Below are 111,417 nucleotides of genomic sequence, written 5' to 3' on the forward strand. Positions count from 1 at the left end.
TCAGATGCACACATACACACACTCAGATGCACACATACACACAGGTAGACCTTTTTGCAGAACAGAAAACATCTGGAAAAACAGCAAAGTAGAAACTCAGTTCCCTGTCAGCCCTGCCATCACTCGCACTAATCCAGGCAGGAGAAAAGATTCCCCGGCTTTCGTTTAGGCTTTTTTTTTTTGTTGTACGACTGGCTGGAAAAAACAAAGCAGAAGCTAGAGCTGTGCTTCTGTGGCAGTGGCCCAGAGGGGGGAGAGAGGCATTGTGGGGCGGTCATGTCCTCTGCCAGCTCCTCTGTCACACTCTCTCCATCACCTCAGCTCTAATCGGCGAGGCTCATTAGGCCTGTCCTATACTTAGAGCGGCATGCCCGAGATGCTCCCTACTCCACCTTATACTCAGGAAGGGAAATTACCACCAGCCACAAGTCACATGCTGTTAAACCTTTGGCTTTGGTTGGCAAGTTTGTCTACTCTTTCAGCCACTTAAACAGGTAACCAGCCAGCGTTTGGAGGCTCTTATCTGCTCTAAAATTACACGTGGATTGGTATAATAGTGAATGGAGAACTTTGGACTAAACCAGCAACTGGGCCAATGGACAAAGACATAATCTGTTTCCTGCCCAGCTTATAGTTCCACATCTTTTAGGGAATGGGAAGGTAATTGGTAGAAAACAAAAACACTGGGGAACGAAGGAAAAGAGGATTTTGTTTTATATTCTAGGCATTTAAGCTGACGATCTTATCCAGAGCGACTTACAATGAGTGCAACGGTAAAAGTCAGCTTCAGTTCCTACATCACCAACATTACAGCCAACCAATAGTAAGAAGAGCAAGGGTGAGAGCCACAGGACCCAGACAAAAGCTGTAACAAAATATTCCTGTTACCCTAGAACGATCCTGTAAGTGAGAAGTACTAGGAAGGGAAGTAAGAAAATAAGAGCTGAGGAAGGAAGTAACAGGATTTTTTTTTTTTTTTTTTTTTTACACTTCGAGGCAAGATTATACTCAAGCAAGTACAGGAGAAGGATATAGGAGAGGGGCATGTGAATCGGGGGGTAAAGGGGGACAAATGAAATGTATCGGAGTCGTGTGTGCAAAAAAGGAAACTGGACGAAAAGCAGAGAAAAAAATAGCTGCTGAGGTAGATTTACTTTGGTGCTGAAAAGAGAAAAGGCACATGAAGATCACGGCTCTACAGTGACACTTTTTTCCAAGTGCACTTATTCGCCCAAAAAGGAAATATTCAGGAGCGAAAGGAATTTATGAACATGATCTGAGTGTTAAAAAATGCCCAGCCCCTGCTTTGAATGTGAAGTTGGATGTGTGCCTGTTTTTCCTATTTTCTACATAGCAGGAATTTATTTTGTGAGAACAGGCTACTATATTCATGACAGTGTATAACTGTGATGAACATGATCCCCTCCACCTCTCAATTTAGCTCTTATTTATATATTTTCTTTAAATCAGCACTTCTCTCTAACATTGCATGATCATAATGTGATAGAAACAGGTAAGGTTTCTATTTGCCAGGCTTTATGGCTCTGACCCCCTTACTATTGATGGATTGTGATTGGTGATCAATGAATTGAAGATTGTCCTCACTGTATGTTGATCTGGATAAGAGCAACAGCTTAATACCCACAAGGTAAAAAATATACGCTACTTAAACAGCAGAACTGCAAAGCCCTGGTGAGCATTATGTGCACAAATATGCTACTATAATGGCAGCACTGTAAAGATCACATGCACAAATATAAATCCACTTTCAAAAAGGCTAATGTCTATATTCAGAGATACAGTTATGGCAGCTGCAGGGCCTGTTGAAATATAGATCCATGACATTCCATACATAATGTATAGAGAGTCATAAATTCCTATGCAACACGGTTGGATCATCAAATGCCATCTCCCTGCCACATGATGCGAGTGGCTGGCTTGCGAGAGAACATCAAGCGTTACAAGATCCGACATGATTGCCTCTCAAAGATTAATTTGTAGTACGGCCGCAATCCGTGTTCACGGTGAAATAAAACATAAACAACAACAACACGCTGCCAGGGAAATGGAGCTAATATTCTCAACCTGCCTGCGTACATTTTCCGGCATGCGTCGTCGTTTTTTTTTGTTTTTCTTCTGTTGGACCCAAATGATACACTGTGGGGTCTGAGGATGAGAAAAGCTCACTGTTCAGCGCAGATCAATACGGCAATCCTTATGGAAACAGATGTCTTCATGAGCTTCGTTGAGAGCGACTGGTAGAAAGATTCCTCAGAGTGTGGCAAATGGAAATTAGGGTTTGTTTTTTTTTTGGAGGGGCGGGGTGGGGCAGAGATTAAGAGTTAGAAAGAGAGATATGGAAGTAGAGAGCAACAGAGAAAGAATTGGAAAGAGCAAAGGGGGGGAGGGGTGAGAAACTTAGAAGGAGATAGGGAGGTAAAAAACAAGAGAAAGAGAGACAGAGAGTTGAGTGATAGGGAAGAAAAAAGCAAGTGAGAGGGAGGGAGAGTTAGATATAAAGATAGGGAGAAAGCGATAGAGGGGGAGAGAGAGACAGGGAGACAGAGAGAGAGAGAGAAAGAGAGAGAAAGCAAGGGAGTGATGAAAGCTGAGCTGTGCCCTACCCTCAAGGCGATCGCACTAGACACACACACACACACACACACACACACACAGAAACCTGGTGCGTAATCAACATACAAGGCCATCTGCCGAACACTGCCAAGCCTTCGAAGAGAGTGAGTGGGAGAGAGAGGGTTCAAAAGCATGAGAGAGAGAGAGTTAAGTAAAAGATATGGGTGGAGGGAGGGGGGTGGGGCTTATTGCCATCTCTGCAGATATTCCACATCTCCATCGGAAAGCTCCGCTGGCTCTTTATTGGCCAATACATCCGTATAGCAGCACCATTTAGGTCGCACTTAAAAAAGCCTGCTTTAGCCATCGATTTGTCTGGACTTTACAGCCACAGTCTATAGCTCTGTGGGGAAATACACACACACACAAACTGCAAATCTGTAATAGTTTGCTTTTCACTCAACAGTCACAGCTAAGTGATTGGTGAGTCGAGTCGAGAGGAAAATCGACAAGGATTTCGGTCCAGACACTCTCCTGCCTTCAGATATCAATGTCAACTTAAAACAGAACATTTAAGAGGTAATCTGCGAGATTCTCTGTCTTTTTTTTTTTTTTTTTAAATCACTACTATGTTGGTACTAAGCGCTAATAGCTGTGGTGTTTCTGCACTGCACTTCCCTGAGATCGCCTGTGGTTTTAGATTCCACAATTATTAATCATACACTCTGGCCATATTGAAGCATTTCATTTCATTTCACTTACAATACCTGCTGTAGCTGAAAACCATCCAGAAGTCAATGTAAGACGCAGCGTAATGAAATAGTTTTCTTCCCCAAATCGTCACGATTAATCATTGTGATCACAATATCTCGCAAAATAATCCAGATAATCATTTTAGCCATAATCAGCCACAGGACGTTCGTCATAGCCGCCCCCCCCCCCCCCCCCCCCCCCCACTGTTAATGCAGTTAGCTTCCTGGCCAGCAGGTCTTTATATATTACTGTCTGCTCGATTACATTAGGTCTTGTGTGACATGCAAGCAATCCATAACTGGGTGTGACAGTGAGTTTTACAGTCCTTGGTGTAAACAGAAATGCTCGAGCAGAACTGGGAATCTTTCCCTTACACCTAAAAATCCCCAAAAAGAGCCATAAAATTCTGGCAGCATCTTAACAAAGCTGACCATAATTCTGAATATAAAGCTTTATTAAGCAACACCACATCTCATAATAGAAAACTATGACTCAACTTGCTCACAAAACACTGCTGACCTCAGGCACCAAAACAATAACTCAAACAAAATTAAAATGACATTACACAAAATTATTCTAAATTTGGGAATCTGAAATCAAATTACAAAATAAACTGCAATGTTACTACCTTCTTCATCGAAAAAATTGAATTAGCGCATTATCTGAGCATTCTAAAAGTAAAACAAAAATCCTCACAAATAAATCATAGTTTTGATCAAAACATAGTTATTACATGTTAGTGCATGCTTGATGACTGAGATCCTTATTCACGTCTCGCCATCAGTAGTAGTAGTTTCCAATCATATAGCCTAAAAATTCATAACACAATACCAGAAATGAGAATATGTGAGCTGTCAATGTTTATAAACAGTTGAAAGTAGCATATGAATACTATAATCATTACAAAAGGCTCTCTTTAGAAAGGAGCAAAATAAACCAAGTGTCTCACTGCGCTCCTGGCAATTCTGAAATTAAAAACTGAAAGGCCACATAAAGAATGAATGGGTCTGTTGTCTATTTAAAAAAAAAACAGAAAGCCTGTATTCAATGACTGTCAAAAGGCACAGCATAAATAACAAATGCAGGCCTACAATTTGATCAGGCGGTAGAAACGGTGATCAGCCGATCGCAATTTATAACTCTATCGGCCTTCTATCAGTGTGTCTACCCTACTCCTTTATTTTGGGGAAATCTGAGAAAAGTTAATTTATTATTGCAGATGGACGTTGTGCTTCATGTAGTGTTTCATGCAGAAGTTTCTCGGTCACACAAGAGGATACTGAAGCACCATCAAAGTGTTTTAAACATCAATCCAACAATTTAACAAGCAACGCAAACAACTAGTTCAATTTTTAAAAAAGAATGCTTCATAGAAAACTGATGAAGAGCCAATAAGGCCAAAAGGTTATCTTTTACTATTAAATCAAAGGTGCTTTTGATCGTAGTATCATGGACTCTACCAATTCTCTTCATTAACTAGTATTTTCACGTTATTGATGGACAAACTTTAGTGAAAGTGTACTCCGCCTTCGTACCACGGCCCATTAACTGCAGCAGCCGGCTTATTTCAACAGCTCTGGGCCAACAATACCTCATGATGTGACAGGTGAATAGTATTGGAACAGTTAATAGTCAAATACATCCCATTTCTTTTCTTTTATTGCCCAAAAGCACTTTCCATCTCCTGACAAAAGGCTAATGGCCGCTAATGTCCGGGCCACGTAATTAGCAGAATAGCAAAAGAGCACAGAGCTCAGAGCTAATGGAAGTTGTGGAGGAGGAGGATTTTTTGTTCTGTACAGTCGATGAAATATGCATTCGATGGGCATAAAAACGAGGTTCATTTCTATTTCTGGAAGAACAAAGGGCCTGAGTGGCATGATGGGTCCATGCAGCAGCAAAAAGACTCAGCTGGATCTGACTGATTCCCTCCCACTCAGTGAGTTTGAAGAAACCGGGGTTGACTGTCCTGTATGGATTTTAGCACAGGGGCTGCTAAAATCCACTGATAAACATTCTATCTAATTTATAACGCTCACTGTAGATGAAAATAGTCAAGATGTTGATATAAGATACAAAAGGTCTAGTGAAATAATTTTGTTCCTCAAATTATCAAGACTAATAATCGTCATGAGGGGTTTGATGATTCACCAATTCGAATCGATGGAGCAGGTTTAATGTCTAAAATACAGCTGCATCGATTCAAACAGCTTGTATCAAGCTGTTGGGAGGGACTCGCAGCCACATCGATGCGGACTCCTCTCTATCGGAAAAGTCCTTCTAATCTTTTTAATTTTAGCACCTAATAACGTCATTTCTCCTGGTGTGTTTCTCTCCCTCCTCTTCTTCCAGTGTTGTCAGCCCAGTGAAGATCCACATCGTGTGTCCCCGCCCCTCGCTAAAAAAAACCCCAAACTTTTCCCCCTCCCTGGACTCCTCTGCCCATTATTTTGTCAAGAATGTCAACCGATGTAGAGCAAATACACGATGTACCAAACACCTAGAAATTACAAGTGTGGACCCACTTTGGGTTTCAGAATAAAGTTGGAAAACTTGATAAAAATGTGGCAATATTCAACACTTGCCGAGCAGCAGTGAAATAAACAGGCAGCAGTACTAATCTCTCGTGACCCATTAAATTTTAAGAGACGGCACGGACTCGCTGTGGGACAGAGTCCTGCTCGCCCCTCGTCACCTGCAGCTAGCGGTAGCGCTAGCGATGAAAAAAAGGTATCAAAAGGTTCTTCCATGTTCCACTTCCAGCAGCTCTGCACGGTCAGAATCGATTACTGAAGCATTTGCATGTATAAAAAAAGCAGCAAGGCATCGTTAAAAAACAATGGCCTGTTTGAAAGGAGTTGAGTCGAGGAGTAAACTTTTTACTATCAACAAATGAGATTCAAAATAGGATGTTATTACGGTCACCATAATGTGAGGACACCATTTTAATGTACATCTTTCTCTCTGACACATAACTGGACTGATTCCTTCAAGCAACTAGTGGCCAAACTATAGTAGTTTGCATGATATAGAATCGCATCATATTGCTCCACATCATATTGTATTAAGACATGCCAGAATCGATTTGTACTGAACTGTTGGCTGCTTAAAATGTATCTTAAATGAATTGAACAGTTGATTGAGATGTGTACCGAATCAGTCTCAAGCGCATTTTATTCTTTCATGAAAATAGCGTCGCTGCACGTAAACTGAAGCTATTTGACGTGTATTTGGGGTTGAAAAGGGTCTTCGCGTAGGTGTTCGTACCTGCCCAAAAATCTCAACTTGCCGTCGAGTCTATGTAGAGTCGTGCACTCTGATTGGTTGATCATAGGGGCGATCATGACGGCATCCAATTCTTCAAGCTCCACCTGCTCCAACACATCCCATTCCTCCAGCTGCACTGCTATAGTGCCGTCCATGTTTGTTTTTACCAGTGATTGTCACGTCTGCTTCCTGTTACTCTCTTCTATGTTTCATTTGGGTGCGATATGATTTTTTTTTTTTTAAAACACTGCCACCCTGTGTTCGGGATTTCAACAACATGCTACCCGCACATCAGCGCAGAAGTATAAAAACTTAAATGTAAGCGCCATCACATTGTTTACATTCGCGCTTTACATTACGTTTATCTCTACTACATTTTATAGTCGAACGTAATGTAGAGATACACTCGCCTAACAATCGCGCAGCCCGACTTAGCAGTAAAGGTTACGATAAAAGGGCAACCTTTTGTCGCAACAGAGAAGGGCAATATTGCCTTCAGTAGGAACGGGCACTGGCAACAGAGATCAAAGCCATGTGGATGACATAAGGAACGAATGAGGAGTTTCATTCAAAACGCTGTACAGTGGTGGCAAAAGTCCACCTTCATGCATTTATCCTGCATGAGCACTGCAGTGTTGCATTCATTTAGTTGTGGGGGGCCACAAAATCCCCACAGCTAGAAAAATGGAAACACAATCAAAATTGTAAAATAAATAAATAAATAAAAGTGTAAATTCTTTCTCATCTAAGACAAAATTAGGAAACAGGTTACTGAGCAGAAAAACATTTAACTCCATTAGAAATAAAAACAGAGTTGTCAAAAAAAGAAAAAGAAATCCCCCAAATCCTGAAAAGAAAAACTGAAAAACCCCATGACTTGTGGGAACTGTAGCTGAAGCAGCGGGCGGTGGTGGTGTGATCAGGAGCCCTGCCTCTGCAGACAGGTGTGCCCCTGGTGTCCTGGCCTGGTATCAAGCTCCACAAGGACCTGCTCTTCCTAAGCCTCATTCTCTCTCCAGGCTCAGTGCAGAAGAAAGTGTGTTGTTGGATCATAGAGAATTGCACTTCTCTCTATTTGTTAAGCTACAGATCCAAGAGGCCTGTATGAAGAATTTGTTGCCAAAATGTTATACATCCATTTGGGAAAATCATTAGCTGGTGTTTGTCATTTAACATCTCTACAACACAGAGGATCAGTCTGTAAAAATGATATCATTTTGTCAACCAAGGACTTCAGTTGCCTACTAACCTTTAAAAAGCACTTCAATTTGTTTTCGGTGCAATCAATCATTGTGTAAAAAAGCAAGCGTTGTCAGTGTTTCATTTAGCAGCAGTGGCCCCCCGCAGCTACAAAACTGCCCTCACAGCTAGAAAAATGGAAATATAATAAAAATTCATCATCTATCCTTATTGCTCGACCTGCCCCCTAAAGAATAACAACTACAATCGCAATGGAGAGCAGTCGTATCATATATCAGGATCTTGGAAAGGACGCAGGAGGGAACCTGGGTCTCAGAACCAAAATAACTCTAAATATTCTACAGGAAAAACTGCGTCACTCTCACAAAAATGCTTCATGCGATGCTATAGGTTAGACAGATGGTGTAATCCCATGGCAACCAATGTGGAGACAGATTGTCTCAACAACTACCGCTGCCTGCAACACTGCTTACTGTCTGGCTGGAACACAGAAACAATGAAGAAGAAGGCGGATGCTGGTATGCCTCGCTGGACTTGACTTTACAACATTACAATGCAAGCCAACCGGCTGCCTCTAGCCGTGATATAATAAAAAAAATTAAAATAAAAAAAAAGAGGCGTCTTATGACTGCAATTGTATAGCCGTGTACGATTATGATTTCTCCTTGGAATCACATGGCAATCAGGAAAAGGGAGTGTGCTGTGCCGTAGCCCATACAGCTGCTAGTTTTTTTGCTCATTTGGGAGTGTATGGCATTCTCTCTGAATGGTAATTATGAAGGGAACAAAAGGGGCATTTAGAGACAAAGGCGGGTTTAGAGTGAATGGGCCGGCTCCCATGCACAGCGAGTGTTCTGACTCCAAGTGCTGTTTAAAGAGAGACGATATGAGGTAATTATGCAGGAGAACTGGGAAGGAGAGGAGGACAGAGAGGGAGATAGGTTCGGGGGTTGGCTCAGTGTCTATGGAGAGTAGGACCAGATAGCACCATCTGCATTCAGCACAGGCCCTGTCCGTCTGGCTCCCACTTGCTTTCACTAAAAGCTGGCGCCCAGACAGATAGAATGCAACAGAAATGTATTCAGACATGTAATCGGGCACCCTGGTCTTCACGCACACACTAGAAAGGAAATTTCAGTAAGTACCAATCCCGTGGCTAGTACTTTTGATCCTACTTTAGTGCTAGATAGTCCTCACGGGACTGAGGAAGCTGATGGAAATGGTATGGAGATGTCAGCCAAACTTGAATACACACACTAAATGTATAAAATATTTAGACACTTTGCTCTTTTCATGAAGTACACTGATGAGGTGAATCCAGGTAAAAGCACTTGATTTCCCTTATTAAATCTAATCACAAAAGGAGGAAATGTAGATAAAGAGAAGCAGACGAGTTAGAGGATTTTTAACCTTTGAGACAATCGAGATGTGGATTGTGCAAAAGCTCCAACTCTATCAGGAAGATGTCCCTAATATTTTGTACACATGTAATAAACATGCGAGTCAATCCCTGCTCAGCTGACATGGTCCAAGATGGCAGCATGCCAGTAAAACCCAGTGAATGATGGTCTGGATTGTGAAATATGAAACATAAAACCCCAAATGGGATCAAATCTATATATTATAGAAATTACCCGTTTAAAAAAAAATTTCAGCCATGGTTATTAACTCACTGACTCGTGCCTTTACTGGCATTAGATTTGCATTAGTGTGCAATGAGGTCTTTCCCCTGCTCCAACTGCTTCCTCTGCTCCATTGAGATTTTTATTTACACTTGGCTTCAAAGATTTGGCCCTTTCCTGGACCCTCAAATCATACCACACACACACACACACCTCCCGTCATCCTACCTCTCGGATCTTGTCGCGTTTTTCTTTGACATCGGGCTCGGGCGGCTCGCCGTCGTTGACGCCCACCACTTTGGGCATGGGGACGGGCGGCAGGGGTTTGGGCCCGGCTTCCTTCTTCTTCAGGCCGTCCACCACCTTGTTCTTCTCCGTCTGGATCTCGGCCTGCAGCTCCTCGCGTGACTTCCGCAGCTTCTCCTTGGCCTCCTGCAGCGCCCGCTCGTGGTCTGCCCGGATCTTGTCCCGCAGGCTCTCCTCGTCCTCCCTGCAGGGGGGCAAGAAGACGACAGGAGGTCAGAGTTGTTTGAGATGAGGATGACAGAAAAAGGCAGACGTTTTGGGGGAGGGAAAGTGTGGGGTGGGGTCTCTATTTGGAATGAATGGAAGTTTCATGGCGAAAAAAAACCCTGAAATTCTGGGGGAAGGACAAGCCATCATGTTGGAGGTAACAACAAAAGGAAAGACTGCAACGTATTCAGCTCTTCCTCCCTAACAAAATAAAGAAAATGCCTAATTGCTGTGCAGAGGCATGGTGTTCAAACGACTATAAAACTCCCCTCACATTCCATGACAAGTACCTATTCTTTTTTTAAACATCAAGTTAACTGTAATCAAAGCAGATACAATATAACACAAACTGGAGTACAACAGCGACTTCAGCTCATACTGCAAATCAGCGTGTCCTTGCTGACCCTCTTTACAAGAGCTTGAAGCTCTTTGGTTACACGGCGACACATAAAGTGAGAATACGCTTCACCCACCCCTAATTCAACCATTATGGAAATGACAAAACCTGCCATCGGTCTCTAAGGGGAAACTTGCCCCCCTTGCTCTGCGGTTACATCAGCTCCAGGAAATAGGACAGGTGTAGAGGAACACAATGAGGAAAGCAAGCAGCGCCAGGATGAGAAAGAAACATCATCCGCGGCTTCACACGGTGGTAAGACCCTGAGGGTGTTGACATAACTCCACCCCACGAGGATGTGGGTCAGTCATGAAAAACAAACACAGCGGGATATTGAAAAAGAGAGCTGGGGCCGACGCCGACACTGAACTGTTCTGCGGTCACTGAAAGAATTAAAAACCATCTTTGAATCCTGCTTGACTGTTATTATATATCTTATGTAAATACAATTACAGCCAAATAGCGCACAGTCTCAGCTGTGGTTCAGTTTGTTAATTGGCAGCCTACTGTCAGGGCAGAAAGCAGCTTTCTGGGACAGAACATTGCATGTCTGTTGATGCAATGACACACTGTTCAGTGTCACGTCCTGCGTTCTGCGTGTGTGTGTGTGTGTGTGTGTGTGTGTGTGTGTGTGTGTGTGTGTGTGTGTGTGTGTGTGTGCGCGCGCGTTAGGGCTGAACGATATTGACAAAAAGCTTTATCTTTAGCTACACATTTAGGCATTCTTGGGAATACCTTTGCAATGCTAACAGGCATAAAGAGAGGCTTGCTAGCATTGCTAGCGAGTTAGCTCTACCCCACACCAGGGCCGAAAGATATTGACAAAAAATCAAATTGTGATTATTTGACAGAATATTGCAATCGCGATTTAAACTGCGATTCATATCATCGCAAGTTTTTCTTGTTATACATTTTTTTGAATTTTAAAATTATTTAAAGAACAGTGACTTTCTCAGTGTGCAGGATTTACTGAGTTTGAATCAGATGAAAGGTTTTCACCAATATTGTATTTGATTCATGGACCAAAGATTGCCCACAGCACTAAAATGTTTAGAAATCCATTTTGGACACCCCTCTCTTACGCAAATAATTGCAGCCTCTGCGATTTGGAAATTGCGAAATTCATAAAAAAGAAATGAAGAAATTCATATTGCGATTTCAGTTTTTGTGTGGTAGGGTTGGGTAATAGTGTACATCCAAAGAATCATCATCACATGTACAGCCGATCCCAGATGTATTCAAGGGATGTGCGCAGCGTGGGGGTGATGACTTGAATTCAAAAGTAGCTACTAAATGTGCAAGAAAGAGGCTTTTTTTTAACATTTTAAATTGCAGTTTAAGTCCTCACAGACAAGCTATAAAAAATGATGATTAAGTATGAGGTGGCGGTGCATTCCTAGTTCAAATGTTTTTTATTTTGAATTTTGCAAAATACATAAACAAAAACAGAAAAGAGCACGCAGGCCTGAACATGGTAAACAAAACAACACAAATTAAGGAGCACACCTACTGAAGAGGATACCCCTAAACCCCCCACCCCCCCACCACCACCCCCACCCCCACCCCACATACCCAGGGACTTCAGACTTCAGAGATTGGGTCACTGTAATAAGGAAGCGTTACAAGTCAGGTCAAATTGCGGTGTCAAGATAACGGAGAAGGGGATGCCAAGTCTTATCAAACTGACCAAGTCTCTCTGCCAGAGCAAATCTTAGTCTCTCTCAAGGTGAGAAAGTCTTGTAATTTCTTCCAGCCACATTTTAGCGGACGGGACCTCCTCTCTTTTCCAAAACTTTAAAACCAATTTCATTGCTATAATAAGGGCATAAGACGCGGCGGTGCATTCCTAATAAGAAGCAGTTGTGCAAGACACTCAAATGGGATGAAAGCAGCGCATCCTGAGGAACGTTATGGAAATGTCAGCAGTGTTTAGGCTTTAACTCAAATTTTAAATCAAAATGAGCATAATTTCTGTCCCAGCGTAATTTTTTAGCAGAATTTTTGCCCCTTTTGTCCCCATTTGAATATCTTGCACTAGGCTGCATTTTAAAAGACAGAAGATCAAGGTAATATGAATTGGAAAAAAGAACAAAAAAAAAAAAAAAAACAGTCGGCAGCAGAATTTCCCACGACGATGGATTCAGTCCATCAGCGATCCCTGATGTATTCATCCCATCACCCAACCCTGCTGTAGGTATTACAATAGTTGTCAGTTCCAAAATTACCTGTACTGTGAAACTTCCAACTTCAAAGTGTGTTTGTGTGTGTAGATTAGATAAAACTTTAGTTGTCAGTTGTTCTGTCACACTTCGAACTGTGTGTATGTGTGTGTTTTCTCGCATGCTTATGAGCGGCCGTAGTTGTGAGTTTCAAAGCGTTCACCGATATGAGAATACCGATGTGTGTATTAAATGTGTGCAAACACGTGTGTGCTTGTGTATGCGTGACCCTTCATGTGATGTTACCCAGGCAGTGTGGGAGGGAGCTGAAGGCCTGCGGCGATACATGTGGACTCAGCTGTCGGCCTCCACAGAGCTACACTTCTCTAAGAATACAATGCCGAGGACATGGTGCGTGTGTGTGTGTGTGTTTGTGATAGGGCTGCGAGATTCGAAAACTGTAATTACTCATGATTTCTAGTCTTAAACGTTTTGCTTTGAGGAACAAAATTATTTTACTGCACTTCATTTTATATCATCTCGGCTACGGTGAACTACAGTGGGCATTCTAAATGAAATGAAATTACACTCTAGGCATTTATGTGATACTCTTATCCAGAGTAATAAAAACATATAAAAAAAAAAGAGTTAAAAAAAAAATATATGTTTCAATATTAACAAATTCTGCAATTATTAATCGTGGAAAATGAAATTCTGATGTACAACTACATGATTAATTGTGCAGCCCTAGGGCGGGTTCACACCAAGCATGTTTGGTGCGGTTTATTCAAACTCTGCACAGTTTCCTCCTTCAGTACAGTTCTCAGGTGGCACCGAATAACGACACTGAGACGCCTGAAAATGAGAGTCTCAGTCTTCTAACAAGAGAACTGTGGTGTGGTTTGTTAGGTGTGAGAACGTAATCTGAACTACAGGAAACGACGACAAAACACAAGGTTTTACAGGGTTAGGGAGATGCCTATTTTCCGCTATTTCTTCATGTATTCTTAATTGCATAAACACCAAAGAAGGTGAATTACAACAAAGAGTGCAGACAAATCCATTATGATTAGCTTAAGTTACAGATGGACTGAAATCTCTAAGGTTACCAAAACAAGATACTTGTGAGTCCATGCCACTTTTGTTTACAAGCCCTGGTTCGCTTGTAGCTGGGCAGCGTGACCCTAAACGAACCAAATACAGAAATGCAACAGAGTAAACTTTTCCCAGTATGGTTCGGACCAAAGAAAACAAACTGTAGGTGTGATCGCACCCCTAGTGTGCGGTGTGTTCACCAAGTGTGCGATGACTGTGTATGTGAATACTAGTGTGTTACACACGTGTGGGTGTGTTTTGTGTAGAGCAAGCATAGATTACGCACACTGCAAGTTGTTCCCAAGTTGTATGAATTTATTAACACCTAGTATACGTGTGAGGTTTCTATCTGCTCTTGCCCTCTACGCTTTACATTTCTGTCCGGAGCCTTTTGAAGATTCAGATGTGTGTTTTTTCCTCTGCTCAGTTGTGTTTTGTGTGCATGTGTACATCCATATACCCTGTCCATCAAACGTTTGGGGACACCTTGCCTTTTCTAAATTTTCAAAGTAATATTTGATTTTCTCTGGGGTTTTTTTTTTTTTTCAATTAATTAAACACTCAACACTCAGCTTCATGTTCATCCAAGTGTCTTATTTGGTCTGAAGAGAAGGTTTTTCATGGCAGAGCTGGAAAACTGTTCACATGAAGCAAGTGTGTGCAGCAGTTCCAGCTGCTAAGGAGGTTTTTTTGATGAATGTATGTTTAATTGTTTTAGTGTTATCGTCACAAATATTTGCATGTATAATTTTTTTTCCCCTCAAACTAAACCTGGTTAGTCTTTAATGGGGTTAAGTTATTGCAAACCGACAAAGAAAACATGCTTATTTATTAAACATTTTCAAAAGCTAGGTGTCCCCAATCTTTTGATGGGCAGTGTGTGTGACTAAATGTTTGCTGCTGGGAGGGAGGAGTAGGATGAGGCGTGAGAGGTCTTTCTATGTACTGTAGGTCTGGCTGACAAGACTGTATGATACAACCTGAGCCAACGGCAGAGAGATATGAGTGTTTTGTAAAAGAGTATGAGAGAGGGAGTATATGAGTATATGAGCCTGCAAGGGGACTGAGTGTGTCCATGCTTGTGTGTGTGTCCTCAAGTGAATGCACGATTGTGTGTGTGAGAGAGAGAGAAAGCCTGTAAGTGAATGTGAGACTGAGTGCATGTGTGAGTGCGCCTGAGAGAAAAGTGTGTGTGCATTTTGTAGAAATGAGAAAATAATAGTGTGCGAGGAGCAGAAGTAAAGCTAAAAGGGAAAGCAGAAGAGGGGAAAAAAAGAGGCATGTGAGAAATAAAGGGAGAACATAAAAGCCAAATACAGATTAAGAATGAGAAAAAAAGAGAAAGATGTAAAGAGACATGAGAAAAGATACCGTGCGAGAAAGAAGAGGCTATGAGATAGCAAGAAAAGAGGCTGTGAGAGAAAGAGTAAGAAAAAATGTGAAAAGAGAGTAAGAACAAGGAAAGAGAACGTGACAGAAAGAGAAAGCGATGAGATAACGAAATGGGAATGTGACAGAAAGCGGATAAGAAAGAGACACAAATAAGCGAGATAAACAGGAAAGAGATAGACGTTTTATACTAATTATGCTTCATTCAACACATTGTGCATCTATTTTATAATTCTATCATGATGCTGAATGTGGGGCCAACAGAGACCAAAATAAACAGCTTCCGAGTTACGCAACATCGCCCTGGAAACAACTCATAAATATTCATATCGCGACTCAGTGTGCGTCTGTCCACAGACTTTAATTGATAGGAAACGTATTTTCCAACACTAAGATGTGGTTTACAGCGCGCGCGTGTGCGTGTGTGCATGTGTGTAGGCGTCTGTCTGTGTATGCATGCATCAGTAAGCGTGTGTGGATTGCATGTTTATGTGTATGGGTTAGTGTGTGTATTGTATTTCCCAGGCTGTGATGAGGTTTCTGTGTATCTGCATACATGTAAGAGTGTGTGTGTGGAATACATTTCAGACTCTGTGATGCTTGTGTGTGCACATGCACGAATGTGTGTGCATTGTATTTCCCACTCTGTGATGAGGTTTCTGTGTACGCTTGTGAATGCATGCCTCTGTATGCGACTGTACATGAATGTCTTTTTGTGTGTGTTTGTGTTTGTGCGTGCACGCCCACGGGGAGTCATGCCTCGTCTGTATGCCATAGTCTATGTGTCTGTGAGTGAGCCTTCCTCTCAGCAGCATGTATTTAAATGTGATATTTATGTGTTATTTAGAGGGTGCCGATGTTGGATGACTGGCTAATGCCTTCATGAGTGTTTGTGTGTGTGTGTGTGTGTGTGAGGCAAGGCAGCGTGAAATGAGAAGGAATGAGGTTCAGCTGACACCATCAGCTCTAATGGGTGCTGATGCTGCCTCGTGTGTGTGTATGTATTTGTAGAAGGTCAGGACGTTGTCACGGAAACACAAACAGCGTCATACAAATTACACAAATGCGTCGAGCGCATAACGCTACACACCAGCAATTCTGCTGAAAACAGATTCCCACATAAATCTGCATTAGCCATCCGTGCCCTTTCTCTCTCCCTCTACTCCCCCCCCCCTCCCTTTCCCGCCATCTTTTTCTCACGTCACTCTTCTTCTCTTCCTCCGAGCCATTATCAGAGTCACTCTAGCATCGCCGGCAATTCCCTTCGAGTCTCATATAATGTCAAACATGCAATTAAGAGCACGTCAACAGCTGCCTGACTCAATTACCTTGACAAAGACGTGCACGGGCCGGAGCAATCAAGCACCCGGGCGACCACGCCATGCCTCAACTCTCCTATCCTTTCTTCTTCTGTCCGTTCCTCCTCCCCTACCCCCCTCCTCCCCCCAATCACACTGAAGCAAGCAATCGGAAGGAGAGCCCCACCTCCCTGATCAGCCGTTCCAGTCATGTCTGGCCTCCAGTAATCACTTCCTCATTCTATTAGCCCTCCTGCCTGCTACTGGAATCTCATCTTCGGAGGCGTCGTGAAATCTGCCGCTCGGTGAGGGCCGGTGCCTTCCATGGCAACCAGAGGGAAGCGGCGGTTGCCCGGCTGCCTGGTGGGGTATCTACGTGAGGCTTTTTGACGCCGTGGAAACTCAAGAGTCCGCGGAGAACAGCAGTGCAGGCTGGGTGCCACGTAGCCATGGTAACAAATAGAGACACACGCACATACAGGAGAGAGCAAGTCAACTCTTAATTACTTAATTATCCAATTATGCCAGGGAAGAAAAGACTGCTGGACTATTAGTGATTGGACAGTTTCTGAATGCAGCGGCGCTTCGACTGCAGGGGGAAATAAAAACATGAAGGCTGTGAAGGATTTTTTTTTTTTTTGAGTCATAAAGCCCTCATGCCTTCCAGACATGGCCTGAGTCATCAGGCACACTGCTGGATTCAGATATTTTAAGCGCATCCGTTTTTACCTGGCTAACAGACAGGTTATGTATAGACAATATGAATAAATCATGCTATTGTGTGGGTGCATTTGTGTGTGTATAAGGAAAGGGGGAAGGAAGGAGGGAGAAAGCAAGACAGTGAACAGAAATATCACCCACACAACACACAATCATGCACACGATGGGAGCAAACAATCTCATCCAAATGACGGAGCCGTCGCTGGCCGGTCTAGGCTGGACCTGCTGCAGGGCGACGATCGAACCCTCCCAGCCTCACCGCCACCTCGAGCCACAGTGACTCACTTCACACACCGAGCAGACAGAGCTTCACTCTCAGACTGTTATTCACCACAGCCGTTATTAACCTTTGATCGGGGTTTCTCATTCTCTGGGGCTTGTGTGTGGACAATGAAGTGACAAGAATAGTGATGGAGGAATGGGATTTTTTTTTGGTTCTGAAGGAGCATGGGCAGCGACTCCGCTACCCGCAAGCATTTCGTTTTCATTTTTTCAGTGACAGGGCAGGGCACAAATGTCTACAGTAGCTGGTTTAAATCTGCAATCTGCAAATTCACTGTTTTACCAGCTAACTGCATTAAGCTTTCACATTTGAGGCATTTAGATGGCGTGCTTTTCCAGAAGAATTTACAAGTTACGAGTGCAAGAGTAGAATAAGCTCCAATTCCTAGACCACAAACATTACAAGCAACCAATATTAAAGAGTTCAAGGGTTGGAGCCACAGCAAAGTGATAGGAGCAGAAATAAAGATAAGAGCTGTGGAGTAGTGGAAGGGATTTGTTTTCAGATCTGTTTTTAGAATAGAGAAGCACTTCCAAATGATGGCTGGTTACCTGCCAAAGTGGCTGGTAGAGGAGACCGATTCAGCGGCAATTTCTCTACCATGGTGTAGTGATGAGTCTGGGAAGCGAGCGATGAATGCAGCCATAGTAAACAGTAAGATGAAGTGGAATATGAATGCAAACAATTGCAAATTGTGTGCCCACACACGCAAAGACACACAAGATTCTACTAAATGACTCCTGTGCTTCCTTTCTCCATCATCCCACAGTTTGGTGCTTGTCTGTGTGAGAGTGAGCCCTGATGGCAGCATCAGGTCCAGCAGTCTGTCATCTCATCACCAATCCTGGCACACAAACAGGTTTTCCTTTAAGTAGCTCCTGCCAATCACTGGCAGGTATCCAACTGTCATTTGGAAGTATCTCTCTACTCTTTAAAAAAAAAAAAAAAAAAAAAACCTTGACATTTAATTAAAAAACTGCTTTATCTGTATTCTACATCAGTGTCATAGATATGTTCTTTATCTGCTGATTATAACCAGAGCAGAAATTAACTTCCTTCAGCAGCCACAGCGACATTTCTCCACTTTCACAATTCTCCCAGTCAGAAAGGAAACTATCAGGAGCTGGTAAATCCCAAAACAATCACCAGTCACCTTTGCTATTTTACCAGCAAACTACATTTTTAGAGTAGCAAAGGCCCTCCAAATGTCTGGTTACCTGCCAAAGAACACAAAGTAGACAAATATACCAGAATTTGGCTGGTGGCAACTCACCACAATGGTTACCTGCCAGTGTAGCTGGTAGAATAGATAAAAGCACCAGCCATGGGTAAAATTTAGCAGCATTGGGATGGTGAATGGTGGTAATGTCTCCCTTTGGCTCCATTTGAATTAGAACATGTCCTGAGAGGCATATTCAAACCTGAGATGACTAATTAGCTAAGCCTACATGTTGTGTTAAATCAACATTATAAATTGTGATGTCTTAAAAAGGAGATTCAACCAAACCTGCAATCACATTTCAAAATTCCACATACAATCCTATGACATTCCAGAATTGCCTCTCCAGGTCGGATTTTACATTAAAAACTGTAGATGTTTTATATAGGTGCAGTCAAATAACCTACAATTTCCATAAAAAAAAACATCTCAGGCAATGCAATTTGGTGACATCATAGCATTGATATTTCTTTCACATTGATATCATACCTCAAAATTACTACTTTCTCAGAATAACAAGCCATAAGTTGATTTCAGGGGAATTCGCATTCAAGGAGGAACTGAAGGGAAATCAGTAAGAAGTCGAGTTGAGGGCGTCCTGATGGCTCACTGGTCTATGGTGTGTACCATGTAAACGCTACGTTCCGGCACTGGACCTTTGCCGCATGTCATCCCTCTCTCTCTCCCTCTCGTCTTTTCTGTCTCTATAAACTTTGAACTGTCTAATAAAGGCAACAATGCCCAAAAAATAATCTTAAGAAGTCAGAGTTGAAGCTGTCAAACCAGAATTAAGGTGCTTAGGCTGGGTTAACCATCTTTTCTCCCAAGTTCAAAACTTTTTGGTCCCTCATGGGCAAGCCATACACTATACATAATCACAATGAAGAAAACATACAGAGTGTGGGGGAGGGGGGGTGAGAGAGAATGACAACAGGTGAGTTTACAAAAGCGTCGCCCTCGGTTTAGGCTCGCAATGAATAATTTAGGTCGGCAAAACCCCTGCCCCATCACATAGGTTCAAGTCTCCTCGACGACCCCATAGAAAGCCGCTTCAGCCATTGATCTCCCGCTACACTTAAAATCTCCCGCTCAACAGATTTAAATACGTCTGACTAGCTAAGAAGTTTGATGACTGAATTCATAGCATCTCTCTAGCTCTCTCTCTCGTTCACCTGTCACGTACCCTCTCCCCCCCCCCACCCCCCTCATTACATCAGGGCCTTCACGACTGCAGCTCGCCGCTTGATCCTGTTTACTCTTCCGAATCAGTTGTTTTCTGGGTGGGGGGGGGGGGGAAATCAGGGCGCCGGCTCCACACATTTACAGCAATTTCTGCTCTTAAAAGGAGAACATATGAATACAAACTAGTCGCGGGGAGGGATGTTTTTGAAATGCTGAGAGGTGCTCTGCAGGCTAATCGGTGTCCACTTCTCAGCAGACAGCGATGGAAATTAGGGCGGGGAGAAAAGACGCAAATACACCACATGATGAGCGGCGAAGGTTGAAAATGTGTGGTTTTAAAAATCTGTGGCCTGCGTCCGTTTGGAGATGAGTGGGTTATGACTGCATGAAGCAGTAATGGGCTCCTTTCACACCGAGCCCACACAACCAGTGCAGGTTGACTGCTCTGATCTCCAGTCTGCAGCCATTGTACATGTCCCACTTTTAAGTGCTTGATGACTGAACTACTCCTACACTGTGGCTCCATTCCTGAGAGGAAGCACTTGGAGAAAACAAATAAATAAATAAAAAGATTTGCTGTCTTTTTCATTGCTAAAAGTTACAATGAATGGTCTAGCAACTAGTTGGCCGAGAGAGAGAGTTTTGTATTACAATATACCGATTTGATTTCAATGTCAAGCACTGTTGGTGCCAAAAGACACATCACAACACAATTTGTGTAGGTGAAATATAATCCTACACAACAATCCTACACAAACAAAGTAGCCTACATTACCGTTTTGCCCAGGCTTTACTGCAAAAGACTGCCACATAGAATCCATCTCTCATGAAAAATATGATGTCTTTCATAATCAAAAAACAAACAAACACAAAAATAGAAATAGAAGTCACGTTGCTATAAAAGCATACTTCTCAACTCAACACATGAAAGGCAAAAGAACATAAAATGAGGTGAAACTAATTTGGCTCTACTATATAAAATTCAGTACTAATGCAGGATAGATGCAGGATAAATGCATGAGGCTGGACTACTACAAAGGCTACCACTGTATACACTACTAATGCAGGATAAATGCATGAAGCTGGACTTCTACAAAGGCTATTGTGGGCTATTCAAGTCCAGAATCTCTCCCTCTCTCTCTCCTCCTTTCCTCTGAACCGTTTCCCTGTGAAGCTCCACAGTCCGGCTCCGACATGCTAGCCCAGAGAGTGTCTGTTTGCTTTCTTGTCAAACAACTCTCAGCCAGAGAGCTCTCATGGGAACAATCCCCTCCTGGTATCAAGTGATGTAGACAAGTCTGCCTGCCGCTAGCCCATAAACACCGTAAATGGAGAGAGGAGGCCCATCTTGGGGGGTCTTCAAGGCGGCAGAACGTTTGTTTTCCCTCGACCTGTACAATCAAGACAGCATCCCGTCCCGCTTTTCCCATGACCCACTTGGCTTAAATGGAGGCCATATTGGTGTATCTGTAACGGCACTCCCAAGCTTTACTACGGTGTGTAATAACATCCTCTCTCTTATTCTCTCAGCTCTCTCTCTACCCTCACAACCCCCCCTCCCTCCAGCTATAACCTCTCAGTGACACACACACTCCCTCTCTCTCACACACACACACACACACACACACTCACAATACTCTTTCTCTCTTGGCTCTCTTTTCCTCTCTCCCCCCTATTCTTCCTCTTGATTCTCTCTCCACCGACTCCCCCGTCTTTACATATCCTCCCAGTGACTCTCTCCCTTTCTCTTCCCTTTTCTCTGTTTATCCAATTCTTGTCTCTGTCTCCCACCCGATTGTTTCTCCCCTTATTCAGTTATTTTCCGGGCATGGCTGTTTATCAGGAACAATACTGCCAGAGCCATTTACAAAATGTACATTTTCAAAACCCATAAACAGTTTACAGATTGAAACCGTGTTGAGCAGAATTATTTGCCTTGAAAACGTGTGCTATAGAATAGTCACCAATGTCGATAACTTAACTCTTTGGTTTGAAAATAGGATACCAATATCTATAATAGAAAACGACTCCAAAATAAGACAATGAGTCATGTGTGGGCTTATCAGACACTGTAGACGTCTTTTGTCTCTCTCCCTCTCGCCATTTCCGTCTCTCTCTCTCTCACGTATGTACGCACATGCATACATAACCCATCCATCTTTCTCCCTCTCCCTATCTGTTGACCCTTTGTTCCAGGTGGCCACCTGAGCCCTGACCGCCCTCAGGCTGTATGCCTGTTCACATCCAGCTTTCTGACCTATATCCCGGCTGGCTGACTAATACCCTCACACCGCGGACCGGCGTCCATCTCCGGCAGCAAGCGCGGGCCGGCCGTAAAACAAATAAACACAGGCCTGCCTGGCCGCTGCCCAGCTAGATAAGGTTTTTCAGAGTGTGGAAAACAGTGATGACTGAGCGGCTCAATCATCAAACCTTTAGAGAGGAACACCCTAGACAATACTCCCATTTCCCCATCCTTGTCCTGTCAAAATCCCTACCGCTCTGTTTGAGTTGGTGAAAGATTTGGCAATGTACAGAAGCAATTTCCTCAACCATAAAGGCCAATTTCCTTTAGTATGCCACACTTTTGCTCTTTATAGCCCACTAAAAATCTAGCTCTGTCTGGTGGACCAGTCTGGAGGGGGTAACAGAGGGGAGGATGAGGACTAAACTGAACTCCATCCTAGACGACACTTTATGGCGGGCTGATACAGCTACTGAGCATCAGCAGCTTCTGCCTCAGCACCCCAAGGTGCAACACAGAGCGTCTTAGGTGCACTTTTGTATTTGTTTTCCTAAGCACAGGACTAATCTATAAGAAATTTGCTTGCACTGGTTTCTGACCTGTACATATTTCAGTGCTTTCTGTGTTTGCACGCATGACACATTGTTACATACGTATGCTACCTCCATAGTGATACTGAGAACAGACAATAATGCACATGCGCTTTGCACATTGTCATTTGTCTGTACATGTGGTACCTCCATTCAGAGTTAGAAAGTGGACAGCTAGTGAAAGTGTATAGTTTACAACACATATCTACACTCCTACACACTTTCTTTACATATGTATGGTTTCTGTGGACTTAACATGAATAAAGTGCACATTTTGGACATCTTGGATATTTGTTTACATACATGTTTCCACCTCTTTTATAATTGATATATTTAATAGTTTTGTATATTTTTACATTATAAATATTCTGCATTGATTCTTTTCTTTGTCTCAGTAACTTTTTTTTGCATACTTTCTATTCTATCCTCCATTTGCTAAGTTCTTGATTACATTCCATTTTTTTGTTTTTATTTTATTTTGCTGTATACCATAACGTTTTTTGCTGCTGAAACAACACAATTTCCCCACGGGGATCATTAAAGTTTCATCTCATCTTGTTACGGCAGTGCAGATAATCGTGTAATCATATTGCGATTCCACAGTTTCCACAATTATCGTAAGCTTTAGCAATACAGGAACATATAATTTGACTGTCATTTAGAATGCTCACTGCAGGTGAAAACAGTCAAGACATTGATATAAGTTGCAAGCAGTGCAACAAAGCAGCTTTGTTCCCAAAATCATCAAGAATCATCAAGAAAATAACGACTGAGTAATAATCATCATCATCACAATATCAAGCCAAAATCATGCAGCCCTACCCACCACGTTATTCCCATTGATTCTGTCCTAGTTTTGACCAATTCCTATCACACAGGCATTCTCATGCATTTCCATTGCCTCAAAATGTTTCCCATGAGTCATCACGTTGAGAGAAAATCACCGTAGCAATAGAGATCCCATTTCCCATCCCCAGGCCAATCATAAATCCACCAACCGGCGTGTTACAGCGAGGGTACAGGGCGCATTTATTACCAGCCCCGGGTTGGCTCTGATACAGTATGTGTGTGTGGCGGCGCTGGTGACGGAGGGGGGTCAATTCGCCTCTCAATTCAGAGGGGCTTATTTGAAATTCAAGCCATGGAAACCGGAGGGCCAATTCTTGATTCGGTGTTGGGGTATCTCACTTTGATCCCATTTCCTGAACTGACAGGGAGCCATTATGGAGCAGGGCTTCAGCGCCAGTGTTTGGCAGGGATGGGATTTGGTTTTAAGCGGTGTAGTTAAAGTACCATGGCCACATCGTCTCTGATGACTGAGAACGTGTCTCTCTCTCTCTGTCACTCTGGTTTTCTTGCTCTCTCGGTTTCCCTCTTGTGCTTTGTGTTTCTCTCTTTCCATCTTGCACTGTTTCGCTCAGTTTCTCTCTTTCTCTCTCGTCCTCGATATTTCCCTCTGTCTCTCTCTCTTGCACAGCGTTACTCTCCTTGTCCTCTCTCTCGTCTCTCTGTCACTGAAAAACTATTGTGCTCCACTCAGGCAAACCGAGGCAAACGAGTGCCTCTCTCCCTTTTGTCTCTGGCTCTCGAGAGGTCTCGTCGCCACTGCAGCACTCCTGAGGGATGACAAACGGGAGAACACACTCCCAACGGGTGAGACACACTCCCAACGGGCGCTGCCGACTTGTGTCACACACATTCTCTCTCTCTCTCACACACACACACACACACACACACACACACACCGGGGGCTAGCACCCAAGATGACACTCGCTCGTCCTCCCCAAGTAATGAGCGGCTACCGGAGACAGACATCCATTTCTCTCCCCCTCCTTCCCATCCCTGAGGGGTTGTAGGCTAATCAGTGGCCAGTAATGGGGCCCTGATTCCTTCGCCAGAGCTGCAGTGTTCACCATTTACGACTGTAAGAGGCCAGCAGCCCACAGCTGTGTGCCGAGTCTGATTGCTCAATGCGTACTAGCATTACTGGGGAGGCTCTGATGACGGTTTTATGAAAGTGAGTTGGGGAAAGAAAGAAGAAAAAAAAAGACACTGAGTTCCCAAACTTGGGCATCAAATTCAAGGACTTTTCACTGACTTTCAACGTCTTGTTTGGTGAAATTCAAGGCTTCAAAATTGGTATGTTTTGGGATAAGACATGACATTGGTCAAAATCATGGAGGCCTCATTTTTTACTCATGATCTTATCAAGCCAAGAAATCCTGGTGAAATCCTTCATTTTAAAATTTCCATCACAGGGTTTTCCTCAGGATGTGAAGTGTTGATCCAAGGACAGGGAGAGGTTAAGAGACCTGAGGCATAATGATGAATTTGGGTGCAATATTTACATTTTTAAAAATTCAAGTACTTTCAAGGCCACCCATTCATTTTCAAAAACTTTTAAAAGGCCTCAATGCATCCCTCACTGCATCCCCTTAATTTCTCAAATCCAGAAACTTTCAAAGATTTTCAAGGCCAATGGGAAGTAGTAATAATTATGCTTAAAAATTATTTATTTTACGTTTGTCAGCGCAGCAGTATATTTGTAATGAAAAAAAAAAAAATAATACATTTTTGAAAGCAACAGGAGCCTTCTGGAAGGTCAGGCAGAGGTTGAGTAGAAAAGACAATAGTAGCTTCAAATACATCTGTGGGTTTAGACTTTTAATGGGCAATAATGGCAAAACAGGAAAATAAAATTAAATATACTGGTGTTATCCTTTAAGTTATCTACCACCCTTTAAAAAGTACCATCACTTGTTTTAGTTTTGTGCCATCAAGCACTTTCTATGACTAGGTTTCACTTTTTTCACCTAGTGGTTATGTAATCACGGACACTGAGCCATGTACTTCCCGACTACAAACAGAACTACAGAGATCCTAATTCCCATTGACTCTCTTCATTATATCTTTGACTGGGAAGCTAGAGAGTAGTTTTCCATCAAGGGCTAATAAATGGCTGCATTATATTTTTTTTGTGTTAATTCATGGGATGGATCTCTCTTTTTTTTTTCTTTTTTTTCTTCTTACTGTGACTGACATCTGATATTGTGTCTGGTGTGTGGAGAATCTGGCACGATCTTATGACTAACCACAGATAATGAATTGTGACACGCCAACACTACAGCACCATCAATGGGAAAATGAACCAGTTACAAGAGAAGTTGACCTTTTGGAAATATGCTGCTGCAGTACTGACATTTTAAGGCCGTGTTTGCTATATTCATTCTCCGCTTTATCATTTCTATTTATAAAGCAATTAATATAAATAAACCGAAATATACAGGTGGCGCTTATTAAATTGTGTCTGCGTTTTTAGCACTTATGTGCCAATAAACCAAGCCTTGCTTGTTGTATTCTTTGTTTTTCTGCATTCAAATAAAAAATGAACTAAAATATACGGGTCATGCTTGCTGTCATCATAATAAATCAACTAAAATAAAGAAAGCTGTGCTTGCTGTTTAAGTATAACGTCAAAACCAAAGATTATCATTAAAAGATAATTCAGCTCATTCTCCGACTTTTTCTCGGTGGGATTTTCACAGCATTTCCCAGAAGTTTTATATACATATATATTGTAACATCCGCAGCCGCCTTTGCCATGCGTGCCAGGTGATATTCTCTGAGGCATTGTTGTGCTGCTGCGCTGTGCGGCACCGATGGGCGCCTCGCTGCTGCCAGCGGTGTTCAGCCTCCAACTGACTGGAGCTCTGACTTCATTAGCAGAAGCTGCAGGCAGTGTGGGACCTGTGGAGGACCTGGCAGCCACACACATACACACAGACAGGTACATGCACAAAGTACGCTCACATGCACTACAGCCAGGATCTCCACAATACTGATTGGATTTTTGCCGCCCGCCAGGCAAATTTACAGTTTTAGATTCATTTCGGGGTCTGTGAGGTGCTAAGCTGGTGTTCAAACCTGGTATTTCTTGTCAAAGCAGTTTACAAAAAATTAAAATTTAATCTTGTCAAGCACTGAAAGCATGTTGGTAAACTACAACCCACAACCATAATTCATTGCACCTATGATGCAGCACATGGGCAAACAGTCAGTGCTACTTCCGGGTCGTGCCGACACACACTGAATAGGGAGGAAAAGTTTGTTACGTCGCCTCTGCAGTAGTAGATCATATTATACTCCCATTTGATTAGTGTTAGTTTTGTGAAGCAAATATAAAATACAGCTAACTACAAATGAGTTACCTCCTCAACATACAACATCGAGTCCATCTTGATTTGAGTAGACTGAGTAGATGATTAAAGAACATTTCAAGAGAAAACCACATTACATTACAAAGGAATAAACTCTGAGCATTAGCATCTTATTTTTCCCACCATCCCCCAATTTTTGCTGAAAGTGCTGAAAAAGGACGTTATAAAGAAAAAGCGAAGAGAAATCTAGGAACCGACAGTGTGTATGTGTGTGTGTGTGTGTGTGTGTGTGTGTGTGTGTGTGTGTGTGTGAATGTTCACATTAATGCAGCCTTGCGAGGACATAAATTCCCCCACGAGAACGGAAAACCTAGACAAGTTCTACTGTTTCAGATGTGTGTTTATGTGTACAAATATATACAGTATACTTGGGTGCATACGTGTGCATGCTCATATGTGTGTGTGTGTGTGTTGTGAGCGGGATGGGAAATTGCCACTGGCTCCCAATGAAATGAAATGCCCCGAAACGCCTCTTTGTGGCTCTAAATATCATTTTATGAGTTGATAATGTCATAACTCATTTTACCTGACAAATTATGTATTTTTTTGTGTTTTATGTGAAGCACATTGAATTTGCCTTGTGTATGAAATGTGTTATATAAATAAAGTTTGCCTTGCCTTTAGAAGGTAACCAGAAATCATTTGAAGGTACTACTCCAGTCTAAAAATCACAGTTGGTTAGTAAACTGGTGAAAGTGGCTGGATAATATTGGTATTTAGCCAAAGTGCCAAAGTAGCCAAAGTGCCCAGTGGACAAAAGAAAGTTTGTTTCCTTCCGTGATGACGAGTTTTAAAGCGGAGAGACATCCTGTCTCCATGGGTCAGGAGTGAAAGCCGATGCCCTGCTGATCCCATACAGAATAATACATTATTAATACAATAATGCTGAAGCCACAACATTACTGTAGCCTATATTTACCTAAAACAAAAAGGTATATAAATCTCAACAATGTCTTTACCAGAGAGAGATACCAGGAAAGACACACACACATTATTACCAGGTCAAGAAAGAGACTTTGTTGTCCTCTGGCCTCATTGACTGGTAAAGCTCAAAATTTGCGAGGTACTTTTATTATCTGAGCAGTCAGTGATAATTTTTAGAATAGAAATCCAACTGATATGGCTGGTTGCCTTCCAGCTGTGTCTGGTAGAGCAAATTCATTTGAACCCTGACGAAGGCTACTGCAGCCAAAGCACATCGGTTATTAAAATCAAAGCTTTGTCAGTTGTTCTCCAAGAGTAGCTTTTCTTCATTCCTTCGGTCCTTTCTGACTCATGCACCTTGGAGGAGCTGCACGGAGTGAGACACGCTCTCCCTTCCCTCTACGACTACTGTCTCGGTGTCCTTGAGCAAGGCACTTAACCCGAATTTCCTAAAATGAAGCAGGGCAGCGCTGAAAAAGAGCATGCATGCCCAGTCAACCTTCCTGGATGTCGTTTTCTAGTAATTATGCTGTACTTGCGAGGGCCTCTGGAACTCAAGCATACGTAAAAAGCCTGGTTCACACACACACAATCTCTCTCTCTCTCTCTCTCTCTCTCACACACACACACACACACACAGAGCTCTCCAGCCAGTCTGAGAGGCTGCAGCTGTGTTCTACAGGGGAAACAACATTATGATCAGATGAGGAAGATGGAAACAAAACGAGAGAGAGCACAACGGGAAATGAGACACAGAGAGCGGATCTGATAAAAAAAGCAGCAGAGTGTTAATGAAGAGATTATGTACGATGGAGTCCACTCAGCGTTCTGCATGCTGTTCACACTAATACCAACTGTACTAGATGAAACCTCCTGACAACAGACAACACATGAATTAGGATGAGTGTTAGAGAGATTACTATGACAAGGGATCTGAAAGATAAGTTTGCAGATTGTGGGGATTTTTTTCCCCAATGAGACGAATCTTGCCAAGGTGTCCCTTTCAATATCTACCTACTGCGTTGATTCAATGTTCATAAGGGGCGTAACAACAGGGAATCTATAGCTGATAGGCTGCCATGCAATACCACTATGTTTTCTGGGCCTGGTGAAACCCTGCGACTACACTGGTTACGTTTAAACCAACTTCCAAACTATCCACCAAGGACTTTACTCTGTGGAACCGGTTTCACTCCAAAACGAGATGCCCGCCATTCGAAAAAAGTGGCACCTACACCTACTGACATGAAGTTAAACCCAATTAAAGTGGTAGCAGTTGTGATTCAGAATTAATGTTAATTTTACATTAAAATTAGTGGTCAATGTGTCTGATTGCATAAGTGATCTGGTCTGGATGAAACATTTTCTTATTTAAATGTTTCAACTGCAAGTAAGAGACAGTTTGCTGGGATTTGTTTACACCGTTTGAATCCATCCAAACAACTTTACAGCGCTCGAATCGACACACTGACAGCTGTCCACAAGTCAGAAAGTAACAGCTGTGAGATGAACACCTGGGTTTGTGTTTAGGACGAGGGGAACATGCGGTGGACAGTTTCGGTGGTTAGAATCCTCGACCCGAAAGCCAAAAAGCAGTTTCTGAATAAACTGCTATGATTATAGTCGCACCAAACACCACTTCTGCAAAATATAATCAAACAGGAGAACTTCACATATCCAAACTGAACCACTAACCACCACCATGAGCCAAAACCTGGTACATTTTGGCTGGAGCTGATAATTTAGTCTATCCTACCAGGCCCTTTGGCAAGCAACCAGCCATCATTTGGAGAACCAATTCTGTTCAAAAAAATCTACAGTAGTTGGCAGGTTAAACAGCAAAAAAGGCCAATAAAGTTTGGGATTTACCAGCAGGAAACACATTAGTTCCCTGTCCAATGATGTGAACTACAAACATGTATATGCACATAAGATTACCTCACTGACCTCAGTTCCTCAGCTGAAAGCACAGAACGCTACACTGACTCCTATGAAAAACAGATCAAATGGCATTTTCTAGTTCGTGAGTTGGACATAATCAGTGTACTGACCACAAAAACACAATCTACGTTGTACCAACAGCATTTCAACTAGATATTACTGAGCTGGTAAGCAATTTGTATTTTACATATTATTGCCTCGAGTAAAACAAGAAATCGTCCGTCTCATACTTCAATAAAAAGGTTGAATTAAATATTAGGAGGCCAAATGTCAGCACCCAATCTAAACCTATAACAGGCCTTGCATTGGTCTACTGTTTAAAGTCATAACATGTAAACGTCATAGCATAAGCCACACTAGCGTTGTAGTGAACAGGCATATCAGCTGCACCTTTATCTGCACAAGTTCAACATGATGTATTATGTTAGTCAAGGCAGCAGTATGTCTCTGAGCTGTTTTTAATGTATTTCTGAAAATAACGTGAGCCTTTTGACTTCCAGGAGGTCGGGCAAACCTGCAGCAGAACAGACAGTAGGAGCTTCTGGCTGTGAGAAATACATGGGCGGATTTACACTTTTCATGGGCGTTAATGGCAATAGAAAATAACTAAAATTACACTGGTGTTATCCTTTAAGGCCCTACTTTACAGTTGGATCTCGATACATTTAGCCCACTAGCCAAGCTGTCAATGTAAAATTCAAAACGGCTCAACAGTGGTGATGGATGTCTTGAAAAGCCCCTTTTAAGCAGCTGAGTCACACACACCCCTCCATCTGCTCTGAACAAGAAAGGCTGATATTACATTTACCTCTGTTGAATCTACAATCCAATATGGATGGTTTCATGAGCAGCACTGCGCTGACAGCAGAGCCAAGGGATTCTTTCTAGGTTGTGTTACAGTGCTAGCATGATACGTGTGCTTGTGTGTGATCGGGCGAGGTGCACATACAAGCTGGTGCTCCTTTATTAGCACTGAGATTTAGTGGACACACACACACACACACACACACATACCAATGCACCCACCTAGATTTATTATGTGGGCGACAGGAGAACGAAGCGTGGAGACACAGAAATGATATCTAAGATCACACTAAATATGATAAATAAGTATACTTTGATGTCAGCCCCGGCCTTAACCATGATCCAGGGGCTGTGATGCCGAATTTAGATTTATGGCAGTATTAGAGCGCAGGCGCTAAGTTATGTCCCTACAACACTAACAATAACTGGCAAGGCAATAAGTGGCGAAACCAGGTTACCTGCAGCCATGGCAGTAAACTCCATTGTGGAGAGGGATGCAGTGTGAGGAGGTTGTGGTTTGCAAATACATTTACCTGTAGCTTTGGCTGTACATGAATATAACATAACATGAGCCATTTTATCCAAAGAGGCTTACAACACAACATCATGTTTACACTAGAAGCATGGGTCACCCCAGGAGGAAATCAAACCTCTAACCCAGACAGTGGTGGTGTGATGCTCCATCCATTGAGCTACAGAACCAGGTATTGCACCATACCTCATATTAAGTGCTACCTGCAAAGTAGTAGGGCTGGGAAATATGGTCAAAACATATTATGATATATTTTCTCATATTGATCGATATCAATAATAATCACAATATTTAATAATGCTCCATTTAAAGTTCTATGTGATAACTTGGAACGTCAGCAGCTACTCTAGTCAGTAAACTATTGATCAGTAAACTCCTGACACTGTAGGCTGCTTGGGATAAAACCATTTGTACACACAAGATGCTTGGGATAAAAAGCTGCGTCTGTTGTTGTAGAATACTACTCACAAAAGCTAACAGGCTGATATATAGCTACGATGCTAACGCGGCCGTGGCAGTTAGCATTAGCGTCTACTAACATGGTACCGGATGTTACCTAAATCGCATCACTTCACGTGCGACACTACTATTTCTCTCCAGTGTTTTATACAGTACACCGCCGCTCAGAGTCGGCTGTTCAGCGTCTCATGTTATGTTGATGGTTTCGTAGGAGCTTGGAAAGGCAAACTCCAACACTAACGGCAATGAAAAGTGAATGTTTTACCACAAAAAGGTTATCACATAAGAGCTTTCAAGTTTGAAGAGTATTCTCCTTGGCATTACGCCCTGAAGAAACCAGAAAGTTAATTACAGTTTAAAATATTATATTATTTATTATCGTAGCCAACTAGTTAAAATACATGCAAACATTTGATGACTTTACATTCAAATTGCCTCATTGAAGGCAATAGAAGTCAGCCTATAACACGGGCTCATTGTATTAGTCAACAAAAAAAGGCATTTAAGTAAAACAAAGGGGAGAAATTAGCTGTCACATCGAAATGCCTTGGATTCAAACACGTCTCTCATGGTCTCATGGTCTGTTGGGGTAGAACACTGAAGACAAAATAAACTAGAATGCACTCGGAGAGCGAAAACCACCAACAGCTGATCAAAAATGAATCCCAAAAGCATATCATCGTTATTGTGGCAAATTTTATCATGATGATTATTGAGATCGTTTTATCGCCCGGCTCTATGAAGTAGTATGCAGTAGAGACACAAAAGCTATCGCTGAGGTGACATCAGCTCCTGTTGTCAAGAGTGATGCCACCCACAACTGCTCCACTTTTCCTTTTTGCCGGTGCTCACCTTCAAACTGTTCACTGATAGTAATGTAAAACTGCCTACTAAACTGCTGTTTGCTTTTACCCAAAAGCTTCTTATAAAAGTGTTTCCAGTATCAAACTTCAAATTGCTCAAAGCCAGTTCTCTCAAATTGCCCATTTAATAGCACATGGTCTGGGCTTTCACAGAGAGCCTTCCGCCCCAACCTCAGCTGGGTGCTGGGTATCCTGTGGGCAGAAACCACATGATGTAAGGGGTTAGACATGTGGGCAAAGGCAGGGTGACACCTTTGTACAAAGGTGCCTGGCAGAATAAGTTAAAGGTTCAGGGGAGGGCATGCTCTTTACAGATGGCTCTCTCTCTCTCTCTATCTCAGACCCTCCTGACACAGCAGTCCACCCTCTCCAGTATCTTAATAGTTTTCAGATAGCATATTAGTGAAAAGACAGGAAAGACAGGAGAGGGAAGTATTACAGCATGCATGAGCCATTCATACCCATGCAGCTGCCCAGGCAAGTCCACTCAGCCACTGGAAGACCCATTTGCTAGATGATCTGATATTTACTGGACCGTGGGGCCAAATAACCATTCAGAAAACAGGATATCACAATATTGACTGGAGAAATTCCCAAATCACAAGAGGCAGCAATTTTTTTCTCAGACGGAAAGGTGTTCCAGTCAGCATCGTAAACAAGGTATTTCAGTGCTGTGCACAATGCCTAGCCTACAAATGAAGTTGCACGTCAGAGAAAACCCTTCATTATATTGAAACTGAGCAAATCCAAAGCATATTTTCAAGTGCTGGTGAAATAATTCACATAGAAAAAGCTGTGTCCTCAAGTAACACACACACATAGTATGCCTTTTCCTCAATATTGCGTAGCCCTAATCGATGACCGAGTATCCACTAGCCACCAGCCAAACACTGTTGGTTAACGTTGGTGGTAGCTGACAAGTCTGTCAAATCTTTTGGCCACTTTGGCAGGTAGCCAACACACATGCAATCATTCTATACTTTTCTAAAAATAGACAGGATATCAGAATACAGATATTCATTCCTCTGTGGTCAGAAGAATACAATAAAACAAGCTGCGCCAAGTACAGGATTCAGGCTTGCCACTTAAGCAGTGAAATCAGGCTCTGGACAGCGACTAGGCCATGCTTCTGAAAAATTAGGACAACTGCAAATGCATAACGAAAGCAGTAGACAAAATGTTTACTGACACACACTTGCCTTGGTCACAAGTTAACTGGTAGCCCAGATGCCTATAGATGTGGCAGCCTAGAAGTCTATGCATGCTTTTGTTTTCTTAATGCGCTGTGCTGCAAGACAAGCTGCCTCTCAGATGACTATCAAACTTTCAAAGTCCATACTTATGACTAAATAACACGCATGATATCCATGTGTCTGATCATATGATGAGAGAGATTTTGAATGGTTTCTTTCCGCCTTTCTTCATTACTACTATACACCGCCTAGGGCTATCCTATTGCTGAAATGTCACTGCCTTTGTCAACACATCCACTTGCCCTTTCTCAAACGGAGAGTATTGCTACTGGCTAGTCCTATACTGCGAGACCAAAACAAAACCAAGACAGGATCATTAATGGCCTCACAGTATGTTGAACTGACTTGAGCATAAGACCAAGGTGATTTCTTCTAGCATAATGGACTGCCATCCAAAGGTTTTCCATTTCTATTCAGCTTTTAAGTGGTCTACCTGGAGTCTGCCGACCATCTGAAAGAAAATATGCAATATGCTCTTCATCCATTTATCCTATGTCCATCCAGCATTAGTAATGCAGACGATATCCTTGGATGCTGTACACTATTCTAATTTCGTTGCACAAATCTCCACTGTCTGTCACGCAACTGGTTACCAAGCCATTTCTTGCAACATCTGACAGCCAAAAAGAGAGCAAAACTAGATTTTTCCCCAAACAATTCCTTCTTGGGGACGGAGCCAAAATGCAGCAGTAGTTCAGTAAGCATCAGGTAAAAAGTGGAACTTCTGTAACGGCTACATCTGTATGCATATTAAACCTTTGATTGAATAAGGTCTTTGAATAAGTGCCAATACTGAATGGATTCTATAATCTTGTCTGCCGTGACCCCTCAATCACACTTAATGCATCAATTAAGGTGCTCTACTATGGACGTTCATTCTTTTCAAATGACAGAACCCATTACTGCTGAATCATTCCATTGCAGATGTACGGCAATCAAGTGTTGCATGTATTGGATTTATTCTACTTATGCATTGATTATTCATGCGTAAACTAAACCGAATCTTACTTTACCTTGTTTTTCTGCTCTGCTTTCTCATGTTTTTGTGATAAAAACATTTCATCAGTGAATCAAAGAATAAAATTACAAATTGTTAAATCTATAATCAATTATCACACATATGTTTCATCTCTATATTTGAGCAACATGATCCTTGTGTAGAAGTCTGTCAGTCAGAAGTGTGCAGGAACATAAATACATTATGGATTAAGGGTGATCCCGGAGTCTTCCATCTCCCATCCCTGTGCAAAGCCGACCATACTGGCGACGTTAGCCTCTCGAAAAGCCAGGTAAAACTGCATCCCCACTCATTCAGATCAAGCAAAGCAGAGGCCTAAATAAGTGGAGAACTGTAGAGCTCCCTGCTCATGTTTAGGATAGCACACTAAATCTTGTATCAGCAAAAACAGAAAAAAGCAAAGCACATGCAACTGGTCCAAGAATTCACTCCCTACATTCCTTCCAGAATGTTGCCAAAAACTAACATCCCTCCCAAGGCAAAAAAGATGGTCGGCTCCAAAAGGAGAACGCGGTACGGCACAGCCAAAAGCACCGGGCCAGATGTGTGGGAAGCGGGGCGGCACTCTACCCACATTCTAAGGCATTTTGGATTATCGTCAATATCTCAAAAATTCACCGGAACAAATGGAGGAAACCCCATGGCAAATGGGATAATAAGCTTCGCTCTCTCGAAAGCTTTTATGCGATTATTAACAGGGCACACTTGTAAACGGAGAGGTGGTTCTCACCCCGGTTTTCTGTGACCAAATAAAGTAAAAGGTGAAATTATTATGAGCCCGCCTGTGTTCCTGAGGGGCTCTTTAAATGCTAGCGCGCCTCATTTTCCAGAGGCTGTTTGAACCCTATACTCCGGAGTACACAATGATGTTTTTACCAACAGCTGAGTCAGCCATACAAAATAGTAAACGTATTTCCATAAGCTGCTATAGGCACAGGAAGAAAAAAAAAACACCGCACATGAATGCTTATATGAGGTTAAATGTATAGGGGGCACGTGCAAGTTTAAATTTGCATAAAAGTAATTTCAAGAGATCGACAGCATTACTTTCCCTCCTCAAAACCTGAAATAGTCATCGCAGGGCCATGAGAGGAGGCAGCTCAGTTGAAGCCTGCCAGCTGCTGCTTCTTTAATCTCACCTTAAAGAGCCACTATGGTCCATAACTCTTAAATACAATCAAATACGTACTGTGACATTTTTTATGTCTTATGGCATTCTTGAGAACTGAACTGAATGATTTTCCTTACAAAGTACACCAGGAAACAATTTTTAAATAGCCGTATTCAATTGGGGTGTTTTTTCAAATTGTGTGATACTGATGTCATCACTCTGCGGGTCTTTGGCGGCATCTTTACTATTGCATGGTCTACTTCCATGAAATAGCAAAGATGAACAAGGGCTATAGAGTGAGCCAGAGCCAGCCTATTAAACAGTATTCAGTATTAATGCATTCACTTTATCATAGAGGAAGAACACTTCCTACTATCCATCGTTGCACCCTGAGGAAGGCCTTCGTGCCGAAACAGTTTGGTGCATCATTTAAACTAATTTGGACGCAAAAGCCAAGAATAATAAATGCTTTTTAAAAAAATTGTCAAGAGACGATTGCCTGAGATTCACTGAAAACTGACAGGCATCATTTGAAAAATAGCAGCAGGTGGGTGTGTGTTACACCCCCCTATATGGTGGGGGCCCTTAAACGCAACCTATCCACTTTACAATCTCAGGGAGGGCGCTGTATCACAGAGTCGCTTCTCAGTTCTGCTATGAATCGCAACCTCTGGAGAGCCATGCAACATCTCAAAGCCTGCTGCCCTTCTCCCCTTTATGCTTCCAAGGACTCTTGTGGTCCCCACGATGGCACACAGCACCACTTGAGCTCAACACCGTCTGCTCCTTCTGAGTCACCGAACGACAATAAATAAGTTATTTCAAGCGGGCGGTATCCCGAGCTGTAGAGGCCTTTCTGTGAGAAACGGAAAAATGAAAAGACGCCACAGGGGACGAGGAGGCAACACTCAATGGTCCCCACTGTGCAGCCGTTAGAGAAATGGCTTTTAACACCTAGCCTGCCACTCAGTAAAACTAATGACCACCTCCACCAGCATGGAGGAGACCTTTACTGTACATTCTCCCTTCTACAGGTTGTTAGGCATTATATGTGTTATATTTCAGCCATACAGTACTGTGCAAAAGTCTTAGGCGCATGTAAAAAAAAAAATGCCGTAAAGCTAAGATGCTTTCAAAAATAATGAAATGAAAGGTTTCTAAATATCAAAAAAATTACTATAAGAGCAGTCTACTGACAGACTAATGTAGAAGACAAAATTTATATTAAAAAATCTAGGGTGCCTATGACTTTCGCACAGTACTGTACATGCTTTTTTATCACAACAAAATAATGCACATGCAAGGACAAACTGAATAATAAATGTATACATTATACCATTTTACATCATATAGGTAACTAGAAGGCTAAAAATTAAAATATTCTTGAATTTTTCTATTTGTACATAGTGCCCTGCTTGTCAGCAAGTAGAGCCTCTGAGGAAGCACTTATCTATAGTCCCACTGAGCCGTTCCCCCCTCCAGAGGATAAAGAGCCAACACCACAGTGGGTCTCCATGCTGGACTGGATGCCAGCTATATGGTTGGTGTATGTGTGTAGAATGAATACAAAGAGAGTGGGGAACACAGCGAAAGCAAGAGAGAGAGACACAGAGAGAAATAGAGGAACAGAGTGTGAAAAGCGTGAGGAAATAAGAGCCTTTCAGAAAAAAAATATATTAAGCTACACTTAGCCATCTCTCTTGTCAAAACCCCTACTTAAAGAATCTCTTTCATTGGCTGTTATTAAAAATGACAAATAATTAAATGATAGCACTTAATTACAGCTATCAAAACAAATTAACACACTGTCGGACAAGACAGTGTGTTAATTTGAGGGAACAAGGGACAACTCTGTATGTTACACAAATGACCAGCTCTAATGAGAATGGAAAGGGCGGCGGTGGAAGTAACCCAGATAGGTTTTTTATGGATCGAGGTATCAAGACTTTCCATTTAGGAAGTGATTGCTCTACTACCACCATGCTTCAAATTTTGTTCACCTGTTGACACATTTTGTTGCACTACAAAATTATTTCAAAATGCAATTATTTAGGATTTTTGAAATCTACATAAATACCATTCTCTTAAAGAGAAAACTCTAGAAATGTAGCCTATGTTTTTATTTTGGGCATAACCATGTATTTTAGAGCTCCACTGTTCAGAAAAAATCTGCACAAGCCCCAAACATCACTCTCCCATTTATTGTCTATGGAGCAGTACCTTCACATTGTTAATTAGTATAGCATCACAAAATTACGTTTATTTCCTTGCTTTCTAGCTTTGTGAGAGTTGCACTAACAGTCAGTAGTGACTGGCTGGCTTAGGTCATTAAAAACAACTTCTGAATTGTTAATAGGGTAACATTCCCCTTTAAGTAATTTCAGTCAGTGGAGAATTACATTTGGCCGCAGGGCAGGAAACTAATTTTTTGTCCACCAGCCACAGTAGCGAGTGGATTCCAAATTACACCAGCCACTTTCACTAGCCAAATATGATTTAGATTTTAGAGTGGAAAAAAGAACCTCAAGACAACGGCTGGATACCCGCCAAAGCGGCTGGTATAGCAGACAAACGTGGCAGCCACAGCCAAAATTTACCAGCATTTGGCTCATGGCTGACCGTGATTTCCCAGCCTGTTTAAGCATTTGCAAAAGCTTTTGAAATGGCATCTGTGTTCCAGTTCATCAAGTTCAACCATGTCTACCCGTGGGACAGCAAGGAACACCGTGGCTAAGGTGATAGAATTTCTGCTATACAACAACAACACAACAAACAATTACACCCGATGGAGACACAAGGTGTGAGAATCTTAAGAGCAACGCCAGCTGCAAGAAAGGAGAGGGAGGAAGGAAGAAGGAACCACTGTGTCGACGTGCACCCAAAGGTTCAGGGCGGGTTTTACCGTCACTCTACAAACCCTGCCACACCCATGGGTGTTTAACAACTGGCTGCTGAGGACGTTATGAGTGACAGAAAACCTGCTTTCAGGGCCTAAGAGGAATATCTGCGTGTGATGCTGCACGTGAACTTATGTAATAAATCAAAAAAAGGCTTGTAATCATTCCAAATATATAAAAGGTATTCCTGTTGCATGGGTTTCTTGTGTAATGTATTCATTACTGAGTAATTAAATGTGTCAACACCCACCTCCCACCCATCAAAATTACACATTCCAATATTTGTCTCTGTTTCAAGGATGTGAGCTGAATGTGAGATATGAGTGGGGGGAAAAAAACAGAAAATAGCAGGGGGGAAAGAAAACAAGACTCTTTTTAAGATGTGAACAGCCATTTGTGTCAAACACCTAAAATTCACCAAAATAAATAAATCAAATATCCCATTTCTGCTGTTTGTCCTTACCTGTGTCTGTGCTCATCGTGTCCTCCCTGTCCATGTATGACCACCTGTCCAGCGGCATGCTTCCCCCCTTTGGGCGATTCGATGTGGGGGATGAGCACGTCCTCCAAGCCCAGGTCGAAGCGCTTGTGCTTGGAATTGTCCGGGAGGAAGAAGAAGGCTCCGAAGCATAAGGTGATGAAGGCACTGAGAATGAGGAGAAGGATGAACTTCTCGGAGAGCCTCAACGTGGCTCTGTGGTGCGGGAAGGAGGAGGCGCCCGGCGACAGAGTGGGTATCCTGCGGCCCGAGAGCGGCAGGAGAGCCGGCGTCGTCATGGTTTGACCGTTGAAACGAACTCGGGTTGGGGAGGGGCGGGGGGCGGGCTGGGTTTACAAGTGCCACGGGCCTTCTTGTAGCAGCATGCACCGGCCAAGTTACTCTATTATCTCATCCCCGCAACGGTGAGTCCAGAAACCGAGCCGGGCTGAGGTCCCTCAGTGAAGGAGTGACTGGTCGCCAGGAAAATGGTCATGTCGATTCTGAAAAAGGACGCAACAGGCACTGAGTTGGGATCAAACACTGGGGTTGTTGAGTTTACACACTGAGTTATAGGACCCAGTTTGGAGAGTGGTTACCGGGTCACACCACCATTTTGGAGGAGTGACAAGAAAAGTAAAGGGTTGTGACATTATCGCCTTTTCTTCCCTGATCTTTTCCCCCCTTCATTAAAACACCTTACCTCCACACAGAAACTAGGTATTATCTTTGTTTTGCCAGGGAAAAAGAGCTGATATCCTTTACAATCTTTCCTTTTGTTGTCAATTCTCCAACATGGCAGCATGTCCCTTGTAACCATTGGTAACCACTCTCTGACAGGCTTCTATTGAGTATAAAGGCGCTGAGTTACGATTAATCACATGGTGCCAAGTCAGAAAGCTTTATCATATATCAGGTGATAGCTGAGATATAAGAGTAATAAACAATGCTCTGTCTTCGTGCTGCAGTGAATTTTACAACATGTCATCTCAGAAGTTAATACCTCAGACTCTCTCTCTCTCTCTCTCTCACACACACACACACACACACAAACCGTTGGCCATGAGAAAAAATTTAAACATATTTTCCAAAGGCTTAAGGTATCAGTGGCTGTGCAATATCTGAGAGCCTACATCACCAAACACCTGCCGTTGCGCGTAATGGCATCTCTAACACGACTTGCAGTGAAGAATGAACACAGATATCCACTGACTAAGCTTTCTATTTTACCGTTTTAGCCTTTGTCAGTGCTGAAGAAATTGGACATATTTTATTAACTGTGAGGGGAAATGACAGCAGAGAGGTGGAGCGAGATGAGCCCACATACCGAGCAAATCCTCTTGTCATTCAGTTCCATCTTTGAGACTGGATCGGAGTCGACTGGAATGACAAATCACAGTTGTATGGCAACCTTTGCAAGCTGGACAGGACATGCAAGCTAAACACACTGCATGCACGTTTCCTTTGCTATATTACCTCTGAAGCAAATAATTCTAGCAAGTAGCTCACTAGCTGTCATGCTATTAGAGGCACAAGCTTAATTCCTCCGTGACCATAAATGTAGGAAAAAGACATGGAGCAAATCAATGTTTGGTTCCCTTCAACAACTGCTCAACGTGTTAACCTATATTGTGAAAAATGGATGGAAAGCAAGCGAACGCTGCATCGGACGCTAAAAAATACTAACATAAGCGGTCATCGAAATGCCCGATAGATATGATATAGCCAGCTAATTTTACAGAAACGTGAGTTAACCTAGGCCTATTTATTTTGTTCAGCTGTCTTCCATCGGGCCTGTGTGAAGCTATGATGTCTCGGCGTCTCCACACAGAATACCAAGTTCATTCTCTCCGACACTGGGAGCCTGTGTGAGACGATTAGCCAATGTTAACGTTTGCTAGCAAGCGAACGAGCGGCTATTCAGCTAACGTTGGCTAGCAGCAAAGCGAACAACGGAGCATAAACTGCCAGGCTAAGCTCTAGAAAAGCCAAGGGTTAAAATGCAAGGTATTCCGATGAAAGCGTTTGGACTCACTGACATTTTCAGCCGGCCCGGGGGTGGTAAAGTCTGCGCTTTCGTAGCCCGCTGCCCGCTTTAGCTGACGTTAGGGTTGCTAGCTATTTGGCTACGTTGCTAACGCTAGCTAGCTGGTTATCTACCGACAGAGGCGGTCTCTTGTGTTAGACGCCGCTGTGCTGCATCACCACCTCTCTCATTTGCTCGGTGAAAATCGATGCCAGACAGGATTCCTAGTCCGCCTTTTCGAAACAGACGCTGTAGCAGATGTCCTCATGTCCACGAATGTAACGTTACACTGTCATAACCAGCTTCAGTTTACCCGTTCACCACCAGTTCAAGGCTACATAGCGTTACAGCTCCGTGGACGCTGGGGATGTTGATGGCTGGCCGCTCTGTTGGACTGCAGCGACGGACTGACTGAGCGGCTGCTGCTGCTGCTGCTGCTCGGGGATCCAGCATCAACTACCCAGCCTGCTCAAGTTAGGGACCGTCTGACAATTTCGTGGCGTGTAAATAAAATGTAGATTGTAAACATGTCATCCCCCACTAATGACGACGTCCCCGTCTGTGCCATTAAGTAACAAATATGCCACCTTCCAAGCAGTGTAATTTTGAATGCTGGAATGCAGCGGTGAGTTGCATCATTTCCCCAAGTTTTGTCAAAACTGGAGATGTTGCACATGAAACATGGATGAGCAAACAAATGATCCAGTGCGCCCCCCCTTGGGCTGATCAGTGTAATTTTGAAAATGTGAGAACAGTGGTGAGATGCATCATCCCATCGATCCCTCAAGTTATGGCAAAATCCAACAAGTAAACATTAGTTGTAGTGCCCCTCTTATGTCAATCAGTATGAATAAGAAAATGCATGCATCATTCTCTGAAGCGTCATCCAAATCTGATCAGTGGCGTCCGTTACTGTAGTCCCTCCCCTGATTTCATCATGGGGGACAAAAGGGCCCATAGCCTACAAGTTATAGACGGTCTACCAATTTAGTGAAGCCTGAATAAAATGTAGATGATGTGTAAAAAGGGGCATACCCAGGGGCACCACTAGTGGGTTGGGGTGGGGGACTTTCAGGGGGCCGAAGCAAGAGGGGGCCCTTCAGACAGGCTAGGTGATACTGTATTCAACAAGGTAACAGTAAATGTGTCATCCACCACAAATGATGCACTCCCCCTCACAGCCAATCAGTGACAAATATTCCACCTTCTTTTGTCCTGTAATTGTAGCGCTCCCCTTGGACCAATCACTATAATTTCTGTCAAAATCTGATCAGTGGTGTCTGAGACATTGCACATCATAGACGGACAAACAATCAGATGCAGCAATATCAGGTATTGCTCTCTGACAGCTTGAGATATATTATGTCTGATTCACAAAGGCAGTAGTCGCTCTCAGAAAACATTACAACATTAGCTGATGCTTTATTTTCATAACCATATAGGCTAAGTATTAATATTTCCCATCCCTGGCAGTCTGTCATGTTGTTAGAGACCAACTAAAGCGTCATTATAGGGAGGATAACACTGAAAAAGGCATCTTACAATAGCCTGCATTCTGCCTCTCCTGTGTCCTAAAACTGTACTCCTAAAACAATCTGCAAAGAAATTTAGATTATGTTTATTATCCCTGAGGAGCAATTTGCTTAAGAGGCAATGGTTAAGCAATATAAACACTTCTTAGAATATAAAGAAAAAGCGCATAAAATCAAACAAACAGCCAGAATGACTAAAAAAGAACATAAGACATCAGGGACCTGTCTTGGGAAATAAACTGCAGCGTGTCAAAACTGTCAAAAAGCAGAGAAATTCAGCTGAGGCCTTAGTCATGTTTTGGCACCTACACACAGCAGCATACTGCTCTATTCACTACACCGCCTGGACCTATACATCATAAATGGACACGGCACAAAATTGAATAATCTTATCAAATGCACTCTCCTTTATCAAATGCAGCGTGAGTTCTGTTGCCAGGAAGGACACAGTTTATCATATTAGTCCCCTGGCTTACGCTCAGAGCTTTCTTTCCTTTTTTGGCCTTGACAACGAGCGCTCTGTCTTCTCTTTCAGTGGAAAGACACTGCTGAATATGAGACAGGTGTCACTTTGCTTTCAGGAGCGTTTCTTTTTGCTCTCAGAGCAGTCCTCCCTTCTCCCTGGCCAAGAACACACTCTGGGCCAAGAGCTCACTCGTCTTCTCCTCAAGTGAAGGGTGTAATTTGTTAGAAACCTCAGCTCTGACACTTCTCCTGCTGCTGAATAGCTGGCTTTCTTGTGGCGTGACTTGGTCGAGGGCCACTGACCCGGCTGAACCACAAACTCTCAAACACACGCCACCGACAAAGGTGACCATGATTCTTTCAAATGCTTGCTTCTAAAGCCACTGTGTAGAGTCTGGGAGCGGCGAGCTTCAGTCTATCCATCTATCTATCTGCCGGTCTGTCTGTCTATCTATCGATGGGGAAATTGGGCCGTTGCACCAGCAAAATAGTATCAGGAAACAGCAAAGTAAAGATAGAATATAAACAAGAATAGAGCAGAAGAGAGTCATATATACAAACACAACCCACAATTTCAACACTAGAACATGTGTGGAGTACAGCATCAAGAGGAAAAAAGCAAAAGCAGCAATAGTAGCACTAGAACTTAGTTAGATGGAGAGAAAATTACGAAAAATATATGGTATGAGAATATACCAAAAAATATGAAATATGTGCAGTCCATATATCTATCTATCTATCTATCTATCTATATTGTCCCATTCCTATCTATTAGAGATGGGACAATATATCGAAATTCAATACAAAAATGTGACAGTACGTATCGTGGGGCAGAAAAATGAATGGTGACATTAGCTTCATGTTATTCTGCTGTAGTAATCACAAATGAGACGCTTGACCATCACAATTTCTCAAGCTCTCCATCCAAATTATATTATTTGCACTTTGTAATGACATTTTGAAATTGTTGTTTACATTCTAGCAAGCCAAAGCCGTTACTAGAAAGATTTGTGGCTCAGAAATAAACATAATTCTGCACAGTCAGACTTTGTTGTCATTGAATTTTTATTTATTACATCGTATTGTGGTTGTATTGAGTCGTGAACCCCACGTATCGTATTGTATCGTGAGATAAGCATATCGTCCCATCCCTGCTATCTATCTATCTATCTATCTATCTATCAAACACACACATCAATCACACCGTTTGAAAAGCAGGATTGTATTTCTCATCTTTTTGTTTTTCACTGTGATCGCTCCATACTGAAGCGCAGCTTTGGTGGCAGTTAGGTTGCATTGTGTGACACTGTCAGCCCACGGGACCAAAGTGAGCGTTTCTCTGACAGCTAATCTATCCGTGTATAAAGTCCACCCATAAAGACAGTCCCAACATTTTGCTGAGTGTGGTGGACAGCCAGCTCCGCTCTGTCCATCAGCGGGTCCTTGAGCTGCCGCCGGCTCCGGCCTCGCTTTCCGCAGCAACAACAGGGCCACCGGGCCGGCTGATTTACAGGACACCCCCTCCGTGAGTGAATTAGTGGCAGTGCCGCGGTGCAGAGCGCGCCGTAATCACTGTGAAGTCCTCTTTGGAGACGCATCACTGTGAGTCACACTCTCCGCTCGGCGTTTGACGCCAGCGCCAGTGTGGGTGCAAAAAGACACACAAAAACAAAAGAGCTGAGCACACACAAAAGGGCTGACGGTTTCCAAACCACAGCCAAGTTGCAGAGAAGGGGGGGGGGGGATGTCCTTTGCTTCAATGCATCTTTGATTATCATTGTCAGAGAGGGATGGATTGCAGGACTTGGGGAGGATTTATCATACATTTCACACCCACTAAGAACAACGCTGCAAAGACAAAGCACTCATTCCACACCCTGTACGGCAAGGAAAAAGAATAAGTAGGAAATAAACAAAGGAGCGAGAGAAGTGTTTACGAGAAGGAGAGAGATTACGGCGCGCTGAGAGACGAGGCCTTGGCGTGGCTGAAATGAGACGCTGTATTCCAGCTGCCTGGTAAACACAATGAAATAGCGTCTGTCCTTCAGCTCGCTGCGAGACGGCACGGAGGGGTGAAATATGACGGCTGCAACCCAGTGAACGATGTGCCGCACTGTGGCACCCAAGGGAACCTGCGCCCCCGCCCCACGCTTGGGCAAGGTCAACCATGACCCCTGGCTCTGGCAGAGCGTGGTGTGTCTACGTGCCTGCGTGTGTGTAGTAGGAGGAGGTGTGTGTGTGTGTGTGTAGCAGAAATGTGTGTGTGTGTGTGTGTGTGTGAAGTGTCAATCCCACGCTCTAGTGGTGATAACTGCATATTGTACGAGGAAGGGGGCCAACGACACACACTTCATATCTGACATTCCAGTTAATGGGCCGTCGCGGCGCCTTCCCACGCCGCCAAGAACAGCGATCATGAGTCCCCAAAGAGAATGCGGCATGATGGGTAGGTGAAGTGGATAAACAAGGCTCTGTAAACATGGCCGGAGAGCAGCGGTGGAGTCGAGGGTAGATACAGGTGCAGGGAAAGTGTCCACCTCTTCTTCTCCGTACAATACTGTATGCATGCCCAGCTATCCGACTAACGATCACTGACTGGTATTGGCAGATGGTGTTCCCATCTTGTATTCTCTGCAGAATAAATTATCCCATCCCACCTCTCTGAATAATTATCATTGTAGGTTTAGGTTTAGTTTATTTGCAAATACAATACTGAAAAAGAGAGAAGAAATGAAAGGTTTCATTCCAATTGTTCCAAGTTCCAAGTTGTACCCACTTTGAAAAGAAGACTTAAAAAAAAACACAACAGGTAATTACATCCTCTGTAATGTTGATATTTCATAAGCACAGGGCTCCAGACAGCTAATAACTTTAATAACGTTCAACAATGAGTTTTACTTTCATGCCAGCAATCATTTTGTCAGAGTCGGTGTCCTATTTTTCAGTTGATAGATATCTCATTTTGGAATGAAACTCTTCAAATACAATCTGTGCAGATGAGATGAGACAGAGAAACCCCAAGGGGCTTACAGAAACGACTCACCCCAAAATAGAAAAAGAGAGAAAATTAAGATGACAGGCGGAGATACAGGTGAATTCGGCAAGAGAAATCAAATTACATCAAAACTCAGCATGGAGCGGAATTGTAGCAAAACAACAAAATGAATAGATAACAAGTAAAGGAAATAGAATTAATTAAAATAGCCGTGATGCAGGCGCGGTGAGAGTGTGGACTCTCAGCTCATGTTTCAGCTCAGGTTCTCTGGCAGCAAGGTTTCATTTTTCTCTAAAAGAGCGGGCTGTCTGGCCTCGTCGACTTATCATTTTTTTATTGAGACAGTATTAAGGCTGCGAGGGGAACGGTGAGGTGACACAGAGGAGACAGAAGACACCGGCAGTATTCAGTCCTAAGCAAGCAGACATACAGTAGGCCCACATGCACTGTGCTCTGCTGTATCTCTGGCAGCGGTCGATTTCAATAGATTTTTTTAATGTTGGGTGCGATAAAGCGTTATTTCCCCTCACCTTCTTCTAAAAAGTTATAGATAAAGGAGAATATAGCGTCATAAAGTTGTTTTCCAGTCTCACAAAACATTTTGGGTACGGATTACAGCTACATTTCAGCATCTGGTCTCATCAGTATGGAAAAATAGTCCGCCATAGTCCTTGAATCCTTCTCTAAGACTCAGTACACATTCTCTTTTTGTCTTGCTATGTATGTCTATCTATCAAGCTATGTATGTATTTATCTGTCTATCGATCTCTCTATATTGATCTAAATCCATGCACCTACACATTTAGTCCTCCCACCCCACCCCACATCACGACTATCCACTTTATTTTTCAGTCCCATAAAGCAGGTGTTGGTGTGTCGGTGTGCTGTGACTCTGCAGCTGTATGAGCATCCTGTTCTGTTGCACCACTGCGACTGTGATCAATCATTTCTGCTGCACGACTGTATGTGAAGAGTTGTATTGGAAAACGATATATATTCATTTTGAAAACAAATCCTCACCCGTAAGATCATCATTCAGAATCACTACAATGCAGAGGATCCAGTTTGCAACAAGGTTCATGTTCATGTAAGGTGGAAGCAACAAACTATTACTCTTGCTACTGTGGTTGAGTAGCATAGCTTTTTGTGTACTTGTATTTTTTCAGTATTTTTTGTAGTCAGTGATTTTACTTTTTTTTTAAGTATGCTTTGACTATGTACTTTTTGTAGGCTCTCCATAGGTATTGCAGCACAGTGGCTAATTACATCTGTATCAAACCTGCACAAGCATGTGGAGAAAACATTAAGTTTATTATTATTAACTTAGTTAACATTAGTCAAAAAGCCATCTATCTGGCTAGTATTGGTTTGTGTGTTAGCCTGGTTGTTATCTAGCTAGTTCACTAGCTTTGCTAGCTAGTTAGGTAGCTAAAATAAGAAATGTTGTAGGGCATTTTTGTTTTTTTTCCATCACAGATTGAATAATGACATGAACTTCAGAATATAATTTTGAGAACATTCAAAATGTACAATACCACGTATTGAAATCTCCTTTTTGCATTGCATGTGTAGCAATATAGGTAGCTACAGTTTTCGCAAGTAGCTACTTTTTGCTTTTCCTTAATTAGATTTTCACACCAGTTATTTTACTTCTACTTAAAGAGTAACAGCTTGTGCTTCTCTCCACCTACTGTGTGATTGTGAAAAATGCGAGACAGAGGGTGTGAAGAGCGAGGGGGGAACATTTTTCACCCAAATGACTTCTTAGGACGTTTCTTAGGACAATTGTCATTGAACAAAGCTTTTAGCAAAGTTAAAGAGTACTTCTACTGAAGTAGGATATTTTGGTACTCGCTCCCCCTGTGTGCCATCCTTTAAAAAGATTTTATGAGTAGCTGAATTTTTTTTTAAATGGTGGATATCTCATTTTAAAACAAAAGCCTACTGTGTCCAGTTAGAGAACAGTCGCTCCAAACCAATAGGCCTTATTGGGTTAAATGCCAAAGGTTCATTGTTTTACCAACTGCACTGCTTTCCAGTGGGAGCTGGTAAGGCACCATTTAGAGTCCAGTAAGTACATTAGCGTGCTGGCTGTGGCCTAGCCTCCATGTCTATAATCAGGTTACACAGTGTTCAACCTGAATGACCTGCAGTCGCTGAGTCTCTATTTATCACACGCCCATGCACACACACACACACACACACACACACACACACACACACACAGACAAGCAATACAGTGGGAGTGTGTGGTTTTCTCAGTCAGAGTTACAAAACCTGATGTTTTTCAGATTGATGAGACCAAGTCAACTTTGTTCGAGTCCTAAGTCAGTCAGGTAAGAGCATCATGACTTTTTTGTGATTCTATAGTGATTTCTATAATCAGTTTCAACTTCAATAAATTCAATCATTCCATACAAATTCAGATTTCAAATTCAATTTCGTCTGGTGAAACAAATCTCATCACTTTCAATCTAAGTCATTTACACAAACACAAGATCTCAAGTCAAGACTTTAGAAACCTTTTCAAGTCCTCAAGTCAAGTCCCGAGTCACCAGAACCAAAATCCAGTCTCAAGTCTTCTCTTCATGCATCAAGTCTCAAGCAATTAAAATTGTGACTCGAGTCCAAGTCATGTGACTTGAGTCCCCACCTCTGTATATAAGCATTGTATTGAGGGCCATCTCTGCAATAGAAACAGTCGTGTTTCTAGGGAAACCTTTCTCCATTGGGCTTCAATGCTTTTGGGTAACCAAGCCTTGTACGGGGTGTTTGACTCCTCTGTCACGCCACTTGTTCTGGAAACTAGATTCTGTGACGGCCATGAATTATTGACACCACACTAATTTTAACGAATCAAGCTGAATTATTCACAATTCAACATGGATGGATTCTCTGACAGGGAATTCTGTTACATTGCGTTCATATTCCTCAAACGGCCGTCCCCGGTGTGCATTTCAAGTGACCTTCGCTGTACAGTGCGTGTGTGTGTGTGTGTGTGTGTGTGTGTGTCCTGCCTCCACGACAATGATGGAAGCCACTGCTCCTCTCTTGGAGCCCAGAGATAAAGTGTCTCTCGGAGCGGGATGTCAGGTGCTGTCACAACACTGGATTTGAGGTGTCATGATGCTGTGGTAGGTTTATTTTATCTTTTTTTCCTTTTGAGGTGAGGTGTGAGGTGTTTTTACAAGCCCCCGCCCCAGTTTTATTTTATTTTTTTGGTCTCACTCTGACGGTTTGTATTTCTTCTCTCATTTTTCAGTTTTTGTCATTTGTGTTTGCAAATGAACTCTGCCTAAACCCTGAACAAAGAGAGGGAAAAAAGAGGGAGTCATCACCCTCTCACACAGGATGGATGAGAAATGGAGAGGCGATAAGTCACACCTCAGTTCAGTTCACTCACAGGAGACAAAAGCCCAAAAAATAATTTCCTCCTTTTTCGACTTTCTCATACCTTTGTAGGGTCGCAGGAATATTTCATTACATCTATTATCAGTGTGCCTTTGACCCTTGTACTCCGTTTGGTTGCCTGTTATGTTGGTGAACAATGAATTTAGGCTTTTTTCTACTGTTGCACCCTCTGGATAAAAGCATCAGCTGATGAAAAAGATCCAACATATGATTAAAAACATAGGTGATAGGTGACAGAAAGGGAACAATGTCCCTCGTCTGTGAGACAATATTGTATTATGATCGTTGGTTCTCTCAATTACAAGGTACATTACTTGAGAGCTCAATGGTGGGTGAAGGAGGTTTATGAGGTCTGGCATGAGTCCTCCTCTCTCGGGTTCACTTTGTAATCCGGGGAGACGCACTCTCCCTTTCTCACAGCCACGGCGAGCGTCCTGCCACTTGCAATGCGTTTTCATCGTTCAGTTCAGCGTGTGTGTGTGTGTGTGTGTGTGTGTGTGTGTGTGTGTGTCAAACGGCTCGGTTCCTGTTGGATGTATTTCAGTCTGCTGAAAGTAAAAGGGCTCGTGTGTGTGAGAGGGAGAGAGAGAGAGAGAGAGGTAGAGGGAGGAAGAGAAGAAAGGGAGGGAGCAAGGAAAGGAAGAGATCAATAATAAAGGCAGGTTTTGAACCACTCCATCATCTTTAACCCACACCTGCCCTCAGCTGATGAACGTGCGTGTGTGTGTGTGTGTGTGTGTGTGTGTGCACGTGTGCATGCCCGCAATGACCTCCTATTTCCGTCTGTAACCTCTCTCCTCCCAGCGCTGGCTGTCATTTGAATGGTCATCAGGTAATTGCTCATTTCCAATTTGTTGTAATTGAACAGGTATTCTGCTTGATTAAGCAACGTCACCACTGATATGAATTCCTCAGTGATGGGTTTTAGTGGAACGGGTCATTTGCCCCCCATTCATCAAACATTCATACTAAGAGACTCAATCTTAAACTGCTTAAGAAATTTTTCATGATAATGCAGTATTCATCAGCGCTCAGAATCGCTCTGGTTAATACAGCTTTTCAGAATGCTGATTATGAATGATTTGTAAGAACAAGCAAGAAAACTTAATGTTACAGAATGAGGGCCATAATTATTCATTTCTGGGAGAGCAGGGAGAGAAACCTAGCTCTCTCCTGCCTCCTGGTGGTTCATAGAGGGGCTATCAAGCTCTGTGAACTCAGAAATTGTCCACATTTTCTCCCTGGTTCTTATTATTCAGTTTTCATGATTTTGTTTTCAAATATGCTATCGCTCAGGAATAATGTAAGAATCATGATGTTTTGCTAATCAATGTAGTTTAGCTAAAAGAAGTCCTCACAGGCAGATCAGTTCATCCAAATGCTGTAAATTTGCCTGATTAGAGGGATTTTAGCAATTATTTGGCCTCCTCTAAAAATGTAAATGTAAATGTGACGTATATGTATATAAATAGAGGAATATTTGAATTCTTATAATAGGGCTCCTATAATGCTTCTCCCAGCACTTCTTTATCATATGTGATCATCATATGTAATATTGTTTTGGACGCTGTGGGTTTGACCTATACCTTACTGTTATGTGATGATGGTGATACAGGAATTGAAGGTTATTCTACTATTGCACTCTTTGGAAGTCTAATGAAAAAAGTATAATAGCATCAACTGAACACCTAAAGTGGAAGTGATGTAAATGCAAAACACCTGAACTGTGCAGCTCTATTGAATTTCAATATAAAGAGGAGTTAAGAAGTGAAGGATTATTCAAATCAAAGTTCGATTCCTGTTAACATGGACACCAGTCTAGAGTTGGTAGGTGAAATTTTAATGTATTAGACAGACTACGACATGGCAAATCTAGAAGTTCTCCTTTAATTCAGTTGGGATCATTCTGAGTTAACATATCACGAAATACCATCAAAGAGGGATGTGTGGTATGAAAATTGACAAATAAAAGTGTTTATTTAATATTTCAGGCACAAACGTTTCAGGCAAAACCGCTGGCAGTTTAAGCAAATAAAATGCATTTTTACAAGTTAAATTGGAAGACCACAGCTGACTGTACAGTCCATGTATAATGGAAACATTTTGAAACATGAAAGAAAAACAGCTACAAGATACTCACAGTGTCGTCATTATGAAGATGTTGGACCGCAAATTGAAAAGCTTATTCCTGATGTTAGGCAGTTGCATAGGTCTATTTTAAGATTCATCTTTACCATCCATAGATCTCTCAAGTTAAAACATAAAAAAAAAAACAGTTCTGGTACGCTGAAGTCATTTAGCCCTAACATAAAAGATCCGCCTGCAGTCACACCCAAGATAAGGCATATTCAGGTTACAGAAGAAATACAAAGGCATCAAGTGACTCGTTGTGACTTTCAAGTTTGTGCTTTTTAAGTCAGTATTGTGACACTACCTCTGGAGAGGAAAAACTTGGTATTCCAAGAGGAGGGTAACTGTACCTTCTAGGTCACAGTGTTTCCCAGATAAAGCCCTCTTCCCCAGAAGGCATGGTGTGGCTGCTTGTGAATGAAAGTGGAGGAAAAACAATAGTGTGCAAGTTTTATCGACTTTCTCCTCAGGAAAGACACAGACAAGCACTCGTGATTGACATGTAAAATCATTATGTGCTCGGAGCACAAGGCGAATACAATGCAGTTGTTAAAAAAAAAAGATTATGTTTCACATTCTAAATAGTCTCCATATAATCCTGGGTGAGTGTGTTTACAAGCGCACTGCATTCCAGCTCAGCGCTTCTGTCTCGATTCAGGTCATATTCAGGATGAGCTGTTTGTATGCGGCTTCGTATCCTGACCACAAATATCTATGCATACATGAATAAACAGACTATTATGAATACTACTGTGGAAACAGAGCTGAAACACAGGAAAACCCAACTCTGAGCAGGATAAGGTGTTCAAATGCCTCAGTATCCCAGATAATATTAGCCAGCTATCATATTCGGGTTCTAATAATAGGGATGTGAACGTATCCGGACTTTTGTAAACAGGATATGGCACTGTATGTACATCAATTTACAAATGGAATACTAGAATAACCAAATCCAAATATTGACAATGTAAATGCTAGCTGTTCAGTTGATGGATTGTCTCGATTGCAGCCCTTCTGCTATTTGCTTCACAGTACATCAGGTGACCAGTGCTGATAAACAGGGATTGTTGTTCATATCGTTCATGGATGTTTTTGAAGCACTACTAGCTTTCAAAAGGGATTTTCCATGACAGAGTGAAGTGATACAAAAAATACAAAAGTATTAAAGTTCAACAGTAAAATCATATATTTGTCTGGTGAACCTCAATACTTCCATTCTAATGAGTTTTTATATTTAAGATATAAAAGCACCAATGTCAGCCCCTTTAGAAGCGACAGCAGCCTCAAGGTTCAAGAAATGGACTTGGGACTGGAAGGTGGACTGGGAAAACCTGACTGAATAATAAAAGCTCTCCTCTCCCTCAACAACTACTGCCGAGGTGCCCTTGAGCAAGGCACGTAACCCCCAGTTGTTCCAGTGAAGCTGCTCATGGAGGGGCCACATTACATGTTTTTCAAGCCCGATTTGGCGATGATTTGAGATCGGGCAGAATCTGCGGTAGTCTAGGGTAGTCCAGGATAGTTCAGGGTAGTTCAGGATAGTCCAGGGTAGTTCAAGCTAGTCCAGGGTAGTCCAGGGTAGTTCAGGGTAGTCCAGGGTAGTACAGGGTAGTTGAGGGTAGTTCAGGGTAGTCCAGGGTAGTTCAGGCTAGTCCAGAGTAGTTGAGGATAGTTCAGGGTAGTCCAGGGTAGTTCAGGGTAGTCCAGGGTAGTTCAGGGTAGTCCAGGATAGTTCAGGGTAGTTCAGGATAGTCCAGGGTAGTTCAGGGTAGTCCAGGGTAGTTCAGGGTAGTCCGGGGTAGTCCGGGGTAGTCCGGGGTAGTCCACGGTAGTCCAGGATAGTTCAGGGTAGTCCAGGGTAGTTCAGGGTAGTTCAGGGTAATCCAGGATAGTACAGGGTAGTTCAGGCTAGTCCAGGGTAGTTCAGGGTAGTTCAGGGTAGTTCAGGCTAGTCCAGGATAGTCCAGGGTAGTCCAGGGTAGTTCAGAGTAGTTCAGAGTAGTTCCGGGTAATTTAGGGTAGTTCAGGGTAGTCCAGGGTAGTCCAGGGTAGTCCAGGGTAGTTCAGGGTAGTCCACGGTAGTTCAGGGTAGTCCAGGGTAGTTCAGGGTAGTTCAGGGTAGTCCAGGCTAGTTCAGGGTAGTCCAGGGTAGTTCAGGGTAGTCCAGAGTAGTCCAGGGTAGTTCAGGGTAGTCCAGGGTAGTCCAGGGTAGTTCAGGGTAGTCCACGGTAGTTCAGGGTAGTCCAGGGTAGTCCAGGGTAGTTCAGGGTAGTTCAGGGTAGTACAGGGTAGTTCAGGCTAGTCCAGAGTAGTTCAGGGTAGTCCAGGGTAGTTCAGGGTAGTTCAGGGCAGTCCAGGTTAGTTCAGGTTAGTTAGTTGTGCTCCTCGAAAACAGCCATCGTTGTGTGTGCGTCAAGTGTGACAGAAGAGAATGAAAGTCTGCAAATTTCAGTTGTTAAATGTGTGCTGCACAATCTTTTCATTGTCACTTATGATTGGAAAAATCTTTGAATGTATCTCCACCTTCATTGGCTAATATTAGAAGACTGTGGTTGTACTGGGCAGCTCCCAGTAGTGCATGTCTGTAATTGTGTGAATGTGAAACAGGGCAGTGCTGAGAAAGAGCAGTTCAGTCAACCTTCCCTGGATACATAAAGGTAAAAGCACCTCAACAGTAGTGGTTGAGGGGAAGATCTTCAGTCATTCCTTATTCAATTTCCCCACCCGACGTTTTGAATCCGCTCCACGATTCACACCAGCGCCTGCTGCTCTAACCTCCAGGCTACTGCCTTCCTTAACTGTCCTGCCGTCCCGTTCCATCAGAGCTCCACAGTTCGCAGGTGGCCGCGGGGGGAAACCGCAGCCACCACGCTCTGAGGCAAACACTCCGACTGCTCCACAGTGCTGCCGCAGCACGACCAGTGGGGCTTCCCGGGGTGACCCTTGTGGCCGTGACCGCAGCCCTGGAACCCTCCTGAAGTCAAGACAGATGGGTAGAAAAACAGACAGGCAAGATGTGAGATCAGCAGCAACAGTAGGATTTTAGAGATTCTCCAGGGAAGAAGAAGGCACTGTTGATGAGGAAAAAACACTGAGACAAACCGAGAAGTATACCTAATTATACTACACTTCATACAAAACAAACTTACATATTACTACATATTACATATACAGAAACCCCCATCCTATTTCCTGCACTGCACTTTAGTAAGACTGCACTTTACTTAACAGATCATGTCTCATGCATTACCATGTATATTGTCTGTTTGTTTTTTGTATAGTGTCTCGGTTTTTAGCGTTTATTGATCATGTATGTTTTTTCATGTTGTATGGCTTTTGTGTCGATTAGAGGCTTGTGACTAAGAATTCAAATGTATTTTTAATACAAATGGCCAATAAACTTAACAAAACTAAGTAACTAAACTAACTCTCCCGCATTAGTGCTGCAGGACTTTCCAAACAATTCCTCTAGTGGATGGATGGGCAGCAGAATTGCAGCAGGCATCTACAAGAAATTCTATATGTTCTACTTGGCTGCTGCCCTGTTTCTCTGCCACCCAAGGGGAAATTCTTGAAATAAAAAAAACATGGTCTATCACTGTTGCTGTTATTGAATTTTCACAGCGGCAGCAAATCAGTGAGGGGAATCTACCTCTTATCTGCAATCTTCCTCTCTGTCCAGCACCTGCTCGGTGTTTGGAATGTGCATATTGTGTTTTTTTATTGACTTTTTGGTGTTTTGCTCTGTGTACCTGGCATGGTTCCTGGGCAGCCACAGCGAGCCTCTTTGGCCCCGCCGCTGGAGCAGAAGGAGCAGCAGTGAAACGTCCCACGGTGACGTCTGAACTTCCTCTTCACGTTCAGGACGAATGGCGAACCCTGGAGAGACCGAGACAGGAAAGAGCCGTGAGGCGAGAAAAACACACACCAGCCACGATGACCTATCTACCTACGTACAGTACGTAACAGTGCTGGGGGTCGCGTTACTGTAATAACATTATTTTCTCCTGTAATGGAGTAAAGTAAGGCATTACTGTTCCAGTTTCAGTAAACACATTACAGTTACTGATGAGACAGATTGGTCATTACTAGCATTACATTCTTTAGCCTCTTTAACCTCTTTATTGGTGTAATCTGTATGAAAGTTTCCTCGTCTTATCCTGCCTTCAAGTCATGCCGGAAATATCAGAATTATGAGTAGAGCGCACATGAACGAGCCAACAAAGTGGTAAAAACGACTGGGAAAGTCAGAATTTAATGCTGTAGGCTCTGTCTTTATTAAAAAACTTAAAAGAAAGACTTAGTGTCTCTCGTTATTTAGATACTTCTGCTGGTAATGTGGCTTAGGTCGACAATATTTAATGTCCCAATGAACATAAGTATGCCTCACACAATCATTTAAAGTGTAACGCAAAAGTAATGTAACAACTAGTCTAATTACTTGCTTGTAATTCATTACTTTTAAGCAAAGTAACAATGTGTAATTTATTACTTTTTTCCCAGTAACGACCCCAACACTGCTACCTACCTACCTGCCCAGCGATCTATCTTATTATTTTCTTTAATTGCTGTTGCTCTTTTTGTGAAGCACTTTGTAACCCATGGTTTTCAAAAGGTGCTACATAAATAGAGTCTTATCTATCTATCTATCTATCTATCTATCTATCTATCTATCTATCTATCTATCTATCCATCTATGCAGACAGACAGAAGCAAACAGAATTTAGAGGACGTCAAACTGTTAGTAGAAGTCTTGCTTATCAGACATCTCAAGTAAATCATTTTTACATCAGAGCTGTGGGTAGGCAACCTGTTTTGGGTTTTTGCCTGGAGAGAAAGTTGTCCATGTCGATTTCTGTTGCTGGGATAATGTGTGCTGACATCTGAGAGAGATTCAGCACCCCTGAGGCGATAAGCTGGGATCCCTTGGCAGGGCGAGGGCTCAATCCAGCTTAAAACTCAACCACTTTAACAAGCACTTTCAACTGCAACTTGTTAAGTGTAAAATAAATAACATTATCAAGAAGACAACTCATAATGATGTTAACTGCAGATTGCTTTGAGACGGAGACAAAATAAGAAGCTTTTTATGGTCATTTCTTTCCAATATTCAAACTGAGACAAAAATTCAATAAATTCACCTCATCCTCATATTTTCATGTTATATAATTCTATCCTTTGGGTTGATTTAGTACCTTGACATGTTGGGCTTTGACACACACCCAGACAGAGTAGGCTCCCGGCTCTGCAGGCGTGTATGAAACACCGTAGGACCCGTCGTTGTTGTCAACCACCGTCGTCTCCACCATGCTGAAGAAAAAACAAAGTATCTGTGTAATATTATGGGATACTACTGAAAAATGCAACTGATAAGCAATTCAGTTACACAAAAAAATAAATGTTAAGGGCATCTTTTCCTTACGTATCCCCCCCACACACACACACACACTAATCTTTCCTGTCACAATTCATTGTATGATAATAACTAGAAGGCAGTCAGTAGAGTGCAAACCTCTGCCAACGCTGAACAATTTCCTCCTTCCTCCAACTTGCAAAGCTGCAGTTATGTTTGTTTATCGTTTGTCTTCCGGGTTTCATTTTCTGACAAAATAGCTTGTGAATGCAACACTGTTCAGCAGCTGACTTGGAAGTCCTGGATGTTGGACCTTCCCACTAACACCTGAACGCAACATAAGAGGGCTAAAAAACGATAATCATTGAAAAGGTGGAAATCCCAGATCCAGATCACCACCAAAGTCTAAACTGATTCTTGGGCCAAAGCCTATCTGTGCACCGGATTTAAGGGATAAGTTTGGCAATTTTGGACCTATATATAATGGTGATAAAGGTAATAAAGTGATCCCTATGAGGAAATTCTGTGTTTGCTTGCCCCCGTCCGGGAGATCAGAGCTACCAACAGCTTCCCTGGAGGGATTCAGCATCTTGCTCAAGGACACTTCAGCAGAGCAGATGCTTGCCGACTCGTTGTCTGGTTGAAGGACGGTTCTCTCCAACCACTAGGCTTCCCAGCCTCCTCCCCATTACCTGGTAAATCAGAAATACCCTGGAAAACTGAAACACTGACACGGCGGGCCAGACTGTGTCACACACTCACCAGTTTTTCTTCTCCTTGTGGACGATGCTGACCAGGATTTGCTCCCCGCCTCGTCCCATCTGCTCCCCGGCCGAGTCCCGGCACACCAGGGTGAACTGGCCCTGCTGGCCCTCCCTGCCCCGCTGCAGACCTGGGGTGTGTGTGTGTGTGTGTGTGTGCGTGTACACGTTAGAGGCCAGAAAGGTGGACCGACAAACACACACACACCGACAGACAGCGCGCATTCATGGACCAACACACGCACACACAAAGCAGAGAAACAGTCACACATAAAGGCTGAAAAGAGGTTTTCACACACACACACACACACACACAGAAAGGCAGAAAAAAAGGAAAGGAAGACAGAAAAGTCTCTCACACACACACATACACACATGCACACACACCTACAGAAAACGTACATGCATGGACAAACACGGACGCACACACACTCAAGGCAGAAACACAGTCATAAGGCAGAAAATTCTCTCTCATACGCGCACTCACACACACATACACACACCTACATATATGTGCATGTATGGACAAACACGCAGACACACACACACACACACACACACACACACAGGCAGAGAAGCCTCAAGAAGACACACAAGAAGCAGAAAGACAATCACACATAAAGGCATAAAAGACTCTCTGTCTCTCATACTCACACACACACACAGGCAGCAAAGTCTCTCTCTCACACACACACACACACACACACACACACATACACACACACTGAGAAGGACAGAAGGACACACACACACACACACAGTCTCTGCAAGTTGGACAAGTCATCCTGCATGGGCACATCACATTAACAGAGGCACTTCATCATTTCGACACACCACAGAATGGAGACGCTTAGACATTTGTCTTGTGCCTCCAAAGATTACAGACAGACACACACACACACACACACACACACACACACACACACACACACAGTCTCACACACAAAACAACCCCCCACTGAGCGCTCACCCAAGCTACTTTCCCCCTAAACATAGGGTCTGTGCTCCCAATTTTAGTGTGACTTCAGTGACGGGGAGGAGCACAAGTGTTTCGGTGCTGCTGACCTGAGCTTTAGAAAACGTCCCACCATCACTCAGCGCTTCATTAACCTGCTCCGCTGCGTCCCCTTGTCACACACTCACTTAAGATATTCGGCAGTCACTCGTTGTGGCGTCGCTGTCGTGTTTAAGTCAACATCATTTGCATTCACATGAATGATTGATATCGCTTTGCATATTGTTGTGAGCGTCGGTTAGCCACATGGCTCACTCTACAGCTAATGATCCCACACTTTGTCTTCATCCATCACTGTTTCACCTTTTCCACTCGCTACAGAACTGCACAATATGACTTGTTTACATGCTGCTGGAATACTGCTATGACAGCTACTACTACTACTACTACTACTACTACTACTATTACAACTACTAATTCTTTTACCACTACTATCACTACTACTACTGCTGCTACTGCTATTACTGCTACTAATATTTCCATTACTACTAAAACTACTACGATTACGAGCTCAGGTTAGCCCCTTCATTAGATCACTTCTTCAAATTATTTTTTTTAAACTGGCTTTCTTGTAATGTTTTATTTATATTGAAGTTTTATTCATTAATTTATTGATACTCGGAATTGTTTTATCTCCTCCTGCTTGTTTTTATTCTCCTTTCCTTTCATTCTCTTATTCCTGTTTCTTTTGCTTCGTTCTCATTTCCTTTGCTGCTTTTTTATCGGTAAAGCAGCTTTGTAAATTCTGTTTTGAAAATAAAGATGATTAAAAATAAAGAATATTATTAATAGTGACATTGCTATTAATACTACTACTACTTCTATTGCTACTAGTACTACTACTACTACTACTGTTATTACTACTACTAATATTGCCATTACTACTAATACTACTTCTAGCATTACTACCTCACTTCTACTACTACTACTACTACTACTACTACTACTACTACTACTACTACTACTACTACTACTACTACTACTACTACTACTACTACTACTACTACTACTACTGCTACTACTACTGCTACTACTACTACTAATGTGTGTGTGTGCTGTATTATGTGTGTTTTTATGTGTGTGCATGTGTGTGTGCTTGCAAAGCCAAGCAGCCCAGCAGCTGCCACCATTACAGAGGCAGCTGCCGTTCCCACACACATCTCAGTAAACTCACCTGTCCCGTACGGCCGTGCGGTCCAAATCCCCGACTTAAACCCTCTTATCACACAGGGAAGGGATAAGCCTCAGTAAGCCCCCGTGATTTCTGCTTTCTTCCAGTTATCATATACATCTGGACTTTATCTGCCGCCTTCAATGAACGAGTCAAACTACATAAAGAGCAGCTGGTGAAAGTTCACACATAAACTTAGGAACAACTTGGGGAGGGACAAACAATTTATAGGTTGTAAATAAAATAAAAAAAACGGCTTAGCTGATGTAGCGAATCTGAGGATTTACGTGGCCTAATCTTTCATATAAAAAAAGTCCCTAATCCTTAACAACACACATTAAAAAGTCACTATGAAGGAAGTGTGGTACAATTCAGATGGATAGGAAAAAGGCTCAAGTGGTTCATATGGGCCAAAAGCAAACAAAATACACATCGCACCCCTACACACACACACACACAAACAAACACACAAACAAAAGCCTAACACACCGCAATACAAACATGGCCGACCGACCTTCTGCAATCCTTCAGCAACGCAGCAGTTTGCACTTTGACTCGCCAAGGAAGTCATTATTTGCTGAGGTTTTCCCTTTCCCACACAGGTAAACACTACTTACAGCTGGGCCTGTCCCAGAGACACGCTGCTACAGATCCCTGCTAGTGTTTGTTTGTGTGCAGGGGGGGGTTTGTGTTTGTTGTCTTTGTGAACGACCGGTTTTAGGTACGGAGAGAGGCAGAGGGAAAAGCACACTTAGATCTATATGGCATTTCTCTTATTTATCGGTTTCTCTATGGGCTTAACTGTACCTCCAGCACCTTTTCTACACCTCCGGCAGTTTGGCGAGGAACAGCGGTGGTCGTTCTACAGAAAATATGTCTAGGAACAACAATATACCTTGTTCAAGCTGGTCAAGTTGGGGAGAGAGTGTGTGTGTGTGTGTGTGTGTGTGTGTGTGTGTGTGTGTGTGTGAAATTGGGTGCACAGACCTATTTAGGGGTAAAGAAGCTTGGGTAAGCACCCAGTGGGGGGGTTATTTTGTGTATGAGGTATTTGTGTGTGTGTGTGTGTGTGTGTGTGTGTGTGTGTGTGTGAGTGTGTGTGTTCTCCTTCCGCCATGGTAAGCTTGGAGGCCGTCTCAGGACACACACACCTTTCGTCTCGCAGAGGTAATTCCTGCCACTCGAAAACTTCCCACAGCTAGCTGGAATGTCACTTTGAAGTTATCCCTGCACTCCACTGCCTCAAGGGTCTTTTTCAATGAGGGTGTGTGTGTGTGTGTGTGTGTGTGTGTGTGTGTGTGTGTACGTATGTTCGTATTTGTGGGTAAAAAACATCCCACAGTGCAGCGCCTCCGGGAGTGTTCGGCACTGTGAGTCACCTCAACGTTCCTACAGTACCAAAGGAATTTCAAAATCTGTCTTCAAGCTAAAATACCCAGGAAGATAACAATACCCCCCCCCCCCCCACACACACACACACACACACAGAGACACACCACACCCCAATCGTCCCCATCCCCCCTGCAACTACTCCCCCAGGCCGTTGCTGTAACTCAGAATGTATTTTTACTCTTCTTGCCTTGCTAAATAATAGTTTAAAGAAAAAACAAGATAGTAGAGCAGGTGCAGCTGGTAACCATAACTTAAAATCATAACTTCATAGACTATGCACCTATTACAAATATGAATGTTGTGTAATAACTAGGTCTAATGAATGAAAAGGGAGCAGAGCTGCTTCTTACACGGGTAGACAGAGGAATGAAAAGACGCACACCGCTCATTAAAACCTGATCCTGGAGACACTTTACTTTGCAATGGATTTATTCCAGTATATTAACCTGTGTGTTAACCTATTGAAGATTACTGCAAGTACATAATAATGCCGCGTACGCACTTAACGAAAATCTCTCTATTGCATAATTTCCCTTTTACATTTTAGGCATTTAGCTGACGCTCTTATCCAAATTCACAACGAGTGCAACATTAGAATAACCTTGAATTCCTTGACTGACAAATTACAAGCAGCTAATAGTCGGAAGTGCAAGGGGTCAGAGAGCCACAGCGCCCCGACAATATTCCTGTGACCCATGAATGATCACGTAAGAGAGGTGCACAGAAAATAATTAAAATAAGAGCTAAGGACAGAGGTCGAGCAGATTTTTTTGGAGAGCAATTAGAGTGAAGAGGAGGGGGGGATACGATTCAGACGGGGGAGGGGGAGGTAAAGTAATTCTCCAGGTCGTCACACACTCTCAGAAAATAAGGTACTGGACAAAGGCGACAAAAGGTACAAGTCTAAAGTACAAGCAGCCTAATTTTCATGACCTAGAGGAATCTACCTCAAGAAGTAGCTACTTCACAGACTCCTCTGTCCCCTGAACTGCATCCCCGACCGTCCCCCATTTCTTCTTCCTCCACTTCTTCCTCAAACTTGAAGTAAACAAACAACCTTTCTTCGCAGCTTTTCTTTCCTTTCCTAGCACTTCTCTATCACGCATGATCATTCTACGGTCCCAGGAATATTTTACTGCGTATTTTACTCCATTCCTTACTGCTGGTTACCTGCACTGTTGGCGATCCGGGAATTCAAGACTATTCTACTCAGCTAAATGCCTGAAAGTAAAATGTAAATGCAGCCCAATCAGTTTTTGATGGAGAGAGTCATTCCCACAGACTTTAGAACGAGAAAAGGAAAAGAAACTCTTAAAACTTGAAACACAAAATCCCTCAGTTCAATCCCATACCATCACCTGGTTCTATCCATTGTAATAACCATGCGTTACCCCAGTTCCACCCCTGGTAATAACCGTATGATACCAGGATTCAACCCCAGTATTAACCAAACGTTAACCCAGTTCCACCCCTGGATACAATACAATAACCCAGTTCAATCCACTGTAATAACCATACGTTAACTCGATTCCATCCTTGATAATAACCACAAGATAACCTGGGTTTATCCCCGGTAATAACCATACGTTAACCCGATTCCATCCCCAGTATTAACCATGCGTTAACCTGATCCCATCCCCGGTAATAACCCCACGACAACACGGTTCATTTCATTGTAATAACCACACAATAACCAAGTTCCACCCCTGGTAATAACCGTACAATGCCTGGTTCCATCTTTGGTAATACCCTGGTAATAACCATGTGATAACACTCTCTCACCTTCGCCCTCGATGGTGCACTTGCTGAGGTCCAGCGTCTTGGCGTGGATCACCCCCACCACCGGGTATCCCTCCACCTCCCCCGCCCGCTCGCCGGGCACGAAGCAGATGCTGCCGCCGTCGTCGGGGGCGACCGTCGCCGGCCGGGGGTCGTAGCCGCTCTCCGCCAGGCTGGTCAGCCGCCTCAGGGTCACCCCCTTGGCGCTGAGGATCTCGGCGTCCGAGCCGCAGGTCAGCAGCCTCTCGGCGAACTCCACCCCGCCCCGGACGTCCGACAGAGCCTGCCGCAGCTGCGCCCTCTGCAGGTGGAGCTGGTTCCTGTGGGACAGAGGCAGCGTTGTGGGGGTTTAAGTGCATATCCAGACCTGCGTGAGAAGAACCCAGGTCTTTGTACAGCGGAATGCTAGCTCCCTTCTGATAACGTTATACTCTACTGATTGAAGTTGTAGGAACGGTGTTGTTTAGTCCGGCTGGGTGTCTGACCTGCGTTGGAGCCGCAGCTCCTCCAGGCGGCGCAGCAGAGCCAGGCAGTGGGCCTCCACAGCGCTGGCGTAGCCTCGCGCAAACGCCCGCACCTCCTCTGCTGTGGCCTCCACTCGCTCCTGCAAGGTCTCCTGGGAAATCTCCACCTGTGACAGGGTAAAAGGAAGAGAGTGACTTAAGCGTGAAACAGTAAAATAAGCTTTTATTCCTAGATCAAGTCGATTAGTAGTAGGGATGTCCATCATGGCTTCAGGGCCCAATTCAAAATTTCATAGCATTTCTTTTTCCACACCTTAATTTCTTCCTTGAATTTGAAGATTGTGGTTAATGTTCACCCTCAGCCATTGTCTTCACAACAATTATTACAATATATGAAATGACAATGGGTCTACATGAAATGTGTATCAACTTTTTCCATACACATCTGATCAGACTGATTTTCCAGACTTTTTCCCAGAAGCTCTCACTCCTGACTGCACCTTCTGCAGCGACTCCTCCAGGCGCTCCAGGCGGGGCCGCAGGCGGACCGTGACCAGCTCGCGGATGCGGTCGCCGTGACGATGGATGACGTCGCGCGCGGGGCAGCAGCGGTGGTCGCGGTGCAGGGTGGCGCCGCACTCCAGGCAGACGGGCAGGTCACAGGGCTCGCAGAAGAGGCGGAGCTCCTGGCCGGGATGGAGCGAGCAGAGGACGGGACGGGACAGGCGGCCCTGCGTCTTCAGCTCCTGCAGACTCTGGACAGAGTGAGACGCCGTTCGCTTCTGCCGCCTGCAGAGAGGGAGAGGGAGAGGGAGAGAGAGAGGGAGAGAGAGAGAGAGAGAGAGAGAGAGAGAGAGAGAGAGAGAGAGAGAGAGAGGAGAGAGAGAGAGAGAGGGGGGGGGAGGGAGGGAGAGAGAGAGAGGAGAGAGGAGAGAGGAGAGAGAGAGAGGAGAGAGGAGAGAGAGAGAGGAGAGAGGGAGAGAGAGAGAGAGAGAGAGAGAGAGAGAGAGAGAGAGGAGGGAGAGAGGGAGAATGTCTCAGATCCAACATGAGGCTGTCAGTGGCAGGATCCTGTTCAGCCTGAATTTAGGTGAACAGACAGCTGATACTGAGGATTAGCTCAGTTATTATGTAGCCTAGTTTTTAAGTTTACTAATCCTTCAATGTGTAAAACAACCAAGAGCTTTTCTTGGAGTTGTGGGAAAACAATGGGATAAATTATGTTGAATAAAAATATAGAACAGAATAGAATAGAATAGAATAGAATAGAACTTAGCCTACTGGTGCTCCTGACAGCAGAACTCAGACTAGAATAGACTAGACTAGACTAGAATAGAATAGAATAGAAGTTACCTGTACAACTGGCCATAGAACTCGGAATAGAATAGAATAGAGTAGAAGTTAGCCTACTTGTGCAGCTTATTTGTATTGGCAGCAGAACACAGAATGGAATAGAATAGAATAGAATAGAATAGAATACAAGTTGTCCTTGTGCACCTCGCAGCAGAACTCAGAATGGAATAGAATAGAATAGAATAGAATAGAATACAAGTTGTCCTTGTGCACCCCGCAGCAGAACTCAGAATAGAATAGAATAGAAGTTGTTCTACCTGCACTCCTGGCAGCAGAACTCAGAATAGAATAGAATAGAAGTTGTCCTTCTTGTGCACCTCGCAGCAGAACTCAGAATAGAATAGAATAGAAGTTGTCCTTCTTGTGCACCTCGCAGCAGAACTCAGAATAGAATAGAATAGAATAGAAGTTGTCCTACCTGTGCACCTGGCAGCAGAACTCAGAATAGAATAGAATAGAACAGAATAGAATAGAATAGAATAGAATAGAATAGAACTCACCTGTGCGCCTGGCAGCAGAACGCGCACAGGTTGACGCAGCAGACCTCGCAGCGCCGCTCCGCCGCTCCCTCGCCGCACAGGTCGCATCCCAGCGGGCCGTCGCTCACCAGAGTCTCCTGGAAGACTTCGTCCAGGGCCAGGTGGTCGGTGCTCAGCCCGGCCGCGCCCGACGGAGGGACGTCCACCTCGGAGTCACAGGCCGGGCAGAGGACGGTGACGGTAACGGCGGCCCGGTTCTCCTCCGCCGCCCTCCCCTCCTCCGGACCGGCCCGGCGGCTGGACACCGAAAACGGCTCCAGCTGGCCGATGCAGTCGGCGCAGAAAGTGTGTAGACAGGGCAGGATTTTGGGGTCCCGGTACAAGCGTTTACACACGTTACAAACCGCCCTTAGGTTCACCGGGACTCCGTTTTGGTTATTCTCCGAGTTTACCGGCGGCGCGGTGGGACACTGATCCGCGTTTTCTCTCTTTTCTGACAGCGACATTGTCTGTTTTTAAAAGTTAAAGCGACCCTGCTGCCAAAAACAACACAATGAAAGCCGCCCTACTGCCCACCCCGCTGCATACAAACTTTTAAGTCCTGCACGACAAAATCATGCGATTCCTTTTTTTCTGCATAGTAACGACTCACAGAAAAAACCCATCGACCCTTTTTGTTTTTACACCATTTGAACAAAACCTCCTTAAAATCTCAGTGCATTGATTATAATCCCTCTGGAAACCACTACTTTTCTTCAGGAAAACTAGGCTGCATTTACTGCTCCGTGGGATATACGACACCTCACTACCAGACCAATAGGAAGCCTTCCATGGCTTTCCAGGCGTGGTCCAAAGACCTTCCATGACTCTGGACCAGCAGCCTGGGAGTCTGACTGTCCCCATCTACCGGCAGGAAAGAGCCCTTTACTGTTTAAATACATGGGATGGGTGGACAGAGAGATGATGTGACTGTTGATATGCTCTGATTATTATAGTGACAATTGGAGTTTTAGTTATACAAACATTTCTCAGAGGCAGAGCTGCTCTGAAGGTAGATATAAATAAATAATAATAAATAATAAACCTCAACGGGCTCCACAGTTTTTCTGGCCAATGCATCAGCATCCTAGTGGTAATTACAAGGATGTGGGAATTTTTTTAAAGGCTGGGATGCTACAAGATGAAAGTTGAATGGATGTTCTAGCATTAAATATGTGGGAGGAGATAGGGCTCATGGTTTTTTTTTTGGGGGGGGGATGAAGAATAAGTTGGAATAATAAGAAGAATAAATAATGGCCATAATAATAATAATAAGAATATGCAGAAGAGCATCACCCTAATAATAAGTAGTGAGAATAACAGATAATACAAATAAGAAAAGATAATTACCTGAGTTGGCTGAGAATACATTTTAAAGGCTGCCACGTTCCTGTATATTAAAAATCCAGTGTTTTTGTTTCTTCATAATGAAATAATTTTCCTTGATTATGAGAAGTCATGACTGACAACATGGAAAACAAGTAAGACTTTACTGGAAAATGAGGTTTTATTTTAAAGTAAAAATATATGTTCATAACACAGCTTGTTTGAAAAGAAGATAAAACAATGTTTAACCTTTAATTCTGGGAAACAATTGTAGAAAACATAAAAATGTTATGCTTGGAATGGTGAGATTAAAAAAATACCAAATATAACAAATTATTATTATTATTCTTCATTTCATTTTCCAAATAAAATATTAACATGAGCTGTGTTAAAATCCTGTTCAGTTTCCCTTTACAACACATTCTGTGGACAGCGACTGATTAATCGAGCTCTTTACAGTAAAACGACTCATAAATCTATATCAAAATACAAATGTTAATATTCTCATGTATTACTTATAAAACATAAACATAACCTGGCATCCATTGTACAATATAATCTACTGCCCATAAGTAATGATTATTTACCAAATTATATGATGAAGGATTCTGTGAAATTCTGTAAAGTAATGCTTGTTGTGACTTAATCACTTTAGTTAATGTTTAAGTAATACATGAAGTTAGGGTTTCAATTTAGACAATACATTGGTATTAACAAACATGTATAACTACATTACTTAATACAGTTGTTTACTGTGCATTTAATATGAACTCATCTTTGTTAATGTCACTGTTCATGCTTAATTCATGTTAGTAAACACAGTTAATATTATGAATAAACATGTATAACAACATTAATTAATACAGTTGTTCATGTGCATTTAACATGAACTAATCTTTGTTAATGTTGTTATTCATGTTTAATTCATGTTAGTAAATGCATTACTTTAGTTAATGAACACTTAATGTAAAGTGCTACTAGTGTTTCTCCACACAGGATGCGACACGTCTATCTGCCTCCTCTATCTGACACAGAGATGCTGAGGAACCAAACCCAGTCACAAACCCGAACCCAAACGCAGGGTAGAGGGGTTCAGTGAATGTGGAGTGGAAGGTGTGGAGGTGGATCAGTGCATCAGAGGAGACAGTGTAGAAGGACAGAGTGCCAGCAGGCCAGTCCAGATACACTGCTACTCTGTTAGAGTCAGAGGAGGAGATGCGTATGTCTGATTTGTTATTGTACCAGGCAGTGTAACTATTATAAGTGCAGTCCAGACTCCAGGACTTGTCATTCCCTCCAAGCATGCAGTCAGCACCCTCTCCTCTCCTTCTGATTCCTCTGTAGGTCACTGCTATATCAACCAATCCTTCCCACTCCACCTCCCAGTAACAGCGCCCGGTCAGACCGTTTCTACACAGCACCTGTTCCCTGCAGTCAAATCTGTCAGGGTGATCAGGATATGGCTGCTCCTCTCTCACGGCTGTCACCTTTCTGTTGTCTTCAGACAGGAAGAGGTTTCTGTGTGCTGTGTTTGGGTCCAGAGTGAGATCACAGGCATCTGATGGAGAGAACAAGAATCAATACAGCAGCAGTTTCTGATCTAATACACCTGTTGTGTTTATTATTTGTTGATTTATTAGCAACTTGGCTGTTAATTATTTAACAGTTTCTGATCTAATGGACATATTGTGTATATTATTTGTTGATTTATTAACAATTTGGCTGTTAATTATTTAATAGTTTCATTTTAGTGAACAATTATTTATTGATTTATTAACAACTTGGCTGTTAATTATTTAATAGTTTAATTAATTATTATTTATTATTATTATTTATTGATTTATTGATACAAATGACAAGAAAAGGCAACCAACCTCTGATGGGGCTTACATCAGGTATAACAGTTAGGAAAATATGATGAAAAGAGAGTAATAACAACACATGGGTTGAAAATGAATAAATAAACACATACATAACAGTAATGGTAATATAGATACCTAAACATACATACACATACTGTATATATACACACATACAGTACATACATATAAACACATATACACAAATAAAAAGCTAAATATTTCACAACTTATTTAACTGTTTCATTAAAACACATGATGTCAGCCATCATCTTCATTCACAGATGGATCAGAGTTGGATTTGAATGAATGGACGAAGATACTTATGGACAGTGACATAATTCAAATGAAATCATGAAATAGAATTGCAATTTCAATTCCCATATATAACAGCATAATATATGAAAAAATTAAAATTAAAATTAAATAATCCAAATTAAATTTTCATTTACATGTACATTATTACTGCCAAAATGAAAATGAAAACTCCATTGACATTTAGTTTTCCATGCACTCCGAAGCATAACCGTGACATATTTAAAGTTGAAGTTGAGAAGTGACGTAATTCAAATGAAATCATGAAATGGAATTGCAATTTCAATTATGACAGCATAATATATATGACGAAAATGAAAATGAAATAATCCAAATTTCATTTTCATTTACATGTTCAAATAGCATTCCATTTCAATGATGAATTTCACTGATGAATTTCAATTTCTGTGTGTGTATTTTGAGGCTTTGTGCTTGAGCTGATGCTGTTGAATGTGCAGCTAAAACGCAAATGGAACCAGCAGGACAGGATGCGTTTTACTGATGTGGAAAGCGTCTGGTGTAGAATGGGGTTGAGGCGATGTGGAGGTGGTAGAGGCACACTGCAGGCCAAAATTAATTAGAAAATATTTTTGTCTTGGCGAGTCATGTCATGATCTTACAGTGGCGGATAGCCACGGGAGAATATAGATATAGGGGAAAGACTGGCAGACAATAGGACAAAACTTTTTTGTCTCCAGATTGTTCAGATGTGTTAGGGTTTGGTGTGGATGGTGAAGAAGAAGAATGCTGTAAAGCCTCCTGAACTAAACAAGCTGTCTCCCGCTGGAACTCGGCGTAGCTTTTCAGCATCTTGGCATATGAGTTAGAGTAGTTCTTGGTTGCAAGCAGCGGACTGATCTGGTCTGGTGGGCGATTCTACAACATTCAACCAATCGGATATTAGATCCCGCCCACTGAATCAAAAGCAGTGGGCGGGATCCGATTGGTCGGATTCTGGTCTGGTGGGTGGTTCTACAACATTCAACCAATCGGATGATCCCACCCACTGGTTTTGATGGGTGAGTTTGACAGTTTGCATTTTCATTTTGGCAGTAATAATGCTTTTTGAACATGTAAATGAAAATGAAATTTGGATTATTTCATTTTCATTTTGGCAGTAATAATGCTGTTGAACATGTAAATGAAAATTAAATTTGGAGTATTTCATTTTCATTTTGTCATATATTATGCTGTCATAATTGAAATTGCAATTCCATTTCATGATTTCATTTGAATTATGTCACTTCTCCACTTCAATTTCATTTTAAATATGTCACGGTTATGCTTTGGAGTGCATCGAAAACTAAATGTCAATGGAGTTTTCATTTTCATTTTCATTTTGGCAGTAATAATGCTTTTTTGTACACGTAAATGAAAATGAAATTTGGATTATTTCATTTTAATTTTGTCGTATATTATGCTGTTATATATGGGAATTGAAATTGCAATTCCATTTCATGATTTCATTTGAATTATGTCACTTCTCAACTTCCATACATACTGTTGTGTAAATGGGCTTTCTATCTAAATAGCTGAATGTGTGTTGTTTTGTTTTCATTAATAAAACTAAATACACACTTACATTTCCTCACACCTGGTTTCAACCATTGCACTCCACCATGGTCCACACTGTGGGGAATAAACAAAGTCACACCAGCAAATTCTCTTTGACAATGGAAACATAAGTATTTAATAACCTTCCCTATGAATGATTTTCCATACAGCATCAGCCGTAACTCCTGTTAAACATTAAACAATATTCCTCAGCTTCTCAGTCTGACAGAGGAAATGTGTGTGACTCTCAGCCTTCTATCAGGCGTTGCCTCTCCACACCTGAGAGAGTCCAGTCTCCAGCGTGGATCCTCCAGTCCAGCAGAGAGCAGCTTCACTCCTGAGGCTCCCGGATGATTGTAGTTCAGGTCCAGCTCTCTCAGATGGGAGGGGTTGGAGCTCAGAGCTGAGGCCAGAGAAGCACAGCCTTTCTCTGTGACCAGACAGCCTGACAGCCTGCACACACACATACACACACACACACACACACACACACACACACACACACACACACACACACACACACACACACACACACACAGAGTTTTCTTCCATTGAAGTATAGTTTATTTATTACTGAGAATTAATTTTCCCTGCTTTTGTACACCGGGATTTTCTGAAAAAGACCAAAAAGCTCTCAGCGTAAACTTCCTGTTTAAAACAAGATACATGTCAGATAATCACTATCTGCTCTGATGTTAGGTGTGATAATGTGATTTCATTATAGTAAAAACTACAGTGGTCCCAAACAGTTACTTCAATGATCTGTTTTGTGCTTTCATTTGGTCAGTTTGTCAGTTCTTGGATCAGTTTTCTGCAGAATCTTAGAAATCCTTTTTGGTGTTTTAGGTCTCAATAATACAGACAGAAAGGAGGGGCAATAATGAAATATACTGATAGAAAGCAGAAAACAATTTATAGGGGATAGAAAGTAGTGTGAAAGGTTGCTACCAAAACTGGATCGAAATTATAAGAGCAAAGAAAATCCTACACAGGTTAGGAATCTATTCACTGATGTTAACCTGTATGTAAAGCAGGATTTAAATGGTCATATGTTTTCCTCCAGGTTGAGGAATCCTGACCTGAGAGTTTCCAGTCTGCAGTGTGGACTCTTCAGTCCAGCAGAGAGCAGCTTCACTCCTGAGTCCTGCAGGTCGTTGTAGCTCAGGTCCAGCTCTCTCAGACTGGAAGACTGGGAGCTGAGAACTGAGGCCAGAGAAGCACAACCTTTCTCTGTGATCAGACAGCCTGACAGCCTGCACACACACACACACACACACACACACACACACACACACACACACACACACACACACACACACACACACACACAATTTAAGTTTTCTTCCATTGACATATAGTTTATTTATTGGTCATTACTGAGAATTAATTTTGCCTGCTTTTGTACACAGGGATTTTCTGAAAAAGACCACCAAGCTCTATCTGCTCTGATGTTAGGTGTGATAATGTGCTTTTTTGTGTGCTTTCTTTTGGCCAGCTTGTCAGTTCTTGAATCAGTTTGCTGCAGAATCTTAGAAATCCTTTTTGGTGTTTTAGGTCTAAACGACAGAAACAGCAACGAGGGGAAATTATGAAATATACTGATAGTAAGCAGAAAACAATTTATAGGGGATAGAAAGTAGTGTGAAAGGTTGCTACCAAAACTGGATTGAAAATCATAAGAGCAGATCTGCATGGAAAGAGTTGCCGGGGTGTTAAAGGATCTTGATCATGGCTCCACTGGGCTGTGGGACCAAGTGGGAAATTCTTTAGCCTATTAATCCCAGAGATCCTTTTACACAACAGTAAACTGTCCATAAAAATAATAATGCTTCCAAGCACCTATATTTTGTATCTGTAATTTTGATAATTTTGTACCAATAGTACGGTAGCATGTGTGTTTGTATGTATATTTTGGATAATCTTTATTGTGGATGATTGAGTATCCTCTTTATTAGGATTCCTGATGTTCTTGCTGTAGTTGACATTGACATTTTTGTGGACTGTTTTTGATGCCAATTCATTTCATATTGGATTCAACTGCAATCAATTGCATAATTCTTATATATATTGTAATTGCACTGTGTTTTTTTTTTTCTTCCTTTCTCCTCCTAGTATGTGTGTATGTTAGTGTCTGTATGTTTCCTCTGTCATTGGTGGTCTGTATGTTTGTAATTATTTGAAACTGTGAAAAAAATAATAAGAGCAGAGAAAATCCTACACAGGTTAGGAATCTATTCACTGATGTTAACCTGTATGTAAAGCAGGATTTAAATGTTAATGTGTTGACCAGGTTGAGGAATCCTGACCTGAGAGATTCCAGTCTGCAGTGTGGACTCTCCAGTCCAGCAGAGAGCAGCTTCAGTCCTGAATCCTGCAGGTTGTTGTTACTCAGGTCCAGCTCTCTCAGACTGGAGGACTGGGAGCTGAGAACTGAGGCCAGAGAAGCACAACCTTTCTCTGTGACCAGACAGCCTGACAGCCTGCACACACACACACACACACGCACACACACACACACACACACACACACACACACAGTTAAGTTTTCTTCCATTGATGTACAGTTTATTTATTGTTTATTACTGAGAATTTTTTCCCCCTGCTTTTGTACACAGGGATTTTCTGAAAAAGACCACCAAGCTTTCAGTGTAAACTTCCTGTTTAAAACATTATAGACCTAAAGTATCGGATCCGATACCAAATGTCATGTTGTCTTTAAAACATCACTGTGTCTCAATAATTTGAGCTAGAGATATAATAATGATAATAATAATAATAATAATAATAATAACCTTTATTTGTATAGCACCTCTCATACACAACATGCAGCTCAAAGTGCTTTACATCAATAAAAGGCAGATAAAAGACAGATAAAAAGATAAAATTCATATAAAAGAACAAGCAAAATGCATTGAATCAAATCAAGTAAAATAGAAACATAAAAGGACACAACACTCCCACTCTTAGATGCACATTGTGAGTGAACCCATATGTTTTCTTTAATTTTCTTTTTCCCTGTCCTTCCTGATTCTACTCTTGATCTGATATTTACGTCAGATCTCACTGGCTCAGGCAGACGAGAATCACAGATTCTCCTCTTGGTCAAAAACCTCCCCATCCACAGATGGATGAGAAACATACAGGGTAAAGCTCTGTCCCCCCCACATATAGTGTTCACTCGTGCAAGTAAGCATTACCCGGACAAGACCAATGAAAATTCGTACTTGCCCGTGTCAGCTCTGTTGGGATCCTGAACAGAAACAGTTCAAATGAAGGCTACTTAAAAGCTAAGCTGAAAAGATACGTTTTTAGCAGTCGTTTGAAAATGCTTACAGAGCCCGCCTCTCTAATATTCTTTGGGAGGGTGTTCCACACTTTAGGAGCGTAGTTAAAAAAGGCTGCATCCCCAATCTTCTTCTGAGTGGGGTTTTGTACTTCTAACAAACCAGCAGTAGAAGACCTGAGGGTTCTTGATGGAAGCAGCAGGAATTCTGTAATGTAGGCCGGTCCTAAGCCATTAAGAGAGAATTGATTAAGAGAATTGATTTTAAAGTTCTTTTACTTCGTTGTAAAATAACTTTAAAATCAATTCTAAAAGGACACTGGGAGCTAGTGCAATGTAGCTAAAATCGGAGTGACATGCTCTCGCTTCCTTGTTTTTGTTAAAAGTCTAGCTGCAGAGTTTTGGATAAGCTGAAGCCTCTCAATAGACTTTTTTGGGAGAAAGGGCAAAAAGGGCGTTGCAGTAGTCCAGTCTACTTGTAACTTAGCGTGAGTTAGCTTTTCAGCATCTTTCTGGGTTAGGAAGGGCCGCACCTTGGCAATATTTCTAAGATGAAAGAATTCTGTTCTGGTCACCTTGTTTATACATCACACTTCCGCTCTTGCGGAGTCAGAGTTTACTTTTGTATGGGGAAGTCGCTTGTCTGAGCCGTTGTGTCTAACTTTATGTTATAAGTCTCTTTTTGGTTGCTGAAAACCTTGACCTATATCACAACAACGTCTGCCCTTAATAAAACTACAGCTGAAGTATAAAGTTTTTCGTCTGGTGTTCATCTCTTCTTCTCTAACGACTCCCCGGAGATCATCCACATCTCTACAATGTACAATGATTTGATTAATTTCTGGGTGGTCAGACAGTAGTTGGGGGATTTTTTCACTGATGTCACAAACCATTGCACTTGGAAAACAACATGTTTTGATCATCTTACCGCTTATATGCGTTTTTTTGCATGTGAAACTACAGAATCGCAGCTAACTAACCAGCCCAAGCTCGTCTATGTGCCCCGCTAGGTTTCGTTGTGAAAGTAAAATGTAAAGTTATAAAACATATGGATAGGCCACCAGTTTAGTTGGTGCATAGACCTAGCCCTATCCATATATATGTGAATCAATTGTAATCTCCAATCTTTACTGATCATGTGCTCAATGCTAGATGTCATCACGTAGGGTCTATCGAAGGCTTGGCTTGTTTACCGTCGAGCTACCGGCTAATGCCATGCGAAGAGATGGCGAGGAAAAAGTTTACTCCGGAGGAAGTTTTGGAACAACTTTTCAGGTATAGTGACGAGGAAGAGGCACAGCCATCTGCCCCTGAAAGTTGCTATTCCGAGGATGAACGCCATTTTATGGAAGGACTCGATACTTTTGACGATCTGTAAGTACATTTATGAAATTATCCAAATAGGCCATACATGATGCATGTCCACTGATTTGTTTTATGTCCCAGCTGTGAAGCACTTCGAGCTTCTGCTTTGTATGATAGATGCCACACAAATAAAGTTATTATTATGTTGTATTATTAGAATTATTATTATTGTGAAAGGAAAGTGATCATTTCAATTTGCTAACTTTTTTTTATATTTTTGTGTGTCCGGGAGCTGCTCTCTGCTGAACTGATGGGAGTACCATTGGACTTCTCTGTTCCAGACAGACAGTATACACACTCCTGTGGCAATTGCTCCCACTGATGACAAGTCCAAAATGGCAACAGAGGGACACAGGAAATCTAGGCTCTGCAAGAAACTGACACCTTTATGGTGTAAGGCATGCCAGGTACCTCTGTGTGTCATCTTGGACAGAAATTGCCATGATGCATATCATATGTAAACTACATTGTCCAAAAAGTCACTGATACTGCCAAAAAAAACAAAAAACGGCTGGTGACAATGCTCATAAAAATGAGCATAGATAAAAAAGTAAACATGGCAGAAGTGCCAAATCACTTCAGGGATCTTTCAAAGGCCCATTTGAACATTTTTCATATATTTTTCTCTTTCAACCTCTTTGTGTGCAGTGGTTTTATAATAAAATAAGTAAAAATTCCATTTGCTTTTTTTAAAATTTGTTTCAATTATGGTCTGATTTCCCCTATAATAGTGTATAGAACTGTTTATTGAGAGATATGTCTAGTTGCCTAAGGTTGTGCAGACTCTGGGGATGTATAGACTTTGATGATATTGTGAAAATTACAACAATATAAGCCAAAATACAAAGGTATAGGCAAAGATGGGAAAATGAATGGCAGGTCCCAGTTATTAAAACAAGATACATGTCAGATAATCACTATCTGCTCTGATGTTAGGTGTGATAATGTGATTTAGTTTTAGTAAAAACTGCAGCGGTCACCATTCCAAACAACAAATGATCCAATGATCTGTTTTGTGCTTTCTTTTGGCCAGTTTGTCAATTCTTGGATCAGTTTGCTGCAGAATCTTAGAAATCCTTTTTGGTGTTTTACATCTCAACAACAGAGACAGTAAGGAGGGGCAATAATGAAATATACTGATAGAAAGCAGAAAACAATTCATAGGGGATAGAAAATAGTGTGAAAGGTTGCTACCACAACTGGATTGAAAATCATAAGAGCAGAAAAAATCCTACACAGGTTAGGAATCTATTCACTGATGTTAACCTGTATGTAAAGCAGGATTTAAATGGTCATGTGTTGACCAGGTTGAGGAATCCTGACCTGAGAGTTTCCAGTCTACAGTGTGGACTCTCCAGTCCAGCAGAGAGCAGCTTCACTCCTGAATAACGCAGGTTGTTGTTATTCAGGTCCAGCTCTCTCAGATGGGAGGGGTTGGAGCTCAGAGCTGAGGCCAGAGAGGGACATCCTTCCTCTGTGATCAGACAGCCTGACAACCTGCACACACACACACACACACACACACACACATACACACACACACACACACACACACACACAAACACACACACACACACACACACACACACATTTTCTTCCATTGTAGTATAGTTTATGTATTTATTACTGAAAATTAATTTTGCCTGCTTTTGTACACAGATTTTCTAAAAAAAAAAGACCACCAAGCTCTCAGTGTAAACTTCCTGTTTAAAACAAGATACATGTCAGATAATCATTATCTGCTCTGATGTTGGGTGTGATAATGTGATTTTATTTGAGTAAAAACTGCAGCGGTCACCATTCCAAACAACAAATGATCCAATGATCTGTTTTGTGCTTTCATTTGGTCAGTTTGTCAGTTCTTGGATCAGTTTGCTGCAGAATCTTAGAAATCCTTTTTGGTGTTTTACATCTCAACAACAGAGACAGCAAGAAGGGGCAATAATGAAATATACTGATAGAAAGCAGAAAACAATTCATAGGGGATAGAAAGTAGTGTGAAAGGTTGCTACCACAACTGGATTGAAAATCATAACAGCAGAGAAAATCCTACACAGGTAAGGAATCTAGTCACTGATGTTAACCTGTATGTAAAGCAGGATTTAAATGGTCATGTGTTGACCAGGTTGAGGAATCCTGACCTGAGAGTTTCCAGTCTACAGTGTGGACTCTCCAGTCCAGCAGAGAGCAGCTTCACTCCTGAATAACGCAGGTTGTTGTTATTCAGGTCCAGCTCTCTCAGATGGGAGGGGTTGGAGCTCAGAGCTGAGGCCAGAGAGGGACATCCTTCCTCTGTGATCAGACAGCCTGACAACCTGCACACACACACACACACACACACACACACACACACACACACACACACACGTTTTCTTCCATTGTAGTATAGTTTATGGATTTATTACTGAAAATTAATTTTGCCTGCTTTTGTACACAGATTTTCTAAAAAAAAAAGACCACCAAGCTCTCAGTGTAAACTTCCTGTTTAAAACAAGATACATGTCAGATAATCACTATCTGCTCTGATGTTGGGTGTGATAATGTGATTTTATTTGAGTAAAAACTGCAGCGGTCACCATTCAAAACAACAAATGATCCAATGATCTGTTTTGTGCTTTCATTTGGTCAGTTTGTCAGTTCTTGGATCAGTTTGCTGCAGAATCTTAGAAATCCTTTTTGGTGTTTTACATCTCAACAACAGAGACAGCAAGAAGGGGCAATAATGAAATATACTGATAGAAAGCAGAAAACAATTCATAGGGGATAGAAAGTAGTGTGAAAGGTTGCTACCACAACTGGATTGAAAATCATAAGAGCAGAGAAAATCCTACACAGGTAAGGAATCTAGTCACTGATGTTAACCTGTATGTAAAGCAAGATTTAAATGGTCATGTGTTGACCAGGTTGAGGAATCCTGACCTGAGAGTTTCCAGTCTACAGTGTGGACTCTTCAGTCCAGCAGAGAGCAGCTTCACTCCTGAGTCCTGCAGGTCGTTGTTACTCAGGTCCAGCTCTCTCAGACTAGAGGACTGGGAGCTGAGAACTGAGGCCAGAGAAGCACAACCTTCCTCTGTGACCAAACAGCCTGACAGCCTGCACACACACACACACACACACACACACACACATTTAAGTTTTCTTCCATTGATGTATAGTCTATTTATTGTTTAATACTGAGAATTAATTTTGCCTGCTTTTGTACACAGGGATTTTCTGAAAAAGACCACCAAGCTCTATCTGCTCTGATGTTAGGTGTGATAATCTGATTTAATTTTAGTAAAAACTGCAGCGGTCACCATTCAAAACAACAAATGATCCAATGATCTGTTTTGTGCTTTCTTTTGGCCAGCTTGTCAGTTCTTGAATCAGTTTGCTGCAGAATCTTAGAAATCCTTTTTGGTGTTTTAGGTCTCAACAACAGAGACAGCAACGAGGGGAAATTATGAAATATACTGATAGTAAGCAGAAAACAATTTATAGGGGATAGAAAGTAGTGTGAAAGGTTGCTACCAAAACTGGATTGAAAATCATAAGAGCAGATCTGCATGGAAAGAGTTGCCGGGGTGTTAAAGGATCTTGATCATGGCTCCACTGGGCTGTGGGACCAAGTGGGAAATTCTTTAGCCTATTAATCCCAGAGATCCTTTTACACAACAGTAAACTGTCCATAAAAATAATAATGCTTCCAAGCACCTATATTTTGTATCTGTAATTTTGATAATTTTGTACCAATAGTACGGTAGCATGTGTGTTTGTATGTATATTTTGGATAATCTTTATTGTGGATGATTGAGTACCCTCTTTATTAGGATTCCTGATGTTCTTGCTGTAGTTGACATTGGCATTTTTGTGGACTGTTTTTGATGCCAATTCATTTCATATTGGATTCAACTGCAATCAATTGCATAATTCTTATATATATTGTAATTGCACTGTGTTTTTTTTTTTCTTCCTTTCTCCTCCTAGTATGTGTGTATGTTAGTGTCTGTATGTTTCCTCTGTCATTGGTGGTCTGTATGTTTGTAATTATTTGAAACTGTGAAAAAAAAAAGAAAAAAAAAAAAAGAAAATTATAAGAGCAAAGAAAATCCTACACAGGTTAGGAATCTATTCACTGATGTTAACCTGTATGTAAAGCAAGATTTAAATGGTCATGTGTTGAGAGAGGTTGAGGAATCCTGACCTGAGAGTTTCCAGTCTACAGTGTGGACTCTCCAGTCCAGCAGAGAGCAGCTTCACTCCTGAATCCTGCAGGTCGTTGTAGCTCAGGTCCAGCTCTCTCAGATGAGAGGACTGGGAGCTGAGAACTGAGGCCAGAGAAGCACAACCTTCCTCTGTAACCACATAGCCTGACAGCCTGCAAACACACACACACACACACACACACACACACACACACACACACACACACACACACACACACACACACACACACACACACAAGTAAGTTTTCTTCCATTGATGTATAGTTTATTTATTGTTTAATACTGAGAATTATTTTTGCCTGCTTTTGTACACGGATTTTCTGAAAAAGACCACCAAGCTCTATCTGCTCTGATGTTAGGTGTGATAATGTGATTTAATTTTAGTAAAAACTGCAGTGATGCTCACTTAGAAACCTTTATTGAGGCACACCAAAAACAGCTCAGGATGCCCATTGCTAATATAGGACACACTTAAAGGGTAACTTCGGTATTTTTCAACCTGGACCCTATTTTCCCATCTTTTGGTGTCTAAGTGACTAAAGGGGACAACAATTTTTGAAATTGGTCCAGTATTGAGCGAGATTGCTTCAGCCGGCAGCCGCAAAACAGGCTGCAATGTAATCCGACGGGGAAAATCGCACCGTCAATGTACGTCCACTAAAAGTTCTTGTTTTTGCCACTGACAGGCTCAGATTGTTATTATAAGTGTCTGACAACATTATGGAAAGGACCCTACAGAGAAATTAAACGTTTTTCTTTACCTTTCGCTTGATCCGGTCTGTGTGTAACTTCCTGCAACAACTCAACTCTCACGAGACTTGAGCGAGACTTGGAAAAGAAGAAAAATGTTTCATTTCTCTGTAGGGCCTTTCCATAATGCTGTCAGACACTTATAATAACAATCTGAGCCTGTCAGTGGCAAGAGGCACAAGACAAGGTTGCCCAACGTCACCTGCACTGTTTGCCATTGCTATCGAACCGTTAGCTGCAATGATTAGATCTCATGAACACATTAAAAGTGTTATGATTGGGAATGAGGAGCATGTTATATCTTTGTATGCTGACGATATCTTGTTGTATCTTAGGGTTAGACCATGACCCTGTAAACTCAATAGCGTTTATTTTATCTTTAATTGAAAAGTTATCAGGCTACAAAGTTAACGGGTAAAACCGAGATAATGCCAATTTCCAACTTTGACTATAAATCACTGAAGAATCAACTCAATTGGAACTGGTCCATTAAATGTGTTAAGTACTTAGGTATCTTCATTCTTAGAAAATCGGAAGACTCTTCGTTTGAATTACCTTCCAGCAGTTAATAAAATATTGGAGGAATTAAAGATAATTGGTCAGCTTCCCATAGAGTCAACATAGTTAAAATGTCTGTTTTGCCAAATTTTTTATATTTATTTCAAAATCTTCCGACTATACCACCACAATCATTTTTTAAAAGGGTACAGAGTCTGCTGTCTTCCTTTATTTGGAACAACAAATCCCCACGGGTTTGTATGACAGTGCTGTATTTACAATATGACACTGGTGGCCTGAAGCTTCCCAACTTTTATTATTATTTTTTGTCAGCTCAATTTACTCAGATTAAACAATGGTTTTTAAATACTTAATGCTCATGGAAAAGAATAGAATCCTTGGATATTTATCCGTACAACTTGGAACATTTACCATACATTGATCTCTGAGAAGTGGATAAAATCACCAAGAATCCTGCTATACTAAACAGCCTCCGTATCTGGAAATTGTCCCATAAATTGTTAGGTTACAACAATCCTCTTTCTCCTTTCTCCCCAATTTGGAAAAATCCAAGTCTCTCATGTTGTAAAGATGATACGTTCAAACCGTGGCATGATAAAGGTATAAGGGAAATCTCTCATCTGTCTGAAAATGGGACCTTTCTCTCATTTACTCAATTTCAACATAAATATGGAGTTCCCTCTTCCCAATTATTTAGATTTTTTCCAGACACTTGGTAAATACTGAGCAAGGTTCTTTTCAAGAACCTAAACCATCAAAATTGATGTCATATTAAACAATAGGGAAAATAATAAGAAAAAAGTTACCTCGAAGATTTATAATGCTCTTATTGAAATAAAGTAGTAAATACAGATAGATTTAAGACAGAAGTGGGAACAAAATCTTCATATGGAAATACATCAGGAGGATTGGTCTTTTATTTGTAGAAAAGTTCATAAATGCTCTTACAATCTAAGACATAAACTAGCTCTATTTAAGATGGTACATGGGGTTTACTATACTCCAGAGAAACAGTGAGATATCATTTCTCTGTTGGCGTTGTAAGAAACAAAAAGTGACATTTTTTCACGTTTTGGTCATGTAATTTACTTTCTTTATTTTGGAACTCTGTTACCAAGATAATATCACGATGTTTACATGTATCTATTCCCTTTTCACCTCGTTTATGTCTTTTGGGAACTAGTATATCTGACAAGTAGGAAAGCAGGTACATAGATCTTGCCTTGTTGGCAGCTAGGAAGTGCATAGCTTTAAATTGTAAAGTATCCATACCCACAGTAATAGCCCACTGGTGGAATGAATTCTCAAGCTACCTTACATTGGATAAAATTTATTGCAAGAGTAAAGGCAGATCCTCAGACGTTTTAAAAATATGGCAATCTCATACAGAATTTGACTTCAAGAACCTCTTACACCAATGTCAGTGACTATGACAACGGCAGGATCTGAGTGCACTAGTTTGTGTTGTGTTGTTTTGTTTGTCTGTTTGTTTTTTTGTTTTGTTTTTATATCTTGAGGATATGATATGTGGGGATCCCTGATTGTTGGGAGTAGGCTTGACCCACATTACTCCACTGACTAACCTTTTGCTTTTCCCTCCACATTGTCACGAGTGTTATATCTCATCATGTTGTGCTTTCCTTGCCTTGTTTTGTCTGTTTTGTTAACGTGGGGGGTGGATTGGAGATATGGGGAATGAGTTATATGTGTGTATGTATATGTGTGTTTTCAAAAAGATAATAAAATAAATAAATAAATAAATAAATAAATAAATAAATAAATAATAATAATAATAATAATAATAATAATAATAATAATAATGCTTGCAAGCACCTTTATTTTGTATCTGTAATTTTGATAATTTTGTACTTTACAGTAGCATGTGTTTATATGTATATTTTGGACAATCTTTATTGTGGATGATTGAGTACCCTCTTTATTAGAATTCCTGATGTTCTTGCCGTAACTGACATTGGCATTTCTGTGGACTGTTTTGATGCCATTTCATCTCATATTGGATTCAACTGCAATCAATTGCATAATTCCTATATACAATATATTGTAATTGCACTGTGGTTTTCACCGTTTTTTTCCCCTTTTGCCTGTGTGTATGTTAGTGTCTGTATGTTTCCTCTGTCATTGGTGGTCTGTATGTTTGTAATTATTTGAAACTCTGAATAAAAAAGAAAAAAAAGAAAAGAAAATCATAAGAGCAGAGAAAATCCCACACAGGTTAAGAATCTGTTCACTGATGTTAACCTGTATGTAAAGCAGGATTTAAATGGTCATGTGTTGAGAGAGGTTGAGGAATCCTGACCTGAAAGTTTCCAGTCTGCAGTGTGGACTCTCCAGTCCAGCAGAGAGCAGCTTCACTCCTGAATCCTGCAGGTTGTTGTAGCTCAGGTCCAGCTCTCTCAGACTAGAGGACTGGGAGCTGAGAACTGAGGCCAGAGAAGCACAACCTTCCTCTGTGACCAAACAGCCTGACAGCCTGCACACACACACACACACGCACACACAATTAAGTTTTCTTCCACTGATGTATAGTTTATTTATTGTTTATTACTGATAATTAATTTTGCCTGCTTTTGTACACAGGGTTCTCTATCGTATCGAGACTATCTCTCCACCCAGTTACATATTCCATATGTATGGGGACTGACCCACTGGGTCAGGTGACGTGGATAATTTCTTTAAGACAAACCACCTGTGAGGTGGCTGATGACAGTATAAGAGCATCTGTGCGCCACACTATCACTGATCATTTTGATTCCACGAGAGCAGGTTGGCGTGTGTGCTGATACTACAAGAGAAAAGATAGAGTGAGAAGACAGTCTTTGCCACTTATCGTGTGTAAGAGAGAGTTGTAGGAAAGTGCCTCTCGGGGTGGCTGTTTTCTCCATAGATTGGGCTGTGTTTGGGGGTTCTGTGGAAACCGGAGTTTGCCGTGCTGTCGGCATTCAGTTCCTTGCCGGCCACTTCCTACGTAACGTTACCTGGTGTATTACTCTGACAGAGGGGTTAATGCGTCATAGGTACAGAGACTACAGCCGAACCCAGAGCGGTGGAAGCGGTGGTACGCGGTGTTGTGGGGAAAATAAAGAAATAAACACAAAACACACAGTAATCGGGAGTGCTTGCGAGGTAGCAGGTAACTGTGCGGCTGCCTTGCTGCTCATTTTACTGGCAGGTACTTCCGTGTTCGCGCTCTTGCGGGAACTGATGCCTCCTGCAAGATTTGGCGAGATGGCAAACCTAGGTGGCCATAACTGTGTGGGTTGTGGCATACAGATGCCCATAGAGGATGGACATGATAGATGTGTGCTGTGTCTTGGAGAGAACCACGCCTCTTTAGCTTGGGAGAACCCTTCCTCCTGTATGAATTGTTTTATTTTCCCAGCACGGTCTTTGGAGGCCCGTTACTGTGTATTTGGGGGAAAGCGTAAACAGGTTGCTACACCCACTGGGCCCCGGCAGGCTAAACGCCTTAGGGGGGTGGAGTTTGGGTGTGATTCAATGAACCCCCTTACTGTTCCCTCACTCAGGTCCTTTTTGGGTGATACAAGGGTCGAGGCTGAGGCTTCGGTTGAGGAGCAGGAGGAAGTTGAAGAGGTGGATGTGGTAGGGTTTCACTCTTCAGACAGCGAGCTCTCTCCAGGGCAAGGGGAGGCTGCCCCTGAACCGTAGGAGGGGGAGCGGGGCCGCGAGCTCCGCCAATTCAGAGGGCTGATTAAAAGAGCGGCCCAGGCATTGGGGGTTGACCCCACGATAGCCAGGCACCTACTCCATCACGCTTCGATGATGGGATGGAGGCACAGCCTGCTCCATTTCTGGTCAACCAGACCATTGCGACTCTCATGTTCCCTTCTGGCTCTGTGTTGGGGAAAACTAGTTGCCCGACTAAGGGATGCAGGATGTTGGACACCTTGCTAGCTAAGGTGCATAGGACTATAGCAGTTCAGGCACAGCTGGCTAATACTGGGTCCATATTGGCGCTGGATCACCGGCTGCTGGCACATGAGCTGGATGCCAGGCACAGTGCAAACCTTGTCTCTGAGCTGCAGCTTGTTTCATCTGTCATGGCACAGTTGATGAAGGAGCAGGCGGCGGCTGCTGGGAAGGGTGTACCGTCTCTCTGGGTGACGAGGCGCCATTTATGGTTGTCCCAGTCTGGATTGCAACCAGAGGACCAGAGCTACCTTTTGAGGTTGCCGGTTGATCCCTCAGCCATGTTTGGTTCTGGGGCTAATGCTATGTTGCAGCAGGCCCAGGGAGCACGTCACTGTGCCCGGGAGGTTTCCAGTGCACTGGTCGGGCGCCACAGGTGGCAGGGGACTGGACAGTTGGCCAGGTCCCCTGCACAGACACAAGGGCCAAGCTGGGGCTCTGGTGACCTGAGGGGTACCATAGAAGCTAAGTGTGGCAGAGGTAGGGGTAAAGGCAAGCAGAGCGAGGGGTCTCAGGGAAAGAGGCGGCCCAAGCCCCCGCCTCGCTCCTGACGCCATACCAGACCCAGCCTGCCTCCACCTAGCTCGGGCACGTCTTGCAGCTTGGAGGGCACTGGGTGCGAGCCCCTGGGTATTTTCAACCATGACCTAGGGGTATCATATTCAATTTGCTCGTCGACCACCAACCTCAAGGACCCCAACAGTCTTCACGGTGGTGGATCCAAAAGACAGTGCTCCAGGCCGAAGTTTCCACTCTGTTGGGGAAGGGGGCCATCAGAGAGGTACCACAAGGCAACGGGCAGGCTGGTTTCTATTCCAGGTATTTTCTCATCCCGAAGAAGGATGGGAATCTCTGCCCCATTTTAGACCTCAGGGGACTCAACAAATATCTCCGTCATCTGCCATGCAAAATGCTGACAGTCCCGAGGGTGAGACAATCCATCTGCAGAGGGGACTGGTTTGTCACCATAGACTTAAAGGATGCCTATTTCCAGATTCCTATCTTGGAAGGGCACTGGCGATTCCTCAGGTTTGTCTTCGACGGCAAGACATACAAATTCCATGTCCTACCATTTGGGATCTCCCTGGCTCCCCGCACCTTTACCAGTTGCATAGAGGCAGTTCTGTCGCCTCTGCGACAGAGAGGAATCAGGATTCCAAATTATCTGGATGACTGGCTCCTGTGTGCGTGTTCGGAGGACCAATGTCGAGCTCATTTGTCCCTACTCCTGGAACACTTACAGCACCTAGGCCTGCGTCTCAATCGAGACAAGAGCAGGCTGGAGCCTTCACAGAGGACGCAGTTCCTGGGCCTAGTAGTGCATTCCCAGACTGTGCTATTGACATTGACACAAGAAAGGCAGCTGTCCCTCGGGGCTTGCCTCTCACATTTCAGGCTGGGGGCCAAGATTACATGGAGGCTGTGTCTCCGCCTCCTGGGGCTCATGGCATCATCAGTCCAGTCTGTTCTATTCCATTCCTCTTGCACATGCGCCCGCTGCAGAGGTGTCTCCTGGGTCTAGGATTGAGCCCCAAGAGTCACCTGCAGGCCACTGTGCTTGTCACCAGACGGTTACGGTTAGCCCTCCATTGGTGGGAGAGCAGGGCAAATATTGGCAGAGGGAGTGTACTGGGCCCAATGACGCATCGCCAGCTGGTGACAACAGATGCTTCATTGACAGGTTGGGGGGCAGTGCTCAGGGAATGGCGCAAGCACGGTCCTTGCACAGCCCAGCAAATCAATATTCTGGAGCTGAAGGCGGTCCATCTTGCCCTTCGCCATTTCCTTCCATACCTTCAAGGCCGTCACCATTCCAAACAACAAAAATCAGTTTGCTGCAGAATCTTAGAAATCCTTTTTTGTATTTTAGATCTCCCCCCGCCCCTTTCACACTGGACAAAAAACCCACTAACACCCACTAACATCTGGCTTTTGTCTTCAGTGTGAAAGGGTACAATCGGCATTCATTCCCGGGTCAAAGGACTCTGCAATAGTCACGGGTATTTATCGGCTACAGCTCCGATCGGCAGTGATGGAAACATGACACCCGGGTGGACACGTTAATTTTCGCCCCTTTTCAGGCGCGACGCTATGACGCGCGTTGAAGTTCCGGACGTTGGCACGTAAATAGCCAGGCAGGAACATTATTTATTGTTATTTATTTTATTTTTTTATATATATGGCTGTCGGAACTGACGTCCGGTAACTTACCAACTACACCACTCGGCTGCTCCAAACATCAGACCATGTGCGTCCATAAAGAAAACGTGAGTAGCTTGTTCTTCTTAGGGGATTAAGCACTCACTACCACGGTAATATCACTGCTGCATGGAACGCTGCATAATTCCAACCAGGGAAGTGTTGTTAGAGTAAATATCCGACCGCGAGGTCCGACAGCCAGCTTCCTCCCTTGCACCCGGTCCGATGACGTCATTCTGCATAATAATTAGCCATGTGCTTCTGTTTGTTTGAGAAACGAGGGGAGAAAATTCGGAATAATGGGCCGTCGTAACAATGGCATGGCACCGTGCAGTCGGCGTTGAGTTTGAACGAGAGACTGAAGATATAAAAAAGTAACCACCGTAACATTGTTACTGGCCTCCATGCTGCTTTCTATGGTTTGCTAACCTTGTTTTCCGGCGCGTTCGTGACGTTCAACGTGACACACCAGAAAAAAAACGAAGCGGTAAACTCGTCTACTGGCAATGTGAAAGGAGTCAATCGCCTATTTTTAGCGGGTTTACCCACGTTTAAAAAACCTGCATATACGCGCTAATTTTGGTGTAAGAAGGGTGTAATAGAGACAGAAAGGAGGGGCAATAATATACTGATAGAAAGCAGAAAACAATTCATAGGGGATAGAAAGTAGTGTGAAATGTTGCCACCACAACTGGGTTGAAAATCATAAGAGCAGAGAAAATCCTACAGAGGTTAGGAATCTGTTCACTGATGTTAACCTGTATGTAAAGCAGGATTTAAATGGTCATGTGTTGACCAGGTTGAGGAATCCTGACCTGAGAGTTTCCAGTCTACAGTGTGGACTCTTCAGTCCAGCAGAGAGCAGCTTCACTCCTGAATCCTGCAGGTTGTTGTTACTCAGGTCCAGCTCTCTCTGATGGGAGGGGTTGGAGCTCAGAACTGAGGCCAGAGAGGCACAGCTTTTCTCTGTGACCAGACAGCCTGACAGCCTGCACATACACACACACACACACACACACACACAATTAAGTTTTCTTCCATTGAAGTATAGTTTATTTATTACTGAGAATTAATTTTGCCTAGTTTTGTAGGATTTTCTAAAAAAGACCACCAAGCTCTGTGTAAACTTCCTGTTTAAAACAAGATACATGTCAGATAATCACTATCTGCTCTGATGTTGGGTGTGATAATGTGATTTTAGTTGAGTAAAAACTGCAGCGGTCACCATTCCAAACAACAAATGATCCAATGATGTGTTTTGTGCTTTCATTTGGTCAGTTTGTCAGTTCTTGGATCAGTTTGCTGCAGAATCTTAGAAATCCTTTTTGGTATTTTAGGTCTGAACAACAGAGACAGCAAGTAGGGGCAATAATGAAATATACTGATAGAAAGCAGAAAACAATTCATAGGGGATAGAAAGTAGTATGAAAGGTTGCTACCACAACCTGAGAGATTCCAGTCTGCAGTGTGGACTCTCCAGTCCAGCAGACAGCAGCTCCACTCCTGAATCCTGCAGGTCGTTGTTACTCAGGTCCAGCTCTCTCAGACTAGAGGACTGGGAGCTGAGAACTGAGGCCAGAGCTTCACAGCTTCTCTCCGACAGCTTACATAGACTCAGCCTGAAGAAGCATTAGTGATGAAGAGAAACAAGAACTTTAAAAATGTTTTCCATTTTGTACTAACATAAAAAATAATAAGAGAAGATAGCACTTTATTGATCCCCTTGGGGAAATTCAGGTGCCACAGCAGCAATTGACAGACAATGCCAAAGAAGTAAAGTATGTCAAGTACAGGTAATAAAGTAATAAAGAAATAAAGGAAATAGCTACTAACATAGAATAAAGGTAGTGCATATAATATACAACAAAAGAGACAATAGATATAGTGCAAATAATGCAAATAAATGCAAATAATAAATGCAAGTTAATATATACAGTTATCTGTCCACCTACCAAGCTTTATTGGAGGCTTTGACCACTGGCAGCAGCCTCAGAAGAGCCTCCTCTGAAGCAGAGTATTTATTCAGGTCAAACACGTCCAGCTTCTCTTCTGATGACAGTAACATGAAGACCAGAGCCGACCAATGAGCAGGGGAGAGTTTCTCTGTGGAGAGACTTCCTGAACTCAGGTACTGTTGGATCTCCTCCATTAGAGAATGATCCTTCAGCTCATTCAAACAGTGGAACAGATTGATGCTTCTCTCTGGAGAGGGACTCTCTCTGATCTTCTTCTTGATGTACTGGACTGTTTTCTGATTGGTCTTTGAGCTACTTCCTGTCTGTGTCAGCAGGCCTCGTAGGAGAGTCTGATTGGTCTGCAGTGAAAGTCCCAGGAGGAAGCGTAGGAACAAGTCCAGGTGTCCATTTGGACTCTGTAAGGCCTTGTTCACAGCACTCTGGTAGAGGTATTTTACTGCAGATTTGTCTCTGAATGACTTAGACCACCAAGAGGCTTCTGACAGTAGATTGACACCAGTGTTGATGAATGACAGAAAGACATAAACAGCAGCCAGAAACTCCTGAATGCTCAGATGGACAAAGCAGAACACTTTGTCCTGGTACAGCCCACACTCCTCTTTAAAGATCTGTGTGAACACTCCTGAGTACACTGAGGCTGCTCTGATATTAATGCCACACTCTGTCAGGTCGGCTTCATAGAAGATCAGGTTGCCTTTCTGCAGCTGGTCAAAAGCCAGTTTTCCCAGAGATAGAATCATCTTCCTGCTCTCTGTATTCCAGACTAGATCTGTCTCAGCTCTGCCATGATACTTGATGTTCCCCTGTTTGGACTGAACCACCAGGAAGTGGATGTACATCTCAGTCAGGGTCTTGGGCAGGTCTCCTCTCTCACTGGTTTTCAACACATGCTCCAGAACTGTAGCAGTGATCCAGCAGAAGACTGGGATGTGGCACATGATGTGGAGGCTTCGTGATGTCTTGATGTGGGAGATGATTCTGCTGGCCTGCTCCTCATCTCTGAATCTCTTCCTGAAGTACTCCTCCTTCTGTGAGTCAGTGAACCCTCTCACCTCTGTCACCATGTCAACATAATCAGGAAGGATCTGATTGGCTGCTGCAGGTCGTGTGGTTATCCAGAGACGAGCAGAGGGAAGCAGTTTCCCCTTGATGAGGTTTGTCAGCAGCACGTCCACTGAGGTCGACTCTGTAACATCAGTCAGAGTCTCATTGTTGTGGAAGTCTAGAGGAAGTCGACACTCATCCAGACCGTCGAAGATGAAAACAACTTGGAACTTCTCAAACCTGTAGATTCCTGCTTCTTTGGTTTCATTAAAGAAGTGATGAAGAAGTTTCACCAAGCTGTACTTTTTGTATTTCAGCAAATTCAGCTCTCGGAAAGTAAATGGAAATGTGAACTGTATATCCTGGTTGGCTTTGTCTTCAGTCCAGTCCAGAGTGAACTTCTGTGTTAAGACTGTTTTCCCAATGCCAGCCACTCCCTTTGTCATCACTACCCTGATTGATTCATCTTTTCCACGTAAGGGTTTAAAGATATCCTCACTTTTGATTGTGTTCTCTTGTCTCACTGGTTTCCAGGATGCTGTTTCAATCTGTCTGACCTCATGTTCATTATCGACCTCTCCAGTCTCTTCCTCTGTGATGTAGAGCTCTGTGTAGAACTCATTCAGAAGTGTCCACTTTCCTGATTTTCTGATTCCCTCAAACAAACGCTGAAACTTCTTCTTCAGGTTGGATTTGAGTTTACGCTGGCACTCAGCATGAATCTCTGAATGAATAAACAGATGACATCAGTTAGAGGATGTTATAGAAAGTAGGAGTAATGTAAACATTTCCTGGTAAATTAAGATTAAGATGCACTTTATTGATCCCCTAGGGGAAATTTGGGTGTCACAGCAGCAATGTACAGTACATTCAGTAGTCAATTTGAGGAGGAATGTGAGGGGATGCCACCCCCCTTGAAATAAAAATAGTCAAAAACCATCCCCTTTGTAACACTGCCATCCCCCTTTCATCCCTCTTTATGGCACAAAGATATCATTTAATCAAGAAATGTGTAAGCCACTTTTTTATTGATATTTAATAATTTTAGAGAATATAGCACATCTGGAGTTTTCAGCAAATCCGAGGGCGGGGGGTCACATGCACCTGCATTGATACAGATGCATGTTTTTTTATTGGTTGATGGCACAACAAAACCTGCAACGCGGCTATGACACCTTGAGGATATTATTTTGGCTATTATAAATGGGCTGGTGGGCAGGTAGATCTGCGGGACTTCTTCAAAAAGAAGAAAACTACAGGTGTGAGAAACGTCAGGAGTCATAATGATTATTTTCTATAATTTAGCCTACACTGTTTGAAGCGGGGCAAAAGAGAAACAGAGATTAAACAGAGATTAGGTAGCTAGTTGACATTTTAACACCAAAATTATATTAATGAAGAAAAATAAACAAAACATTAGGCCGTACATTAGGCTACATTTCATCCTGAACGGGGTGTTGCCAGGCAACAAAATAAATGGGAAATCAAGATTAACCTAGTTCGAATTTTGTTGTGGCATGTTGTGTGTAGTGGCAGGTAATCACCGTCAAAGGGAGGAAGCCCTTTGTGTGTCGTTCTCACGTAAGCTCAAATAAAATTTGACTAAGGATCATGGGACACAAAGGCGTTTACTCTAGTATGTGCTGAATTTTGTGCAGTGGCTCATAATTTGATTACTGCTTTGGGTGGTAATCTATGCTGGTAAAGGAAATAGATAACTGCTAAGGCTGAAACAAATGTAAACACACACACACACACACACACACACACACACACACACACCAGGTTCAGGTTGATGTTTTAATAGACGATGCAGCAGAGGCAAAGCAAGCAGAAGCGAGCATGAGTAGAGGTTTGATAACTATAGAGAGCTACAGTGCCTTGGTTAAGGGCATTGGCAGGAGTATCTGACACCTAACATCCCTAACTTGCATGTCTTTTGAATATAGAATTACCTTTGTGCTGTTACAATATAAACAAAAGGGTAAACAGCTGGTCCCCCACCCTCCACGCAGTCTTCGCCACTATCAAATTGTTTGTCTCCATAAAACCCCACCATCCCCCTTGAAATTTGTGTACAAATCGACTACTGAGTACAATAGCAGAACAAAGTACAGGGAAGGTAATAAGGTAATAAAAATAACAAAAATGAAAACAGTGCAGAAAGGATATATGCAATATACATAAACAATATAAAATGATTAGAAAGTGTCTCACTGTCCAAAGTGACTAAGTGGTGTTAATCCAGTGTAATAAAAATAAATAAAATAAAATAAAAATGTACACATTCACAAATCCATGGAATCTATTCAGCTCATTACTGGTGGGCAGATAAGCAGGTCCTGAGTGCAGGTATAAGGTATAAGGTAGCTTTATTATTACTCAAGAGGGAGTTTCATGCAACCAATCTGATTCCTTAATTTTAGACACGTTCACACTATGCTGATAATTCCCATAAAGCTCTGCTAGCTGTGCTTTACTGGTTGCTTTGCCAAGTTTTGTGTTAAGGAAGCAGCTAGCTGCATTCCTTCTCACTTTCTGCTGTTTGTCATGTTTATGTATGTAAACTACTTTGGAGAAAACTTTTCAGACAATACACATGCATTAGTAATGATTGTATGAAAACCCTAATACCCTTGATGATCTTCTTTACCGGGATTATGAACAAAGTGGTGACGCAACATTTAATTTGACAACACCTCAACACTTCCAGCCCAGGACCCATCTGCCAAAGCCCTTGGTGAGGATCAATTCCCACCGCTCTCCCAGACCATCAACCCACTGGATGCACTGCACTTTAGGCTACTATGATAAAACCACTCCGCAAAAAAAGCAATCTTGACTCTTCAGTACTTAGCAACTTTAGACCAGTATCTAATCTACCATTTCTAAGCAAAATTTTAGAGAATATTGTTGTTAAACAATTAAATGATTTTCTAAATCATAAAGATGCCCTAGAAAATGTTCATTCTGGCTTTTGAACCTATCATAGCACTGAGACGGGTTTAGTAAAGGTTGAAAATTACCTCAGGTGTAATCTGGATGCCAATAAACTGTCAATACTTGTACTACTCAGTCTAAGTGCAGTGCAGTTTGACACTGTCAACCACTCTAACCTCCTAGACAGACTCCATAGACATGTTGGTCTCGCTGGCACAGTTCTTAATTGGTTCAGGTCTTACCTCACTGGCAGAGATTTCCTAGTGGCCATTGATGGGAATGTGTCAAAAAGTTAAGGACTTACTTGTGGTGTTCCACAAGGCTCAATTTTAGGCCCTTTACTTTTTAGTTTTATATACTAGGAATATTAAGGCATGGATGTCCAAAAACTTTTTACAACTGAACCAGATAAAACAGATAAAACAGAATTACTGGTTATTGGGGAAAAGACAAACTGCCTACTAAGCTCCAATCCATAGCATTAACTCAGGTGAGAAACTTAGGTGTTATATTTGATTCAGATTTTAACTTTATGGCTCACATTAGGAATGTTATTAAGGCATCCTATTATCATATTAAGAATATTACTAGGGTACGACCTTTTCTCTCCCAGACTATCACTGAGAGATTGATGCACACATTTATTACCAGCAGGCTCGACTAGTGTAATGGTCTAACCTGTCTTCCCAAAAAAGCAATAAAATCAAGTACAATTATTACAGAACTCAGCCGCTAGACTATTAACTAAGACCAGGAGAAGAGCACATATTACCCCAGATCTTAAGTCTCTGCACTGGTTACCTATTAGTTTCTGCATTGATTTTAAGGTTCTGGTCTTCAAATCTCTAAGTGGACTGGCACCTGGTTACATGTCAGAAATGCTGCTAAAACATGAACCATCTAGGTCCCTCAGGTCCTCTGGAAGTGGTCTTTAACTGTTCCTAAATGCCAAACTATAGGACCCACGGCGAGTCAGTTTTTAGCCATTATATGGTCCGAGCCGGTGGAACAGCCTGCCAGAGGATCTAAGGGCTACAGAAAATGTGGACACTAAAACTTAAAAACATAACTGTTTAGCCTAGCTTTCCTGTCATTTTTACAGTTTTTGTTATAATCTTATATAAATTGTCTATTTTTTATTTTTATTAATCTACATCAGGGTTCCCCAATTAGTTTTCCCCAAGGGCCAAATTATGTCAAGCATGCCAAGCCAAGGGCCAAAACGTTTTATGTGCAGATGTTGTTGTTGCTGCTATTACCCTTATTATTATTATTATTATTGTTATTATTATTATTATTAGTAGTAGTAGTAGTAGTAGCAGGGGCGGAAATTACGGGGGGGACAGGGGGGTCCGGACCCCCCCTTCCTGGGACTAACACAGAGTTGTCCCCCTCAATATATCATTGTAAACATAACTATATAATTTTAAATAATATAATAATATGCATTGAAAGCACCTGTGCTAATTATAGACGCAAAACAATGCGTTTTTAAGTTTCGAAAGATTGAGTCCCCCCCTCATACGCCTCACAGTGGTTTGGTCCACTGCCTACCTGCCTCCCCGAACCCCCACACACACACATTAGCCCTCAGTACGAGTGTGTGTGGAGGATCTCTGGAAGTGTGTCAGTGGTGGCAGACCTCCAGTAAGAAGTTACTTTGCAAAGGTTAACTTAAAACAAAGGATGTGTCAGACATTTTTCTTTACTTCTATCACTCAATAGAATAAAACACATTCACAATTGTAACCAGACTACATTTTGTTCCGTTACCTCGCGGTTGAATCTCGTGCGTCAGCGTGTTGGCACGAGCCGCGTCTCCTAATGCATGTGTGTGTATGGAGGCAGGAGGTCTATCCACAATTAAAATCCTCATAACTCACTGAATTTTCGACCGATTTTCAAGCGGTTTGGTTTGTTACAAATGCCAGACATGTATTTATGATACAGGATACTTGGTTAAATTAAAATGCGGGTTTTCATACCAAAATACTTTATCTTTTGTAGATGGTAACAGTAATATTTCTATAATATAATATTTAAGATTAACTTACCCTATGTAATTAGGTTCTAAGTATATTATTTTTTTCTTACTGCATGTAAAATGGCTGCCACTATGTTATTTTGTTCATAATTTTGGAAATAAATGAAGACTTAATTAATAAAAAAGACATAATTACAACAAACATTATGTTAAAATATAAGTAAGTTTCTGGCAGGCTTCATAGCGTTCTGGACTTTTACACATTGACAGCAAAACATTAGAGATCTGCTTTTTCGGGAAAACTAAATCTAATTAGGCATATATTAGCTTTAGTTCAGTTAATGGGTGTTGCATCTCACCTACTACTGTAAATAACCTGCATGCTGTGTGTGTGTGTGTGTGGGGTGTGTGCGTGTGTGTGTGTGTGTGTGTCTATTTGTCAGCCAGCCAGGTCAGTTCAAATGGCAGAGAAAAGAAAAACAGACATCCGATCATTTTTCAGTACACCGAAACGCCAAGTAGAAAGACCCCAGTAATATCAAAGGCAATTTGATAAAATCTTCATAAGAAAGGAACGAAGTGCTTATGGAAATTAGGGATGCACCGACGCCACTTTTTCAATGCCGATACCGATTATGAGTATGAAAGTTTAAGTATCGGCCGATACTGAGTACCAATCTGATCCGTTACTTTTACTGAACAGTGCAGGCTTACTTCCTTAGTTTGGGTTCAATGGACAAAATTGTTGAGATAAAATCCTTGTTTTTCCCACTGTTTGAGAAATACAGGCTTCTATGTGCAACCTATTTCTTACATGTTACTCATGGCTTTCGGTATCAGATTTTAGTCTTGGTTAAAATCTCCGATACCGATATTCCATTTTAGCCTGGTATCGGCACCGATACCGATACCAGTATCGGTATCGGTGCATCCCTAATGGAAATGTTTCATAATGGACCTCTATATACATTTAATACAACAGTACTTTTGGCGGCACCTTTGGTGTCCCCTTCAGGAATTGCTCTGGAGAATTTTTTCTGTTTATTGTCCCCCCCAACAGTGAAATGAAATATCCGCCCTTGGTTCACGTAAGTGCCAATGGGTCGGCGCGGGTCCGGCCCACCGGCGGCCTATTGGGGATCACTGGCCTACATTTTTATTATATATATATATATTATTATGATCTCTTTTCTGGTTGTTTTATTCCATTGCACTTTTTATCTGTGTTGTGAAGCACTTTGAGCTGCATTCACTTGCATTAAATATGCTATACAAATAAAGTCTCATTGATTGATTGATTGATTGATTGATGTAGGAGGTGGTGTCATACTTGTCTACTTGTTATATCGTGCACAACTGGGATCAGCCTTTGAGCAAGATACTTAACCCCAACCTACTGCAGGGAGGATCAAAAAAGTATATTAAAATCCAAACCCAAATGACATAAATACAAATATGCCAGTTTTGCTGTTTTTCTGACATCTGCATAACATAAAACCTATAATGAACACAGGCACTCTAAAGGCCGCCTGTCTCTCTTCACACATATATTATGTGGATGTAGACCAACAAAAGTACACATAAAATTGATACAGCACACACCCTATATAAATTGATGGTAGGGCTGGGCGATATGTTTGAAATCAATATCACGATAATCATAAGGATTTTTCTCGATATCAATATATATCACGATATGGTTCATGTATGCAAAATCACGTTAAATAATCAAATTAATGTTCATCTCATTGAACCGAATGATAATGTTAGGTGTGATGTCAAACAAAACAGAAATATTCAAATAATATTCCTACCATACCTCATTTTATGAGAGTTTTTAAGTAAAATTTGCTTGTCATCATCAATTTAGACAGCAGAAATGTGTGTCACGATATTAAAATATCTTCATATCATCACGATATGATTCCACTGAAAGACAATAAACGATAATATTGAATTATCGCCCAGCCCTAATTGATGGTTTAAAGTGTTTATTTTATGTGATGCATGATTGCATAATGTGCCAGATATATGTTTTTTTACATTTTTGTAATCTTCCCATGACTTACCTTTGGGTCCTGAGATGGTGTCTGACAAACGCTGCACTAGATCATTCTTGTTGATCTCCCTCAAAACCATCATGGTCACCTCCAGAGTGTCTTCGCTGTAGGTCTGCACCATCTGATCCAGTGTGTCCAGCCTGTCTGCCTTCTCCAGTTGGCTTTTTGGGATGGCTGGGAAACCTTTCAGGATGTGAGCCTGCTGCAGGCACCACTTGAAATGTTTTAGCTCTTCATCTCCCAAATCCATTAAAATTTCCGAGAGCAGCCGCACAGGCGCCGCCATTGTTGCTCCCTGGTAAAAATCAGAGGAAATATTCAACTCAAAGACCGATTATGCAATTTCCCCACAGGAATGACTAAGATTCATCTCATCACATCTCATAAATACCAGTGTTTTAGACATGTGGGTAATTGGTAGACAATGTAATTGGCAATGTTTGTTCTATTGTCTAATCATATCTGCCCCTTCATTACAAACACACATTACTCGTATACATCTGCATTTCTTCAGCAAGGTCAGAGCACAGTCTAATTCCCTTTTTTTCTCTTTCCATTTCCCTTTATTAGGCTACTGTGAACTGTTAAATATCTTTTTAAAAACACTTAAAAAGTTTTCGTTTCTCTCAAAGCACAAGGGATAGTAACATCATATCCTGTGTATTGATACCAGTCACTCCTTCACTGAGGGACCTCAGCCCGGCTCGGTTTCTGGACTCACCGTTGCGGGGATGAGATAATAGAGTAACTCGGCCGGTGTAAACCCACCCCACCCCACCCCACCCCCCTCCCCAACCGGGCCGCAGGATACCCACTCTGTCGCCGGGCGCCTCCTCCTTCCCGCACCACAGGGCCACGTTGAGGCTCTCCGAGAAGTTCATCCTTCTCCCCATGCTCAGTGCCTTCATCACCTTATGCTTCGGAGCCTTCTTCTTCCTCCCGGACAATTTCAAGCACAAGCGCTACCCGGGAGTACTGTTTAGCCTACTAATCCGAGAGGGTACGGATTTCCACGTCTTTTTTTCCCAGGTGACCCCAGAGGCGCTCCGTACAACTGTCATTTGTAGCCTATGGGTTTTAAACAAATTCTAAATTGTGTTAAAATTAAGTAACGTTAGTTTGCAAGACGTTGAAAAGGACGTCTTTTCGACTTTCACTTTCAGCTAAGTTAAAACCGGACGTGTAACGTCTTTTCAACTACATGTTGCTGGGTGGGACAGTTCTACAGACATAACACAATACCACGTAGCCTACTTCATTGGCCAAACGTCTAATGTTTCCTGGTAGGGTCCTTACCTGGTGAATTCACATCCAGATCAAGTCAAAGAAACGTTATTCCTTCATCTGACAGACGCTGCTTCCTTTTTTCTGTCAGAAAAGGAGGGGCGGACCCTCTAGTACGGCCAGCCAATCAGAGCAGTGGCTCTTCCTGTTTGCTAGAAGCGGGCACGAGATGACTGTCCTCCAAGGCTGCTAACTCTCTTCATGGATTTGCAAATCCTGTAGCCTACAGTAAGCTGTAATTTCACATAATGTTTTTCTTCATATTCACATTTGTCCTCTCATTTCTCATCTTTGTTAGGTATTGTTAGATATATCATATTTAATATATCCTGATATCCTGGTTCTGACAGAAACCTGGCTTAAACAGAGTATACATAATTCTGAGGTTTCCCTACATAACTATAACTTGTACAGAATAGACAAGTGGAAGAGGGGGTGGTGTCGCTATATGTGTGAAGTCATGTTTATCTGCTAATGTTTTAAATGCTGTCACTGTACCGCATTCCTTCGAATTTATTGCTCTGAAAGTTAACTTATCTAGTAATAATTCAATTAATGTGGTGGGTGTTTACAGACCACCCTCAGCTGTCTCTAGTGCAATTAATAAATTATCAGACTTACTTGCTCAGTACAATAACTCAGAGATGCTGGTTCTAGGTGATTAACCTAAATTGGTTGACGAACGATTCAAATAGTTTAAAAGAGATGTGTGACAATTTCAATCTGTCACAGCTCAATTCATGATGATCCATCAATACAGAAATGTTTAACCTTTAATTCTGGGAAACAATTGTAGAAAACATAAAAATGTTATGCTTGGAATGGTGAGATTAATAAAATACCAAATATAACAAAGATCCAACAGAAAAATAATTTAACCTGTCAATCATAAACAACAACTTGTTTCTGTCTGGTTTAATATTTCATTAATTTCATTGTCCAAATAAAATATTAACATGAGCCTTGTTAAAATCCTGTTCAGTTTCCCTTTACAACACATTCTGTGGACAGTGATTGATTAATCGAGCTCTTTACAGTAAAACGACTCATAAATCTATATCAAAATACAAGCGTTAATATTCTCATGTCTTACTTATAAAACATAAACATAACCTGGCATCCATTGTACAATATAATCTACTGCCCATAAGTAATGATTATTTACCAAATTATATGATAAAGGATTCTGTGAACCACTTGTGAATGAGATTCATTATAGCTTACATAAAAAAGTCTGTATAATACTTCACTGAAAGATCCTTTTTGCCATCACACAAATAACACACTATTCATGTTAGGTAATGCTTGTTGTGACTTAATCACTTTAGTTAATGTTTAAGTAATACATGAAGTTAGGGTTTCAATTTAGACAATACATTGGCATTAACAAACATGTATAACTACATTACTTAATACAGTTGTTTATTGTGCCATTAATATTAACTCATCTTTGTTAATGACACTGTTCATGCTTAATTAATGTAAACACAGTTAATATTATAAACAAATATGTATAACAACATTAATTAATACAGTTCATGTGTATTTGAACACAAACTAAACTTTGTTAATGTTGTTGTGTGTGTTACCAGTGTTTCTCTACATATGATGCGAGGGCCAATTTTGCTGAAAATATCTGTGCGCATGTGATTAACTCCTGATAATAATCTAAACTGCTAAAGACCCCATGAAGCTCGGGCTGGGCTCGGGCTGGGCTCGGGCTTAATTTCCAGGCCCGTGCAGACCTCTAGTGTCAGGCATTAAGCTTTGTGTAGTCTAATGTGTCAGTTCTCATTTCCTTCTTTGTAACCAGTGGCTGATATTAGATGTGGCTCTCAGTTCCCACAGAAAAACATACAGTTCACTCTTAATCAGGCTCTGATCTAATAGGCTACTTATATTTCCAGAAAGATTCCGCATTTATTTTTGTTTAATCGTTTTAAAAGAATTAAAAGCTGTTCTTAAATCCTTCTAGAGTTTCTTGAGTCCCTTTTTTCACTGCAGCGAAGGATGTCTTCATATTCAAGAACATAGATGTGCCGTCAACTTTTATTGTTATATTTTATTGATCTCTGGCAGCTAATTTCATCTGCCAAAACAGATCTTTCAGGGATCAATAAAGTACCTCTGCATTCAATTCAATCCACTGAATAAGTGCATTTTTCACAAGACTCACACACTATGAAAGTATGTGTGCACAATTTACCATGACATCATTTTGAATAAATGACCCACCATTAACAAGCAGTGAACAGTGCTGTTTCAATTAAATTTGGCATTGACTAAAACGAAAGTTGACACTAATTCTTGAGACAAATGTTTCAAGTTCTCTATACATATTTACACTATAAGATTTGTATTACAGTGACAGCTTCAGAAGAGAAGTTGTTGCTGTGATGGTCACAGCATCAACACCTGTGAAAACTTACTTCCTGAAAGGCTACAAGTCAGAGGAAGTGATGGAAACCAACAAGAGTTTCAACATTTGACAGCAGACTATAATATTTAATGTTGGACAGCAGAGGTGACAGTTGACAAACAGCTGGGATGCTCATGAAAAATGGAGGAAATCTACATGAATGAACCTGCCAAGTCCAGTGACTCAAGAACTTCAACAAAACAGACAGGTAAAGATGGGCAGACTGACAGACTGAGTGTGTGGATATATAATGTCATGTATTATTATTTATTATACTCCCTGGTCTTTTCTGTGCTCAGGTCCCAGCAGCTCAGACAGGAGTTCCCATGGAGCGGCTTTACTGGGTCTGGGGCTGCTGAGTGTTTTCCTACTGGCTGCGCTCATCGGCCTCGGTGTCCGCTGTGAGTCTGGTTCACATTCAGAGCTCAAGTCAGACTGAACAGAGGATTTTGATGACCGTTAGTCTATTATGAAACATGACGATGTGTTCCCAAGACGTGTTTTTCATGTTTTGTTTTGACTTTTTATGTCAAATGGTTATGTTTTGGATTACCTTATGCATTTCTCTGGGTCTTGTCCCAACCCAGAAAGCATTTGATGGACAGCAATGTTCAGGGTGTGGCCGAGTTCAACCTCAACCGTAACAAGCAAAACATTTTCACAATATGATATAACGGCACAGTAAAAATTCATTTATTAAAACAGCTTTAGAAACTGTTTGGATATTGGAAAGATATTTAGGTCCTGATTTCACAATGCGATGCAGGTAGCAGCTATGGACGACAACGGACGCCATCTCAACTTTAATTTTGCCGCTGTATTTACACGGGTTTTCAACGCTGGCACAGACCGTCGTATCTGCTTCTGTTCAATATCAAAATGTTTGCTGGGAAAAGACAAGACTCTTATTGTTCAGCAGGAGCATTATTACGATTATTATCAAGAATGATTGGATTTGCTATGCGTTTTCACTGTTGCCAGCTGAATTTGTTGAATTCCAGTGATGCTCCATGTTGCTGCATTGATAACATAGGAGGACAGATACTGTAATCCACCTGTGCAGTGTCACATGAGACAGATGATGCACTTAGTTTGACCAAAGCCTCTCACAGAACAATTTGTCGTTTTGACTTGTGAATACTGTAACTGCTGCTGTATGTTATAAATGCAGAAGTTATTTGATGAAATCAATGTTTCAGTATGTCTCTTGATCTATTTCAGACCAGGATGTGGTGCGTGGTTTTGCTGTAGATCTCTCCGTTATCCAAGCCAACCTGACTGAGGAGAGACTGGTTCTCCAGGCCAGTAATGATAAGCTCTCCTCCCTGACTGAGGAGAGAGACCTGCTGAACACCCACCTCACTGCAATGACTAAAGAGCGAGACAGGCTTCAGAGTTTGTCCAGAAAGAGTGAGTACTTGCATGTGTGGATGCTGTGTTGCTCAACCTGCGGGTCAGGACCCACCACAGGGTCATGTAGGAGCCCTATGGTGGAAAAAAACATTGATGTGGAAATCTTTATTCTGTTCTGCAAAATATGTCCAGACAAAAAAGTATTTTATAGCTGGAATCCGGGACTTTTTTCCAGTAATAAATGGTTATTTTATCCATCTGGACCGTAGAGTCAGGTTACACAATACCAACTCTTAATATTATCATGGTTGGAGATGATCTCCATAGACTGCTATTGAAATGTTTGACCAGGTAGAATGAAAGTCTGCTAACTATCTAACGTTAGCCAACAGAAATCATAATTTGGTATCATGGCTCTCTCTATCCTGTAAGTTTACACCTGCAAAGAAAGGGGGTCTTCAGGGGTGGATTTGGGGGTCGCTGCTGTACAGTACATGCATGTTTTTGAACAGCAAAACTTTACCAATAGACAGACTTGATTCTCGTCTTATCTTTTATGTTTTATATCTCACAGAGAAAACGTGTCCTGCAGGATGGAGGATGTTCAGTTGTGTGTGTTATCTCCTCTCTACTGAGACTAAGACCTGGGATAACAGCAGACAGGACTGCAGAGACAGAGGAGCAGATCTGGTGGTCATAGACAGTGCTGCAGAACAGGTACAGTGTTTGTGTGTGTGTGTGTGTGTGAGTGTGTGTGTGTGAGTGTGTGTTGGTGTGAGTGTGTGTTGGTGTGAGTGTGTGTTGGTGTGGGTGCGCGGGTGCATCTGTGATATAAGTGCTACAAGTGCAGGGATGTGTTTGCGCCTGTCTGTGTGATTTCAAGTAGGCGCTAACTTTCACACCCTCTTAAAGCTTTATAGAAAAAAAACAACATAATCCATTTTTCATCTGTCAAAAATTTACAGTTAGAAACAGACATTTTCTGGAATATTATATGGCCTTGAAAAAAGAGCTAAATTATAAATTTGCATGAAGCACAGATGGAATACAAATCATCTTAAGTTCTGTGTTTGGATGGACCAATGAAGGTCAACTCATGTTAACATTAGAAAACATTTTTATTGCAATAAAAATTCAGCAACTTTGCGATAAAATAAACTCTTTACACATAACTAATAATAAAAAAAAAAAACAATGAACACAACAGTAATAAAAAAGTGATGTTTGGAGTGTAGTTTCCCAAAAGAAATAAAAAATAAAATAAAAAATATATATATATAAGCTATCATAAAATTGACATGTTCACAATTCAACTGCATGTGGTTAAAACAAAGGTGCAAAATGAATATTGATCAAATATGGTGAACTACATCACACTTTAGCTGCTAGGGAGCTAAGATTTTGGAAGATCATTCAACACAGCGTATGCTAAAGTGTTAGCATGAAGCACCGGGCCAGTTGATCCCCCGGGGACACAGGGATGATTTTGGTGTCTATTTTCATAGCTTCAGCTAAGTTGACCAACGGGTCAATCTCCCAAAAACTTAATAATAATAACTTTATTTATTTTATTATTATTATTTCATTATATTTAATAATAAAATGTCTTTAATGCAACTCCAAAAAGAGACACTTTCAAACCATACACAGCAAGGTTACATTAGCCAATAAAGAGGAAAAAAACTGCACATAAAACACTGAAATGACATTTACATCAGCTATAAAACTGTCTATGTTGTAGAATTTCCCTAATTTTGGTTTGGTGGCTCTCTGGCTGGTGAAAAGCGTTGATTGGAGAATTTATGCTGGAAGTCAGACTGACAGTGACAACAGGATAAAAGTTCAGCAATATCTAGCTGTGGCAATAAGCATTTTCTATGATTTTCTGAATGATTCAGTGACTTTACTTATTTTCTGATCCGTTTTCCGCAAAAAAAAAAGTATTTACAAATTATAATTTTGCCACGGATTCTTCTCAGATATTTTCAAGTGAATTATTCCTCATTAATTGCTCATATTCAAGTGGTTAAGACCCTCCAGGATTCCACGATTCCGCGAAAACATGAATTTTTCAAAATTACCGCTAGATGTCACTAGGGTATAGGCCCTTTTCACATTGTCATGGTAACAGCTTCCGAATTGAGAAACAGGTGCATTACAACTTCCTGTTTCCAGCTCTGGCCTTCACTAAATCGCTCCACAACCTGCGCAACATTAACATTGGTGAAGTACAAAGACTATTTTTATTGACTCCTGGATCTAAACTAGAGAAAAGGCTACAAGTTCCCACTTCGATTATGAAGGTGAGTTTTAGTTTAAGTTTCTCCTCGTCAGCTGTCATCTCTTGGCAGTCATCACCTCATTTGCATAATGTTATAGGGCTCATTCATAAAACTTACCGGCAGGTTTAGCGTGACGTTAGGGGCAGATACCGTCATGGTGTTTGCTCATTCATGAACGTGAAATACCGGAACGTTATTTGCGTTACCGTTCTCCCCGTACTTCCACCCCTTTTGATCATTTGCATATTGTGAAAGCGATTCATAAAAGCACGCGGCGCCGCACACGGCAGTTTCCATCTGATTTGATTCAGTTTATCATGATGAAGAGAAGATGACCATACGCACGTCCCATAAACTTTTTAGCAGCTGCTGGAGAGCTGAAGTATTTAAGAAAGAGAACGCTGCACATTGCTGCCACTGCTCCCATATATTTATTTTACAGTGGTTAATTTTCTCATTCCATCTTGTTAATGTTTAGGTGTGGAGGTTCAACCCTCTTATTTTTCAAGAGTTCCAGTAGGAGTTTAGAAGGAGCATGTTTATTTTATGAATTTATCACAGATCCCTTTTAACTGGATTGATGAATAAATATATATTTTTCAGAATAACTGATCATTTTTAGCTGTTTTTCCTAATGTCCACGGAATATCGCAGAATAATGATTTCTAGCTGCAGAATTACCGTATTTCCTCTAATATTGGCCCGGGCCTTTATTTACCTCAACTGCAGAGGGTACCAGGCCTTTATTGGAAGCAGGCTTATATTAGAGACAGGCCTTTATTTCTAATTCCCTCTGTTTGATAAGTATATTTGCTCATATTTTAGTATGAAGTTTGATTTTCTGATCTGCTTCTGTTGGGGTTTGTTAGGTAGCCGTTTTTTTGTTACTGCAATGCATTACGATAAGAGATCCAGAGACTTCCGCCGGCCGAGCCATCTTGTGGCATACTGCCATCTTGTGGCACTTGTATGTTACTACAAACTACAGTTACATGTATAACAGGCGCAAGGAGTTTACAGGTATCCACCGTTGTTTGCATGTAAGCTGAAGCTAACTGAAGCTAAAGTAGAATCTATACAATTATATTATATCGCCTTTTATTTTGATGCGCAAGCCCTCTGTTCTGTCGGCGGCATGGAGGTTTTGGTGCGCCGAGGGCTTACTGCCGACGCTTCGAGTTTCCCGGGGACATGGTTCTGGCCAGTGCCGATAGCTGGGCGTCGATTTGTTCCCGGTGATCCGGCCGAGATTTCGGCAGGTCCCGACGCCGATGCGTCACCGGGTGTCCCCGATAGGTACGGGCCGTGGGCGCGGTGGAGAGGACAGTGGCGGAGAGAGGAGACGGACACGGTCCAGCCATATACTAGGTTTTGACCTAGTCTTGTTTCCTTTGTTTTTTTCCCCGGCCTGTATTTGGGGCCGGCTTTTATTTGTTCGTGTCGACCACGGCCCCGGCCATTATCGGAGACCCGGCTTTTAATTGACTACCGGCCACTATTAGAGGAAATACGGTACCAAGGAATTTGGGATTTTTTTCTGCAGAATCCTAGAGGGACTAATCATAATATAAACTAGTCCATGCCTGGGGATGCGCGCGCTACAACTACGTGCAGATAAGAGATAACCGGGGATGCACGTGCCACTACTATGTGCAGACTTCCAGGGATGCGCGCGCCACAACTCCGCGCAGATAACCGGGAATGCGTGCGCCACAACTCCGCGCAGATAACCGGGGATGCGTGCGCCACAACTCCGCGCAGATAAGAGATAACCGGGGATGCACGTGTCACTACTACGTGCAGACTTCCGGGGATGTGCGCGCCACAACTCCGCGCAGACTTGCCAAAAAGGCGCATAAACATTGTAAATTTGGGAAAATGGAAAAATCAGCTCCATCAGTCCCTGCCTATGCCAATGCTCAATGCCCATGTGCAGTTTGAGATTGATTGGCCAACCTGTTGAGGAGCAAAATGGATGCGGAGAGACAGACAGACAGACAGACAGACAGACAGACGGACAGAGTATTCCTTATTCTATAGTAGGATACTATGGCTTTTTGTTATTTGTTTCAAACAGACATTCCTCTCTACACTCACTAATGGAGCAGCTTCAGCTTGGATTGGTTTGAGTGACAGAGACATGGAGGGGACCTGGAAATGGATTGATGAAACTCCATTGACTGAAGAGTAAGAGAATAATGTTTAGCCTTGGTTGAACATATATCCACTTTTGCTGTATATTACTAGTAGTTACTTTGTTTTAGGTATACTCCGATAATCAGTTTACTTGCCAACAAACATTTCTTGAAGGCAGAGCTGCTGTGGAGGCAGAAATAATCTGATTGGTTGAGTTATACCTCAGTGGGCGGAGCCAAAGAACCACAGTTTTCTAAAGCTTTTCTGAAGTTAGCTAACTGGCAAACAGAAAAAACTGTGGTTCTTTGGCTCCGCCCATTGAGGTTTAACTCAACCAATTACATTATTTCTGCCTCCAATAAATGCTTCTAGAACTAAAACTCCAATCTGCCAATTGCCATGTGCAAGGTGCAGAAATTTCTGTGATATTTGTGCAGAAACATAGAAATGTCTAGAAAGCGATGGACCAATAGTGCATTGGTCCAGTGTACCATGAAGAGGAGATGCTGACTAAAATGAGACGCATTATGTAAATTAAGAGCCATTGAAGGTCTTGATTCATGTTGGAGATTAAAAGTGTCATGATTGTCTTGTTCGTTGACCTGCTAGGTACTGGGAGTCGGCGCAGCCTGATAACGGTGGAGGAAATCCACGGTGGGGGGAAGAAGACTGCGCCCATATCATTACTGGCAAGACTAAAGAGAACTGGAATGACCAAAATTGTGCTAATTCTCTGCGATGGATCTGTGAGGAAGTGGCTTAGCATTGGTGCATAATGAGTAGGGGTGGGATGATGATATATAGAGAAATTCAATATATTGTAATAGAAAAATGTGACACTTTGTATCGTGGGGCAGAAAAATGAATATTAGCTACATTTTATTTTGCTGTAGTAATCACAAATGGGATAGTTTGCCCAAAATAATTTCACAAGCTTTAATTCAAATTATATTATTTGCACTTTGTAATTACATTTTTAAATTGTTTACATTCTGGCAAGCCAATGCCATCGCTAGAAAGATTTGTGGTTCAGAAGTAAACATAATTCTGCACAGTCAGGCTCTGTTGTCATTGAACTTGAATTGAACTTTTGTTTATTACATCGTATCATGGTTGTATTGAATCGTGAATCCCATATTGCATATTGAATCGTATCGTGAGATAAGTATGTCATCCCCCAGTTTTGAGATCATACGTTTGTAAATGGATTTTGTAAGGAGTGCATTTGTGTGTGTGTGTGAGAGAGAGAGAGAGAGAGAGAGAGAGAGATCAGCATTGTATTTCATCAAATTGGGAACACTTCTTGAAACTGATGGCTAACTTACTAGGAAAATATAGGAAAATATATAATGATATCAAACTCTCATCAAAACCAAAGACGACTTGTTATCTTGAAGAGACTGACCAGGATCAATGAAGTTTTTTTCAGGGTTACAGTAATTTATTATTGCATTACTAGCTCATCAGAGTCCTCTCCTCTTGTATCTGTGGGTGGCTTAATGAAAGTTCGTCTGTAACCCTCTCTGCTCCAGAGCCAGGATCTGCTTGTTCTCTCCTCAGGTGGTTTGCTACGATCTCATCAACAGTGTTTTCAAACTGTCCAATGCAGTCACGACTATAAACTAAATCTTCCACTTTTTCCACCAAACACTGTCCAAAAGCAACCTCTTTTTCTCTTTGAATGAGTCCCTTATAGAGGATGTTGTTGTGATTCTCATACTCATCTAATAAGTAGAAATCCGAGTCTGAAATTTTCTGCCAGGCTTCCAAAACATCGTCGCTGCGATCTTTTACTCTTCGTTCGTGATCCTTGATGGCTCGAAGGTGGGGCTGACAGATTGCTTCTGCTCTTTCTTTTGCTATTTTTGTGAGCTCATTCTTCAAATGGTTGCTCACCTCCTCGGACAGAAGATCTTCGTAAACCCATCTGTAGTACGGAGGGCAGAACAAGACCCAACGAGACCCAGGGCCCCTAGTCCATCTCTTCTGCCTGATAAAATAGGCTCTCAAACATTCACAGATGTGCCAAACAAGAAGAAGACCACAGATTACACCGAGCCCAATGTCCTGGAAAAGAAAACAGGCTTATACAAGAGTTTCATTGGAGTGTCTAAGCTAAAGCTTTCATGATCATTTAAAGATAAGACTAGTTACTACCAACTATTCCATCAGTGCAGTTGAAGAGTTTTGTTCCAAAATGTGATACCATTGAAAAATTGATGCCTATTCTTACAAAATGATTTATCAGAAAAGAAAAGTAAATTGTGCCACTTTAAGAGGCCAGTGGGTAAATTATTTTTTAAGGATACTGAATGATAAACTTCAGCTAAGGATGTTGTTTTTTTCCAAAATGGATATGTTGCATTTTGGAATAGAACTCAATTATATTTTTTTATAGGTTAAATAGCTCAACACAATGGACTTAAATAAAAGTGTGTATAAAGAAATGAACCCATTTTATTACCAAATAATAAATACCAGATAATAAAATGTTGCTTTATCTTTGATTTCTGTGTTGTCACTTACAAGTGATGCAGTCTTGTAGTCGGTCTTCATACATTTCTCCTCATAGGTCAGGTTTTCCTTGCAAGGAATTCCAGTCTGAGAGATGTTGAGGTTTGTCTCAAGGCAAAAGTACCAGTCCCCATCAAACAGAACGGCCGATATCCAGACAACGCCCAGATAGACATATTTGATCAAAAACTTAACAATCATGCTGCAGAGATGGCTCCAACCATTATTACGGCAGCAGGAAAAAATGTTCCTTTGGTAGATGGACTCGATCAGAATTACAACCGAGGTGATTATGCAAGGAGGGAGAATAATGTACAGCACACCGTTTAGATGTACACCTGGTTTGCATGAGCAAAAAAAATCCATATCAAATATGTACTGCAAGATGTAGAAGACAGCTAAGAGCAGGAATGTACTCACAGCTCTTGATATTGCTGTGAAAAGTCTTTGAGGAAGATCATGACCAAGGTGTGTCATGCTGGCTAAAAGAACTTCTGTCCAAAAAGTACTTGAGTTAAAAAGTTTTGCCTCTGTAAGAAATGTTGTTGAAATTCAACAATCTTCCTTCGCTCCACCAAAATCCTCTTGGAAGATTTGTTCGTCCTCTTGAGTTCTTACAGGATGAAACGAGCATTAAGGCTTCTCGGTGGATATTTCACTTTTAAATACCTCTTAGCAGCGTTCAATACTAGAGTTTCCCACAACATGCCAGCCGTCAGCACTTTCAAAATGATGGCACGGTGTGGTTTCACTTCTCAAATAACTGAACAGGGTTTTCCAAACAAAGTTGTCTGATCATGCCGCTATGAAATTGCAATTATTCAATGTCACCAAGACAGATTCCTGTAAATTTAACTGATTTTGACCAGTAATACCATTTTGACCAGTAATTATTTCCACAGTTAATTTGCAAACTGCGGATCAATATGGCCGCCAAAGCAACAAAGTGACACTGGTGAAAGTCATATTTATGCTGCTCATTGTACAATATGATTATCTTTTCCTATATGTCTCTAAAACAGTGTGGATCCATTATGCTATAAAGGAATTATACTGAATATAATGAAACTCAAACAAATAACTGATGAAGGCTGCCACGCCCACATTTCTGCATCTGAAAAGTGCCATGTACCTGGCATGGTGCAGTTGTCAAAATGCAGGGATGAATCATGCGCTGAACATGAAAAGTGTGGCAGGAAGAGTGATGCTACAGACTCGTGTGTCAACAGATGTGCATGTCATGAGCTGGGAACTTCCTCAACAACACTGATTTAAATTAGGGATGCACCGATACCGATACTGGTATCGGTGCCGATACCAGGCTAAAATGGAATATTGGTATCGGAGATTTTAACCAAGACTAAAATCTGATACCGAAAGCTATGAGTAACATGTAAAAAATAAAAGCAAACTGTCTTGATTTTATGCATTTGTGGCACACAGAAGCCTGTATTTCTCAAACAGTGGGAAAAACAAGGATTTTATCTCAATAATTTTGTCCATTGAACCCAAACTAAGGAAGTAAGCCTGCACTGTTCAGTAAAAGTAACGGATCGGATCGGTACTCAGTATCGGCCGATACTTAAACTTTCATACTCATAATCGGTATCGGCATTGAAAAAGTGGCATCGGTGCATCCCTAGTTTAAATAACAGTTTTTTCAATCAGAAATTCAGGACCATTCAGATCATACAGCTTATTGTCTTTCACTACATGAAGGCATGAGGCCTAGAGGCCCAGACCTTTCAGCCTGTTGCCGTCTTCAGCTGATGTGCATTGTGGACTCTTTTTCTTTTTTAAATCAGATATTCATACGAGGTATTCACCTTCAAAAATAGTTTTGTAGTTCAAAAATGAATGGAAGCATCAAATGATGGGATACCTTTCGCTAATTATTTCTTTAGTTCTTATAAAGTATATAAACCAGAGCAGGTTAAAATGATTAAGTTGGGGGGGGGGGGGGGGGGGAAGGCTTTTACGCTTTACTTTTTTTTCCGGGAAATATAGCCTGGGAAGAAAAAACCAGCTTGACAGACATGGATTAACCCTAACCCTAGACTAAAAACGAAATGCTACAAAAAATACTTGAAATTCATCATTCAGTATCCCAGAAATCTAAAGGATCCAACCTGTAATGTTGTTAGGATTTAGCCAACCACAGACTTAAGTTATCTACTATCCTTTAAAAAAATGCCATCGTTTGTTTTAAACTTGTGCCATCAAAGGCAAACAGCAGGAACTACTTTTTGTATGTTTTAAGGTCAGAAACCATGACGATGGTTTATGAGGATAATGTAAAGCCATAAATGCTATTGAATTATATCCACTTCTGCACTAACAATAATGTTATTGCGCCAGGAGATTAGCTTTGAAGTCGTTCCCCTTACAAACTGAAACAGAAAGGACAACAACAATTAAGAGTACTTCCTGTTTCACGTGGTCTTATTATTTGAGGGAATTCTGAAGTGAGATAATTCGACACGCTGATCTCGTAGAAACCTCCGCCACATCTTCATTTGAGGCTGGCAGGATTTTTCTGGAGTCATAAGGGATTTAGGTCACTTCTCCATGCCGGCGCTTACAGATATTGATGGTGAATACTGTAAAAATAAAGGTCACGCTTCGCTCTTAATACATTATCAATCTGCTATGACTGTGGTGTGAGATTGGTATTAGTTTTACAGTCAATCCTTGGAGTTTTGCATAGTGTGACGTAATTTATCGTATACATCAT

At 42.0% G+C, this 111,417-nt stretch overlaps 4 protein-coding genes across 5 annotated transcripts in view; 1 reads left to right on the top strand and 3 right to left on the bottom strand.

Moving 5' to 3' along the window:
* The window catches only part of man1a2 (mannosidase, alpha, class 1A, member 2), a 155,614-nt gene extending 114,204 nt beyond the window's left edge, over positions 1-41,410 (bottom strand). The window contains exons 1-4 of one of the 2 annotated variants that reach the window (XM_071907625.2): positions 41,212-41,410; positions 40,331-40,383; positions 38,989-39,506; positions 9,645-9,906 (exon numbers count right to left, since the gene is read on the bottom strand). In XM_071907625.2, the coding sequence (XP_071763726.1) occupies positions 9,645-9,906; positions 38,989-39,302 (576 nt within the window). In that variant the 5' untranslated portion in view covers positions 39,303-39,506; positions 40,331-40,383; positions 41,212-41,410. Of the gene's footprint in view, positions 1-9,644; positions 9,907-38,988; positions 39,507-40,330; positions 40,384-41,038 lie in introns of both variants that reach the window. The other variant, XM_078286008.1, reaches the window with a different exon arrangement.
* Positions 41,411-54,381: 12,971 nt separating this feature from the next.
* On the bottom strand, positions 54,382-65,835 carry trim45 (tripartite motif containing 45). Its single transcript, XM_071907630.2, has 8 exons — positions 65,351-65,835; positions 63,998-64,286; positions 63,519-63,664; positions 63,037-63,353; positions 57,678-57,807; positions 56,758-56,872; positions 55,315-55,441; positions 54,382-54,536 (listed from the first exon to the last, which is right to left on the bottom strand). The coding sequence occupies exons 1-8, from the start codon at positions 65,833-65,835 to the stop codon at positions 54,382-54,384; spliced, it is 1,764 nt and encodes a 587-aa protein (XP_071763731.2).
* A 1,115-nt stretch (positions 65,836-66,950) lies between these two features.
* On the bottom strand, positions 66,951-96,829 carry LOC139918300 (uncharacterized). The gene is made up of 13 exons (XM_078286057.1): positions 96,705-96,829; positions 88,644-90,435; positions 88,137-88,310; positions 87,507-87,680; positions 82,862-83,035; positions 79,254-79,427; positions 77,212-77,385; positions 76,394-76,567; positions 72,729-72,902; positions 71,502-71,675; positions 70,702-70,875; positions 70,451-70,497; positions 66,951-68,252 (listed from the first exon to the last, which is right to left on the bottom strand). Exons 1-13 carry the CDS (start codon positions 96,814-96,816, stop codon positions 67,672-67,674), a joined length of 4,098 nt encoding a protein of 1,365 aa, XP_078142183.1. The 5' UTR covers positions 96,817-96,829; the 3' UTR covers positions 66,951-67,671.
* A 3,710-nt stretch (positions 96,830-100,539) lies between these two features.
* LOC139918299 (C-type lectin domain family 4 member E-like) lies at positions 100,540-106,944 on the top strand. The gene is made up of 6 exons (XM_071907623.2): positions 100,540-100,606; positions 100,698-100,799; positions 101,620-101,808; positions 102,326-102,468; positions 106,111-106,220; positions 106,779-106,944. The coding sequence occupies exons 1-6, from the start codon at positions 100,540-100,542 to the stop codon at positions 106,930-106,932; spliced, it is 765 nt and encodes a 254-aa protein (XP_071763724.2). The 3' UTR covers positions 106,933-106,944.
* The last annotated feature ends 4,473 nt before the right edge of the window (positions 106,945-111,417 follow it).

The sequence above is a fragment of the Centroberyx gerrardi genome, chromosome 10 (genome assembly GCF_048128805.1).
Source record: "Centroberyx gerrardi isolate f3 chromosome 10, fCenGer3.hap1.cur.20231027, whole genome shotgun sequence".
Taxonomy (NCBI): domain Eukaryota; kingdom Metazoa; phylum Chordata; class Actinopteri; order Beryciformes; family Berycidae; genus Centroberyx; species Centroberyx gerrardi.

Coding starts and splice junctions, on each gene's coding strand:
- trim45 (XM_071907630.2), bottom strand. CDS start 65,835: ATGTCGCTGTCAGAAAAGAGAGAAAACGCGGATCAGTGTCCCACCGCG. Junction 64,287..65,350: donor TTCTGCTGCCAGGCGCACAG/GTGAGTTCTATT, acceptor CCCTCTCTGCAG/GCGGCAGAAGCGAACGGCGT. Junction 55,442..56,757: donor TCAAAGCCCAACATGTCAAG/GTACTAAATCAA, acceptor CGGTCTCTCCAG/GGTTCGCCATTCGTCCTGAA.
- LOC139918300 (XM_078286057.1), bottom strand. CDS start 96,816: ATGGTGCAGACCTACAGCGAAGACACTCTGGAGGTGACCATGATGGTT. Junction 87,681..88,136: donor TGCAGACTGGAATCTCTCAG/GTTGTGGTAGCA, acceptor GTGTATGTGCAG/GCTGTCAGGCTGTCTGGTCA. Junction 79,428..82,861: donor TGCAGACTGGAAACTTTCAG/GTCAGGATTCCT, acceptor GTGTGTTTGCAG/GCTGTCAGGCTATGTGGTTA.
- LOC139918299 (XM_071907623.2), top strand. CDS start 100,540: ATGGAGGAAATCTACATGAATGAACCTGCCAAGTCCAGTGACTCAAGA. Junction 102,469..106,110: donor TAGACAGTGCTGCAGAACAG/GTACAGTGTTTG, acceptor TGTTTCAAACAG/ACATTCCTCTCTACACTCAC. Junction 106,221..106,778: donor GAAACTCCATTGACTGAAGA/GTAAGAGAATAA, acceptor TTGACCTGCTAG/GTACTGGGAGTCGGCGCAGC.